A 125000-nucleotide genomic window follows, 5' to 3' on the forward strand; every position below is an offset into this window, starting at 1 on the left:
CCAAGAGTTTAGTACTGTCTGAATGATAAGAGTAACAACTACCAAGAGTTTAGTACTGTCTGAATGATAAGAGTAACAACTACCAAGAGTTTAGTACTGTCTGAATGATAAGAGTAACAACTACCAAGAGTTTAGTACTGTCTGAATGATAAGAGTAACAACTACCAAGAGTTTAGTACTGTCTGAATGATAAGAGTAACAACTACCAACAGTTTAGTACTGTCTGAATGATAAGAGTAACAACTACCAAGAGTTTAGTACTGTCTGAATGATAAGAGTAACAACTACCAAGAGTTTAGTACTGTCTGAATGATAAGAGTAACAACTACCAAGAGTTTAGTACTGTCTGAATGATAAGAGTAGCAACTACCAAGAGTTTAGTACTGTCTGAATGATAAGAGTAACAACTACCAAGAGTTTAGTACTGTCTGAATGATAAGAGTAACAACTACCAAGAGGTTAGTACTGTCTGAATGATAAGAGTAACAACTACCAAGAGGTTAGTACTGTCTGAATGATAAGAGTAACAACTACCAAGAGTTGAGTGTGAATGTTGTGTGTGGTTAGGGGCAGGATGGGACATTCCAAAAGGGTTCTTCAGCAGTCCCCAACGGTGAACCCTTTTGGTTTCCATGTAGAACTCTCTGTGGAAAGGGTTCTACATGGAACCCAAAAGGGAGTTCTACCTGAAACCAAAAGGGTTCTATCTGAAACCAAAAAAGGGTTCTCCTATGGGGACTGCTGAAGAAATGTTTCAGTTTCTAGATAGCACCTTTTTGTTTCTTCTTCTAAGAGTGTATAGGTCTATGGATGGGGCAGATATGTTGGCCAACTACAACTCACCACAGAGTGTATAGGTCTATGGATGGGGCAGATATGTTGTTTGGCCAACTACAACTCACCACAGAGTGTATAGGTCTATGGATGGGGCAGATATGTTGGCCAACTACAACTCACCACAGAGTGTATAGGTCTATGGATGGGGCAGATATGTTGGCCAACTACAACTCACCACAGAGTGTATAGGTCTATGGATGGGGCAGATATGTTGGCCAACTACAACTCACCACAGAGTGTATAGGTCTATGGATGGGGCAGATATGTTGGCCAACTACAACTCACCACAGAGTGTATAGGTCTATGGATGGGGCAGATATGTTGGCCAACTACAACTCACCACAGAGTGTATAGGTCTATGGATGGGGCAGATATGTTGGCCAACTACAACTCACCACAGAGTGTATAGGTCTATGGATGGGGCAGATATGTTGGCCAACTACAACTCACCACAGAGTGTATAGGTCTATGGATGGGGCAGATATGTTGGCCAACTACAACTCACCACAGAGTGTATAGGTCTATGGATGGGGCCGATATGTTGGCCAACTACAACTCACCACAGAGTGTATAGGTCTATGGATGGGGCAGATATGTTGGCCAACTACAACTCACCACAGAGTGTATAGGTCTATGGATGGGGCAGATATGTTGTTTGGCCAACTACAACTCAACACAGAGTGTATAGGTCTATGGATGGGGCAGATATGTTGGCCAACTACAACTCACCACAGAGTGTATAGGTCTATGGATGGGGCAGATATGTTGGCCAACTACAACTCACCACAGAGTGTATAGGTCTATGGATGGGGCAGATATGTTGTTTGGCCTACTACAACTCACCACAGAGTGTATAGGTCTATGGATGGGGCAGATATGTTGGCCAACTACAACTCATTTCATAGTGTATAGGTCTATGGATGGGGCAGATATGTTGTTTGGCCAACTACAACTCACCACAGAGTGTATAGGTCTATGGATGGGGAAGATATGTTGGCCAACTACAACTCACCACAGAGTGTATAGGTCTATGGATGGGGCAGATATGTTGGCCAACTACAACTCACCACAGAGTGTATAGGTCTATGGATGGGGCAGATATGTTGGCCAACTACAACTCACCACAGAGTGTATAGGTCTATGGATGGGGCAGATATGTTGGCCAACTACAACTCACCACAGAGTGTATAGGTCTATGGATGGGGCAGATATGTTGTTTGGCCAACTACAACTCACCACAGAGTGTATAGGTCTATGGATGGGGCAGATATGTTGGCCAACTACAACTCACCACAGAGTGTATAGGTCTATGGATGGGGAAGATATGTTGGCCAACTACAACTCACCACAGAGTGTATAGGTCTATGGATGGGGCAGATATGTTGGCCAACTACAACTCACCACAGAGTGTATAGGTCTATGGATGGGGCAGATATGTTGGCCAACTACAACTCACCACAGAGTGTATAGGTCTATGGATGGGGCAGATATGTTGGCCAACTACAACTCACCACAGAGTGTATAGGTCTATGGATGGGGCAGATATGTTGTTTGGCCAACTACAACTCACCACAGAGTGTATAGGTCTATGGATGGGGCAGATATGTTGGCCAACTACAACTCACCACAGAGTGTATAGGTCTATGGATGGGGCAGATATGTTGTTTGGCCAACTACAACTCACCACAGAGTGTATAGGTCTATGGATGGGGCAGATATGTTGTTTGGCCAACTACAACTCACCACAGAGTGTATAGGTCTATGGATGGGGCAGATATGTTGGCCAACTACAACTCATTGCATAGTGTATAGGTCTATGGATGGGGCAGATATGTTGTTTGGCCAACTACAACTCACCACAGAGTGTATAGGTCTATGGATGGGGCAGATATGTTGTTTGGCCAACTACAACTCACCACAGAGTGTATAGGTCTATGGATGGGGCAGATATGTTGTTTGGCCAACTACAACTCACCACAGAGTGTATAGGTCTATGGATGGGGCAGATATGTTGGCCAACTACAACTCACCACAGAGTGTATAGGTCTATGGATGGGGCAGATATGTTGTTTGGCCAACTACAACTCACCACAGAGTGTATAGGTCTATGGATGGGGCAGATATGTTGGCCAACTACAACTCATTGCATAGTGTATAGGTCTATGGATGGGGCAGATATGTTGTTTGGCCAACTACAACTCACCACAGAGTGTATAGGTCTATGGATGGGGCAGATATGTTGTTTGGCCAACTACAACTCACCACAGAGTGTATAGGTCTATGGATGGGGCAGATATGTTGTTTGGCCAACTACAACTCACCACAGAGTGTATAGGTCTATGGATGGGGCAGATATGTTGGCCAACTACAACTCACCACAGAGTGTATATGTCTATGGATGGGGCAGATATGTTGTTTGGCCAACTACAACTCACCACAGAGTGTATAGGTCTATGGACGGGGCAGATATGTTGGCCAACTACAACTCACCACAGAGTGTATAGGTCTATGGATGGGGCAGATATGTTGGCCAACTACAACTCACCACAGAGTGTATAGGTCTATGGATGGGGCAGATATGTTGGCCAACTACAACTCACCACAGAGTGTATAGGTCTATGGATGGGGCAGATATGTTGTTTGGCCTACTACAACTCACCACAGAGTGTATAGGTCTATGGATGGGGCAGATATGTTGGCCAACTACAACTCACCACAGAGTGTATAGGTCTATGGATGGGGCAGATATGTTGTTTGGCCAACTACAACTCACCACAGAGTGTATAGGTCTATGGATGGGGCAGATATGTTGGCCAACTACAACTCACCACAGAGTGTATAGGTCTATGGATGGGGCAGATATGTTGTTTGGCCAACTACAACTCACCACAGAGTGTATAGGTCTATGGATGGGGCAGATATGTTGTTTGGCCAACTACAACTCACCACAGAGTGTATAGGTCTATGGATGGGGCAGATATGTTGGCCAACTACAACTCATTGCATAGTGTATAGGTCTATGGATGGGGCAGATATGTTGTTTGGCCAACTACAACTCACCACAGAGTGTATAGGTCTATGGATGGGGCAGATATGTTGTTTGGCCAACTACAACTCACCACAGAGTGTATAGGTCTATGGATGGGGCAGATATGTTGTTTGGCCAACTACAACTCACCACAGAGTGTATAGGTCTATGGATGGGGCAGATATGTTGGCCAACTACAACTCACCACAGAGTGTATAGGTCTATGGATGGGGCAGATATGTTGTTTGGCCTACTACAACTCACCACAGAGTGTATAGGTCTATGGACGGGGCAGATATGTTGGCCAACTACAACTCACCACAGAGTGTATAGGTCTATGGTTGGGGCAGATATGTTGGCCAACTACAACTCACCACAGAGTGTATAGGTCTATGGATGGGGCAGATATGTTGGCCAACTACAACTCACCACAGAGTGTATAGGTCTATGGATGGGGCAGATATGTTGTTTGGCCTACTACAACTCACCACAGAGTGTATAGGTCTATGGATGGGGCAGATATGTTGGCCAACTACAACTCATTGCATAGTGTATAGGTCTATGGATGGGGCAGATATGTTGTTTGGCCAACTACAACTCACCACAGAGTGTATAGGTCTATGGATGGGGAAGATATGTTGGCCAACTACAACTCACCACAGAGTGTATAGGTCTATGGATGGGGCAGATATGTTGTTTGGCCAACTACAACTCACCACAGAGTGTATAGGTCTATGGATGGGGCAGATATGTTGGCCAACTACAACTCATTGCATAGTGTATAGGTCTATGGATGGGGCAGATATGTTGTTTGGCCAACTACAACTCACCACAGAGTGTATAGGTCTATGGATGGGGAAGATATGTTGGCCAACTACAACTCACCACAGAGTGTATAGGTCTATGGATGGGGCAGATATGTTGTTTGGCCAACTACAACTCACCACAGAGTGTATAGGTCTATGGATGGGGCAGATATGTTGTTTGGCCAACTACAACTCACCACAGAGTGTATAGGTCTATGGATGGGGCAGATATGTTGTTTGGCCAACTACAACTCACCACAGAGTTTTTATCTGCACGCTGGCGGATCCCCTCGGGGCCAATGACCAGGTCCACCGTCAGACTCCAGCCTTGCTGGAGAGAGAGACAGGGGGGACAAGGGCTTGAGTGGAGAATAGGATTCAGGGTGTGTAGTGTGTGTGTGTGTGTGTGTGTGTGTGTGTAGTGTGTGTGTGTGTGTAGTGTGTAGTGTGTGTGTAGTGTGTGTGTGTGTGTGTGTCTGTAGTGTGTGTGTGTGTGTGTGTAGTGTGTGTGTGTGCGTGCGCAGTGTGTGTGTGTGTGTGCGTGTGTGTGCGTGCGTGTGTGACTCACCACTAACTGACAGGTGAAACTCTCCTGTATGTAGTCATAGCAGTCTGCCAGCGTGGTAAAGAATTTCACAACACACTCCTCTTCCTTCAGACACGAGTACCTCTGGAACGTCTGTTGAATCATCTTACGCAAAGCCTTCGACTGGGGAATCGAAACAGATACATTGGGCTCCAAAATGAATGTCTCCCATGACTGGCAACGCACAAACAAACCTTTAAAAAAATATAAACAATATTATTATAGAGATAAACTCAGAATACCAACATGTGAGAAATACTGTATTTTATTAAAGTTTCAATGGAACCAACCAAAATCATACAATTATTTAATACAAAATACATTTAACCAAAATCAAGGTTTCATCATAATTATTGGCACTCCTCATTTAGTACTTAGTGCAACAACTTCTGGCAATGACAACAGCATGGAGTCTTTTCCTGTAATGTTTGACAAGGTTAAGGAACACATTTTGAGGGATTTTGGACCATTCCTCTATGGAGATCCTTTCAAGATCCTTCACATTCTTGGGTTTGTGCTTATCCACTGCCCCTCTTCCACTCAGCCCACAGGTTTTCCATTGGATTGAGGTCCGGCCACTGACATGGCAGAACATTGATTTTGTTGTCACAGAACCATTTCTGTGTGGATCTTGAGGTATGTTTTGGGTCATTGTCTTGTTGGAAAGTCCACCTACGGCCAAGTCCCAGCCTTCTGGCAGAGGCAACCAGATTGTCAGCACAAAAATCGACTGATACTTGGTAGAATTCATTATGCCATCAATCTTAACCAGTGCCCCTGGACCTCTGGAATTAAAACAGCCCCAAAACATCACTGACCCCGCTCCATATTTCACCGTGGGTATGAGGTTCCTCTCCTTGTATGCATCTCTGTTTCGACGCCAAACATGCAGATGCTGTATCTGACCAAAACATTCAATTTTGGTCTCCTCTGACCAGAGCACCTTCTTCCAGTCATAATTTAAATGACGTTTGGTAAACTCCAAGCGCTTGGTTCTGTGTCTTGGGGTCAGAAAGGGCTTTTTCTTCTGGCAACCCTACCAAAGAGCCTGTGGTTGTGGAGGTGGAGTCTGATGGTGCTTTCTTCTGGCAACCCTTCCAAAGAGCCTGTGGTTGTGGAGGTGGAGTCTGGTGGTGCTTTCTTCTGGCAACCCTTCCAAAGAGCCTGTGGTTGTGGAGGTGGAGTCTGATGGGACTTTCTTCTGGCAACCCTTCCAAAGAGCCTGTGGTTGTGGAGGTGGAGTCTGATGGTGCTTTCTTCTGGCAACCCTTCCAAAGAGCCTGTGGTTGTGGAGGTGGAGTCTGGTGGTGCTTTCTTCTGGCAACCCTTCCAAAGAGCCTGTGGTTGTGGAGGTGGAGTCTGATGGGACTTTCTTCTGGCAACCCTTCCAAAGAGCCTGTGGTTGTGGAGGTGGAGTCTGACGGTGCTTTTTTTGAAACCTGGTGACCCCAAGACGCCACCAAGGCCTGCAATTCTTTCACAGTGATTCTTGGGGATTTTGTTGCTTCTCTCGCCATCCTCCTCCCTCTCCTGGGGGGGCTAAATGAATATGCGTCCTCTACCCGTGAGGTTTTCAACTGTTCCATATCTTTAGCATGTTTTACTGATTGCCCTGACAGTACTCAGTGTTTTTAAAACTGTATAAACTGCCTACATTTTGCTGGACCCCAGGAAGAGTAACTAAATGGGGCTCTGTGATAAATACAAATACAGGGGTAAATTCAATCGTCTTGTTGCCATTAACAGATTTATGAAGGTCTACGACCATCTGTCTCTCTTGAACTGCCAGTTATTTTGTTTTCTTCATGTTGTTGGATGACAAAGGGATATTGCAGGGGTGTTAACTCATTTTTATACCCTAGTGAAAAAGGAAGTGATGTCATGGCTCAATATAGTTCCTTAAGACTTAGATACACTGTAAAAAAAAGTGGAATTTAGATCCTGGTTTAATGTTGGTAGATGTTATTTAATTTAATCTGTAAGGGGGCCATTAATTGTGAAACCTTGAATTGGAGGACATTGATTATTAATTAAATCAATAAATTATTTTGGTTGGTTCCATTGAAACATTAATAAAGTACAGTATTTCTCACATGTTGGTATTCTGAGTTTCTCTCTATAATTATATTGTGTATTTTTTTTTTAAAGTATTGTTTGTGCATTGCCAGTCAGTGGTGCCAGTAGTTTTGGAGCTCACTGTATACATCCATACATCACTTATCAACACATGGTCAATACACACACACACACAGTACACATATATATATGTATATATATATATATATACACATGTATATACACACACATACATGTATATACACACACACACACACACACACACACACACACACACACGTATATACACACACACACATGTATATACACACACACACACACACACACACACACGTATATACACACACACACACATACATGTATATACACACACACACACATGTATATACACACACACACGTATATACACATATATATACACACATACACACACACACATATATACACACACACACACATACATATATATATACACACATACACATATACACACATACACACACACACACATACAATCAGTCAAAAGTTTTAGAACACCTACCCATTCAAGGGTTTTTCTTCATTTTTATTATTTTCTACATTGTAGAATCATAGTGAAGACATCAAAACTATGAAATAACACACATGGAATCATGTAATAATTTAAAAAAAGTGTTAAACAAATCTAAATATATTTTATATTTTATTCTTCAAATAGCCACCCTTTGCCTTGATGACCTCCACCTCCTCCATGCTTCACGGTGAGAAATACACACGCGAAGATCGTCCGTTCACACACACCGCGTCTCACAAAGACAGGGCGGTTGGAACCAAAAATCTCCAATTTGGACTCCAGACCAAAGGACAAATTTCCACTGGTCTACTGACCATTGCTCGTGTTTCTTGGCCTAAGCAAGTCTCTTCTTATTATTGGTGTCCTTTAGTAGTGGTTTCTGTGCAACAATTCGACCATGAAGGCCTGATTCACACAGTCTCCTCTGAATAGTTGATGTTGAGGTGTGTCTGTCACTTGAACTCTCTGAAGCATTTATTTGGGCTGCAATTTCTGAGGCTGGTAGCTCTAATGAACTTATCCTCTGCAGCAGAGGTAACTCTGGGTCTTCCTTTCCTGTGGCAGTTCTCATGGGAGCCAGTTTCATCATAGTGTTTGATGTTTGTTTTTACAACTGCACTTGAAGAAATGTTCAAAGTTCTTGAAATATTCTACATTGACTGACCTTTTATGTCTTAAAGTTCTGATGGACTGTTGTTTCTCTTTGCTTATTTGAGCTGTTCTTGCCATAAGATGGATTTGGTATTTTACCAGATAGGGCTATCTTCTGTATACCACCCCTACCTTGTCACAACACAACTGATTGGATCAGAAGCATTAAGGAGGAAAGGGATTCCACAAATTAACTTAAGAAGGCACAACTGTTAATTGAAATGCATTCCAGGTGACTACCTCATGAAGCTGGTTGAGAGAATGCCAAGAGTGTGCAAAGCTGTCATCAAGGCAAAGGGTGGCTATTTGAAGAATCTCAAATATAACAACATATTTTGATTTGTTTAACAATTTTTTGGTTATTACATGATTCCATGTGTGTTATTTCATAGTTTTGATGTCTTCACTATTATTCTACAATGTAGAAAATAGTAAAAATAAAATAAAACCCTTGAATGAGTAGGTGTTCTATAACACATGGTCAATATATATATATATTGCAAAGGGGAGGTGTCAAAATTAAGTCAGTACCAGCTGCATTAATGTGTATATATATATATATATATATATATATATATACACACATATACATACACACACACACACACACACACACACACACACACACATCACTTATCAACACATGGTCAATACATATGAACTCAGCAGAAAAAGAAACGTCCCTTTTTCAGGACCCAGTCTTTCAAAGATCATTTGTAAAAATCCAAATAATTTCACAGATCTTCATTGCAAAGGGTTTTAACACTGTTTCCCATGCTTTTTCAATGAACCACAAACAATGAACATGCACCTGTGGAATGGTTAAGACACTAAGAGCTTACAGATTGTAGGCAATTAAGGTCACAGTTATGACAAATTAGGACACTAAACAGGCCTTTCTACTGACTTTGAAAAACACCAAAAGAAAGATGCCCAGGGTCCCTGCTCATCTGTGTGAATGTGCCTTAAGCATGCTGCAAGGAGGCATGAGGACAGCAGATGTGGCCAGGGCAATGAATTGTAACGTCTGTACTGTGAGACGTTTAAGACCACACTACAGGGAGACAGGATGTATAGCTGATCATGCTCGCAGTAACAGACCACATGTAACAACACCTGTACAGGATCGGTACATCTGAACATCACACCTGCGAGACGGGTACAGGATGGCAACAACAACTGCCCGAGTTACACCAGGGATGCACAACCCCTCCATCAGTGCTCAGACTGTCTGCAATAGGCTGGTCCTCACCAGACAATCACCGGCAACGTCACCTATGGCAACAAAGCCACCGTCGCTGGACCAGACAGGACTGGAAAAAAGTGCTCTGCACTGAAGAGTCATGGTGCAGGCAATCAAAGCTGTGTGTTACAGGGAAGACATCCTCCTCCCTCATGTGGTACCCTTCCTGCAGGCTCATCCTGACATGACCCTCCAGCATGACAATGCCACCAGCCATACTGCTCGTTCTGTGCCTGATTTCCTGCAAGACAGGAATGTCACTGTTCTGCCATGGCCAGTGAAGAGCCCGGATGTCAATCCCATTGAGCACGTCTGGGACCTGTTGGATCGGCGGGTGAGGGCTAGGGCCATTCCCCCCAGAAATGTACGGGAACTTGCGTTCATAAATCAGGTCCTATCTTGAGTTGGGCTCTGGGATGTAACAACCGTTGAACATCTGAGGAAATGGGTTGAATGTGTAAGAGAGAGAGTGTGTGTGTGTGTATGTGTTTATGTACCTGAGCTTGCAGACCAGCTGTGTGAAGGAGGGTCGTAACTACATCCCATTGGGACCCGTCTGGGACCTGTTATTTATTTATTTTACCTTTATTTAACCAGGAAGGGCTCATTGAGATTTAAAATCTCTTTTTCAAGAGCGTCCTGGCCAAGATAGGCAGCACCAAGTCATTACAAAAATGACAGACAAACAACATGAAAAACTACAAGTAATCTAGTAAAAACCATAGAATTCACAAGAGTATAACAAAATCAATAACAGAAAATTAAAAACATTGACAGGTCAGGGAATCAGTCTCAAGATCATTCATCAGTGATTTAAAAATACCAATCGGGACAAATTCTTCCAGTTTAAAAGTATTTTGTAAGTCGTTCCAAGACGATGGCGCAGAGGACATACAGTGGGGCAAAAAAGTATTTAGTCAGCCACCAATTGTGCAAGTTCTCCCACTTAAAAAGATGAGAGAGGCCTGTAATTTTCATCATAGGTACACTTCAATTATGACAGACAAAATGAGAAAATCCAGAAAATCACATTGTAGGATTTTTTATGAATTTATTTGCAAATTATCTTTTTAAGTGGGAGAACTTGCACAATTGGTGGCTGACTAAATACTTTTTTGCCCCACTGTAAAAGCCCTTTTACCAAATTCAGTTCGGGCATTTGGAACAGTTAGCAGGATAAAGTCCAGCGAACGAAGAGAGTACCCACCACATTTCTGAACAATACAAATGCCCAAATAAAAAGGTAGTAAACCCAAAATGGCTTTGTAAATAAAAGTATACCAGTGACTGAGCCTACGAGTGACTAGAGACGGCCAGCCAACCCTGGTATACAAAGTGCAGTGGTGCGTAAGGGTTTTGCAGTTTAAAATAAATCTCAAAGTGCCATGGTAAAGGGTGTCAATTGATCTCAAACACTGAGTGGAAGCATTCATATATAAAATATCCCCATTGTCTAGTTAAGGCATACATTTAGCTGATACTAGCCTCCTTCTGGCTTCAAAAGAAAAACAGGCCTTATTCCTAAAATAAAATCTCAATTTTAGCTTCAAAGTTGTTGAATATGCAATTTAAAAAAGGCTGTCATCAATTAAAATTCCACGATATTTATGAGGTTACAACCTCAATCTGCTCGACCTGTTGGATCGGAGGGCCATTCCCCCCAGAAAGGTCCTGGAACTTGCAGGTGCTTGTTAACAAACTATCGTTTTGGCAAGTCCGTTAGGACATCTATGTTGTGCATGACACAATACATTTTTCCAACAATTGTTTACAGGCAGATTTATTTCACTGTATCACAATTCCAGTGGGTCAGAAGTTTACATACACTAAGTTGCCTTTAAACAGCTTGGAAAATGATGTCATGTCTTTAGAATCTTCTGGTAAGCTAATTGACATCATTTGAGTCAATTGGAGGTATACCTGTGGATGTATTTCAAGGCCTACCTTCAAACTCAGTGCCTCTTTGCTTGAATTCATGAGAAAATCAAAAGAAATCAGCCAAGACCGCTGAAAGAAAATTGCGGACCTCCACGAGTCTGGTTCATCCTTGGGAGCAATTTCCAAATGCCTAAAGGTACCATCTGTACAAACAATAGTACGCAAGTATAAACATCATGTGACCACGCAGCCGTCATACCGCTCAGGAAGGAGACGTGTTCTGTCTCCTAGAGATGAACGCACTTTGGTGTGAAAAGTGCAAGTCAATCCCAGAACAACAGCAAAGGACCTTGTGAAGATGCTGGAGGAAACAGGTACAAAAGTATCTATACCCACAGTAAAACGAGTCCAATATCGACATAACCCTGAAAGGCCACTTAGCAAGGAAGAAGCCACTGCTCCAAAACCGCCATAAAAAAGCCAGACTACGGTTTGCAACTGCACATGGGGACAAAGATCGTACTTTTTGGAGAAATGTCCTCTGGTCTGATGAAACAAAAATAGAACCGTTTGGCCATAAACATCATCTTTATGTTTGGAGGAAAAAGGGGAGGCTTGCAAGCCGAAGAACACCATCCCAACCGTGAAGTGTGGGAGTGGCAGCATCATGTTGTGGGGGTGCTTTGCTGCAGGACGGACTGGTGCACTTCACAAAATACATGGCATCATGAGGAGGGAAAATTATGTGGATATATTGAAGCAACATCTGAAGACATCAGTCAAGAAGTTAAAGCTTGGTCGCAAATGGGTCTTCCAAATGGACAATGACCCCAAGAATACTTCCAAAGTTGTGGCAAAATGGCTTAAGGACAACAAAGTCAAGGTATTGGAGTGGCCATCACAAAGCCCTGACCTCAATCCTATAGAAAATTTGTGGGCAGAACTGAAAAAGCGTGTGCGAGCAAGGAGGCCTACAAACCTGACTCAGTTACACCAGCTCTGTCAGGAGGAATGGGCCAAAATTCACCCAACTTATTGTGGGAAGCTTGTGGAAGGCTACCCAAAATGTTTGACCCAAGTTAAACAATTTAAAGGCAATGCTACCAAATACTAATTGAGCGTATGTAAACTTCTGACCCACTGGGAACGTGATGAAAGAAACAAAAGCTGAAATAAATTATTCTTTCTACTATTATTCTGACATTTCACATTCTTAAAATAAAGTGGTGATTCTAACTGATCTAAGACAGGGAATTTTAACTAGGATGTAATGTCAGGAATTGTGAAAAACTGAGTTTAAATGTATTTGGCTAAGGTGTATGTGAACTTCTGACTTCAACTGTACATCACTTATCAACACCTGGTGAACACATAACTAATACCTCTGGAATAGTTGCTGGACCAACTAGTTATCAATATAAAAGGTTAAAGTCAATAAATGAATCAATAATGAAATCAATCCAGTACCTTCATGTTGTCAGTCATCTCCTTGGGGAAGAACAGACCTAGTCCTACATCCTTCCTGTACAGACAGACACATAGACACACACAGACACGCACGCATGTACACAAACACAATCCAGTACCTTCATGTTGTCAGTCATCTCCTTGGGGAAGAACAGACCCAGTCCTACATCCTTCCTGTACAGACAGACACATAGACACACACAGACACGCACGCATGTACGCAAACACAAGGAAAAACAGACAAAATGCCCATTAATTACACACACACACACACACAATCAATGAGCCCCCAACCCATAACAAACCTTCTCAGACAGTACTTACTCTAACAGTTCGTAGTTGGACTTCTTCTCCAGTCCATTGGGGTTCATGTCTTTATAGAACCTCCTGTAGGGGAAAAACACACGCGTGTGAGTATTGGTGGGATTGAATGGAAGGTTGTGTGTGTTATTTAGGGTTAAAGGTTAAGGGTTAGGAAAAATACGATTTTGAATGGGAATGAATTGTTTAGTCCCCACAAGGATAGTAGAAGTGATATGTTTGTGTAGGAGGGTTGTTACCTGATCTCCAGACAACCTAACTGCAAGGCCATCCCATCACTGACTTTACTGGCATAGTGCTGCATGTAGTCACTTCTCACCTGACAAGGTGTTTAGAAAAATACACTTTAAGGATCAGAACTGTACAACAATCCTGCTTGAAAGTAAAACACCACAAATATAGAGAGAGAGGAGAGAGAGACAGAGAGAGAGAGAGAGAGAGACAGACAGACAGACAGACAGACAGACAGACAGACAGACAGACAGACAGCGTGACAGACAGACAGACAGACGGCGTGACAGACAGACGGCGTGACAGACAGACAGACAGACAGACAGACAGACAGACAGACAGACAGACCAACCTGCTGGTAGAAGTAGAGCAGTGTGGTTCGGTCCTCTTTAAACTTCTCTATGAAGTCGGCAGGGACGTACCTAATGCGCAGGTCATATCTGAACACACACAGGGGTTAGAGGTTAAGGTTTAGAGGTCAGGAGCAAGAAGCAGTCAATATCTGGATAAATTACAAAGTCGTAAGCCATGGCTAGTTCTAAAATGTCTCTTCTTAAAAATCTGATTTTAAACCTAACCTTAACCCTAATCTTAACCACACTACAAACCTTATTCCTAACCCTAATCTTATATTAGTTTTCCTATAGTTCTACAATATAGCCAATTTTGACTTTGTTTGTTTGGCGATGTTGTGGGAACAGGAGCAAGAGGTCATGTGCTAGAGGTCAGGGCCTAGAGGTCAGGGCCTAGAGGTCAGGGGTCAGAGCCTAGAAGTCAGGGGTCAGGGCCTAGAGGTCAGGGGTCAGGACCTAGAGGTCAGGGGTCAGGGCCTAGAGGTCAGGAGTTACCTCCACTCTGCCTCCAGATGCTGTTGTTCGTAGCGTAGCTGCAGTTCAGACACGGTGAGGTCGGGGTGCAGCCAATGGACCTCAGCTGACTTCAGGTGTTTCAGCAGCAGGCCGTAGCAGAGGGTATGTTGTATGTCTGGACCCACACATCCACTGGTCAACACCGCTGATATTATATTCTGGAAACGGTTAAGGTATTATAGTACACTATACAGTATAGTAGTGTAGGGGGTCGTAGCAGAGGGTATGTTGAATGTCTGGACCCACACATCCAACACCGTAACATAACCACATTATAGTGGAAATATATTATAGTGGAAATATATTATAGTGGAAATATATTATAGTAGAAATATATTATAGTGGAAATATATTATAGAAGAAATATATTATAGTGGAAATATATTATAGTAGAAATATATTATAGTAGAAATATATTATAGTAGAAATATACAGTGAAGAAATATATTATAGTAGAAATATATTATAGGGGAAATATATTATAGTAGAAATATATTATAGTAGAAATATATTATAGTGGAAATATATTATAGTAGAAATATACAGTGAAGAAATATATTATAGAAGAAATATATTATAGTGGAAATATATTATAGTAGAAATATATTATAGGGGAAATATATTATAGTAGAAATATATTATAGTGGAAATATATTATAGTGGAAATATATTATAGTAGAAATATATTATAGGGGAAATATATTATAGTAGAAATATATCATAGTAGAAATATATTATAGGGGAAATATATTATAGTAGAAATATATCATAGGTGAAATATATTATAGTAGAAATATATTATAGGGGAAATATATTATAGTAGAAATATATTATAGTAGAAATATATTATAGTAGAAATATACAGTGAAGAAATATATTATAGAAGAAATATATTATAGTGGAAATATATTATAGTAGAAATATATTATAGGGGAAATATATTATAGTAGAAATATATCATAGGTGAAATATATTATAGTAGAAATATATTATAGTGGAAATATATTATAGTGGAAATATATTATAGTAGAAATATTATATGGGAAATATATTATAGTAGAAATATATCATAGGTGAAATATATTATAGTAGAAATATATTATAGTGGAAATATATTATAGTAGAAATATTTTAGGGGAAATATATTATAGTAGAAATATATTATAGTAGAAATATATTATAGTGGAAATATATTATAGTAGAAATATTATAGGGGAAATATATTATAGTAGAAATATATTATAGTGGAAATATATTATAGTAGAAATATTATAGGGGAAATATATCATAGTGGAAATATATTATAATAGAAATATATAGAAGAAATATATAAGGGAAATATATTATAAGGGAAATATATTATAGTAGAACTATATTATAAGGGAAATATATTATAGTAGAATTATATTATAAGGGAAATATATTATAGTAGAAATATATTATAAGGGAAATATATTATAGTAGAAATATATTATAAGGGAAATATATTCTAGTAGAAATATGAATAATACCACAGTAGTAATATTAGTACACCAATACTATAATAATAGTATACTGTATATATAGTAGTGACCCATAGAGTTCAGTCCTCTCTACAGTAAACTAGTAGTTTAGATGTAAAGTTCCCTACACTCCCTAGAAAAAAGGTGTTCTCTAGAATCTAAAAGGGTTCTTTGGCTGTCCCCATAGGAGAACCATTTGAAGAGTCTTTATTGGTTCCAGGTCGAACTGTTTTGGTTCCAGGTAAAACCATTTTGCGTTCTGTGTAGAAACCTTTCCACAGAGGGTTCTACTTGGAACCCAAATGGGTTCTCCTATGGGTACAGCCTGAAGAACCCTTCTTTTTCTACGAGTGTATAAGGGGGACTTTGAGAGGTTCTGAAGCGGTTCAGACTGACATTTTGGTGTACAGAGCGGTGTGTGAAAGCCGTAGGGTCTCGTGCCTTATAATGCCAGAAAGACCCATATGTCAGCTCTCTGTTTCCACTCTCTCAGTGGAGGTGACTTGAAGTGTCAGGTTTCAGACACCACATTTGAACAGGGTGTGGCACAATGTGTCACATTTTTCTGGCCTATCCAGACAAAATAATGAATTTGCTCTCCTTCTGAGCGACAGAGCCCAGCCTGGGAGACGGCATATGAAAGGTGACAGTCTAGAAAATCATATACAGTGCCTTGCGAAAGTATTCGGCACCCTTGAACTTTGTGACCTTTTGCCACATTTCAGGCTTCAAACATAAAGATATAAAACTGTATTTTTTTGTGAAGAATCAACAACAAGTGGGACACAATCATGAAGTGGAACGACATTTATTGGATATTTCAAACTTTTTTAACAAATCAAAAACTGAAAAATTGGGCGTGCAAAATTATTCAGCCCCTTTACTTTTAGTGCAGCAAACTCTCTCCAGAAGTTCAGTGAGGATCTCTGAATGATCCAATGTTGACCTAAATGACTAATGATGATAAATACAATCCACCTGTATGTAATCAAGTCTCCGTATAAATGCACCTGCACTGTGATAGTCTCAGAGGTCCGTTAAAAGCGCAGAGAGCATCATGAAGAACAAGGAACACACCAGGCAGGTCCGAGATACTGTTGTGAAGAAGTTTAAAGCCGGATTTGGATACAAAAAGATTTCCCAAGCTTTAAACATCACAAGGAGCACTGTGCAAGCGATAATATTGAAATGGAAGGAGTATCAGACCACTGCAAATCTACCAAGACCTGGCCGTCCCTCTAAACTTTCAGCTCATACAAGGAGAAGACTGATCAGAGATGCAGCCAAGAGGCCCATGATCACTCTGGATGAACTGCAGAGATCTACAGCTGAGGTGGGAGACTCTGTCCATAGGACAACAATCAGTCGTATATTGCACAAATCTGGCCTTTATGGAAGTGTGGCAAGAAGAAAGCCATTTCTTAAAGATAAAAAGTGTTGTTTAAAGTTTGCCACAAGCCACCTGGGAGACACACCAAACATGTGGAAGAAGGTGCTCTGGTCAGATGAAACCAAAATTGAACTTTTTGGCAACAATGCAAAACGTTATGTTTGGCGTAAAAGCAACACAGCTGAACACACCATCCCCACTGTCAAACATGGTGGTGGCAGCATCATGGTTTGGGCCTGCTTTTCTTCAGCAGGGACAGGGAAGATGGTTAAAATTGATGGGAAGATGGATGGAGCCAAATACAGGACCATTCTGGAAGAAAACCTGATGGAGTCTGAAAAAGACCTGAGACTGGGACGGAGATTTGTCTTCCAACAAGACAATGATCCAAAACATAAAGCAAAATCTACAATGGAATGGTTCAAAAATAAACATATCCAGGTGTTAGAATGGCCAAGTCAAAGTCCAGACCTGAATCCAATCGAGAATCTGTGGAAAGAACTGAAAACTGCTGTTCACAAATGCTCTCCATCCAACCTCACTGAGCTCGAGCTGTTTTGCAAGGAGGAATGGGAAAACATTTCAGTCTCTCGATGTGCAAAACTGATAGAGACATACCCCAAGCGACAGCTGTAATCGCAGCAAAAGGTGGCGCTACAAAGTATTAACTTAAGGGGGCTGAATAATTTTGCACGCCCAATTTTTCAGTTTTTGATTTGTTAAAAAAGTTTAAAATATCCAATAAATGTCGTTCCACTTCATGATTATGTCCCACAAATACAGTTTTATATCTTTATGTTTGAAGCCTGAAATGTGGCAAAAGGTCACAAAGTTCAAGGGGGCCGAATACTTTCGCAAGGCACTGTAGCTGTGTTCTCATCGCTCTGTGATATTCTTCAGGTGGATTTAGAGCTCTCAACATGAAAAAAAATACTAAACCATTTCATAGAATTGAAACAGACAGGCAAAATCCTGTGGTGATTAAAGCTGAAGTTGTACTGAGCCTGCACACATTTGAATGCTGTCTCTGCGCTGCTAAGTGGATGTTATATGAAAGTTCATTAAAATGGTGCCAATATTGTACTGTCACTAAGTATGATCACTGAAAATATCAACAAAATATAAACAATATATAAACGCAACAGGTAAAGTGTTGGTCTCACGTTTCATGAGCTGAAATAAAAGATCCCAGAAATGTTCCATACACACAAAAGGCTTATTTCTCTAAAATGTTGTTGTTACGTTCCCCAGTTTATGTGTTGTAGTTTGTGTATTTGCATGTGTTTATTTCAGGAAATGGCTTCCTGAAATCCCTCAAGTAGCTGATTGGTCGACTCCAGGGCTAATTGGAGAGCTGACCCCGCCCCCTCGTCAAGACACAGCTGTCTCCAATTATACATTCATTCTGAAGCTATATAAAAGCCAGTGTTCTGTTCAGGAGAGAGAGATTTTGGAGGTAGGGATTGCTGAGAGAGATTTTGCTAGAGAGATTTTGCTGAGGTCATTGCTGAGGTCATTGCTGAGCGATTGTTTGTGATAGAGAGTTTTTGCTAGAGGTTGATTTTGCTGGGAGTTCATTGCTGAGAGTGGGTATGTTCTGTGAGTTTGTTGCTCAGGTAGAGCTTAGTTGATGTCCTCTGTTTCTTAGTTTGTTTGTAAAATTGTGTAATATTCTGTTTCATTTGTTCCCAGGGGGGAAGGGGAAGGCACCTTGGGAGTGCTTAGGCAAGAGGCCCGCGGGCATACATATACCCGTAGTATATTCACTGTCTAGGCACACTAGGTAAGACCTGGGCGGACCACTCCCTGTATTTTGGTTAGGGCACCAGGTGGTGCTAAATTAGGTAAGTAGTGGGTAGGCAGGTAAGATAGGAGCGGGGGGGGGGGGGGCTTTGAGATTTACTTTCTTTGCTTTGGTTCCGTCCAGCCCCTTTTCCCCATATTACCGTGTACAGGAATAAAGTCCTTGTAAAACGGTACCACATTCTGCCTGTTGTCATTCTTACTCGCACCTACAGTCCATACCTCTTTCGCTTCACAGAGAGTTTAGTTGTAGCAGGGTGTTGCGTTCCCTCTTCATAGAGGCGTGCGTAACTGTTGTGCACAAATTTGTTGACATCCCTGTTAGTGAGCATTTCTCCTTTCCCCCTGACAGGTGTGGCATATCAAGAAACTGATTAAACAGCATGATCATTACACAGGTGCACCTTGTGCTGGGGGCAATAAAAGGCTACTCTAAAATGTGCAGTTTTGTCACACAACACAATGCTACAGATGTCTCAGGTTTCGAGGGAGCGTTCAATTGGCATGCTGACTGCAGGAATGTCCACCAGAGCTGTTGCCGGAGAATTTAATGTTAATTTCTCTACCATAAGCCGCCTCCAATGTCATTTTAGAGAATTTGGCAGTAAGTCCAACTGGCCTCACAACCGCAGACAACATGTATGGCGGTTTGCTGATGTCAATGTTGTGAACAGAGTTCTCCATGGTGGAGGTAGGGTTATGGTATGGACAGCCAAAAGCTACAGACAACCAATACAACTGCATTATATCGGCGGCAATTTGAACGCACATAGATACGGTGGCGAGATCCTGAGACCCGTTGTGGTGCCATTTATCCACCTCCATCACCTCATGTTACAGCATGATAATGCTCGGCCCCATGTTCGCAAGGATCTGAACTCAATTCCTGGAAGCTGAAAATGTCTCAGTTCTTCGATGGCCTGCATATTTACCAATGTCACCCATTGAGCATGTTTGAAATGCACTGGATCGACGTGTAAGACAGCGTGTTCCAGTTCCCGCCAACATCCAGCAACTTCGCACAGCCATTGAAGAGAAGTGGGACAACATTCAACAGCCTGATCAACTTTATGTGAAGGAGATGTGTCGCGCTGCATGAGGCAAATGGGGGTCACACCAGATACTGACTGGTGTTCTGATCACACCAGATACTGACTGGTGTTCTGATCCACGGGCACTACCTTTTTATTTGAAGGTATCTGTGACCAACCGATACATATCTGTATTCCCAGTCATGTTTAAGTCCATAGATCAGGACCTAATGAATTTATTTCAATGGACTGATTTCCTTTCTATGAACTGTAACGCAGTAACATCTTTCAAAGTGTTGCATGTTGCACCTCAAGCTGGAACTACTCTTCCTCCCGGGGAAGGCCTCCTCGCTCCAAGATCTCTCCTTCACGGTTGATATCTCCACGGTGTGGAAAGAACCTTGGCATGACCCCGGACGACAACAAACCCTGTCGTTCTCTACAAACATCAAAGCAGTGACTCGCTCCTGCAGGTTCATGCTCTACAACATCTGTAGAGTACAACCCTACCTCACACAGGAAGAGGAACATCCGTAGAGTACAGCCCTACCTCACACAGGAAGAGGAACATCCGTAGAGTACAACCCTACCTCACACAGGAAGAGGAACATCCGTAGAGTACAACCCTACCTCACACAGGAAGAGACACAGGTCCTAATTGAGGCACCTGTCATCTCCCGTTTAGACTAGTGCAACTCGCTGTTGGCTGGGCTCCCCGGCTGTGCCATTAAACCCCCCCTGCAACTTATCCAGAATGCTGCAGACCGCCTGGTGTTCAACCTTCCCAAATTTTCCCATGTCACCCTGCTCCTCCCATGTCACCCTGCTCCTCCCATGTCACCCTGCTCCTCCACACACTCCATCGTGGTGTTTACCTACGGAGCAAGAGGAAGAGGAACTGCCCCTCCCTACCTTCAGGCTCTGCTCAAACCCTACACCCCAACTCGAGCACTCCATTCTGCCAGCTCTGGTCTCCTGGCCATCCCACCCCTACCGGAGGGCAGCTCCCACTCAGCCCAGTCCAAGCTCTTCTCTGTCCTGGCACCCCAATGGTGGAACCAGCTTCCCCCTGAAGCTAGGACAGTAGAGTCCCTGCCCATCTTCTGAAAACATTTGAAACCCTACCTCTTCAAAAGAGAATCTTAAATAATCCCCCACCCCCCAAAAAAAACAAAATATTCACCAACACATGCACTTGACTCCCAACATTTGTAGCTCTGACTTTTGTGATGTGGTTGTACCACCTAGCTATCTTAAGATGAATGCACTCACTAACTGGAAGTCACTCTGGATAAGAGCATCTGCTAAATTACTCAAATGTAAATGTAAAATATTGTTACATATTACATATTTACATGTTTTACGTTTCTATTATTTCTCTGTTCTTTCTCTCCACATTGTTGGAAAGGGCCCATAAGTAAGCATTTCACTGTTAGTCCACACCTGTTGTTTACAAAGCATTTCACCGTTAGTCTACACCTGTTGTTTACCAAGCATTCCACTGTTAGTCTACACCTGTTGTTTACAAAGCATTTCACCGTTAGTCTACACCTGTTGTTTACCAAACATTTCACTGTTAGTCCACACCTGTTGTTTACAAAGCATATAACGCTGACCAGAATTAGCGTTTGGATATGTATACCAAACGCACTAACAAAAGAAGGTATTTGGACATAAATAACGGACAATTTCGAACAAAACAAACATTTATTGTGGACCTGGGATTCCTGGAGTGCTTTCTGATGTAGATCACCAAAGGTAAGGGAATATTTATCATGTCATTTCTTGTTTATGTTGACGCCATCTTTGCGGCTGTGGTGTTTTTACTTTTGAGCGCCGTCTCAGATTATTGCATGCGTTTCTTTTTCCGTAAAGTTTTTTGTCTGACACAGCGGTTGCATTAAGGAGAGGTTGCATTAAGGAGACGTATATCTATAATTCCATGTGTATATCTATATTATAATCTACATTTATGATGAGTATTTCTGTTGAATGATGTGGCTATAAAAAAATCACTTGATGTTTTTGGAACTAGTGAATCTAACGCGCCAATGTAAACTCAGATTTTTTTTATATAAATTTGAACTTTATCAAACAAAACATGCATGTATTGTGTAACATGAAGTCCTATGAGTGTCATCTGATGAAGATAATTCAAGGTTAGTGATTCATTTTCTTTATTTCTGGTTTTTCTGAATGCTACATTTTGCTGGAAAATGGCTGTGCTTATTGTGGTTTGGTGGAGACCTAACATAATCGTTTGTAGTGCTTTCGCTGAAAAGCCTATTTGAAATCGGACACTTTGGTGGGATTAACAACGGGAATAGCTTTAAAATGTTATCAAACACATGTATGTTTTAGGAATTGTAATTATGAGATTTCTGTGGTTTAAATTTTGGCGCCCTCTATTTTCACTGATAGTTGTCATATCGATCCCGGTATCGGGATTGCAGCCATAACAGGTTAAGAAACCCTCCTGTTCTCCACTCATTACCTGTATTAACTGCACCTGTTTGAACTTGTTACCTGTATAAAAGACACCTGTCCACACACTCAATCAAACAGACTCCAACCTCTCCACAATGGCCAAGACCAGAGAGCTGTGTAAGGACATCAGGGTTAAAATTGTAGACCTGCACAAGGCTGGGATGGGCTACAGGACAATAGGCAAGCAGCTTGGTGAGAAGGCAACAACTGATGGTGCAATTATTAGAAAATGGAAGAAGTTCAAGATGACGGTCAATCACCATCGGTCTGGGACTCCATGCAAGATCTCACCTCGTGGGGCATCAATGATCATGAGGAAGGTGAGGGATCAGCCCAGAACTACACGGCAAGACCTGGTCAATGACCTGAAGAGAGCTGGGACCACAGTCTCAAAGAAAACCATTAGTAACACACTGCGCTGTCATGGATTAAAATCCTGCAGCGCACGCAAGGTCCCCCTGCTCAAGCCAGCACATGTCCAGGCCCGTCTGAAGTTTGCCAATGACCATCTGGATGATCCAGAGGAGGAATGGGAGAAGGTCATGTGGTCTGATGAGACAAAAATTGATCTTTTTGGTCTAAACTCCACTCGCCGTGTTTGGAGGAAGAAAAAGGATGAGTACAACCCCAAGAACACCATCCCAAACGTGAAGCATGGAGGTGGAAACATCATTCTTTGGGGATGCTTTTCTGCAAAGGGGACAGGACGACTTCACCGTATTGAGGGGAGGATGGATGGGGCCATGTATCGCGAGATCTTGTCCAACAACCTCCTTCCCTCAGTAAGAGCATTGAAGATGGGTCGTGGCTGGGTCTTCCAGCATGACGACGACCCGAAACACACAGCCAGGGCAACTAAGGAGTGGCTCCTAAAGAAGCATCTCAAGGTCCTGGAGTGGCCTAGCCAGTTTCCAGACCTGAACCCAAAAGAAAATCATTGGAAGGAGCTGAAAGTCCGTATTGCCCAGCGACAGCCCCGAAACCTGAAATCTGGAGAAGGTCTGTATGGAGGAGTGGGCCAAAATCCCTGCTGCAGTGTGTGCAAACCTGGTCAAGAACTACAGGAAACGTATGATCTCTGTAATTGCAAACAAAGGTTTCTGTACCAAATATTAAGTTCTGCTTTTCTGATGTATCAAATACTTATGTCATGCAATAAAATGCAAATGAATTACTTAAAAATAATACAATGTGATTTTCTGGATTTTTGTTTTAGATTCCGTCTCTCACAGTTGAAGTGTACCTATGATAAAAATGACAGACCTCTACATGCTTTGTAAGTAGGAAAACCTGCAAAATCGGCAGTGTATCAAATACTTGTTCTCCCCACTAATATATATATATATATATATATACTACAGTATAATGAGAATGATAGTACAGTAATGTCACTAACCCGTACAGTCATGCCCTCATGACAGCGGACTAGTTTAAAGTTCTTCCCCAGGTTAGCACTGTTGCTGGTGAAACACACTTTGATGATCTTTGTTGGACCGCCGTCCCCAGCAACCGTCGTCTGGGAAGTGTCCGAGGACTTTGATTGGCCATAGGTCTCCACAACCTTCCAAGACAATGTGCTGCTGTCACCTGACATCACAGCACACCCGGTCACCACGACACACACACACACACACACACACACACACACACACTCCCTCACAACATCCCCACTTCACACCTGCAGAAAGGGAAAGAGAGAGGTCCATACGTTAGACTGGGAGAAACATCTAAGTGTGTTGTGGTTGTGTCATCCCTGGAGCTTGCCACCGTTTCCTAGTTTTCTAGTGTGTGTGTGTGTGTGTTACACAAGCTGAGCGTGTACACACACGTGGGGATGTAGCAACGCTTCCTGTGGGTGTGTACGCATAAAAGGCGTGGACTCCTACGACACTCCTTAGTCAACACTAGAAACCACATCCTTGCCGACAACAGGGTGTACTCAACACGTGACCAGGAATACACACACTCACTAGCTGAGACAGGACCTAGAGGACATCCAATTATATACCAGGAATACACACACTCACTAGCTGAGACAGGACCTAGAGGACATCCAATTATATACCAGGAATACACACACTCACTAGCTGAGACAGGACCTAGAGGACATCCAATTATATACCAGGAATACACACACTCACTAGCTGAGACAGGACCTAGAGGACATCCAATTATATACCAGGAATACACACACTCACTAGCTGAGACAGGACCTAGAGGACATCCAATTATATATGTATTCATTCATTTAGCACACGCTCTTAAACAAAATAAATGTACAGCCACACACACACACATTTTCCCGCTTACGGGTGATCCCGGGAATTGAACCCACTATTCTGGCATTGCAAGCTCTACCTAGTAAGCTACAGAGGACCTCCAGCTGATTTGGAAACTCTGACTTCAGATAAAACAGTCAGACCTAACTGACAAGCGGTGGTATAGAACCACATGGACACTAAGAAAGAGGAAACAGAAGGAGGACAGGAAGAGGAAGTGACGGAGATGAAAAAACACTGTCTGCACTGTGGTACATTACCAAACATCACTACCACAAACCATCACTTCCACCACTGTGAAAGGAAATGGGAACAGAGGGTTGTGTTTACCTCCAATCTGGGAAAATATGTTTCGCATTGGAAATGTATTGAATTGAATCAGTACATTTTAAATATATTTGCAGGCTACCTTAGTTACTATATGACAATATCACTGTGAGCACACTGTGGAAACATCATAACTTCCAGATAACGCACCCTGTGATCCTAGACACAGGAAGTGTCACAGTGATGTCACCATTATACACTACCTGTGTCAGTCACTCTGTGTGTATACGTGTGTGTGTGTCACCTCCGCATACCATTGAGCACACCCCTAACATACCATTGAGCACACCCCTAACATACCATTGAGCACACTCCTAACATACCATTGAGCACACCCCTAACTTTCAATAGTAATATAATTACTACTAATACATATACATTACTATCTCCTAGTCCAGGTGTTCCCAAACGTTGTCACCCCCCCCCCCCCCCCCCCACCACCACCACCACCACCAGACACAAGCACTATTCACGACACAAACTGTTCACACACCTATTGTTGGCGGAGAGAAAACGTTCGCAAGATTAAAGCTTATTTCCTGTAATTCTACACATTTTATCATGGGGTGAAGAGAATTGTGAAGTTTAAAAAAACACATTTTCTTTGCAATTCTTTACACATTTTGCCATGTCTAATGTGTATACGTGTGATATTCGAGTGACTCAAACACTACAATAAAATCTATATCTATCTATGCTAGTTGATCTGGACATTTCTGACAAGTTATAAACAGCTCTCTAAGGTCTGAATCCAGTGGTGGAAAAAGTACCCAATTATCATACTGGAGTAAAAGTAAAGATAACATAATAGAATATGACTCAAGCAAAAGGGAAAGTCACCCAGTAAATTAGTACTTGAGCAAAAGTCTAAAAGTATTTGGTTTTAAATATACTTAAGTATCAAAAGAAAATGAAATTGCTAAAATATACTTATTAAGTATCAAAAGTAAAAATATAAATCATTTTAAATTCCTTATATTAAGCAAACCAGACGACACCATTTTATTGTTTTTTAAAATGTATGGATAGCCAGGGTCACACCAACACGCAGACATCATTTAAAAACAAAGCATTTGTGTTTAGTGAGTTCGCCAGATCAGAGACAGCAGGGATGTTCTCTGTTTAGTGAGTCCACCAGATCAGAGACAGCAGGGATGTTCTCTGTTTAGTGAGTCCACCAGATCAGAGACAGCAGGGATGTTCTCTGTTTAGTGAGTCCACCAGATCAGAGACAGCAGGGATGTTCTCTGTTTAGTGAGTCCACCAGATCAGAGACAGCAGGGATGTTCTCTGTTTAGTGAGTCCACCAGATCAGAGACAGCAGGGATGTTCTCTGTTTAGTGAGTCCACCAGATCAGAGACAGCAGGGATGTTCTCTGTTTAGTGAGTCCACCAGATCAGAGACAGCAGGGATGTTCTCTGTTTAGTGAGTCCACCAGATTAGAGACAGCAGGGATGTTCTCTGTTTAGTGAGTCCACCAGATCAGAGACAGCAGGGATGTTCTCTGTTTAGTGAGTCCACCAGATCAGAGACAGCAGGGATGTTCTCTGTTTAGTGAGTCCACCAGATTAGAGACAGCAGGGATGTTCTCTGTTTAGTGAGTCCACCAGATCAGAGACAGCAGGGATGTTCTCTGTTTAGTGAGTCCACCAGATCAGAGACAGCAGGGATGTTCTCTGTTTAGTGAGTCCACCAGATCAGAGACAGCAGGGATGTTCTCTGTTTAGTGAGTCCACCAGATTAGAGACAGCAGGGATGTTCTCTTGATTTAGTGAGTCCACCAGATCAGAGGCAGTAGGGATGACCAGGGATGTTCTCTGTTTAGTGAGTCCTCCAGATCAGAGGCAGTAGGGATGACCAGGGATGTTCTCTGTTTAGTGAGTCCTCCAGATCAGAGGCAGTAGGGATGACCAGGGATGTTCTCTGTTTAGTGAGTTCGCCAGATTAGAGGCACCAGGGATGTTCTCTTGATTTAGTGAGTCCACCAGATTAGAGGCACCAGGGATGTTCTCTTGATTTAGTGAGTCCACCAGATCAGAGACAGCAGGGATGTTCTCTTGATTTAGTGAGTCCACCAGATCAGAGACAGCAGGGATGTTCTCTGTTTAGTGAGTCCACCAGATCAGAGACAGCAGGGATGTTCTCTGTTTAGTGAGTCCACCAGATCAGAGACAGCAGGGATGTTCTCTTGATTTAGTGAGTCCACCAGATCAGAGACAGCAGGGATGTTCTCTTGATTTAGTGAGTCCACCAGATCAGAGACAGCAGGGATGTTCTCTGTTTAGTGAGTCCACCAGATCAGAGACAGCAGGGATGTTCTCTTGATTTAGTGAGTCCACCAGATCAGAGACAGCAGGGATGTTCTCTTGATTTAGTGAGTCCACCAGATCAGAGACAGCAGGGATGTTCTCTTGATTTAGTGAGTCCACCAGATCAGAGACAGCAGGGATGTTCTCTGTTTAGTGAGTCCACCAGATCAGAGACAGCAGGGATGTTCTCTGTTTAGTGAGTCCACCAGATCAGAGACAGCAGGGATGTTCTCTTGATTTAGTGAGTCCACCAGATCAGAGACAGCAGGGATGTTCTCTGTTTAGTGAGTCCACCAGATCAGAGACAGCAGGGATGTTCTCTGTTTAGTGAGTCCACCAGATCAGAGACAGCAGGGATGTTCTCTGTTTAGTGAGTCCACCAGATCAGAGACAGCAGGGATGTTCTCTGTTTAGTGAGTCCACCAGATCAGAGACAGCAGGGATGTTCTCTGTTTAGTGAGTCCACCAGATCAGAGACAGCAGGGATGTTCTCTGTTTAGTGAGTCCACCAGATCAGAGACAGCAGGGATGTTCTCTGTTTAGTGAGTCCACCAGATCAGAGACAGCAGGGATGTTCTCTGTTTAGTGAGTCCACCAGATCAGAGACAGCAGGGATGTTCTCTGTTTAGTGAGTCCACCAGATCAGAGACAGCAGGGATGTTCTCTGTTTAGTGAGTCCACCAGATCAGAGACAGCAGGGATGTTCTCTGTTTAGTGAGTCCACCAGATCAGAGACAGCAGGGATGTTCTCTGTTTAGTGAGTCCACCAGATCAGAGGCAGCAGGGATGTTCTCTGTTTAGTGAGTCCACCAGATCAGAGGCAGCAGGGATGTTCTCTGTTTAGTGAGTCCACCAGATCAGAGACAGCAGGGATGTTCTCTGTTTAGTGAGTCCACCAGATCAGAGACAGCAGGGATGTTCTCTGTTTAGTGAGTCCACCAGATCAGAGACAGCAGGGATGTTCTCTGTTTAGTGAGTCCACCAGATCAGAGACAGCAGGGATGTTCTCTGTTTAGTGAGTCCACCAGATCAGAGACAGCAGGGATGTTCTCTGTTTAGTGAGTCCACCAGATCAGAGACAGCAGGGATGTTCTCTTGATTTAGTGAGTCCACCAGATCAGAGACAGCAGGGATGTTCTCTGTTTAGTGAGTCCACCAGATCAGAGACAGCAGGGATGTTCTCTGTTTAGTGAGTCCACCAGATCAGAGACAGCAGGGATGTTCTCTGTTTAGTGAGTCCACCAGATCAGAGACAGCAGGGATGTTCTCTGTTTAGTGAGTCCACCAGATCAGAGACAGCAGGGATGTTCTCTGTTTAGTGAGTCCACCAGATCAGAGACAGCAGGGATGTTCTCTTGATTTAGTGAGTCCACCAGATCAGAGACAGCAGGGATGTTCTCTGTTTAGTGAGTCCACCAGATCAGAGACAGCAGGGATGTTCTCTGTTTAGTGAGTCCACCAGATCAGAGACAGCAGGGATGTTCTCTGTTTAGTGAGTCCACCAGATCAGAGACAGCAGGGATGTTCTCTTGATTTAGTGAGTCCACCAGATCAGAGACAGCAGGGATGTTCTCTGTTTAGTGAGTCCACCAGATCAGAGACAGCAGGGATGTTCTCTTGATTTAGTGAGTCCACCAGATCAGAGACAGCAGGGATGTTCTCTGTTTAGTGAGTCCACCAGATCAGAGACAGCAGGGATGTTCTCTGTTTAGTGAGTCCACCAGATCAGAGACAGCAGGGATGTTCTCTGTTTAGTGAGTCCACCAGATCAGAGACAGCAGGGATGTTCTCTGTTTAGTGAGTCCACCAGATCAGAGACAGCAGGGATGTTCTCTGTTTAGTGAGTCCACCAGATCAGAGACAGCAGGGATGTTCTCTTGATTTAGTGTGTGAGTTGGACCATTTCCCTGTCCCGCTAAGCATTCAAAATGTAACGGAGTAAAAAGTACAGTATTTTCTTTATGAATGTAGGGAAGTAAAAGTAAAAGTAAAAGTTGTCGAAAATATAAATACTAAAGTAAACTACAGATACTTTAAAGTACTCCCTAAGTAGTTTTTTGGGGGAATTATTACTTAAGTACTTTACACCACTGTATGCAATGACTGGCATGACAAGAGGAACTGATGATGTACTACCCAATATAGAAGTTTCACCTTCTGCATTCTACTACTAAAACTTACAAGAGTCAGTTGAAAGTAGAATTGAGTCTCTTAAAACATATATATATATATATATATATATTTTTTTTTGGGGGGGGGGGGTAATAACCATCTATCTACCATGTTAACCCTCTAGGCTGCTATAATACACCATAAACTGCATAAACCTAAGATGGAAGAACATGAAAGGCTTGGTTTTAACTTAATTGCAGGACATGAAAAGTTAAAGTGACAGTACAGTAGTCTGTAGGCTTTTTAACAGGAAGGATAACTTCTGATTGGCACCAGCCATTTTGAAAGTCGATATAATATACACGTGAAACGCTACATTGTAGCCAGAGCCAATATATTATGAAGAACGTAACATCGAGACCGTACTGTGACCGTGCGCAATTTCATGACTGAAAGCACCCACCTGCTTAAAACCCGCGCTGTATCCTAACAGTTCTGCCATGCATGCACCCGTTATTATGGCGGAGAGGAGATGACGGTGAGAGGATAATACACAGCCTACAGGCCTTTCTCTCTCTGCTGTCTGTATTTGTGTTTGTGACTATTACAGCCGGTAGTGAAGAAATCTTCTGACACTTCTAAGCCACACCCAGGCTGCATTGTTACTTCCTGATTTTGGAACATATGACGACAGCACGCCCACATTGTATTAAAAATAAAATGTAAATTTGTCTATAACGGGGTGGGGCATCAGGGGGGGGGGGGGGGGGGCAGGGATAGCATCAACATAGTCGCGGGTAGAGGAATTGTCCTTCAGCAGTCCTGTGTTCACAACAGTGCAGGAGAGAAGTAACTTAAATGTACTAATGAACCTATTTTATATTGGACACACGAGGGCGCTATTTACTCACTTTTCAACTGTCGCATGTGCCCATATCATAATAACTGGTAATAGAGAGAGGTTAGCATGTATTGGGAGTATGATCTTTGACCCTCTGTAACTTTTGCACTCATCATTATTCACGATTCACTCAGTATTATCCATAATAATGGTAGCATCCACATTAATACGCAAAGTGTTTAGAAACACGTTCTATTCTTATTTACATTAAAAAGTGACTCCAAAAAAAGACACAATACAATTATTTACCACTAATTTTTATTGGGCACAAAATATTCTGAAACAGTAATTATTGCTCATATTTGTCAAGGATGTTAATAATTTAGGACCTTTACTGTATGTTGTGCCATCAGAAGTGCCAAAGTGATGCCATTTAAGTTTTTTTTCCAATGCCCTCGAAATGGAGGGTGTATTTTTACGTGCTGGACATCACATGTTTATGGGATCTAGGATCAGGGGTTAAGCTTCCTCTAGGTACAGATCTAGGATCAGGGGTTAAGTTTCCTCTGGGTACAGATTTAGGATCAGGGGTTAAGCTTCCTCTAGGTACAGATCTAGGATCAGGGGTTAAGTTTCCTCTGGGTACAGATTTAGGATCAGGGGTTAAGCTTCCTCTAGGTACAGATCTAGGATCAGGGGTTAAGCGTCCTCTAGGTACAGATTTAGGATCAGTTTCCTTTCCCTCAATCCTAACATTGTCTAAGGTCAACCTCACCCTACACCTGGGGCTGGGAGCCTGCCACTGTCCGCCAGTGGTATAGAGTACTTAACTAAAAAATACTTGAAAGTACTACTTAAGTATTTTTCTTGGGCTATCTGTACTTTACTATTTATGTTTCTGACAACTTTCACTTTTACATCACTACATTCCTAAAATAATGTACTTTTTATGCAATACATCCCTGACACTCATTGCATGTTGAATGCTTAGCAGGGCAGAAAAATGGTAAGTTTTCACACAGTTATCAAGAGAACATCCCTGGTCATCCCTACTGCCTCTGATCACTAAACATATATGCTTCGTATGATGTTTTGGAGTGTGGCCCTGGCTATCCGTAAATTTCAGACCCCTGGACTTTTTCCACACTTTGTTACGTTACAACTTTATTCTAAAATCAAATTGTTGTTTTTTCTTCATCAATCTACACATAAGACAAAGCAAAAAAACAGGTTTTTAGACATTTTTGCAAACGTATTAAAAATTAACATTAAAATATCACATTTACCTACAGTACCAGTCAAAAGTTTGGACACACCTGCTCATTCAAGGGTTTTTCTTTATTTGTACTATTTTCTACATTGTAGAATAATAGTGAAGACATCAAGACTATGAAATAACACATATGGAATCATATAGTAACCAAAAAAGTGTTAAACAAATCAAAACATATTTATATTTGAGATTCTTCAAAGTAGCCAAGTAGCTTTGCCTTCAGGACAGCTTTGCACACTCTTGGCATTCTCTCAACCAGCTTCATAAGGAATGATTTTCCAACAGTCTTGAAGGAGTTCCCACATATGCTGAGCACTTGTTGGCTGCTTTTCCTTCACTTTGCGGTCCAACTCATCCCAAACCATCTCAATTAGGTTGAGGTCAGGTGATTGTGGAGGCCAGGTCATCAGATGCAGCACTCCATCACTCTTCTTCTTGGTCAAATAGCCCTTACACAGCCTGGAGGTGTGTTGGGTCATTGTCCTGTTGAAAAACAAATGATAGTCCCACTAAGCGCAAACCAGATTTGATGGCGTATCACTGCAAAATGCTGTGGTAGCCATGCTGGTGTGCCTTGAATTCTAAATAAATCACTAACAGTGTCACCAGCAAAGCACTCCCACACCATGACACCTCTTCCTCCATGCTTCACGGTGGGAACAACACATGCGGAGCTCATCGGTTCACCTACTCTGCGTCTCACAAAGACTAGGCTGTTGGAACCAAATCAAAAGATCAAAGGACAGATTTCCACCTGGTCTAATGTCCATTGCTTGCATTTCTTGGTTTCTTTGCAGCAATTTGACCATGATGGCCTGATTCACACAGTCTCCTCTGAACAGTTGATGTTGAGATGTGTCTGTTACTTGAACTCTGTGAAGCATTTATTTGGGCTGCAATTTCTGAGGCTGGTAACTCTAATGAACTTGTCCTCTGCAACAGAGGACAAAGGTCTTCCTTTTCTGTGGCGGTCCTCATGAGAACCAGTTTCATCATAGCACTTGATGGTTTATTCGACTGAACTTGAAGAACATTTTTAAGTTCTTGAACTTTTCCGGATTCACTGACCTTCATGTCCTATGATGACAGAAGTGTGCACATAGCCTGTATTCTCTTGAGAGCCATGTCTGCCTACGTTGGCCATTCTCAATAGCAAGGCTATGCTCACTGAGTCTGTACATAGTCAAAGCTTTCCTTAAGTTTGGGTCAGTCACAGTGATCAGGTATTCTGCCAATGTGTACTCTCTGTTTATGGCCAAAATGCATTGTAAAGTGTCTGCTGGGAGTCGGGAAGCAAGTACAGGGAGTGCAAATTTTATAATAAATAGAACATAGTACAAAACAAGAAACAGGAAAAGCAAACAGACATGCAACAGAAACAGTGTCAATAACGCCCGAGGAAAGATATGGTGACAGAGTAGTCAGGAAGGTGATGGAGTCCAGGTGAGTGTCATAAGTCGCAGGCGCGCGTAATGTTGGTGGCAGGTGTGCGTAATGATGAGACAACTGGCGACGTTAAACTCCGGAGAGAGGGAGCGGGAGAAAATGTGACAAACACCATACTCTCTGTTTAGGGCCAAATAGCATTCTAGTTTACACTGTTTTTTTGTTAATTATTTCCAATATGTGAAGTAATTATCTTTTTGTTTTCACATGATTTGGTGGGTCTAATTGTGTTGCTGTTCTGGGGCTCTGTGGGTTGTGTTTGTGTTTGTGAACAGAGCCCCAGGACCAGCTTGCTTAAGGGACTCTTCTCCAGGTTCATCTCTCTGTAGGTGATGGCTTTGTTATGGAAGGATTTGGAATCTCTCTAAATTCAATTAAATTCAATTCAAGGGGCTTTATTGGCATGGGAAACATATGTTTACATTGCTAAAGCAAGTGAAATGGATAAACAAAAGTGAAATAAGCAATAAAAATGAACAGTAAACATTACACTCAGTAAACATTACACTCACAAAAGTTCCAAAAGAATAAAGACGTTTCAAATGTCAAATGTCTATATACAGTGTTGTAATGATGTGCAAATAGTTAAAGTACAAAAAGGAAAATAAATAAACATAGATATGTTTTGTATTTACAATGGTGTTTGTTTTTTACTGGTTGCCCTTTTCTTTACCTTTAGGATTCTACAGGGATGGACTAACACGTGTGTGTGTGTGTGTGTGTGTGTGTGTGTGTGTGTGTGTGTGTGTGTGTGTGTGTGTGTGTGTGTCTGTGTGTGTGTGTGTGTGTGTGTGTGTGTGTGTGTGTGTGTGTGTGTGTGTGTGTGTGTGTGTGTGTGTGTGTGTGTGTGTAGGTGGGGACTAAGTCAGTGTCTCAGTGTGTGGAGTATTACTACACCTGGAAGTAGAGTCTTCGTCTGAATCAGACTTGTTGAATGCAAAATGTCACTTGTTTTCACATAGCGGTAGTCATACAGATGTTAGTCAGCGGGGGCTACAAAGACGGACAGGCAAATGTCTGTGGAGAGAGGAAGTGTCTGTCTGTCTGTCTGTCTGTCTGTCTGTCTGTCTGTCTGTCTGTCTGTCTGTCTGTCTGTACTATGTTCAGACTCACCGCCAGCAGGTGGAGCTGCACTACCCTAAATCCTGCCGCAGGGCTGACACTAAACCAGGACTGACCCTAAACTGATCCTAAACTCTACACCAGGACTGATCCTAAACCCTGCACCAGGACTGACCTTAAACCAGGACTGACTCTACACCAGGACTGACTCTACACCAGGACTGACCTTAAACCAGGACTGACCCTGCACCAGGACTGACCCTAAAAGAGGACTGATTCTAAACCAGGACTGACCCTACACCAGGACTGATCCTAAACCCTACACCAGGACTGATCCTAAACCCTACACCAGGACTGATCCTAAACCCTACACCAGGACTGATCCTAAACCCTACACCAGGACTGATCCTAAACCCTACACCAGGACTGATCCCAAACCCTACACAAGGACTGATCCAAAACCCTACACCGGAACTGATCCTAAACCCTACACCAGGACTGATCCTAAACCCTACACCAGGACTGATCCTAAACCATACACCAGGACTGATCCCAAACCCTACACCAGGACTGATCCCAAACCCTACACCGGGACTGATCCTAAACCCTACACCAGGACTGATCCTAAACCCTACACCAGGACTGATCCTAAACCCTACACCAGGACTGATCCCAAACCCTACACCGGGACTGATCCTAAACCCTACACCAGGACTGATCCTAAACCCTACACCGGGACTGATCCTAAACCCTACACCAGGACTGATCCCAAACCCTACACCGGGACTGATCCTAAACCCTACACCAGGACTGATCCCAAACCCTACACCAGGACTGATCCTAAACCCTACACCAGGACTGATCCTAAACCCTACACCAGGACTGATCCTAAACCTTACACCGGGACTGATCCTAAACCCTACACCAGGACTGATCCCAAACCCTACACCAGGACTGATCCTAAACCCTACACCGGGACTGATCCTAAACCCTACACCAGGACTGATCCCAAACCCTACACCGGGACTGATCCTAAACCCTACACCAGGACTGATCCCAAACCCTACACCGGGACTGATCCTAAACCCTACACCGGGACTGATCCTAAACCCTACACCGGGACTGATCCTAAACCCTACACCAGGACTGATCCCAAACCCTACACCGGGACTGATCCTAAACCCTACACCAGGACTGATCCCAAACCCTACACCAGGACTGATCCTAAACCCTACACCGGGACTGATCCTAAACCCTACACCGGGACTGATCCTAAACCCTACACCAGGACTGATCCCAAACCCTACACCGGGACTGATCCTAAACCCTACACCAGGACTGATCCTAAACCCTACACCGGGACTGATCCTAAACCCTACACCGGGACTGATCCTAAACCCTACACCAGGACTGATCCCAAACCCTACACCGGGACTGATCCTAAACCCTACACCAGGACTGAACCCAAACCCTACACCAGGACTGATCCCAAACCCTACACCAGGACACTAGGTACATTTTCACACCACTGGATTTTATCAGTTTATATCCGTTTATATCTGTTTATATCAGTTTAAATATGAGTAAATGATGGATGCAAAGTATATTGAAAGCAGGTTTTTCCACACAGGTGTGGTTCTTGAGTAAATTAGTTTCTGTTGACATATATTTGTTTTTATTGGACATATAAAGAAATACAAATGACAAATTGTACAGATACATCCTTTTATCTCCCTCTACTTATTTAAACACTTCCCTCCCTTTGACAACAAAAGCAGCATACATACAAAAATAAAATACATTTATGATTGGAAATAATAATATATAAATATGCACACAAGTACACATACACAAAAATAAAATAAAATATCACAACATACTATTCCTTCCTTCCCACACCCTCCCATATCCAGTTGGTCATCATTCTTACTCCTGATCAATAGAAGGAAACTGTTCAAAAAAGGAAACGGCTGGCATCTCGAGAAAAAGGTTATCAGTACATCCTCTCAGAGTGTATTTAATGTTTTCAAAGTGTAGAAAAGTCATTAGATCTTTCAACCAGGATGATGCAGTGCGAGGTTTGAAGGATTTCAAGATGAGCAAGATCTGCCGGTGTGCTATAAGGGAGGCAAACGCTACAACGTCCGCTTTACTTCCTGTGAGACTAGGCAACAAAGGTGGAACTCCAAATATGGCTCTTAGAGGACAAGGCTGCAGGTCAATATCTAGAATTCTAGAGAGAGTATTAAAAAATGGATGACCAATACTCAGACAGCTTAGAACACAAATAAAACATGTGGGTGTGGTCTGCCGGAGTGAATGAACATCTCTCACATGTGTCCTTTGTGTCTGGGAGGAATTTACTATGTTTTTCTTTGGCGCAGTGAATTCTGTGCAAGACATTGAACTGAATTAAACTTAACCAATCACATGAGGATGTGGAGTTAACACTAAGAAGGGCCTCCTCCCACCAGTCATCAGCAGGGGTCAAGTTCAAGTTCACCTCTCCAGTCTGTCTGGATTTTGTTTATTGGAGAGGGTTCAGAGGACAGCATAATGTTCATATAATCTACAATTCAGACCTTGCCGACTCCACGGCAGGGACAACATTTCCTCTAGCAACGTCTTGGCGAGGTAGTTGAGGAAAGGTGGGGAAATGAGAGCGAACAAAGTTACGGGCTTGAAAATAACAGAAAAGATTAGAATGAGCCAGATTAGATTTATCTACGAGATGATTAAAACTGACAAACTTCCCATCTAAAAATAAATATTTGAAACAAACCAACCCTCTCTCACGCCACAAAAAAAAGCCTGGTGGAGTTTGGAGGGTAAAAATAGGTTGTTGCAGATAGTGTTTAGAAGAGAAGGGGCCAAACGTCTGAAATGTTGACGGAATTGTCTCCAGATCTTCAGAGTAGAGTGCACAATGGAGTGTCCAGTATACATTGAAGTACACAGGGACAGTGGAGAACAGGTCAGAGAAGAAAGGGAGGATGATTGGCAGGAGTGCGCCACTAATAAGTACCAGTTGGTACCTGGAGCATTACACCAGACCATCATTTTCTGAATATTGGCTGCCCAATAGTAAAGCAGTACATTTGGAAGTGCCAATCCTCCATCTTGTCTCCTTCTTTGAAGTATTGCTCTACGTATCCTAGGAGAATTGCCTGCCAAGATAAAGTGACTGATGAGCCTATCCAACTTGTTAATGAGAGAGGCAGACTATCCCAGCGTTGTAAGTCTGCTTTAACTCGTGTGATTAGGCTTGCAAAGTTAGTTTTATGCAGGGTAGCCAGAGAGTGTGTTATATTCACACCAAAATAGGAATAACCAGAGGGCGACAGACGGAAAGGCAGGGCTCCAAGGGGAATTTGCTTGTCAGCAGAGTTGATTGGAAAACATTAACTTTTCTGTATGTTCAATTTGTAACTTGAGAATGACCCAAACGTGTTTAAAATATGCATTATGTTATTGACAGAGTTCACAAGGTTAGTGATATATAATAGTAGATTATCTTCGTACAGCGACACTTTGTGCTCTTCACCAGATCTGTGGATTCCAGTAAATGATAATTATAATTATAAATTCTAAAAATCAAAAGGGGGAAGCTATCAGGGCCTGCATTAACTTTAGACCTTTTTGTTATATCATCAAGATGCAGAGGGTTGTGCCCGAACTTTACTCATGTCCATATCAATGGATGGGATATAATCTAAAAAAGTTGTCCATGACCGTATTATCTGACGGGGGATCGGATTTGTAGAGGTTAGAATACAATGACACGAAAATTGAATTCATATTCGAGGGATGATTTACTCTGCTTTATCAGTGGAAAGCAGATTGAATTGAGTTTGACATTTCAGCCTCTCTGCGTATAATTCAGGGTGAAGTTGAATAACCAGTAGGCTATGAAAAGGGTCAGCCCCTATATTGGGAAATTGTTAGAGTTCCAGACACATGTAGAATCTATGCCGAGGTGCATTGAAGCTTTTCTGGAGGCTCGTTTTGATCCAACACCCTATTAAGACTCTTTATGTTGGTGTTTCCTTTATTTTGACAGTTATCTGCAGGCTATATTTACTGTAGATTCCCGAGACACACACTGAAGTTTTTACAACTTGTCACCCAAGCTGTAGTTAACCATGTTGTTATTAGGCTAATGTCATAACTACCTTACTTATAACCCAATATTAACGTTTTTTTTTTTATTCAGTTGAAGCTTTAACCCAATATTAACTGTTTTTTTTTGTATTTATTAAATTAAGCTGATGTAGACAGCCTGGCTAAAGGCAGTCCTATCTCTATCAGTTAGCTGGCCAAGTAGTCTGTCGCTATGCGCAATGGTTCCAAAGGTCCCTTTCCAACATTCCACCTGCTTCACAGCCAATAGACTGGAACGCGTCCTGGTGAGCTGGACTACAGAAAGAACATGCCGCGACGGACACGTCAAAACAAAAAGCCATCCAAGTCTGCATCAGAAGACCTGACAAGAATAATAGAAAATGTCGAGTTTCAGTCGGATGATGTGGATGGGGAGAGAGAGGGCGGGAGAGTAAAGAGAGAGGGGAGGCAGTGGGAGACAGAACCAGGGACAAGAGGCACTCCGATGAGTGAGTGTGAGCGCGTTAGCCTGGTAAAACAGAACGGTCCTACTCTGAAGACGTCCAAACAAGTTCACATCGTCTTCCTCCCCGACAGATACCAAACTCTCATAGAGGTGGAGGACAGCGAGGGAAGAGAGGAGAAGGAGAGGAAAAAAGAGGCGAAGGAGAAGAGAAAAAAGGAGAAACACAAGAAGTACAGAAAGGTAGGCTATAATGTTAGGTGAAGCAAAACAAATAATTCAAGTCTCCTCTATAAAATAGTGTAATATTCTACATTTTGCTTTAGATAGTTGTTCCAAGTTATGTAACCCTAGAAACACTGCATTCACTGAATTCTTGAACTCTTGAATTCTTGTTGCTGTGCTGTGTCACTCTGAACAAGTTAACCATTCACTAACTGAGTGAGTATGGTGAACTATGGGGTTAGTTCAACTCTGTCAGCACTATTTACAAGATCAGATGTGTTAGTCAGGGGCAGACTTAGTGATTTGGAGGCCCGAGACAGAGAGACCAGTCAGATGCTGGGATTTATAGTAAAGACATGTAATTAAACTGTACAAATATATTACATTTTAATGTGCCATGATTTTTTCATCTGATTGTCAAACAAATCACTTCAAAAAGTAGGTGTCCTTCGCATGTTCATACAAAAATAATTCCAGCATCCGAACAGTATGCTGTGCATCTGCCAACTTTCCTTCAATTTTGCAATTGGCTGAAACTAATTCCCCCGGAGAAAGCATTCCGAGCGAGCGAAACAGCGCCCCTCTGTCTTATTACATGTAGCCCATGTATCTGATGCTGTCTGGCCAAAAAGAGTATGACATGCAATAATATTTTTGGCCAGACAGGTTCAGATACATGGGGCTATACATACAAGCCTTCTACCTCTATGACAATGGCGGTATTATCAGCAGCACCTGTCTTTTTTACTAAATAATTGCGTATTGTATCCCCCTTAGGTGGTTAGGGGTTAAGGGGGTGTGGTTAGGGGTTAGGGGTTAGGGGTTAAGGGGGTGTGGTTAGGGGTTAGGGGTTAAGGGGGGTGGTTAGGTGTTAAGGGTGTGTGGTTAGGGGTTAGGGGTTAAGGGGGGTGGTTAGGGGTTAAGGGGTGTGTTTAGGGTTTAGGGGTTAAGGGGGGTGGTTAGGTGTTAAGGGTGTGTGGTTAGGGGTTAAGGTGGGGGTGGTTAGGGGTTAAGGGGGGGTGGTTAGGGGTTAAGGTGGGGGTGGTTAGGGGTTAAGGGGGGGTGGTTAGGGGTTAAAGGGGGGTGGTTAGGGGTTAAGGTGGGGGTGGTTAGGGGTTAAGGGGGGGGTGGTTAAGGGTTAAGGTGGGGGTGGTTAGGATTTAAGGGGGGGTGGTTTGGGGTTACGGGGGTGTGGTTAGGGGTTAAGTGGGGTGGTTAGGGGTTAGGGGTTAAGGGGGGTGGTTAGGGGTTAAGGGGGTGTGGTTAGGGGTTAAGGGGGGTGGTTAGGCGGTAAGGGGGAGTGGTTAGTGGTTAAGGGGGGGTTGTTAGGGGTGCTGAGAGCAGAGCAGTAGACTGTGAGTAAATCTGAGTAAATCTCTCACAGCCCTAAGCTCTAACATATGACACTAGTTAACTGCTGCAACACACACTCACACACACCCCACCACACACACAATGTGTGTTGTTGTGTGCGACCCGTGTGATTGCTTGTGCCTGACCCTGTGTCTGTGTCCCATTGGTCCTGTCTGGTAGAACGTCGGGAAGGCTCTGCGGTTCGGCTGGCGATGTCTGGTTGCCGGGTTACAGAGCTTAGCGAGCGGCTATGCTACACCCCTTTCGGCTGCAGCCACGTTGGTGACCGACGTCCACAGAACTCACCGCTAGGCATGATGGGACGGAGAACTAATATCTGGGACTAGACACATACAGTCTCAACTGCATTTTATGTCATTATTTGAGACTCCTTAACCGTTACCTAATACAGTATGTGATTCTAGTGGTTAAATCAGGTTGGTTATGTAATGTTACCTTCTCCTGTTTAGTTTTACTCTGCTAGCATTGTCACATTTGAATAATATTTTTATGTTTCACGTTGAATGTTTTGATGTTTATCCGTCTTTATTTTGATGTTTACTGGTCTTTATTTTGATGTTTACTGGTATTTGTTTTGATGTTTACTGGTCTTTGTTTTGATGTTTACTGGTCTTTGTTTTGATGTTTACTGGTCTTTGTTTTGATGTTTACTGGTCTTTATTTTGATGTTTACTGGTCTTTGTTTTGATGTTTATCCGTCTTTGTTTTGATGTTTACTGGTCTTTGTTTTGATGTTTACTGGTCTTTGTTTTGATGTTTACTGGTCTTTGTTTTGATGTTTACTGGTCTTTATTTTGATGTTTATCCGTCTTTGTTTTGATGTTTACTGGTCTTTGTTTTGATGTTTACTGGTATTTGTTTTGATGTTTTCTATCTGAAAAGGAAGTAAAGAGAGTGCCGAGGAAGAAAGAGTAGGAATGAGAAAGTACAGCACGGTCGAATATAAAGAGGATGGAAACAGAAATGGATATAGATTTGAAAAGAGGAAAAAGTATGACGGGAGACGGTTTGAGATGCGGAGATGAGTTGACATAAAGTGTTTTTCTCCGAAGCAAAGTAAAACTGGTTTACCTGCTAGATTGAGAAAGGATTGTGACCAGGGAAATTAACCAAAATGCCTGTCCAGGTTCTACCATTCCCACCGTGGTACTAACCAGGGGTGTATCCAGCAGGTCGCAACGTTTTTGGAGTGCTCAGAACGAACTATGTTGCTCTAACATGCCTCAGATAGGGAGGGCTGTAACGTAGACGCTTGGAGTCAGGAAGCAGGTTGGAGAGTTTAAATAAAATGCAAACAATAAACCAACACAACACCAGGAGTAGCGTTGGGACATGGAAACAGAGTCAGTAACGCCTGATGGGAAATATAAGGCTTAAAATACAGTAAAATGTTGCTCTGTCACATGATTTAAAATACAGTAAAATGTTGCTCTTTTACAAGTGCTATATATATGGAGAGTAATCAGGAAGGTGACAGAGTCCTGGTGTGCCTGATGATGATGTGCAGGTGTGTGTAATGATGATGTGCAGGTGTGTGTAATGATGATGTGCAGGTGTGTGTGTAATGATGATGTGCAGGTGTGTGTAATGATGATGTGCAGGTGTGTGTAATGATGATGTGCAGGTGTGTGTAATGATGATGTGCAGGTGTGTGTAATGATGATGTGCAGGTGTGTGTAATGATGATGTGCAGGTGTGTGTAATGATGATGTGCAGGTGTGTGTAATGATGATGTGCAGGTGTGTGTAATGATGATGTGCAGGTGTGTGTAATAATGATGTGCAGGTGTGTGTAATGATGATGTGCAGGTGTGTGTAATGATGATGTGCAGGTGTGTGTAATGATGATGTGCAGGTGTGTGTAATGATGATGTGCAGGTGTGTGTAATGATGATGTGCAGGTGTGTGTAATGATGATGTGCAGGTGTGTGTAATGATGATGTGCAGGTGTGTGTAATGATGATGTGCAGGTGTGTGTAATGAGGATGTGCAGGTGTGTGTAATGATGATGTGCAGGTGTGTGTAATGATGATGTGCAGGTTTGCGTAATGATGGGTAGGCCTGGCGGTGGTTAGTTAACCGGTGACGGTGAACACCGGAGGAGAAGAGCAGGGGTAGACGTGACAATGGCACTGTGTTTGGCACAATCATGTGACAGAACAACATTTGATCCTGTATTTTAAATCATGTGACAGAGCAATATTTGATCCTGTATTTTAAATAATGTGACAGAGCAATATTTTATCCTGTATTTTGAATCATGTGACAGAGCAATATTTGATCATGTATTATAAAACTTGTAAAAGAGCAATATTTGATCCTGTATTTTAAAACTTGTAAAAGAGCAATATTTGATCCTGTATTTTAAATCATGTGACAGAGCTACATTTTACTGTATTTTAAATTGTGACAGAGCTACATTTTACCGTATTTTAAGCCCTATACAGAAAATACAATAAAAATGACAGCAACTGTCTGAGGATGGTGCTGGACCATCTGACATAAAAACAAAGGTGGACAGTTTGATGAAAAACCTTTAAATAAAAGGTTAAAATCCAGGCATGTCACATTATATTGTAAAACACAGGGCATAAGAATAAGGATAAACTGTGGAAATAGTACATATAGAACAGATCTACCCACTCCTTAGACTGGCTTTCAATGAGAATGACAGATCTATAACACATAGAACAGATCTACCACTCCTTAGACTGGCTTTCAATGAGAATGACAGATCTATAACACATAGAACAGATCTACCACTCTTTAGACTGGCTTTCAATGAGAATGACAGATCTATAACATACATTTCAATGTGAATTTGGTCGGGTCACACCAAACAGTTACAGTACATAGCAACTTTAAAGATAGAAATGCAGAAAAATAGACCTGCGACGACACCCTATTCCTACCTGACAGACAAGGATATCTGCTCTGAACAGGAAATTCTACGATATCACGTGCCGTCCCAGAGTGAATCAACTACTGTAGAGGAAACGAGACGGCTGAACATTGTGTGTGGCGGCAACCTGGATGTCTAGAGAGACGTGTAAGATACACCAGTCTGCCACAGGAGGGTGGTGGTGCTGGGGGTTTAGAGATCTATATGGTACAGTACATTGGGACTCTTGTCTCGGTCCTGCAGTGTGTTGACAGCTGTGATAGTAAAACACTGCTGCTGCTTCTGTGTCACTGTGGAAAATACACATCAACTTCATTTACAAACCATGTTGAAGGCCTTCTTAATGTATTCCATCACCGTGTGTGTGTGTGTGTGTGTGTGTGTGTGTGTGTGCGTGCGTGCGTGCGTGCGTGCGTGCGTGCGTGCGTGTGTGTGTGAATGAACTTGGCATTTACAGGTATAAGAACGGACATACAGATAGTCCAGCATCAGTGAATAAATGGTTGTGTTTTATAGACCCTCCTGTTGTATAGACCCTCCTGTTGTATAGACCCTCCTGTTTTATAGACCATCCTGTTGTATAGACCCTCCTGTGTTTTATAGTCCCTCCTGTGTTTTATAGACCCTCCTGTGTTTTATAGTCCCTCCTGTGTTTTATAGACCCTCCTGTGTTTTATAGACCCTCCTGTGTTTTATAGACCATCCTGTGTTTTATAGACCCTCCTGTGTTTTATAGTCCCTCCTGTGTTTTATAGACTCTCCTGTATTTTATGGACCATCCTGCGTTTTATAGTCCCTCCTGTGTTTTATAGACCCTCCTGTGTTTTATAGACCCTCCTGTGTTTTATAGCCCCTCCTGTATTTTATAGACCCTCCTGTATTTTATAGACCCTCCTGCGTTTTACACTCCCTCCTTATTCAGGAAACGGATGCTGCTAATTGGTATTATAGCTTCCCCCAATTGTTTACACACTAAAACTGGCCCATGAGGCCCAATGACCAAAACCTGTGGAGGTGTAAAAGGTAGAGATGGAGGTAGAGGTAGAGTGAGAGGTGGACCAAGAACAAGGAGAGTAATCTCTGATTAAATTCTGGCGACTATGGTGGAGTGAGGGGTCAACCATGGTTTGACCTTGAGAGAGAGGCTGGGCAGAGAGTGCTGCTTCACCGTTGCATCCATCTTCCGGACGTTCCAGAACGAGAAGAGGTTTGTACCGCAGACATCGGACCTCTCTACTACTTGACAGTAGAACAATATAAAGCACAGTAAAGACTGTAGATTCCAATACACACTATAAGGGAAACATAGTAAATGTTTAATATATTACTGTATGTATGAAAATTGGGAGCTATACTACTTTGTAACATGTTTATCTTGTATACTGTATTACTGTAGTGTTTACTGTACTGCGTGCTATTTAGTTTTACAGTTTTTTTTCTGGTTGCTTAACCACTATCTTTAAAACTATAGACTATTTTTTTTAAACTCTACACACTAACCCCAAAACCTTACACCAAACCAGCAAAACATTAGACATCTCTTGCAAAAACAAAACAATTCTTGCAAAACTCTTTTGTGTGTCAATACAGTAGACACAAAGCATCATTTGAATAAGCACACGAAGCACCAACTAGGAACTGATTGTATACATTTAAAACAGATGAGGCTGTTTTTTTTGTGTGTGTGTGCAGGGCATAGCAGTTTGCAATACCGTTTTGTTACACATGTAATAAACACACAGGTATCCAAATGTGTAAAGTATGGGTGTGTATTCCAAACAAAACACACTATCAATACAAATAAGGTTGAAATTATTAGAATATTTTTTTTTCTCTAAATGTTCTAACACTCCTTAATAAACAACAAATGCAGAAGTAGAAGGAAAACCAAAACATTTGTGCTAGAAAGAAAAAAAAAAACTGAAAAAAATGTTGTCTACATCTGACCTTCTTTGTGGGTCTGGCCAGAAGACTTCATCCACATCACATGTCTACATCAGACCTTCTTTGTGGGTCTGGCCACAAGACTTCATCCACATCACATGTGTACATCTGACCTTCTTTGTGGGTCTGGCCACAAGACTTCATCCACATCACATGTCTACATCTGACCTTCTTTGTGGGTCTGGCCACAAGACTTCATCCACATCACATGTCTACATCTGACCTTCTTTGTGGGTCTGGCCACAAGACTTCATCCACATCACATGTGTACATCTGACCTTCTTTGTGGGTCTGGCCACAAGACTTCATCCACATCACATGTCTACATCTGACCTTCTTTGTGGGTCTGGCCACAAGACTTCATCCACATCACATGTCTACATCTGACCTTCTTTGTGGGTCTGGCCACAAGACTTCATCCACATCACATGTCTACATCTGACCTTCTTTGTGGGTCTGGCCACAAGACTTCATCCACATCACATGTCTACATCTGACCTTCTTTGTGGGTCTGGCCACAAGACTTCATCCACATCACATGTCTACATCTGACCTTCTTTGTGGGTCTGGCCAGAAGACTTCATCCACATCACATGTCTACATCTGACCTTCTTTGTGGGTCTGGCCACAAGACTTCATCCACATCACATGTTGTCTTGACGAAGGCAGCGTGGGAAGTATCGCCTGGAGTCCCGTATCCAGGCCTTGCGTGACCCCTGATCCATGTCTCCTCCATTACCTCCATTACCTGTAGAACGGGTATGCGTTGGTGGGGCTGGCGATCGTACACCTTCCAACGCATGGCAGAGAAGAATTCTTCAATAGGATTCAAGAACAGAGAGTATGGGGAGGGATTGAGTCCTGTGAACCAATCGCGGACCACAGCAGGGATCCTCCACCGCCACGCAACCCTTGGACCATACAACACCTCCATGCCACCCTTTGACCATACAACACCGCCACGCCACCCTTGGACCATACAACACCTCCATGCCACCCTTGGACCATACAACACCGCCACGCCACCCTTGGACCATACAACACCCCCATGCGTCCCTTGGACCATACAACACCTCCATGCCACCCTTGGACCATACAACACCCCCATGCCACCCTTGAACCATACAACACTGCCATGCCACCCTTGAACCATACAACACTGCCATGCCACCCTTGGACCATACAACACTGACATGCCACCCTTGAACCATACAACACCGCCACGCCACCCTTGGACCATACAACACTGACATGCCACCCTTGAACCATACAACACCGCCACGCCACCCTTGGACCATACAACACTGACATGCCACCCTTGGACCATACAACACCGCCATGCCACCCTCTCCTGAACACCTTAAATGACCATCTTTTTCAGCCTGAGCAGAGACGGTCCAGGTGATCCTGAGCAGAGAGACACCAGGTGATCCTGAGCAGAGAGACACCAGGTGATCCTGAGCAGAAAGACACCAGGTGATCCTGAGCAGAGAGACACCAGGTGATCCTGAGCAGAGACACCAGGTGATCCTGAGCAGAGACGGTCCAGGTGATCCTGAGCAGAGAGACACCAGGTGATCCTGAGCAGAGAGACACCAGGTGATCCTGAGCAGAGAGACACCAGGTGATCCTGAGCAGAGACGGTCCAGGTGATCCTGAGCAGAGAGACACCAGGTGATCCTGAGCAGAGCGACACCAGGTGATCCTGAGCAGCAAAAGTTCTCATTTGGGACAACGTGCGTTTCCCATTGGGCTGCTCAGGTCCGCAACTGCTTCCATGACAACTGCTTCCATGACAACTGCTTCCAGAATATATTGCCTGTGATGTTGATGAAAATGTGTGGCTGGACCAAAACAACAGACATGACTGATTTTGTTTTCGTAACGGAGTATTTGTTTCTTGACTTATGATTTAGACACTACTGTATTTTGACAGTTTATTGATCTAACATACAGTACAGTAGTACAAATAGGACTATTTGTCTTCCTTTGCATATTCCAATATATATTTACTGTATGTTTGTATTTTGACTGTATGTGTGTTTACAGTATGCTGTCATGTAATGAGTCGAAGTTGAAATATAAAACTTTAAAAAATATATATTTGAGTACACACAAACAATTTACAGTATAACAACATCTTAGTCTTTACACTAAAATAGGTTCCGATAGTAGTGTTTTGAATATGTCCCATTAGTGTGATCTCTGTTGTCACTAAATTAGATTAATGTGATGTGTGTCTCATTTGAAAGCAGAGTTTCATTTTGAGCAGGGAATACATGATTTTTGATTGCTGTGTTTCATTTTCCACGATGTCTGTGGGGTTTTGGGTAAATATGCTAACTGTTTTGAGTTTTTATGTTTAAAGCTTTAAGTACCTGAGATGTAGTTTCAGCAATCGTGCGTTAACAATTGGAAAAAACTGTAAAAAAAATAAATACTGCATGCCCCCTTACTCTCTCACAGAGGGGTTCTGAGCCTTTCACAGGACAACAGTAGTTGGTGTGGGTTTGTGTGTATGAGAAAGAGAATGGGACGGAGAGAACTAAGGGGGAGAGAGAAGGAAAAGGGAGTGAAAATGAATGGAGAGAAAAGAGAGAGGGGGAGAGAAGGAATGGGGAGAAAAGAGAGAGGGGGAGAGAGAAGGAATGGGGAGAAAAGAGAGAGGGGGGAGAGAGAAGGAAAAGGGAGGGAACATGAATGGAGAGAAAAGAGAGAGGGGGAGAGAAGGAATGGGGAGAAAAGAGAGAGGGGGGAAGAGAAGGAATAAGGATAAAAGAGAGAGGGGGAGAGAAAGAATGGGGAGAAAAGAGAGAGAGGGGTGAGAGAAGGAATGGGGAGAAAAGAGAGAGAGGGGTGAGAGAAGGAATGGGGAGAAAAGAGGGGGGAGAGAGAAGTGGTAAAGTAGTTCTATAGAATTTCTAGGTTCAGGTCAACTCGACCCCCAGGCAATGGGGAGGAAGTCTAATGCAGAGGACTGTGGGTTAGGTATTTATTCACCCCTGACCACTTTGTCGCGATTTGTAATGATTAGACTTTGCTTTTACAGTACTTATTGCGCTAACAAGACTTGACGGGAGTTCCAGGACTTTACGGGTGTAACAGTCCCTTCAGCTCCGCTGTCTGGTGAGATAGGCGGTGAGCGGAGAGAGAGAGTGAGTGATATAGAAGAGTCCTATGGCTCCATTGCAGCTCGCGGTGTACTTGCGGCTCGCTCTCATATTCTTCTTCACGGCGTTTCTTTTCTTCCTCGATGTCTTCACTGTCAGCAAAGCAGCCTCCTCGTGCGCTAACGTCCCCAGTCAGTTACCGACCAAGAGTCAAACCGGAGGAGATGAAGTCTCTTCTAGTAGTGCGCGCAAACAGAACCGCACTCCCTGGGAGGTGCGCGAGATGAACGTGTCACTTATATCGGTATTGTTACTGACACAGGATGAGATCACGCGGGGGAACGACACGGATAGAGATAATGTGAGTAAACATGTTATGTGTATGTGTGTCTGTGCCTGTGTGTGTCTCTTCACAGTCCCCGCTGTTCCATAAGGTGTATATTTATCTTTTTTAAAAAAAATCTGATTCTACTGCTTGCATCAACTACCTGATGTGGAATAGAGTTCCATGTAGGCTCTATGTAGTACTGTGTGCCTCCCAATGTCTGTTCTGGACTTGGGGACAGTGAAGAGACCTCGTGTGGCATGTCTTGTGGGGTATGCATGGGCGTCACTCAGGCCTTTTACAATAGAAAACAGCCCTCTGTTCCAGACCGATCTATTTAACCAGTAGTGTCTCCCATTGACACCAATGCCATAGCAGCTGGGTCTGGTCCAGAGAGGACATATGAAGAGAATTATTTTTTTCCCCCGCCCTTGATTATCTCATGATTATGATCAACATAACAAAGTTGTTTTGTCGAGATCAAGAAATAAAGTCTATAAATAGGATGCATTGATGATAAAGCCCATGGTGGATAAGAACATATCTTTTCACTGATTGCTAAGCTAAGAAATGGTACGTTTCACGCTAACGTCATGCTTTCATTTGTGTTTGTGTAACGGTGGCTAAATAGCGTTTCAATCGGTGACATCACTTGCTCTGAGACCTTGAAGTAGTAGTTCCCTTTTGCTCTGCAAAGGCTTTTGTAGAGCGATGGGTAACGATGCTTCGTGGGTGACTGTTGTTGATGTGTGCAGAGGGTCCCTGGTTCGCGCCCGGGTATGGGCGAGGGGACGGTCTAAAGTTATACTGTTACATTTGGAGCTCATTATCAGTTTAATAAGTTAGAATGTTAGCATACTGTTTCCCAGACTGTGTGCCACACCCAAGACACCAGCCAATCACAAGAGCTACAGTGCCGGCAAAAGGTATTGATACACCTTGACTGGATTTTCTCACCCATCTACACACAAAACCCCATGGTGAAAAAGTGAAAACAAGTTTTTAGAAATGTTTGCAAATTTATTGAAAATTAAATAGAGCAATATCTCATTTACATAAGTATTCACACACCTGAGTCAATACTTTGTAGAAGCACTTTTGGCAGCAATTACTGCTGTGAGTCTTTCTGGTTAAGTATCTAAGAGCTTTCCACACCGGGATTGTGTAACATTTGTCCATTATTCTTTTCAAAATTCTTCAAGCTCTGTCAAATTGGATGTTGAGCATCGCTAGACAACCATTTCTAGGTCTTGTAACTTGGTCACTCAGGAACATTCACTGTCTTATTTGTAAAACCCTCTTTGGGCTAAGTGGGACGCTAGTGACCCACCTTGACAACACCCGGTGAAATTGGAGAGCGCGAAATTCAAAATACAAAAATCGTAATATTAAACATTCATGGAAATACAAGTGTCTTGCATCGTCTAAAAGCTTTACTTCTTGTTAATCCAGCCGCTTTGTCAGCGAAACGGCGAAAGCATACCATGTGATTATCTGAGGACAGCGCCCCGCGTACACCAGCATTAAAAACGTTTTCCAAACCAGCAGAGGCGTCACAAAAATCAGAAATAGCGATAAAATAAATCACTTACTTTTGAAAATCTTCCTCTGTTTGCAATCCCAAGGGTCCCAGCTACACAACAAATGGTTGTTTTGTTCAATAAAGTCCTTTAAATCCCCAAAAAGTCCATTTATTTGGGGTGTTTGATTCAGTAATCCACCCATTCCACACGTTCAACATGCAAACAGAGGAATCTGAAAAGTTACCAATAAACTTTATCCAAACAAGTCAAACAATGTTTCTAATCAATCCTCAGGTACCCTAATATGTAAATAAAGGATAACATTTAAGACAGAATGTAGCATGTTCAATACCAGAGATAAATAACGAGGTGCACGCCCTCATCCACGAGCGCCACAAGACTATAGTCCAAATGAGAGCCACCTTGAAAAACTACAACTTCTAATTAATTTTTCAAAAAACAAGCCTGAAACCCTTTCTAAAGACTGTTGACATCTAGTGGAATCCATAGGAACTGCAATCTGGGAGGAATTCCTTTGAATAAGCATTTGAACGGACTGTGACCTAAAACAATAATCTGGATGGATTCTCCTCTGGTTTTCGCCTGCCATATCAGTTCTGTTATACTTACAGAGATTATTTTAACAGTTTTAGAAACTTCAGAGTGGTTTCTGACCAATGCTACCAATTACATACATATCCTAGCTTCTGGGCCTGAGTAACAGGCAGTTTACTTTTGGCACATCAGTCATCCGAATACTGCCCCCTAGCCTTAAGAAGAAGCAACTCCAGTATAGATTTGAGCTTTTGTTTTAGGTTATTCTCCTGCTGAAAGGTGAATTCATCTCCGAGTGTCTGGTGGAAAGCAGACTGAACCAGGTTTTCTTTTAGAATTTTGCCTGTGCTTAGCTCTATTCCATTTTTTTATTTTTTTTATTCTGAAAAACTCACCAGTCTTTAACGATTACAAGGATACCCATTACATGATGAAGTCCGAGTGGTACTCCCCTAAACATAATACTTTGTATTCAAGACATAAAGTGAATTGCTTTGCCACATCTTTTTTGCAGTATTACTTTAGTGCCTTGTTGCAAACAGGATGCATGTTTTGGAATATTTTTATTCTGTACAGGCTTCCTTCTTTTCACTGTCAATTAGGTTAGTGTTGTGAAGTTACTACTGTTCATCCCTCCTCAGTTTTTTCCAACACCAGCCATTAAATGTAACTGTTTTAAGTCACCATTGGCCCCATGGTGAAATCCTTGAGTGGTTTCCTTCCTCTCTGGCAACTGAGTTAGGAATAACGCCTGTATCTTTGTAGTGACTGGGTGTATTGATACACCATCCAAAGTGTAATTAATAACTTGCTCAAAGGTATATTCAATGTCTGCTTTTTTTAAATCTACCAATAGGTGCCCTTCTTTGTGAGACGTTGGAAAATGTCCTTGCTTTGTGTGGTTGAATCCGTGTTTGAAATGCACTGCTCGACTGGGGGACCTAACAGATCATTGTATGTGTGGGGTACTGAGATGAGGTAGGTAGCCTAGTGGTTTGAGCGTTGGAACCGGAACCGAAAGGTTGCTGGATTGAATTCCCGAGCTGACAAGGTAAACATCTGTCGTTCTGTCGTTCTGCCCCTGAACAAGGCAGTTAACCCACAGTTCCCCGGTAGGCCATCATTGTAAATAACAATTTGCTCAGGATCTGCCCCTTTTTTTCAATTTTTGCCTGAAATGACATACCCAAATCCAACTGTCTGTTGCTCAGGCCCTGAAGCAAGGATATGCATATTATTGGTATCATTTGAAAGGAAACACTTTGAAGTTGAAATGTGAAAAGAATGTAGGAGAATAAAAGCAAAAGCAGGAAGCACTCATCCAGAGGCGGCGCTTCTGGGGACTTTAATGCAGGAAAACTTTAATCTATTTTATCAAATTTCTATCAGCATGTTAAATGTGCAATCAGAGGAGAAAAAAAACCTCTGGACCACCTTAACTCTATACACAGAGTACGTACAAAGCTCTCCCTCGCCCTCCATTTGGCAAATCTGAGTATAATTACATCCTCCTGATTCCTTCTTACAAGCAAAAATGAAAGCAGGAAGCACCAGTGACGAGATCAATAAAGAAAGTGGTCAGATGAAGCAGATGCTACGCTACAGGACTGTTTTGCTGGCAGACTGGAATTATGTTCCAGGATTCCTCCGATGGCATTGAGGAGTACACCACATCAGTCATTGACTTCATCAATAAGTGCATCGATGATGTCATCCCCACAGTGACAGTACACACCCCAACCAGAAGTCATGGATTACAGGCAACATCCGCACTGAGCGAAATGCTAGAGCTGCTTCTTTCAAGGAGCGGGACTCTAATCCGTGAAGCTTATACGAAACCACACTATCCTGCTATGCCCTCCGACGAACCATCAAACAGGCAAAGGGTCAATACAGGACTAAGATCGAATCATACTACACCAGCTCTGACTCTCATCGGATGTGGCAGGGCTTGCAAACCATTACTACAAAGGGAAGCACAGCCGAGAGCTGCCCAGTGACACGAGTCTACCAGTTGAGCTAAACTACTTATATGCTCGCTTTGAGGCAAATAACACTGAAACATGCATGAGAGCACCAACTGTTCTGGAAGACTGTGTGATCATGCTCTCCTTAGCCGATTTGAGTAAGACCTTTAAACAGGTTAACATTCACAAAGTGACAGGGCCAGACGGATTACCAGGATGTGTACTGTGAGTATGCGCTGATCAACTGGCAAGTGTCTTCACTGACATTTTCAACCTCTCCGTGTCCGAGTCTGTAATACCAACATGTTTTAAGGAGACCACCATGGAGCCTGTGCCCAAGAACACTAAGGTAACCTGCCTAAATGACTACCGACCAGTATCACTCACTTCTGTAGCCATGAAGTCCTTTTAAAGGCTGGTCATGGCTCACATCAACACCATTATCCCCGAAACCCTAGACCCAATCCAATTTGCATTCCGCCCCAACAGACCCACAGTTGATGCAATCTCTTTTGCACTCCACACTGTCCTTTCACAACTGGACAAAAGGAACACCTATGTGAGAATGCTATCTATTGACTACAGCTCAGCGTTCAACACCATAGCACCCTCAAAGCTCATCACTAAGCTAAGGAACCTGGGACTAAACACCTCCCTCTGTAACTAGATCCTGGACTTCCTGACGGGCCGCCCCCAGGTGGTAAGGGTAGGTAACAGCACATCCGCCACGCTGATCCTCAACACAGGGGCCCCTCAGAGGTGCGTGCTCAATCCCCTCTTGTACTCCCTGTTCACTCACGACTGCACGGCCAGGCACGACTCCAACACCATCACTAAGTTTGCCAATGACAACAGTGGTAGGCCTGATCACCGACAATGACGAGACAGCCTATAGGGAGGAGGTCCGAGACCTGGCCTTGTGGTGCCAGGTAAATAACCTCTCCATCAATGTGATCAAGACAAATTAGATGTTTGTGGACTACAGGAAAAAGAGGACAAAGCACTTCCCCATTCTCATCGACGGGGCTGCAGTGGAGTAGGTTGAGAGGTTCAAGTTCCTTGGTGTCCACAACACCAACAAACTAACATGGTCCATGCACACCAAGACCGTTGTGAAGCCGGCACGACAAAACCTATTCCCCCTCAGGAGACTGAAAAGATTTGACATGGGTCCTCAGATCCTCAAAAGGTTCTACAGCTGTACCATCGAGAGCATCCTGACGAGTTGCTTCACTGCCTCGTATGGCAACTGCTCGGCCTCTGACCGCATGGAACTACAGAGGGTAGTGCATACGGCCCAGTACATCACTGGGGCCAAGCTTCCTGCCATCCAGTACTTGTATACCAGGCGGTGTCAAAGGAAGGCCCTAAATTGTCAGACTCCAGCCACCCTAGTCATAGACTGTTCTCTCTGCTACCGCACGGAAAGCGGTACCGAAGCGCCAAGTCTAGGACCAAGAGGCTTCTAAACAGCTTCTACCTCCATAAGACTCCTGAACATCTAGTCAAAACCTAATCAAATGGCTTCCCAGACTATTTGCATTGTCTGCAAAAGGGATAACGAATCCAGTTGTTTGTGTCATCCATTTCGGGAAAGTACCTGTGTAATTGCGCACCCAACTCACTCAGGTGCTTCACTATATCACATTTCACATTGTCCATAAGCTTGAGTTCATTTGCACACAAAAAAATCATACAATGATGGAAAGATCTGTGTGCTGTCCTTGTTAATGCAGACAGAGAAGAGCTCCAACTTCTTAATCAGAGCCTCAATTTTGTCCCGCACATTGAATATAGTTGCGGAGAGTCCCTGTAATCCTAGATTCAGATCATTCAGGTGAGAAAAAACATCACCCAGATAGGCCAGTCGTGTGAGAAACTCGTCATCATGCAAGCGTTCAGACAAGTGAAAATTATGGTCAGTAAAGAAAACTTTAAGCTCGTCGTATAAGGCAGAAAATACACGTGATTTCAGGGGCCTTGCTTTTTTAACAAAGTTAACCATTTTCACTGTAGTGTCCAAAAAATCTTTCAAGCTGTCAGGCATTCCCCTGGCAGCAAGAGCCTCTCGGTGACTGCTGCAGTGTACCCAAGTGGTGTCGGGAGCAACTGCTTGCACGCACGGAATCCACGTCAGGAGAAACTGCTTGCAGGCACGTTACCACTCCACTATGTCTCACTGTCATGGCTTTTGAGTCATCAGTACAGATACCAACATGAGCAGCAGCTACGTTTGGCTACATAGTGGAATTCCCGCGAGAGAATAACGGTTAATGTGATTGGATGTTAATTATTTGAAGAGGCTACCTGTATTTGACATTGTGTTGTTATTTCACTGAACACTAGATGGTTTAATTTTATTTCTGGCAGTGAAACGAGGCTACTCAGGCAAGAAAAAAACCTCTCCCAAATGTATAGCCCCGTTGGAAAATATAAATGGACTGTTTGTCACGTATACTCCCTCTCCAGCCTCTAGGTCATCAGGCTGCTGATTATCCCGTACAGCTAACCGATCGCTGCAGCTGTACATAGTCCATCTGTAAATAGCCCACCCAATCTATCTACCTCATCCCCATACTGTTTTTATTTTATTTACTGATTTGCTCTTTTGCACACCAGTATATCTACCAGCACATGTTCATCTGATCATTTATCACTCCAGTGTTAATCTGCTAAATTGTAATTATTCGCTCCTATGGCCTATTTATTGCCTTTTTATTTATTGCTCATGCCTTTTGCACACACTGTATATATACTTACTTTTTTCTACTGTGTCATTGATTTGTTTATTGTGTTATTGGCTTGTTTATTGTTTACTCCATGTGTAACTCTGTGTTGTTGTCTGTGTCACACTGCTTTGCTTTATCTTGACTAGGTCGCAGTTGCAAATGAGAACTTGTTCTCAACTAGCGTACCTGGTTAAATAAAGGTGTTCTCAACTAGCCTACCTGGTTTAATAAAGGTGGGATTTTTTTTAAAAATCTAGCAAGGGTAGGATGGTCATCTGAATCAGGGTTAGTTTGTCAGCTGGGGTGAAAGAGGAGCGATTACGATTACGTTACCTTTGGTAACCACGGCTACCAGGCCAACCTCGGCTCCCAGGGATACCTTGGTTCCCAGGGCTACCATGGCTACCTTGCTCCCAGGGCTACCATTGCTACCTTGCTCCCAGGGCTACCATTGCTACCTTGCTCCCAGGGCTACAATTGCTACCTTGCTCCCAGGGCTACCATTGCTACCTTGTTCTCCCATTGCTGCCTTGGCTACCTTGGCTCCCAGGGCTAACTTGCTACCAGGGCTACCAGGTCTATCAGGGCTCCCATGACTCTCAGGGCTACCGCTCAATTCATGCCATTTCGATCTACAGTGTCCACAGATCAATTTATAAGTTAAAATGTCAGTCGGAACCGATATCAGAACCATGCAAATCTTAACCCTAATTTGCTCCAGTGTGCTGTACTACTAGGGCTGACCTTGAGTACTACTATGGCTGACCCTGAGTACTACTATGGCTGACCCTGAGTACTACTATGGCTGACCCTGAGTACTACTATGGCTTACCCTGAGTACTACTATGGTTGACCCCGAGTACTACTATAGCTGACCCTGAGTACTATTATGGCTGACCCTGAGTACTACTATGGTTGAACCTGAGTACTGCTATGGCTGAACTTGTAAAACAACACATTTCATTATCAGGTGTGTGTGGCAATAAATAGTTAGTGTTGCAACTAGATTACTAGAACATTATCTAGCACAAACATCTGTGCGTGTGTGCATGTGCGTTTGTGTTACAGGGCAAAGTGTGTTTGGATCCAGTGGTGTTGTCGTACAGTCAGACCATGTACATGGCTGGCCTTCTGCTGGGATCTCTCTTTGGAGGAGCTCTCTCTGACAGGTGACATACATGCACTGTACATACACACACACAGTACATATATACACACACACAGTGTATATATACAGTTGAAGTCGGGTTCAATGGGGTTCAGGTCTGGAGGTTGGGCTGGCCATGACAGGGTCTTGATCTGGTGGTCCTCCATTGACACCATGATTGACCTGGCTGTGTGGCATGGAGCATTGTCCTGCTGGAAAAAAAACAATCCTCGGAGTTGGGTAACATTGTCAGAGCAGAAGGAAGCAAGTTTTCTTCCAGGACAAAGCTTGTACTTGGCTTGATTCATGCATCCTTCACAACCTCAGATCATCACCGATCCTCAACCAAATTTCCAAGTGGGTGCAAGACCTGGAGAGGCCTACAAGCCACAGGGTCTCGCACCCACAAAACACCAGTCTCAACGTCAACAGTGAAGAGGCAACTCCTGCCTTCTAGGCAGAGTTCCTCTGTCCAGTGTCTGTGTTATTTTGCCCATCTTAATCTTTTATTTCCATTGGCAGTCTGAGTTATGGCTTTTTCTTTGCAACTCTGCCTAGAAGGCCAGCATCCCGGAGTCGCCTCTTCACTGTTGAAGTTGAGACTGGTGTTTTGCGGATACTATTTAATGAAGCTGCCAGTTGATGACTTGTGAGGCGTCTTTTGTTCAAACTAGACATTCTAACGTACTTGTCCTCTTGCTCAGTTGTGCACCGGGGCCTCCCACTCCTATTTCTATTCTGGTTAGGGCCAGTGTGCACTGTTCTGTAAAGGGAGTACTAGTACACAGCGTTGTATGAGATCTTCAGTTTTTGGCAATTTCTCGCATGGGATAGCCTTCATTTCTCAGAACAACAATAGACTGACAAGTTTCAGAAGAAGGTTCTTTGTTTCTGCCCATTTTGAGCCTGTAATCGAACCCACAAATGCTGATGCTCCAGATACTCAACTAGTCTAAAGAAGGACATTTGTATTGCTTCTTTATTCAGAACAACAGTTTTCAGCTGTGCTAACATCATTGCAAAATAGTTTTCTAATGATTAATTTGCCTTTTAAAATTATAAACTTGGATTAGCTAACACAACGTGCCACTGAAACACAGGAGTGATGGTTGCTGATAATGGGCCTCTGTACGCCTATGTAGATATTCCATAATAAATCTGCCTTTTCCAGCTACAATAGTAGCTGGTACAATAACAGATACACACACACACAAAGTAAATTATACACTGTAACACATGGACGTTGTGTGTGTGTGTGTGTCTGTGTGTGACTAGGTACGGTAAGCGAGTGGTACTGCTGGTGTGTGTGTGTGTCCATGCTGTGACTGCTGTGCTGCCGGCAGTCCTTCCTCACGCCATCCTCTTCCTCACCCTGCGCTGTCTGGCCGGGGTCTCCTGCTGCTGTATCAATATCTGCAGCTTCAGCCTGGGTAACACATCTACTCTACCGTAACTGTGTGTGTGTGTGTGTGTGTTTGTGTGAGTGTGTGTGTGTGTGTGTTTGTGTGAGTGTGTGTGTGTGTGTGTGTGTGTGTGTGTGCTTCATGCCATGCGGCTGTGGGCATGGATTTAACTGTGTATGTATGTGTGTGTGCGTGTGCGTGTGCGTGTGAGTGAGTGTGTGTGTGTGTGTGTGTGTGTGTGTGTGTGTGTGTGTGTGTGTGTGTGTGTGTGTGTGTGTGTGTGTGTGTGTGTGTAGGTGTGGAATGGAGTCTTCCCAGGTATCGTATTTGGCCCCCGGCCCTCCTGTCCTTCTCCTTCAGCCTGGGTATGATGGCGTTGGCACCGCTGGCGTACCTTACACACACCTGGACACAGCTACACCTGGCTCTGGCCGTACCACAGATCCTCTGTCTGCCTCTCTACTAGTGAGTAACACACACCTGGACACAGCTACACCTGGCTCTGGCCGTACCACAGATCCTCTGTCTGCCTCTCTACTAGTGAGTAACACACACCTGGACACAGCTACACCTGGCTCTGGCCGTACCACAGATCCTCTGTCTGCCTCTCTACTAGTGAGTAACACACACCTGGACACAGCTACACCTGGCTCTGGCCGTACCACAGATCCTCTGTCTGCCTCTCTACTAGTGAGTAACACACACCTGGACACAGCTACACCTGGCTCTGGCCGTACCACAGATCCTCTGTCTGCCTCTCTACTAGTGAGTAACACACACCTGGACACAGCTACACCTGGCTCTGGCCGTACCACAGATCCTCTGTCTGCCTCTCTACTAGTGAGTAACACACACAACCCTAAGTCTCCCCTGAAACCAGGTGAGAGAGTGTGAGTGAACCTGTACTGAAATGCCATGGATCTCCCCCCTCAGCCATGAATCTCCCCCTTCTCAGCCATGAATCTCCCCCTTCTCAGCCATGAATCTCCCCCTTCTCAGCCATGAATCTCCCCCTCTCAGCCATGAATCTCCCCCTTCTCAGCCATGAATCTCCCCCTTCTCAGCCATGAATCTCCCCCTTCTCAGCCATGAATCTCCCCCTTCTCAGCCATGAATCTCCCCCTTCTCAGCCATGAATCTCCCCCTTCTCAGCCATGAATCTCCCCCTCTCAGCCATGAATCTCCCCCTTCTCAGCCATGAATCTCCCCCTTCTCAGCCATGAATCTCCCCTTCTCAGCCATGAATCTCCCCCCTCTCAGCTCCATTCCTGAGTCTCCTCACTGGTTGCTCCTGAAGAAGAGGCTGGACACTCTGGAGGAGTACAGGAGACACAGTCCTGAGGACAAACGCTGTCTAGCTCTGGTACACACACACACACACAAATACACACACACACACACACACACACACACACACACACACACACACAGATGTATGTCTGTACTATATCAGTGTTCCTAGACGCGACTCAGGTCTGTGTGTGTTTCTGTCGCAGCTGTTGGAGACAGAGGGGAAGGACCTGCAACAAGTCCCCCGGGACACAGACACACTGGAGACTGGCACACACATACCAAAGGCAGACACTCAAACCCCGGAGGGAAACACACTTTCCCACTGCGGACACATGAGAAGTCCCACCATTCTACTGCGCCTGGTCATCATGAGTTACATTGGGTGGGTCAGTCTGTGTTTACAGTGAGCTCCAAAGGTATTGTTTTGGCTCTGTACTCCAGTGTTACAGGTTTTTCCATTTATATTTTGAGGTAGAGCGTTATCACGTAGGGCGGACCAATTGGTGTCACCTCGTTAGTAAGTAGGTGTTACACCTGTGCCGGGTTGTCCATCTCGTTAGTGGGAAGGTGTATCACCTGTGCTGGGTTGTCCATCTCATTAGTCAGAAGGTGTATCACCTGTGCCGGGTTGTCCATCTCATTAGTGAGAAGGTGTATCACCTGTGCCGGGTTGTCCATCTCATTAGTGAGAAGGTGTATCACCTGTGCCGGGATGTCCATCTCGTTAGTGGGAAGGTGTATCACCTGTGCCGGGTTGTCCATCTCGTTAGTGGGAAGGTGTATCACCTGCGCTAGCCCAGGTGAAATTGAAGAGTGGCCCACTGCTCCAGTTGGTTCTTGAGAGATGTTGGAAGTGCTTGACCACGGTTTAGCGCTTCCTTTTTGAGTGTGATAAAAACAAAGCCTTTAATCTTGTGTTTTCCCCTTTTTGGTTCGTTTGTCTTTTAGCTCCATATTCAAAGTTGTTTTGTAGGAGTTTATTTTGGTTTGTGTTTCATGGGGCAAATTTAATGGGCATTCATGGTGGGTGTCTTTTAGGACCCAGACTCTTGTTGCTAGTCAACTTTTCGGCGGACACCCCCAGGAATGTCTTTGAGACCCCCTCCTAAAATCCACCTGATTCCCCGTTTTGTATTGTTTGTCAGTTATTTTCATGTATAGTTTGTCTTATGGGACCGTAACACCATGATACAATGACTGATGTTAAAGTGCAGGACTGTCAGCTTTAATTTGAAGGTGTTTTCATCCATAAACGGGTGAACCGTTTAGAAATCACTTTGTGAACACAGTCCCTCCATTTTAGGAGATTGAAAGTAATTTGGGACGAATTCCCCTCTGTGTTTTGAAAAGTGTCCAAAGTTTAGTATTTGGTCCCATATTCCTGGCACAACAATCACGATGACAATACCATCAAATTAAAGCTGTCAGTGGACTTTAACCTCGTAGTCATAGTATCATTTAAAATCCCAAAGTGCTGGATTACAGAGATAAAACATCATGTGTCACTTTTGTAGCTCACTGAAAGTGTGTAGAAAAAAAAGAGAGGTTGTCAGGTTCTACCGCTGTACTCCATTTGTTCTACAGCATTTGTCTGATGCTGTCTCTCCGCCCTGTGTATGATTCTGTCCTTCCGCCCTGTGTATGATGCTGTCTCTCCCCACTGTGTATGATTCTGTCCTTCCGCCCTGTGTATGATGCTGTCTCTCCCCACTGTGCATGATGCTGTCTCTCCCCACTGTGTATGATGCTGTCTCTCCCCACTGTGTATGATGCTGTCTCTCCCCACTGTGTCTGATGCTGTCTCTCCCCACTGTGTCTGATGCTGTCTTTCCCCACTGTGTATGATGCTGTCTCTCCGCCATGTGTATGATTCTGTCTCTCCGCCCTGTGTATGATGCTGTCTCTCCGCCCTGTGTATGATTCTGTCCTTCCGCCCTGTGAATGATGCTGTCTCTCCGCCCTGTGTATGATTCTGTCCTTCCGCCCTGTGAATGATGCTGTCTCTCCGCCCTGTGTATGATTCTGTCCTTCCGCCCTGTGAATGATGCTGTCTCTGATGCTGTCTCTCCCCACTGTGTCTGATGCTGTCTCTCCGCCCTGTGAATGATGCTGTCTCTCCGCCCTGTGTCTGATGCCGTCTCTCCGCCCTGTGTCTGATGCTGTCTCTCCGCCCTGTGTCTGATGCTGTCTCTCCACCCTGTGAATGATGCTGTCTCTCTGCCCTGTGTCTGATGCTGTCTCTCCACCCTGTGTATGATTCTGTCCTTCCGCCCTGTGAATGATGCTGTCTCTGATGCTGTCTCTCCCCACTGTGTCTGATGCTGTCTCTCTACCCTGTGTCTGATGCTGTCTCTCCGCCCTGTGTCTGATGCTGTCTCTCCCCACTGTGTCTGATGCTGTCTCTCCGCCCTGTGTCTGATGCTGTCTCTCCCCACTGTGTATGATGCTGTCTCTCCCCCCGTGTATGATGCTGTCTCTCCGCCCTGTGTATGATGCTGTCTCTCCACCCTGTGTCTGATGCTGTCTCTTCCCACTGTGTCTGATGCTGTCTCTCCCCACTGTGTATGATGCTGTCTCTCCGCCCTGTGTCTGATGCTGTCTCTCCCCACTGTGTATGATGCTGTTTCTCCCCACTGTGTATGATGCTGTCTCTCCCCACTGTGTATGATGCTGTCTCTCCCCTTGTGTCTGATGCTGTCTCTCCGCCCTGTGTCTGATGCTGTCTCTCCCCACTGTGTATGATGCTGTCTCTCCCCACTGTGTATGATGCTGTCTCTCCCCACTGTGTATGATGCTGTCTCTCCCCACTGTGTATGCGTGTGTGTTAGGCTAACGTCAGCCCTGACGTACTACGGTATCTGTCTGAATGTCGGGCGTTTCGGGGTGGATGTCTTCCTGGCTCAGTTCTTCAGCGGCCTATCAGAGACACCCTGCTTGCTCGTCCCATTCCTATTGGCCCGCTGTGGCAGACGCCCAATCAGCATGCTGTCCCTGCTCCTCAGTGGCTCCTTCTGCCTGCTGTCCCTGCTTGCATCACGCTTCTACGGTAAACACACACGCACACACACACACCGACACAACAAACACATCGACACAACCTCCAGTGATCCAACACTGTGTGTGTGTGTGTGTAGCTGTCCCAGGGTTGGTGATGGCTCTGGCCCTGGTGGGGAAGCTGTGTATGCAGACCAGTGTGTTTGTCTCTTTACTCTATGGCATCGAGCTCTTCCCTACACTCATCAGGTACGGTGTGTGTGTGTGTGTGTGTGTGTCTGTGTCTGACCCCTGACAGGACTAGTCCCTATCTCAACCCAGCAGACACACAGCACTTATCTATTGACCTCACACACTCGCCTGGGTCAAAGGTCATCTTATCTCCATGCTTGAGTAATACCTGATGTGTGTGTATCTCTCTGTTTGTGCAATATGTGTATGTTTGAGTTGTACGGGCAGGCTGTATCTTAACTGTGTGTGTGTGTCTGTTTCAGACAGAAGTGTGTGGGATTGGTGTGTCTGTGTTACAGAGTGGGGTGTATCCTCAATGCGGTGGTCAGTCCTAGAGGAGAAACCATCCCATTGGCCGCTATGATTCTTTATGGGAGTGGCCCCATTGTCGGGGCGGGACTGTGTCTGTTGCTACCGGAGACCAGCGGTGTGCCGCTCCCTGATTCGCTGGAGGACTGTGACAGACAACCCAGGCTACACCTCCCATTAGCCTGGTCATCATGCTTCACAAGGTAAGAGACCTTTGACACACACACACACCCAAATTCACAAGTTATGCACACACTAAGACAAAAACATGTAGCCTTACACATACCTCGCTTGCTACTGTGGAGCTAAATGGTGTGTGTTTGACTGTGAGTGTTACACACTTGAAGTGGTCTCTCTCTCTTCAGTTTGTCAACAGCAGCTGGCATGAAATGCTATGACCTATACTCAAGAGTTCAGAAAGCTGGTGTGTCTGTCAGTGTGTGTATATCTCAGTGTTACATAACTTCTTATTTTAGGTTAACTATTTACCCCCCCCCTCTCTCGTCCTCCCCACCTCTCTCGTACCACTCCCCCCTTCCCTTCTACCATGTGTAATGACCTGTTTCAGTCCCTACCAGCTGGGCACAGACGCCAGTTAAACATCAAATTTTGTATTTACGTTTAACGGAGTTGTCAACTTAACGTGAAATCTACATGAAATCAAACTAAATGTGAATCATTTCATTTCATTTCGGGTTTAAAAATGTCCAATAAAATGTATTTTTCACGTTTTACTTTTTTGCAAATTCGATTCGTTTTCCGCATTGATTCATCCTCATTACATTTAATAATTTTGTTTTATGTGGAACAAACATGATTCAACCAATTTGTGTCCAGTGGGTAGTGTGACCTGCTACTCAGAGAGTCCTGGACCAAGAAATAGGTTCAATAGAGACACATGTGAACGTCTCTCCAGCTCAGATGTGTATTTCCTGACAGGCGCTCAGTGGACACCCCAGCTGACAAGGCCTGTCCATTCCTGGGAGACACAGACCCCGAGAAACCCTCCCACCACCCACAGGAACCCAACTCAAATGAAAACACTCTGCACACACACACACACACACACGCTGTTGATACATGTATTTAAAAGGTCCATGGAACATTGAGATACTAGCCGAACAGTGTCCAATAAGTTCTAATCATTTTTGTGTCACGTTGTGCCCAACTGAACAGGACCCTGGTTTTACTGTTTAAACTTTAAATCTGTGTGATCTGGTCTGTCCCAGCCTGTGGAGAACATTCTTAGCTCCCTATAAAAAAAATCTGCATTCTCCTTCTCTTGATTTTGTTTGATTTTTTTCACAAATTTCGTAGAATTTTTCAATAGTTTTCTCTCAAAAATCACACTTTTTTAAATAGGAAAATAACAACATGTGATGTTCTAAGTGCCACAACAAAGATCAAAACCACTTTTGAGGTCTGTGAAAAATCTAAGAACAGCCTTTGTTTGGTTAGCGGTGTTTCTGTAGCGCTCATGTCATGTGATGCAGAGTTTACGAAACAAAATGGCTACTGGATTGATGCACATAATCATGAGATCATTCTGCCAGGTAGGCAGAGGCTGCATTGTAAGTTCATATTTAATTGTGAAGTTGTTTTTTCTTTTCGGAAAAGCCTTCGGATCTATCAGCAGACGGTTATTATTAGCATCATCGCTAACGGCTGCACAAAGGAGCACCACACAACACACACGAGCTTCCCTTTCAGATAATTGTGGGAAAATACCAAGCATTGATGCACTTTGTTAATGTCATATATTTTAAATCTTCTTAGGGACAGCCCCCTTTTAAAAAAAATCACCTAAAACAACATACCCAACTCTATCTGGCTGTAGCTCAGGACCTGAAGCAAGGATATGCATATTCTTGATACCATTTGAAAGGAAACACTTTGAAGTTTGTGGAAATGTGAATTGAATGTAGGAGAATATAACAATAGATCTGGTAGAAGAAAATACAAAGAAAGAAAACAACCAGTGTTTGTTTTTTTTACTACGTTTAGGGTGAGATTTTCACAATTTACTTTCTTTGCAAAATGAACGAGTGGAAATTCAAAAATCGATTGTTCGTGGTATATGGACCTTTTTAGGATATGAAAAAGGATTTTATCTAAGACAATGACACTTCATGTTCGTGTAAAATCTCTGGGACCCTTTGGATGATAAATCAGAGCAAGATTTCAGAATGTAAGTCCACATTTCACCTTCAGCCTATCACGTTGAAAAAAGTGTTTTGTTGGAGCTTTCAAACAATAGAATGGCATTTTTTCCACAGTAATAGCTACTGTGAATTGGACAGTGCAGTTAGATTAACAAGAATTTAAGTTTTCAGCCGATATAAGACACTTCTACGTTCCGACATTTGTTGTTCCTCTAAAATCTGCGATCTTGATAGAACGAGCTGAATGATTTTACAACTGCCCCGTTGACGGAACGCCGATCCGTATTAACTTGAGCAAATAAAATACATTCAAGAAATGCTTGAAACTTGTTGAATTCCATTTTAAAATGTCTGCATTCCGTGATTCCATCTGCAAGGCAGATTTTATAGTGCCCTACTTTCTTAAAAAGGCCCAGTGGTGTCAAAAATTCTGTTTTCCCTGTGTTTTGTATCATATAGTATAACAGTTGATGAAACTAACACAAACACTGTAAAAGTGTGAATATGTTTTATCAGTGTTATGACCTCAAATCAGCAGGTTTGAATGGGCGGGAGTTTTGGCTTTCCATGGTGACATCACCATGCGGTAAGTTGGTTAACAGACCAATAACAAAAGAGAGTTACAAACCTCTCTGCCAATAACAGCTACTGTAGTTTTCAGTTTTTCCCTTCACACTCAAGACAGTCCTAGGAAAATTCTTGCTTGACAATTTTTTTGTTGTTGCTAAAAAAAAAATGTTTTTTTTATTACGGTAATGTAATTAATTAACCAGAAATTATTTGATATTGAAAGACTGCCGCATTGGACTTAACAAACGCAGAGCCGTGTGTGTGTGTGTGTGCGTGTGTTTAGGGTTACTGTGTGTGTGTGTGTGTGTGTGCGTGCGTTTAGGGTTACTGTGTGTGTGTGTGTGCGTGCGTTTAGGATTACTGTGTGTGTGTGTGTGTGTGTGTTTGTGCGTTTAGGGTTACTGTGTGTGTGTGCGTTTAGGGTTACTGTGTGTGTGTGTGTGTGCGTTTAGGGTTACTGTGTGTGTGTGTGTGTGTGTGTGCGTTTAGGATTACTGTGTGTGTGTGTGCGTTTAGGGTTACTGTGTGTGTGTGTGTGTGTGTGTGTGTGTGAGAGTTTAGGATTACGGTGTGTGTGTGCGTTTAGGATTACTGTGTGTGTGTGTGTGTGTGTGTGTGTGTGTTTGTGCGTTTAGGGTTACTGTGTGTGTGTTTGTGCATTTAGGGTTACTGTGTGTGTGTGTGTGTGTATCGTGGCCTAGGATATTCTGAAATGGCAAACTTGCTAATTGGTTTGAACGCGTATAACTCCAACCAGTTAGAACACGCCAGTTCCTTGGTTCCAACTAGCAAGTGAACAAAGAATGTGTGTCTTTGTGATGCGAGGAAACGGGCCTTTGTATAAACAGCTGTTCAGGGAGGTTCCGTGTGTGTTTTAGTACGCGTTATTCTTAAACGTCCCTTACCTTACCGCCGTTTCTACACTGTTACCTTGCCTTGCAGACTACTGTGTTAACATGAAACACAGTGTTGAAATAGGTCATCAAGGTGCAAGGGATGTTGAGTTGACGGGAGATGGAGGCCGTCTTATCGTTAAAAGGGGGTGTGGTCTTGTTGCCGTGTTCTCTTTTTAACGCAGACGACTGTAGTTGTGTGGAACGTTGTCCTGTCCGGTGTCAGGGCCAGACGTGATATGACAGACTGTGCCTCAGTCTCTGCCCCACTGACAGGGCGAGGAACGTTGTCCTGTCCGGTGTCAGGGCCAGACGTGATATGACAGACTGTGCCTCAGTCTCTGCTGTTGTGTTCTTATAGGCCCATGACAGGGTGAGGAATGTTATCCTGTACAGATGTTCTGTTCTTTGCTATTAAAATAAAAAATATGGAATTTTCAATTTCATAAGAACGCATGTCTTTTCCCCAGGGCAATAATCTACTATTCCAAGGTAGAACTTCACACACCCTGGACAATCATTCACCACACACACACACACACCACACCACACACCCTGGCCAATAATTTACCACACACACACACACAGTGTTCGTGAGTGGTGTGTTGGCAAGTGGACATGGGGAAATTTGACTTAAAAAAAAAAAAATCACTGATATTACAGCCAGACCAGCCATGCTTGCACCAATCCAATGCATGATACGGGCATATTAGGTGAAGGTAGAAAATGGGACAGCATCCTGATTGGCAGTAGAGACAGGAGTACATCGCCCCCCTGTGGCCAGAAGACAAACTACACCCTCTTACAAACAAGGTTCTTTAATACATATCCACACACACATTCAGAGAGAAATCTGTACAAACTATCATTACATACAGACGTTAAGATAAAACAGATTATTTTATATTAAATACTTTTGATCCAGCATCATACAAAAACGGCAGTACGGAGTAAAATACTGCACATAATCCCAGAAACTACAGAGCATAAAATAACCGGCAGGTACAGATGATCTATAATGCATTTTATAGAAACAAAACAAATAAAATGATCTATCGACTTCATTGTAATATAATGTCAAACACCCTTGCCGAGCCCATTTGTGACTTGCCGTACAGCATATAATATAACGAGTGAGAATATAAACAGATTAACAGCACCGTTCTGTAGCTTTCCTCTGTTCAATGCTCTAAAACTGGTACCTTATCCAAACCACCTTGCCGACCCAAACTGCACTGCACTGGCTCGGATATAGTCTCTCTACATCACCCTTCCCAGCGTGGTTCGGGTCTCTAGAAGTGAACAGAGCTGGTAACATCCGGGGTGTATTCATTAATCAAAACACTGTAGAAAAACGGTTTTGCAATGAAAACAAGACTTTCTATTGGACAAATTCAGGTAGGTCCCTCCCTGTTTTGAACGGTTTCAGAAGCAGGCTGACCTTAATGAACTGGACTATAGCGAGCCACAGAGTAAAGTTCAGGTAGGAACGGTCCTATAGGAAGATAGCGTGGCTACCCATACCGTCCAATAGGAAGACAGCGTGGCTACCCATACCGTCCTATAGGAAGACAGCGTGGCTACCCATACCGTCCTATAGGAAGACAGGGTGGCTACCCATACCGTCCAATAGGAAGACAGGGTGGCTACCCATACCGTCCAATAGGAAGACAGGGTGGCTACCCATACCGTCCTATAGGAAGACAGGGTGGCTACCCATACCGTCCTATAGGAAGACAGGGTGGCTACCCATACCGTCCTATAGGAGGACAGCGTGGCTAGCCATACCGTCCTATAGGAAGACAGCGTGGCTAGCCATACCGTCCTATAGGAAGACAGCGTGGCTACCCATACCGTCCTATAGGAAGACAGGGTGGCTACCCATACCGTCCAATAGGAAGACAGGGTGGCTACCCATACCGTCCTATAGGAAGACAGGGTGGCTACCCATACCGTCCTATAGGAAGACAGGGTGGCTACCCATACCGTCCTATAGGAAGACAGGGTGGCTGCCCATACCGTCCTATAGGAAGACAGCGTGGCTACCCATACCGTCCTATAGGAAGACAGCGTGGCTAGCCATACCGTCCTATAGGAAGACAGCGTGGCTAGCCATACCGTCCTATAGGAAGACAGCGTGGCTACCCATACCGTCCTATAGGAAGACAGCGTGGCTACCCATACCGTCCTATAGGAAGACAGCGTGGCTACCCATACCGTCCTATAGGAAGACAGGGTGGCTACCCATACCGTCCCAGAGGAAGACAGCGTGGCTACCCATACCGTCCTATAGGAAGACAGCATGGCTAGCCATACCGTCCTATAGGAAGACAGCGTGGCTAGCCATACCGTCCTATAGGAAGACAGCGTGGCTAGCCATACCGTCCAATAGGAAGACAGCGAGACTACCCATACCGTCCAATAGGAAGACCTTCCCCTGAACTGTAGTAATCAGAGTCAGTTAGTGTGAGTCTTGAACATTGTGGAGAGTGTTCGTGTTACAGAGTGTGGGACATCATGTGTCCGTGTAGTGTGTTGAAAACATTACTCCCAGCAATATAAGTGTCCATGTGTGTGACAGACCTGTGTGTGAGAGAGAGAGAGTGTGAGTGTGAGTGAGTGTGAGTGTGAGTGTGTGTTCAGGGGTAGGAGACGAAGTTAGCGGGGAAGATTCCGGTCCGTCCGTTCAGCGTTCCCTCCCACCAGTCATACTGTGACTCTGTCTTGGTAACCACAGTGATGCGGTCGCCAGGGTTGAAGCTCAGGTCGCCAGGCTGTTGCCCCGTGAACGGGTGTACCGCCGTGACGACTACAGGCCCCGCGTCCCACGGCCCGACCCCACCTAGGAACAGTCAAATGAGGTGTATACAGTGAACCGGTGAACAGCAGGCCTTGTTGAATGCACATCAAGTCATTACATGCAACATTCTCAAATCAACCTGTACTGAGTGAATGTTGCACATACAATGAGGCAGACTTGTGAGTGTGAAAACGAATACGATTCAACGGTTTCACACTCACATTAAATGTTACCTTTCAGGTATTACAACTGTCTGGTCTATTTGTAAAGTCTTTACATGTAAATTGTAAAGTATTTTTGTCTAATGTATTTTCGGTTACGTGTCAGACCACATGGATCCTAATAATAATAATAATAATAATAATAATAATAATAATAATAACAACAATAAATACCGTAATCGTTTTGGACTGTCCTTGTGCTACTTGGACTTCTCTTATAGGATTCTGAAACAGAAATACAACAGCGACTGATCAACATCCAGAAAAGAGCTGTTCAATTCTACATCCACCTAAAAGGAATGCCCACACATTCCACCACAAAGCCCTGACCTACAGAGATGAACCTATAGAAGAGTCCCGTCAGCCAGCTGATTCTGGGGCTCTGTTCAGAAACACAGACACCACAGAGCCTCAGGACAGAAACACATTTAGACCAAACCAAATGATGATGAAACAAAAATAACTATTTTGACACACTGGAAAGAATCAACCAAAAAAACTGAGCAAACTAGAATGCTATTTGGCCCTAAAACAGAGAGAACGCAGTGGCAGAATACCTGACCACTGTGACAGACAAAATGAAGGAAAGCTTTGACTATGTACAGTCGTGGCCTAAAGTTGAGAATGACAAATATTAATTTCCACAATGTTTGCTGCTTCAGTGTCTTTAGATATTTTTGTCAGATGTTACTATGGAATACTGAAGTATAATTACAAGCATTTCATAAGTGTCAAAGGCTTTTGACAATTACATGAAGTTGATGCAAAGAGTCAATATTTGCAGTGTTGACCCTTCTTTTTCAAGGACTCTGCTGCCATTCCTGAGCAAGCTCTGTACTGGTGGTGGCAGCAATATTCTTGCCTGTGAAGCCCTTTTTGTGCAAAGCAATGATGACGCCACGTGTTTCCTTGCAGGTAACCATGGTTGACAGAGGAAGAACAATGATTCCAAGCACCATCCTCCTTTTGAAGCTCCCAGTCTTTTATTCGAACTCAATCAGCATGACAGTGATCTCCAGCCTTGTCCTCGTCAACACTCACACCTGTTTTAACGAGAGCATCACTGACATGTCAGCTGGTCCTTTTGTAGCAGGGCTGAAATGCAGTGGAAATATTTTTGGGGGATTCAGTTCATTTGCATGGCAAAGAGGGACTTTGCAATTAATTGTAATTCATCTGATCACTCTTCATAACATTCTGGAGTACATGCAAATTGCCATCATACAAACTGAGGCAGCAGACTGAAAATTAATATTTGTGTCATTCTCAACAACTGTACATACTCGGTGAGCATAGCCTTGCTATTGAGAGAGGCTGCCGAGGCCTGTCTAATCGCAAATGCCAGATCTGACTGTGTGCCCAGTGCCTACAAAATGAGGTGGTAACCGAGCTGCACTTCCTAACCTCCTGCCAAACATATGACCATATTAGGGATACGGATCACACAGACCTACAAAATGAGGTTAAAAACAAATCAAACATTGATAAACTCCCATTTGGAAATACCACAGTGTGCAGTCACAGCAGTAAGAGGTGGCCCGTTGCCATGAGAAAAGGGCAACCATGTATCGGTTTGTCTTCCCTACTATTCGTACTACAACTATTTGCACATTGTTAAAACACATTATCAGCTAACACTTTAAAATGTCTGTTAAATTCAAATACTATAGTCTTATCAATTTTGTTTATTTCACGAGAGCGTGAAAGACAGAGCGAGCTAGCTGTAGCGAGAGGTAACGAGCTAGCTGTAGCGAGAGGTAACGAGCTAGCTGTAGCGAGAGGTAACGAGCTAGCTGTAGCGAGAGGTAACGAGCTAGCTGTAGCGAGAGGTAACGAGCTAGCTGTAGCGAGAGGTAAAGAAAGCAGGCGAGCGAGAGCGGGCGAGGGAGCGAGAGAGGGCGAGGGAGCGAGAGAGCGAGAGAGGGCGAGGGAGCGAGAGAGGGCGAGGGAGAGCGGGCGAGGGAGAGCGGGCGAGGGAGAGCGGGCGAGAGAAAGATAACGAGAGAGAGAGCTAACTAGAATGCACCTTGGGTAATAAGACCAGCTGTGTGTGTGTGTGTGTGTGTGTGTGTGTAGCAGTTCTAGTTAGCTCTCTCTCGCGTTAACTATAAGGGGTGTGTGACGACTGCGTTTGAAGTCTGCTCTGCACACACACACACAGCTGGTCTTATTACCCAAGGTGCATTGTGAAGCCAGTATGTTTATTTTGGCAGGACTTGAGGTCACAGTTTAATACATCACCAAGAAAACAAACAATCTCAACCCATCTTCCCCTCATGTCACACTTCACCTGCAACGAAAACACACACACACACTTATCTCGTGCCGTGTCAACAGTGGTGTGTTTTGGCACGGTGGTCGGCCACTGTGTAAATGAAAGCATTCCCCTGGTCACTGAAGGATGATCAAACACCTACCAGAATGGGGGCAGCTGCTGCCATACAGTCAACGGGCCACAGCCCAAGACTACCACAGACATTACAAGGAGTAATGACAGCCCTGGCACGCAGAGAGAGAGAGAGAAAGAGCGAAAGAGAGGAGCGAGAGAGAGATGAGAAAAAAGGGAAGAAAGAGGAGAGAGAGCAACAGACAAAGGGAGAGAGAGGGAGAAAGACTAAGAAAATAATCACCCCCCCCCACACACTTCTCCATCCTAAGTAACCTGAATCAACCTGCACAGAAGCATGTTAGTCTTAGATCCGCATGGTGGATTTGTTGTTTTTTTGCGCTAGATTAGGGTTGTAGTGAAAACCTTGGGGAGGTTAGCTCTCCAGGAACAGGGTTGGAGTGAAAACCTAGGGGAGGGTTTGTTCTCCAGGAACAGGGTTGTAGATTCCTGGTTTAGAAACTAAGTTAACTGAGAACACAATCTCCATTACAGTAAAGATCTAGAGAAGAGGTGCACTGACTGTGTTCCAACAAGACAGGGTGGTGAGGACGTTGGTGAAGAAGGGTTTAGGGAAAGGGTCACTCACCTGTGCTGCCAGATTTGAAAGCAGAGACGCTTGGATAGAGGGAGGGCTTCACTGCTAAAACACGTCACAGACAGTTACACATCAGTCAAAGTCATAGGAATTTCCTTATGGACAAAGAATTGTAGCCAACCCACACAAACAAGGTGTCACTGACTACAAAGCAGGCATGCTGCTACTGGTATAAAACCACTACTGTGTGTGATAGGAATACGTGTGTGTGTGTGTGTGTGTGTGTGTGTGTGTGTGTGTGTGTGTGTGTGTGTGTGTGTGTGTGTGTGTGTGTATGTATATATATTTGTGCATCAGTGTGTGTGTTACCCTCCGTCCTGTATGTGCTAGCAGGTCTCTGTGTGGCAGGAGCTCGGGGTCTGGCTGGAGGACCACTGGCCTGAACGACACACCCAGAAACAGAGGAATGGAAGGAGACATAGAAGAGAAGCATGAGACCAACCACACACATCCCCAACCAGCCAGGTTCACATCCCCAACTAGCCAGGTACACACCAGCCATACACATCCCCAACTAACCAGGTACACACCAGCCATACACATCCCCAACTAGCCGGGTACACATCCCCAACTAGCAGGGTACACATCCCCAACTAGCAGGGTACACACCAGCCATACACATCCCCAACTAGCTGGGTACACACCAGCCATACACATCCCCAACTAACCGGGCACACACCAACCATACACATCCCCGACTAGCAGGGTACACACCAACCATACACATCCTCAATTAGCCGGGCACACATCCCCAACTAGCAGGGTACACACCAACCATAAACATCCCCAACTAGCAGGGTACACACCAACCATACACATCCCCAACTAGCAGGGTACACACCAACCATACACATCCCCAACTAGCAGGGTACACACCAACCATACACATCCCCAACTAGCAGGGTACACATCCCCAACTAGCAGGGTACACACCAACCACACACATCCCCAACTAGCAGGGTACACACCAACCATACACATCCCCGACTAGCAGGGTACACACCAACCATACACATCCACAACTAGCAGGGTACACACCAACCATACACATCCCCAACTAGCAGGGTACACACCAACCACACACATCCCCAACCAGCAGGGTACACACCAACCATACACATCCTCAACTAGCAGGGTACACACCAACCACACACATCCCCAACTAGCAGGGTACACACCAACCATACACATCCCCGACTAGCAGGGTACACACCAACCATACACATCCCCAACTAGCAGGGTACACACCAACCATACACATCCTCAACTAGCAGGGTACACACCAACCATACACATCCCCGACTAGCAGGGTACACACCAACCACACACATCCCCAACTAGCAGGGTACACATCCCCAACTAGCAGGGTACACACCAACCATACACATCCCCAACCAGCAGGGTACACACCAACCATACACATCCCCAACTAGCAGGGTACACACCAACCCGTACACATCCCCAACTAGCAGGGTACACACCAACCATACACATCCCCAACCAGCAGGGTACACACCAACCATACACATCCCCAACCAGCAGGGTACACACCAACCATACACATCCCCAACTAGCAGGGTACACACCCACCGTACACATCCCCAACCAGCAGGGTACACACCAACCATACACATCCCCAACCAGCAGGGTACACACCAACCATACACATCCCCAACTAGCAGGGTAGACCAACATGGTGCTTTGGATTAGAGCGTGGTACACATTAAGGGGTAGACAGTGTCCTGGGGGTAAGGAGTGTTCTTTAGGAGTAGATTTACATTAGACAGGGAGGAATAGTATTCTATAACATACGGGTTTGAAGGTCAGCCATATAAAGACAGTAGTATTCTATAACATACGGGTTTGAAGGTCAGCCATATAAAGACAGTAGTATTCTATAACATACGGGTTTGAAGGTCAGCCATATAAAGACAGTAGTATTCTATAACATACGGGTTTGAAGGTCTGCCATATAAAGACAGTAGTATTCTATAACATACGGGTTTAATGGTCTGCTGTATAAAGACAGTAGTATTCTATAACATACGGGTTTGAAGGTCTGCCGTATAAAGACAGTAGTATTCTATAACATACGGGTTTGAAGGTCAGCCATATAAAGACAGTAGTATTCTATAACATACGGGTTTGAAGGTCTGCTGTATAAAGACAGTAGTATTCTATAACATACGGGTTTGAAGGTCTGCCATATAAAGACAGTAGTATTCTATAACATACGGGTTTGAAGGTCAGCCATATAAAGACAGTAGTATTCTATAACATACGGGTTTGAAGGTCAGCCATATAAAGACAGTAGTATTCTATAACATACGGGTTTGAAGGTCTGCCGTATAAAGACAGTAGTATTCTATAACATACGGGTTTGAAGGTCAGCCATATAAAGACAGTAGTATTCTATAACATACGGGTTTGAAGGTCAGCCATATAAAGACAGTAGTATTCTATAACATACGGGTTTGAAGGTCTGCTGTATAAAGACAGTAGTATTCTATAACATACGGGTTTGAAGGTCTGCCATATAAAGACAGTAGTATTCTATAACATACGGGTTTGAAGGTCAGCCATATAAAGACAGTAGTATTCTATAACATACGGGTTTGAAGGTCAGCCATATAAAGACAGTAGTATTCTATAACATACGGGTTTGAAGGTCAGCCATATAAAGACAGTAGTATTCTATAATAAACAATGCAGTAATCCTATAGATCCAGTAGAGTGTCCATCAGTACATTTATCAATATGAAACTACTGCCGTGATAACCTCCCTGACTGTTTCTTACTGACTGACGATGGCCGCTTTCTTGAGGAAGGTTTTACTATGACTGGGAGATGTGGTTGCCTTGCCTACCTGCCATGTCAAGATGTGAATACAGTGTTCAGTCAGTGGTATCCAGAACTATATATATATATATATATATATATATATAAATTATACTGTATATTACCAGAGGAGGCTGCTGAGAGGAGGGCGGCTCATAAATGTCTGGAAGAGAGCGAACCTGTCCTCCCCAATTAAGGTGCCAACAGCCTCCTGTGATATATACACAAACACACAAAAAGTATGAAGACACCACCTTCAAATTAGCAGATGTAGCTATTTCAGTCAAACCCGTTGCTGACAGGTGTATAAAGTGGAGCACACCGCCATGCAATCTCCATAGACAAACATTAGCAGTAGAATGTCCCGTACTGAAGAGCTCAGTGACTTTAAAACGTGGCACCGTCATAGGATGCCCTGTTTCCAACAAGTCCGTTCGTCCAATTTCTGCCCTGCTAGAGCTGCCCCGGGTCAACTGTAAGTGCTGTTATTGTGAAGTAAAAATGTCTAGGAGCAACAACGGCTCAGCCACAGAGTGGTAGGTCACACAAGCTCACAGAACAGGACTGCCAATTGCTGAAGCTCATGAAAATCTGTCCTTGGTTGCAACACTCACTACCAAGTTCCAAACTGCCTCTGGAAACAACTTCAGCACAATAACTGTTCTTCAGGAGTTACATGAAATGGGTTTCCATGGCTGAACAGCCGCACACAAGCCTCAGATCACCACGCGCAATGCCAAGCGTCGGCTGGAGTGGTGTAAAGCTCACCGTCATTGGACTCTGGAGCAGTGGAAACACGTTCTCTGGAGTGATGAATTCCGCTTAACCATCTGGCAGTCCGATGGACGAATCTGAGTTTGGCAACTGCCAAATGCACCACAGTGCCAACTAAAGTTTGTTAGAGGAGGAATAATGGTCTGGGTCTGTTTTTCATGGTTCAGGCCTCTTAGTTCCATTGAAGATAAATCTTAACGCTACAGCATACAATGACATTCTAGATGATTTTGTGCTTCTAACTTTGTGGCAACAGTTTGAGGAAGGCCCTTTCCTGTTTCAGCATGACAATGCCCCTGTGCTCAAATCGAGGTCCATACAGATATGGTTTGTCAAGATCGGTGTGGAAGAACTTGACTGGCCTGCATAGAGCCCTGACCTCAACCCCATTGAACACCTCTGGGATGAATTGGAACGCCGACTGAGAGCCAGGCCTAATCGGCCAACATCAGTGCCCAACCTCACTAATGCTCTTGTGGCTGAACTAAAGCAAGTCTCTGCAGCGATGTTTCCAACATCTAGTGGAAAGCCTTCCCAGAAGAGTGGAGGCTGTTATAGCAGCAAAGGGGGAAACCAACTCCATATTAATTCCCATGATTTTACAATGAAATGTTTGAAGAGCAGCTGTCCAAATACTTTTGATCATGTAGTGTATTTTAATAATATAGTACCTTCTGCGCTAGGTGTTTGGCTGTCCACTCAGTAGTGTATTTATCTGTGTAGCTCTCCAGGACACAGTACAGGTCATCAGCTTCTGGGGGAGGTTCTACATCTCCATTCAATATGGCCGACGCACGGATGTCCTGGGAGTAGAACCTAACACACACACACACACACACACATTAATACAACACACACACACACACAATATTACAACACACACACGGTGTGTAACGTACTTGCGGTTGGTGTCTTTGCGTTCTATGAGGCAGGATCCCTCCAGAGAGACTCCAGCAAACAGGCCTCTGGACTTACAGTAAGTAAACACTGCTGCTGTACTACGTAGCGCTACATCAGCCTCCACGTTCCTACACACACACACACACAGAGGAAGATTGGAGTGTTGAGTATGGTACACTGATCAGAATCCCACTACTGTAGCGATGAGTGTTGAAGGAGACCATTAAAACTTCCCTGACATCAGAAACCATCAAATATTACGGGACCACGTCTCAGGTCGTCATTGTAAATAAGAATTTGTTCTTAACTGACTTGCCTAGTTAACTAAAAAGGTGAAATTAACATTTAGAAACCCAGACGTGTGTCTGTGTGTGCAAGGGAGGTCCCATGTTGTAAAAGTCACCTGAACAAAGAAAAGGCACTCCCATCTGACATTAACCTCTCATCGTTGCTATATTTAAAAACAGACACACCACCACCACCACCCCATCTCCTTGTTTGATGCTAACTGTATGTTTGTTATTTTAATTGCCCAACCTGGCATGTCATTCTAAATAAAGACAGAGAGGGAGTCTGCTTCAGGCAGCATTCCACCTCTACTCATAGACAACGATTAACCTGTGACAACAAGATCAACCCCTCACACACACCTGCCTCCACCCTATAAAACATCAACCACTTCAACAGCTCTCACTTCTTCTGTCAACACACAGCAAGTACTACCCCAAGCCAAACACATGTCACAAAACCATTTCCCCTCCACAATCCCTGCTCAGACATTCAAGTGTCCACAAAGCGTCCAGTTTAAATAAGGGGGAGCCCCTAACCCACCGCCTCGGGGAGCCCCTAACCCACCGCCTCGGGGGAGCCCCTAACCCACCGCCTCGGGGAGCCCCTAACCCACAGCCTCGGGGAGCCCCTAACCCACAGCCTCGGGGAGCCCCTAACCCACCGCCTCGGGGAGCCCCTAACCCACAGCCTCAGGGCTGAAACACATCAAGAGGGATGAGCCATGGTTGGACCCTGACTGGTTTTGGCCAACCATGAACCAAGATTGTGTGTGTGTGTGTTCACCTCCCCATCGGTCCTACCGCCACAGTACAGTTGCCCCCCAGAGTGAGGTTCCCTCCTTTAGAGAAAGAATCCACCGCCCTGCGCTGCATCAGAATCACCACCAGGTCTGATACCTAGACACACACAGAGACAGAGTAGTGTTTAGGTCGGACTGGGAGACTGGGAGAGGGCGTGGGAGACAGAGAGGGAGGGAGAGGGCGGGCAGACAGAGAGGAAGGGAGAGGGCGGGCAGACAGAGAGGAAGGGAGAGGGCGTGGCAGACAGAGAGGAAGGGAGAGGGCGTGGCAGACAGAGAGGAAGGGAGAGGGCGTGGCAGACAGAGAGGAAGGGAGAGGGCGTGGCAGACAGAGAGGAAGGGAGAGGGCGGGCAGACAGAGGGGAAGGGAGAGGGCGGGCAGACAGAGGGGAAGGGAGAGGGCGGGCAGACAGAGGGAGAGGGCGGGCAGGGCAGACAGAGGGGGAGAGGGCGGGCAGGGCAGACAGGGAGAGGGCGGGCAGGGCAGACAGAGGGGGAGAGGGCGGGCAGGGCAGACAGAGGGGGAGAGGGCGGGCAGGGCAGACAGAGGGGGAGAGGGCGGGCAGGGCAGACAGACCGGGAGAGGGCGGGCAGGGCAGACAGACCGGGAGAGGGCGGGCAGGGCAGACAGACCGGGAGAGGGCGGGCAGGGCAGACAGACCGGGAGAGGGCGGGCAGGGCAGACAGACCGGGAGAGGGCGGGCAGGGCAGACAGACCGGGAGAGGGCGGGCAGGGCAGACAGACCGGGAGAGGGCGGGCAGGGCAGACAGACCGGGAGAGGGCGGGCAGGGCAGACAGACCGGGAGAGGGCGGGCAGGGCAGACAGACCGGGAGAGGGCGGGCAGGGCAGACAGACCGGGAGAGGGCGGGCAGGGCAGACAGACCGGGAGAGGGCGGGCAGGGCAGACAGACCGGGAGAGGGCGGGCAGGGCAGACAGACCGGGAGAGGGCGGGCAGGGCAGACAGACCGGGAGAGCAGACTGGGAGAAGGGGAGAGGGCGACCAGACTGGGAGTAGGGGAGAGGGCAACCAGACTGGGAGTAGGGGAGAGGGCAACCAGACTGGGAGTAGGGGAGAGGGCAACCAGACTGGGAGTAGGGGAGAGGGCAACCAGACTGGGAGTAGGGGAGAGGGCAACCAGACTGGGAGAAGGGGAGAGGGCGACCAGACTGGGAGAAGGGGAGAGGGCGACCAGACTGGGAGAAGGGGAGAGGGCAACCAGACTGGGAGAAGGGGAGAGGGCGACCAGACTGGGAGAAGGGGAGAGGGCGACCAGACTGGGAGAAGGGGAGAGGGGGACCAGACTGGGAGTAGGGGAGAGGGCGACCAGACTGGGAGTAGGGGAGAGGGCAACCAGACTGGGAGAAGGGGAGAGAGCAGCTTTTATTTATTTCATCACATTCCCAGTGGGTTAGAAGTTCACACACTCAATTAGTAATTGGTAGCATTGCTTTTCGGCTAGCCTTCCACAAGCTACCCACAATACGTTGGGTGAATTTTGACCCATTCCTCCTGAAAGAGCTTTATATTTTTTATTTCACCTTCATTTAACCAGGTAGGCCAGTTGAGAACACCTTTTTTTAAGCAGGTAGGCCAGTTGAGGACAAGTTCTCATTTACAACTGTGACCTGGCCAAGATAGAGCAAAGCAGTGCAACACAAACACAGTTACACATGGAATAAACAAGCGCACAGTCAATAACACAGTAGAGACAAAATAAAGTCTATATACAGTGTGTGCAAATGGCATGAGGTGGTAAGGCAATAAATAGGCCATAGTAGCAAAGTAATTACAATTTAGCAAATTAACACTGCGGTGAAAGATGAGCAGATGGTCATGTGCAAGTAGAGATACTGGTGAGCAAAAAAGTTAATGAAAACAACATGGGGATGAGGTAGGTAGATTGGGTGGATTATTTACAGATGGGCTATGCAGCGGTACAGAGCTGGTGTAAAAAAAAAAAAGAGTCAGTTTTGTAGGCCTCCTTGCACGCACACGCTTTTTCAGTTCTGCCCACACATTTTCTATAGGATTGAGGTCAGGGCTTTGTGATGGCCACTCCAATACCTTGACTTTGTTGTCCTTAAGCCATTTTGCCACAACTTTGGAAGTATTATTTGGAAGACCCATTTGCGACCAAGCTTTAACTTCCTGATTGATGTCTTGAGATGTTGCTTCAATATATTCACAATTTTCCTCCCTCATGATGACATCTATTTTGTGAAGTGCACCAGTCCCTCCTGCAGCAAAGCACCCCCACGCTTCACGGTTGGGATGGTGTTCTTCAGCTTGCAAGCCTCCCCCTTTTTCTTCCAAACATAACAATGGCCATTATGGCCAAACAGTTCTATTTTTGTTTCATCAGACCAGAGGACATTTCTCCAAAAAGTACGATCTTTGTCCCCATGTGCTGTAGCAAACCGTAGTCTGGCTTTTTTATGGCGGTTTTGGAGCAGTGGCTTCTTCCTTGCTGAGCGGCCTTACAGGTTGTCGATATAGGACTCGTTTTACAGTGGATATAGATACTTTTGTACCTGTTTCCTCCAGCATCTTCACAAGGTCTGTTACTGTTGTTCTGGGATTGATTTGCACTTTTCGCACCAAAGTACTTTCATCTCTAGGCGAGAGAACGAGTCTCCTTCCTGAGTGGTATGACAACTGCTTGGTCCCATGGTGTTTATACTTAAGTACTATTGTTTGTATAGATGAACGTGGTACCTTCAGGCTTTTGGAAATTGCTCCCAAGGATGAAGCAGACTTGTGGAGGTCTACCATTTTTTTTGGAGGTCTTGGCTGATTTCTTTTGATTATCCCATGATGTCAAGCAAAGAGGCACTGAGTTTGAAGGTAGGCCTTGAAATACATCCACAGGTACACCTCCAATTGACTCAAATTATGTCAATTAGCCTATCAGAAGCGTCTAAAGCCATGACATCATTTTCTGGAATTTTACAAGCTGTTTAAAAAGGCACAGTCAATTTAGTGTTGGTTAACTTCTGACCCACTGGAATTGTGATACAGTGAATTATAAGTGGAATAATCTGTCTGTAAACAATTGTTGGAAAAATGACTTCTGTCATGTACAAAGTAGATGTCCTAACAGACTTGCCAAAACTATAGTTTGTTTACAAGAAATTTGTGGAGTGGTTGAAAAACTAACTTTAAATGACTCCAACCTAAGTGTATGTAAACTTCCGACTTCAACTGTAAAATGGCATGTTATGGGAGGGTCAAGATAACTGTGATTTCACTTGCTTTTGAGAAACTTAAAACCCAAACAGCAAATCACTTCCTCATCCTTGTTGTGTAGTATTTAGGTTTATTAATTTAGTTTGAAAAATAGAAACAAAAGCTCTAAAAACACCAAAATAAGTCATTTTAGACACCACAAAGCCCCTTGTGTTTATTGGAGCTTTTTGTTCATACTACACAACGAGTAGGTGATTTGCCATTTGGATGAACAAGAGAAATCGTAAAAATTGTGAATTGACCCTTCTATAACATGACATTTACGTCAAAAAGAGAGATTTGGTCCTTTAATACATGTTACCTCTGTTCACATGAATAACCTTTAGACAGCCGAGGACAGAGAGAACAATACTGCTTTGGGGTGTGAGTGAGTGAGTGAGAGAGAACAATACTGCTTTGGGGTGTGAGTGAGTGAGTGAGCGAGTGAGCGAGTGAGAGAGAGAGTGAGTGAGAGACCTAGCAGCAACCAGATATCAATCAAAAGCTACAGAAACAGAAACATAATGAGTCACCTGATGGACAGAAAAGACAAGCCTCTACTTCCTACACATATATACTGAGTGTACAAAACATTAGGAACACCTTGCTCATATTGAGATGCCCCCTTTCTACCCTCAGAACAGCCTCAACTCATTGGGACATGAACTCGACAAGGTGTCAAAAGCGTTCCACAGGGATGCTGGTCCATGTTGACTCCAATGATACCTTACAGTTTGTTCAAGTTGGCTTGATCTTCTTTGGGTGGTGGACCATTCTTGATATACACAGGAAACTGTTGAGCGTGAAAACCCCCAGCAGCGTTGCAGTTCTTGACACAATCAAACCAGTGCGACTGACACCTACTATCAGAACCCCGTTCAAAGGCATTTAAATGGTTTGCCCATTCCCATTCCCCCTCTGAATGGCACATACACAATCCATGTCTTAAAATGTCTCGAGGCTTAAAAAAAAAAAAAAAACACCTTCCTTGACATGTCTCCTCCCCTTCATCTAAACTGATTGAAGTGTGATTTAACATGTGACATGAATTAGGGATCATAGCTTTCACCTGGATTCACCTGGTCAGTCTGTCATGGAAAGGGCAGGTGTTCTTAATGTTTTGTACACTCAGGGTATTGCTCCATTTCCTATACAGTGCATTCGGAAAGTATTCAGACCGCTTGACTTTTTCCACATCGTTACGTTACCTTATTCTAAAATTCATTTGATCTATTGTTTTCCTCATCAATCCACACACACAATCCCCCATAATGACAATGCGAAAACATGTTTTGAAAAAATGTTGTAAATGCATTAAAAAAATTAAACAGAATCATGAGAGAATAAGGAGGACAATTTGGGAAACCTCCAACTGGGCCTGTTGGAAAACCAGACCACTTTGCGACCTTTTGACCCTTTGCCACCCACCCTTTGCCACCCTTTGCCACCCTTTGCCACCCTTTGCCACCCTTTGCCACCCTTTGCCACCCTTTGCCTTGGCTGTGTGGGCAAAAACAAAAAAATGTATTGGTCGCACTGGTGCGATCTGTACATTCCACCTGGGGCAAATAAGACCATGAATTTGTCAAACAGTAAAAGTGCATTACCCTCATGATTTCTCTAATAAAAAAAAAAGTGTCTACTGGAATGAGCAAGCCTCACCCACCTGGACAAAATATATGCATAGGTAATTAGGCCTATAATCTCCATTGAAACCCCCAGAAAAAAAAAACAATTCTGGAGGCTTGACAGTAAATTAACAAAACAGATAGGCTAATTTTCTGGCCACCTGAGGCACTGCATCACAGTGCTAGCTGTGCCACTAGAGATCCTGGTTCAAGTCCAGGCTCTGTCTCAGTAGTCTAAGGCACTGCATTACAGTGCTAGCTGTGCCACTAGAGATCCTGGTTCAAGTCCAGGCTCTGTCTCAGTAGTCTAAGGCACTGTATCACAGTGCTAGCTGTGCCACTAGAGATCCTGGTTCAAGTCCAGGCTCTGTCTCAGTAGTCTAAGGCACTGCATCACAGTGCTAGCTGTGCCACTAGAGATCCTGGTTCAAGTCCAGGCTCTGTCTCAGTAGTCTAAGGCACTGCATCACAGTGCTAGCTGTGCCACTAGAGCTCCTGGTTCGAGTCCAGGCTCTGTCTCAGTAGTCTAAGGCTCTGCATCACAGTGCTAGCTGTGCCACTAGAGATCCTGGTTCAAGTCCAGGCTCTGTTGCAGCCGGCCGTGACCAGAAGACCCAAGGGGTGGCGTACAATTAGCCCAGCGTCGTCCGGGTTAGGGGAGGGTTTGGCCCGGCAGGGATGTCCTTGTCTCATCACGCAATCCGACACATTGGTGCGGCTAGGCTGGGTTGTGTTTCGGAGGACACACAGCTCTTGCCCTTTGCCTCTCCCGAGTCCGTACGAGAGTTGCAGCGATGGGACAGAGGGTATCACGTCTGCTGTAACTACCAATTGGATACCACAAAAATGGGGAGATTTTTTTTTTTAATAGGCTGAATTGTCAAACCAAACATCTGGATGAACTTATTTACCAGTAGTCACACCTCTTAATAGAGCTTAGTGAATTACTCCTATGTTTCTATTGTGTGACACTGTGCACATGTTCTTTTAACCCAATGGGAGAGCAAGGGAAAATGTTAGACTGGATCCCTCGTGTGTCTGGTGGTCAACCTACCTCAACTCCAATCTCAAAGCCACCGCCCAGACCAGCTATACCAATGGCAGAGGGAGCAGACCAACCTAGTAAGAGGGAGGATGTAATGAACTTATGTCCTGGCGATGACCATATAGTGTGTGTGTGTGGTGTGTGTGGTGGTGAACTTACGTCCGTCAGCCAGTCTAGCGATGACTATACCGCTGCCGCCTCGAGCTGTGATCATGAAGCCTGCCTTGATCACTGTGATGATGGCCAGGCCCTGACACTTGGCTAATATATTGGCTGGAGGGAGAAAAAGCACAAATGATTAGCAGGTCCTGCTAGCATGCTATGACGCCATATCCGGAAAGGAGGACTGTCACCTGACAAAACCCTGATGGCGTCAAAATAAAAAAAGAACAAGTTCTCATTTACCACTGCGACCTGACCAAGATAAAGCAAAGCAGTGTGACAAAAGAAAACAGAGTTAAACAAACGTACAGTTAATAACACAATAGAAAGATCTATGTACAGTGTGTGCAAATGTAGAAGAGTAGGGAGATAAAGGCAATAAATAGGCCACAGAGGAGAAATAATTACAACACTGGAATGATGGATTTGCAGATGATGACGTGCAAGTAGAGATACTAGGGTGCAAGAGAGCAAGTGGGTAAGTAATAATATTGGGATGAGGTAGTCGGGTGTGCCATTTACAGATTGGCTGTGTACAGGTACAGTGATCGGTAAGCTGCTCTGACAACTGATGCTTAAAGTTAGAGAGGGAGATATAAGACACCAGCTTCAGAGATTTTTGCAATTGGTTCCAGTCATTGGCAGCAGAGAACTGGAAGGAAAGGCGGCCAAAGGAAGTGTTGGCTTTGGGGGTGACTAGTGAGATGTACCTGCTGGAGCGCGTGCTACGGGTGGGTGTTGTTATGGTGACCAGTGAGCTGAGATAAGGTGGGGATTTACCTAGCAAAGACTTATAGATGACCTGGAGCCAGTGGGTTTGGCGACGAATATGTAGCGAGGGCCAGCAAACGAGAGCATACAGGTCGCAGTGGTGGGTAGTATATGGGGCTTTGGTTACAAAAGAGATGGCACTGTGATAGACTGCATCCAATTTATTGAGTAGGGTATTGGAGGCTATTTTGTAGATGACATAGCCAAAGTCTAGGATGGTAAGATGGTCAATTTTACGAGGGTATGTTTGGCAGCATGAGTGAAGGAGGCTGTGTTGCGAAATAGGAAGCCAATTCTAGATTTAATTTTGGATTGGAGATGCTTAATGTGAGTCTGAAAGGAGAGTTTACAGTCTAACCAGACACCAAGGTATTTGTAGTTGTCCACATATTCTAAGTCAGAACCGTCCAGAGTAGTGATGCTAGTGCAGGCAGCAATCAGTTGAAGAGCATGCACTTAGTTTTACTAGCATTTAAAAGCAGTTGGAGGCCACGGAAGGAGTGTTAGATGGCGTTGAAGCTCGGTTGTAAGTTTGTTGGCAGTGTCCAAATAAGGGCCAGATGTATACAGAACGATGTCGTCTGTGTAGAGGTGGATCAGCGAATCACCAGCAGCAAGAGCGACGTCATTGATGTATACAGAGAAGATTTGTCCCGAGAATTGAACCCTGTGGCACCCCCAAGAGACTTCCAGACGACTGAGAAGTAGTTGGTGAACCAGGGGAGGCAGTAATTTGAGAAACCAAGGCTGTTGAGTCTACCTGACAAAACCCTGATGACATCACTACAAAGCCATGCCGAGAACGAGAGAAATTATTAGGTATGAGTCAGAGATGAGAGTAAGGGCAGGATGAAAACGAGCACACTCAGATGAACAGGAACACATACACCCACCCCGCACACATTCACACACCTGGGATGAGTTTGTCAGGCCCAGTGCGGTTGGAGATCTCAGTAAACTCTCTGAGGATCTTGGCAGCTTTCTTCGCCTCGGACTTCATGTTGGACGGGATTGGGTTATTCACTGTCAACACACACACACACACACATCAGACTTTATGTTGGACAGGGTTATTCATTGATTTCTAAAAACCCAAACCCTGGTCTGCTTTGCAAGCGTTCGTGGAAGTCTGGCGATGTTGCACCTCTAGGGTTAGAAACTCTGTACAACAACTATGAACATCGGGATGAGTAGATAAAGAGCTGCATGCTCAACAGCTAAATGGGGATCCTAACAAAATACTCTAAAAACAGCCAGATCACCTTAGCTGATGTTTGTAACAGTTGCCAGTGTTTCAGGAAGTGGAGTCAGAGCAACTGAACCAAACCAGATTTCTCCAGTATTACCAATAGAATTACACCATGGAGGAAAATCAACCAAAACAGGACCGACGTGATGCCTTTCACGACACTGTAGCTACATACCAATCTGATGATGTCACCTTAATACCTAACACAATAGAGATACACATACGATAGGAGGCTATATGAGGACACGTTACGCTTGTAACAACTCAGGAGACGGTTCAGACAACAGAACAGTTCTTGAACTCAGTGACTGTTCTAGCTTGTTCCGTAGACCTAGGGAGGACTGCATTCCATTATTATTATTATTATTATTATTATATTTTAAACTGGACCCTTCTGCTCTCCAGCCTACTTCACAGGTCTGCTATGATTGAACAGGTGAAAGCGGTATGGTAGAAGCTATATTGAACTGTGCAGTCATCTCAGATCCATGAAGGGGAGTGGATGACGACACAGAGAGACAGAGACAGAGAGACAGAGACAGAGAGACAGAGACAGAGAGGACACCTTTTTAGTTTTGCACCAGCGACCTATAATTGGGATGTTCCTGGAGAGTTACCCTACTGTAGGTTTATACTCCAACCCTGTTCCTGGAGAGAGACCCTACTGTAGGTTTAAACTCCAACCCTGTTCCTGGAGAGTTACACTGCTGTAGGGTTTTACTCCAACCCTGTTCCTGGAGAGTTACCCTGCTGTAGGTTTAGACTCCAACCCTGTTCCTGGAGAGTTACCCTGCTGTAGGTTTTTTTCACTCCAAGCCTAATCTAGTGCACTGGATTCAAATAATTAGCTGGTTGATAAGCTGAATAAGGTTAGTTACAACTGTAATTAGTGGAGAGGCTCTCGAGGAAACAAAGTGTAAGAGCCCTGATCTAACCTGTCCAGGGTTATATTAGGTGTAATCTGGGAGCCACTCCCTGGCCTGGTGCAGACAAGACCAGTTGATTTCATATTGCTCTGAATCACCACATTAGCATGCTGCTCAATCACCCAATTCAATAGAAGGGGTGTGTGTGTGTGAGAGAATGTGTGTATGACAGTGTTCGCTTTAATGCAGTATCTCCGGTTTGCTAATACTGGTCGTACCTGCCGTGTAGACAGACACATTCCTGCTTAATGACAAACTGATAATAAAAGATCAACACTTAACACACCCTATCCCCTCAAATAAAGTGGACACTTCTGATGACGTCTGGCGTGTTTACACTTCCAGGATCGAGGGGCGTAAGACCCCTGGTGAGGACGGCACGCAGATGAGCTTCCCGGAGGTGGTTTTTGACTGGTTGTGTGCAAACCCATCAGCTCTACGCCTGTGGACTTCCTGGACAGGATATACAGGTAACTGGTAAATACAACATGGTCCACCACAAGCCAGAACAGCTTCTATGCACCTTGGCAAAGATTATACTAGGGATGCATCGTTGAGACATTTTTTGGCTGATACCTTCCTTTCCAAAACAAACTGATACCTATGTAAAGTAGACTTAAGCATACTAGTACAATTAAATAGTTTACACACACAGGGGTCTAACGCACTGCATCTCAGTGCATGAGGCATCACTACAGACCCTGGTTAAAATCCAGGTTGTATCACATCCGGCCGTGATTGGGAGTCCCATAGGGCGGCGCACAATTGGCCCAGCGCCGTCATTGTAAGTAAGAATGCTCAACTGACTTGCCTAGTTAAATAAAGGTTACACACATACACCAACAAGTTATTGTTGGCATTTACATATGTCCCCATTACCAGTAAAACATAGTCAAAACCTATTTATTTCACTTATTTGCTGTGCTGTTTTCGTTGTTCAGTTTAATTCTCAACTGTCTGTCCGTGGCCTCTCTTCCTCAGTGTGGACTGTGACTGTGTCCATTTCCATCTCGTCCAGCTGTGTATGTAACATTTCACGTAAACCCTGTTTGTCTAAGTAGCGGTCCTTGTACCTAGCATTGAGCATGGAGGTAGCGGTCCTTGTACCTAGCATCGAGCATTGGAGGTAGCGGTCCTTGTACCTAGCATCGAGCATTGGAGGTAGCGGTCCTTGTACCTAGCATCGAGCATTGGAGGTAGCGGTCCTTGTACCTAGCATCGAGCATTGGAGGTAGCGGTCCTTGTACCTAGCATCGAGTATTGGAGGTAGCGGTCCTTGTACCTAGCATCGAGCATGGAGGTAGTGGTCCTTGTACCTAGCGTCGAGCATGGTGGCAACACAGTAGAAGGCCTCAGAATGCCACCAAATCGCTTGGCCACAGCCTTGAGTAGTTTTGTAAGTTTTAACCCGCCGGTCTGCGTCGGTGGTTTTGTTGAGCGTTACAATGCCATGACAGAGGGTATCACGTCTGCTGCAGACACAGTTGATGAGCTTATTTCTCAAGTCAGTTGTACGAATGGCGTTAGGAACGTGTTCATGTTTCCATGTTTCAAACATGTTCACAAATGCCATTTCAATGGCAGCAGCGGTATGAGAACCAGCACATTCTTGAGCATGCAATACGGCTTTCCTCAGTAGGAAATCTTTGTTGACAAATAATGCTCATGGGGCTGACATCGCTGGCCCGAATGAATGTCAGTCGAGAAGCTAACAGCAGTGACGCTCATAGCAAGTAGCTCAGGGATGTGAGTTTCAACAATACTGTGTAACTCCAGTAGGGCAACATCTGAAAAATTGCGTGTACAGGTGCCCGACCAGTCGACGAAAGCCAACATCACCCACAACAGAGAACGGTTGATTGTCAAGGGCAAAGAACTCCATTATCTTGGTGTTAATGGAGTTTGCTTTTTAGTCGTCTCATTGAAAATGTCTCTATACCAGACGGGGTTGTGTTGTGAAGCTAGCCACAATAAGGATTAGGCAATAGTGGAATTTGCGGTTTGCCTTCAAAACAAAAGTATGTCATTGACAGTGACGCACATGAATAAAACTAGTAGAATTATTTTTTATTTGATTTATTTCACCTTTATTTAACCAGGTAGGCTAGTTGAGAACAAGTTCTCATTTACAACTGCAACCTGGCCAAGATAAAGCAAAGCAGTTCGGCACATACAGAGTTACACATGAAACAAACAATCAATAACACAGTAGAAAAAAGTATATATACACATACATACAGTGTGCACAAATGAGGCAAGACAAGGGAAGTAAGGCAAAAAAAAATAGGCCATAGTGGCGAAGTAATTACGATATAGTAATTAAACACTGGAGTGATAGATGTGCAGAAGATGAATGTGCAAGTAAACATACTGGGGTGCAAAGGAGCAAAATAAATACAGTATGAGGATGAGGTAGTTGGATGGGCTATTTACAGATGGGCTATGTACAGGTGCAGTGATCTGTGAGTTGCTCTGAGAGCTGGTGCTTAAAGTTAGTGAGGGAGACATGGTTCTCCAGCTTCAGCGATTTTTGAAGTTTGTTCCAGTCACTGACAGCAGAGAACTGTAAGGAAAGGCGGCCAAAGGAGGAATTGGCTTTGGGGTGACCAGTGAAATGTACCTGCTGGAGAGAGTGCTGCGGGTGGGTGCTGCTATGGTGACCAGTGAGCTGACATAAGGCGGGGCTTTACCTAGCAAAGACTTGTAGATGACCTGGAGCCAGTGGGTTTGGCGACGAGTATGAAGCGAGGGCCAGCCAACAAGAGCGTACAGGTCGCAGTGGTGGGTAGTATATGGGGTTTTGGTGACAAAACGGATTATGAAGACTAACCACAAAGTCCACTATTGTGGCAAGCTTCACATAGATGGGTCCGAGCACCATTAAATCAAATAAGAACTGTCTTACAAATTAGTTATTTTAGATGACACCTAGCTATATAGTTAGCTAGCTAATTACAGCTACTGAAACAGATGTCATTTTACTATGTTTTTGGGGAAGAACAATGTTGTTTGCATCCATGAGCTAGATGGCTTTTTTTTAATGACCAGCAACTGTAGGTGCATGAGACAACTTTACCAGCATCATAGCATACGTATCGATGAATCATTGTGACATTGATTACACTCACCTCGTACTTCATGTGTAATAAAAATTACAGAGTTAAATTGTGACGTGCAGTCATATTCAGGTCCTGATTGGTCAACAAGCTTATTTGACTCGTCATAATCCCAATGTTTGATTTGTTTCATAAATGATTAACTCTATGTCCATATACCTCATTTTGTTGGTACACAGAACCAAACGCGCGTGCAAGTCCAGCGGAGGTGGTCGGACGAAAAGTCCAAAAAGTTATATTACTGGTCGTAGAAACATACCAAACGAAGGAGAGAATCAATCTTTAGGGTGTTTTTAACATAAATCTTCAATAATGTTCCAACTGGAGCATTCCATTGTCTGTAGAAAAGCAATGGAACGTGAGGTAACTTTCACATGACCACGCGTCACGAGCTCGTGGCTGCTGGCAGACCTCCGACTCATTCAGCCCCCCCCCTTCACAGTAGAAGCCTGAAACAACTTTCTAAAGACTGTTGACATCTAGTGGAAGCCTTAGGAAGTGCAACATGACTCACTATCTTCAATAGGGGCTGAGTTGAAAAACTACAAACCTCAGATTTCCCACTTCCTGGTTGGATTTCTCAGGCCATATGAGTTGTGTTATACGCACAGACATCATTCAAACAGTTTTAGAAACTTCAGATTGTTTTCTATCCAATACTACTAATAATATGCATATATTAGCATCTGGGACTGAGGAGGAGGCAGTTTACTCTGGGCATGCTTTTCATCCAAAAGTGAAAATGCTGCCCCCTATCCCAATGAAGTTAAATAAAATTCACAGAACCGCTTGATGCAATTTTGATGAGGCTCTCTTGTTCAGATATCAGTACATGAACTGGAGGCAGGGCATGAACGGGATAACGAATCCAGTTGTTTGTCATCATTTCAGGAAAGTACCTGCATAATTGTGCAGCCAACTCACACAGGTGCTTCGCTATACCACATTCGACATCGTCCATAAGCTTGAGTTCATTCCAACTTTTTAATCATAGCCTCAAATTTGTCCCGCACATTGAATATACACTGCTCAAAAAAATAAAGAGAACACTTAAACACAATGTAACTCCAAGTCAATCACACTTCTGTGAAATCAAACGGTCCACTTAGGAAGCAACACTAATTGACAATAAATTTCACATGCTGTTGTGCAAATGGAATAGACAACAGGTGGAAATTATAGGCAATTAGCAAGACACCCCCAATAAAGGAGTGGTTCTGCAGGTGGGGACCACAGACCACTTCTCAGTTCCTATGCTTCCTGGCTGATGTTTTGGTCACTTTTGAATGCTGGCGGTGCTTTCACTCTAGTGGTAGCATGAGACGGAGTCTACAACCCACACAAGTGGCTCAGGTTGTGCAGCTCGTCCAGGATGGCACATCAATGCGAGCTGTGGCAAGAAGGTTTGCTGTGTCTGCCAGCGTAGTGTCCAGAGCATGGAGGCGCTACCAGGATACAGGCCAGTACATCAGGAGACGTGGAGGAGGCCGTAGGAGGGCAACAACCCAGCAGCAGGACCGCTACCTCCGCCTTTGTGCAAGGAGGAGCACTGCCAGAGCCCTGCAAAATGACCTCCAGCAGGTCACAAATGTGCATGTATCTGCTCAAACGGTCAGAAACCGACTCCATGAGGGTGGTATGAGGGCCCGACGTCCGCAGGTGGGGGTTGTGCTTATGTTTTTCATTTGCCAGAGAACACCAAGATTGGCAAATTCGCCACTGGCGCCCTGTGCTCTTCACAGATGAAAGCAGGTTCACACTGAGCACGTGACAGACGTGACAGAGTCTGGAGATGCTGTGGAGAACGTTCTGCTGCCTGCAACATCCTCCAGCATGACTGGTTTGGCGGTGAGTCAGTCATGGTGTGGGGTGGCATTTCTTTGGGGGGGGGGGGCCGCACAGCCCTCCATGTGCTCGTCAGAGGTAGCCCGACTGCCATTAGGTACCGAGATGAGATCCTCAGACCCCTTGTGAGACCATATGCTGGTGCGGTTGGCCCTGGGTTCCTCCTAAAGCAAGACAATGCTAGACCTCATGTGGCTGGAGTGTGTCTGCAGTTCCTGCAAGAGGAAGGCATTGATGCTATGGACTGGCCCGCCCGTTCCCCAGACCTGAATCCAATTGAGCACATCTGGGACATCATGTCTCGCTCCATCCACAGACTGTCCAGAGACTGTCCAGGAGTTGGCGGATGCTTTAGTCCAGGTCTGGGAGGAGATCCCTCAGGAGACCATCCTCCACCTCATCAGGAGCATGCCCAGGCGTTGTAGGGAGGTCATACAGGCACGTGGAGGCCATACACACACACACACACACACACTACGGAGCCTCATTTAGACTTGTTTTAAGGACATTACATCAAAGTTGGATCAGCCTGTAGTGTGGTTTTCCACTTTAATTTTGTGTGACTCCAAATCCAGACCTCCATGGGTTGATCAATTTGATTTCCATTGATAATTTGTGTGTGATTTTGTTGTCAGCACATTCAACTATATAAAAAAGTATTTAATAAGAATATTTCATTCATTCAGATCTAGGATGTGTTATTTTAGTGTTCCCTTTATTTTTTTGAGCAGTGTTGTTAGAGTCCCTGTAATCCTAGATTCAGATCGTTCGGGCGAGAAAAAAAACATCACCCCTATTTGCCAGTCATGTGAGAAACTCGTCATCATGCAAAAATCGGTCAGATCAGTGAAAATTATGGTCAGTTAAGAAAACTTTAAGCTCCTCTCTCAATTAAAAAAAAACGTGTCAGTACTTTACCCGTTGATAACCAGCGCACTTCTGTATAGGAATGCATGATATATCGGAAGCGGACGATATTAGCTAAGAACGCCAACATCGGTATAGGCCCAATGTCTAGTTTAACGACAATGTGAAAAACAGATGTCAAAGCTGACGTGCATACCTAATGACGCCTCGTAAAATGTTGCGCTACACGTGCAACACAGCATTCCTAACCTAGCCCACAATGTCTGCTGAGTGGATCGAGCAGTCAACAAGTCCAGCAGTCATTTGAATGAGCAAGAACATTTGAGCGAGACAAACTCAAAAGGCGAAATCCATTAAACGTCAAGATAATGGAATTCACTGCCCTTGACAATCAACCGTTCTCTGTCGTGGATGATGTTGGCTTTCGCGACTGGACGAGCACCAGTACACACTAACGTTACCAAATGTTGCCCTACCGGAGTTACACAGTAATAACGTCACTGCTATTAGCTTCACAACATACTATGAAACACCGTTTGGGTCTTTGCGTGTCGAAAAAACACTGACAATAACACTATTTCACAACAACACTATTTGACTAGTTAAATAAGCTTTAAATTTGACACATCAAATAACAGTTCTATTACAGAATAGTGTGTGTTCTTAATGTGCACATGCAAGCCAAGAACCACCACAACTAATACCAGTAGCACTGTCAAAGCCGTAAAAAAAGTCTGCAAACAAGCAAATACCGGCCAAACAATGTGTTTACAATACCGCGTTGGTAATAAAGCATCATTTGTTTGACCGCAACTTCTGGGCTAGCTAGCTACCTACCTACCTACCTAGCTAGAACCAACATGATAACAAATGACCAGTAGGAAACTGCAGTCATTTTTACTATTCTTAGCAATGATTTAGGAATCCTTGTGAGTATTAGCTAGGTAGCCACTTGTTGTTCACCTATTGAAATTGAACTTCAGCTCATGAAAATAAAAAGCTAGCCAGCTACTTAACCCTGTTGCCCAAAGCTAACGTTATAAGCAGGCAGCTAGCTTCATCTGGCTAGTGAGGCTCGACCGGACCTGGTTATGTGTTGTGAAGCTAGCCACAATAAGGAATTAGGCACAATAGTGGAATTTGCGGTTTGCCTTCAAAAAATTATGCAGAAGGTTACATTTGGTGGAATCATGCCATATTTAGACTAGATAATGGTAAACAAGGTTGAAATGTGAAGCAATGAAATGGGGTATCAGTTTACTCGGTGACACCCACAGACCACAACTGAAGAGTTTAAGCAAATATTTGCGTTGTAGCGCTTATCGCAGGACTGTGACTGGGGAGGTGATTTAACACAGTCAGCCTATTGTGTGTATTGACGTTCATATTGCACTGTACAGCTTTACCTAAGGATTGGGGATCAATGAAATTGTGTAACAGTCTACTCAATATCCAAGATATATATCCCCCCCCCCCAACGTCCTCTTCAGAGTTCTCAGACTCCAAAACATCCACGCAGTATTGTTTTTCCTCTTGAATACTGTTCAATACACATGGGTTAACAATAAATGTGGCTCAATTCACAGTTGTTTCAGAGTCCCACAATAAGAGCTACGATGCTAATGTTCTCTGGGTGGCACGGAGTCGACTGATACCCCACGTCATTGACCCACCGTCCATAGGTTAAGGCTGTACAGTGAAATAAGGACGCCCTCAATGCAATTCTAAAGTCTAATACATCCAGTGTGATTTGAAGGCTAACTGCAAAATCCACTATTGTGGCTAATCCTTATTGTGTCTAGCTTCACATAGATGGGTCCGACCACCATGAATCAAATAAGAACCATCTAATAAACCAGGGTTATTTTAGATGACACCTAGCTGATTACAGATACTGAAACAGATGTCGTTTTACTATGTTTTTGTATCACTGTCAATGACATACTTTTATTTTGAAGGCTAACCGCATAGTCCACTATTATGGCTCATCCTTATTGTGGCTAGCTTCACATAGATGGGTCCGACCACCATTAATCAAATAAGAACCATCGTATAAACTAGGGTTATTTTAGATGATGACACTATATAGTTAGCTAGCTAAGAATAGCTACTGAAACAGATTTCGTTTTTGGGGAAGAAGATTGTTTGCATCCATCAGCTAGCAACCTTTCTTAAAAATGTATGACCGGCACTGTAGGTGCCCGAGACAACTTTACCAGCATCACAGCATATATAGATGAATCGTTGTGACATATGAAATACAAGTGAATAATGTAATAACTACGTAAAAAAAAATGTATGAATGCGTTAAATTAGTGACGTGCAGTCATATTCAGTTCCTGATCAGTACATCACTGGGGCAAAGCTGCCTGCCATCCAGGACCTCTACACCAGGCGGTGTCAGAGGAAGGCCCTGAAAATTGTCAAAGACCCGAGCCAACCCCAGTCATAGACTGTTCTCTCTACTACCGCATGGCAAACGATACCGGAGTGCCAAGTCTAGGACAAAAAGGCTTCTCAACAGTTTTACCCCCAAGCCATAAGACTCTTGAACAGGAACCAAATGGTTACCCGGACTATTTACATTGTGTGTCCCCCCCGCCCCAAACCTTATTTTACACTGCTGCTACTCTATCTTATATGCATAGTCACTTTAACTACACATTCATGTACATACTACCTCAATTGGCCCGACCAACCAGTGCTCCCGCACATTGGCTAACCGGGCTATCTGCATTGTGTCCCACCAGCCGCCAACCCCTCTTTTACGCTACTGCTACTCTCTGTTCATCATATATGCATAGTCACTTTAACCATACCTACATGTACATACTACCTCAATAAGCCTGACTAACCGGTGTCTGTTGAAAATAACAGTAGCAAGGCTATATACAGTCTTTTTACTGTGGTTTTATTTCTTTACTTACCAACACACACACACACACACACACACACACACCATTGGTTAGAGCCTTTAAGTAAGCATTTCACTGTAAGGTCTACACCTGTTTTATTCGGTGCACAAATACTTTGATTCAACGACGGCCTAACCCAGCCAAACCCGGACTGGGCCAATTGTGTGCCGCCCTATGAGACTCCCAATCCAAAGCTGGATGTGATACAGCCTGGATTTGAACCAGGGACTGTAGTGACGCAATTTTTTTATAAAATCGGTATGGGGTTTTTGGCAAGGAAAATATCAGGTATTGGCCAAAAATGTCATATCGGTGTGTCACTACTTCTGTATGTTATAAAAACGTACATATGGACTGTTTGAAAATGTGAAGATTTTTAAAAATTATTTTTTAATGTGAATCTCAATTTTATTTGGTGTACCCCCCCCAACGGCATTGTACGTACCCCAGTTTGGGAATACCTGCTCTAAGGTATGCAATAACTGATGATGCACTAGCCAATTTAGAAATAGCAAATTGGGCAATCTACTAATACAACTTTCAAGAGTCAGCTGAAAGCAGGACAGCCTCCCTGTTTGGGAATACTACTCTAGCCTACCTGTCCTGGGGTCTGTTGTCACATGAACTACAAGGTGACTTACCAGCATTGTTCTAATAGCAGAGGAATGGGTGAAGAATAACTACATGAATATCAGTTGGTGAGTGCAGAGTGAACGAGGAATCATCCATCTTGTGATGTCTTTCAAGAACAGCTCATTCACATGCCCTCGAGCATACGCATTTACACACACACACACACACACACACACACACACACACACACACACACACAGAGAGAGAGAGAGAGACACGAGGGAATCTTGGAGGGTCAGGGATATCCGTAGGCTGGGTAAGGAATGTTCATGTGGGTATAAATTAGTACATTGTGGATGTACTTAAATACAATGTGCCATGAAGCAGCTCAGCCTAATAGACCAGCATCCCACAGGACACACACACAGGTGTGTTCACAGATGCCCATCCCTTGACCAAGTATAGACAGTCTTCTGGGGGGGGGGGGGTTTGTGCTTCCTACCACCGATACCATCTGCTGTTCAGGACTATTTAATGTGTCACCTGTGGCTAATGTCAGAACAACATGAACACATACTGGACTGGCGTTTCAGTCAGGCAGAGCTATGGACACCTCTAAGTGCTGACGATGGACCCCCCCCCCCCCACCCAACATCAGCTGACTACTACTACCCCCCTCTCTCTCTCTGGGCGCAGTGCTGTGTGGTGTTACAGGAGGCCCTGGGCTGCACACATGCACACGCGTGTGTGACCAAATGAGCACAAAACATTCAAAATGAACTCTGTGGATCATGGGTTTAGTTTGTGACACTGAACTTGTTGTCTGGTATATTTAAAAAATAAATTAAAAAAACAATACATTCCTATCTGGGTCACCGAATGGCTATAAAAACATGTGACTGACTATGTTAGTGATTCCAGGGGTGGCCAAACCTGTGCTCCCGAAGAGCTCCGGCAAAAGCTGGAGGGTCTTTCAGGGTACATTTTGAGTCATTTAGCAGACGCTCTTATCCAGAAGAGACTTACAGTTAAGTGCATATATTTAAATATCCCCCCCCCCCCCCCCCTTACTGGGAATTGAACCCACAACCCTGGTGTTGCAACCAACTGAGTCATAAGGTGAAGTGTTAACCCTCCATCACACACGCATCCTGGAGGTATTATCCACGGTCGGCTGGGTTTGGGGGTCATGAAATACTGTGTGGATGAAGGGCGGGAGGGTGTGAATAAGGAGAAACATGAATGGCTTTTCAGAGCATTTATAATTATTGTGGAATTCATGGATGTTTTTCCTCCATTATATTCATTTAGTTTTATTATCTTACCTGGTGTTACGGATTTTATTTTATTTTTTTAAAGGACAATGTAGGATTTTTATTTCAATAACAGAAATTGAAAATAAAAAGAGAGTTGAAAATAAAAGAGAAGGGAGAGCCAGAACAGAAGCCTATTGTTTGAGAAATATATTCTGTGTGATAGTGAGCCGCTGTACAAATGAGATAGTCACAAGATGGCATTACAAAAAAAAAGGCACATCAAGGTCATTGTATTGTTCAGATGGGTTAAATGGAAAAGTGAAATAGGGACAGTGACCGTCTATAACCTACCACACACACAATATTCACTTCTGCAGCAGGCTTGGAAAAGGGTTGAAACTTTCCAGTAATTTACCATGGAAAGTAACACCCTGGAATTTGGGGAATTTTGCTTCCATTTTTTATTTTTTATTTTTTTTTAGTTCTAAACTAACAGTGAACCATTTTTTATTTTATTTTATATTTTAGTTCTAAACTAACAGTGAACCATGTTTTTGTGATATACAAAATAAAGCAAGTATAGGTCTTGTGACATATTTTGGTTAAACTATCCCCCAATTCAATGGAATTGCAACCCTCTGCATGCACAGTGCATATCCTTCCATCACATGTACAGCTGATTCTCAAGATCTTGCATAGTAATGTGATGCTATTGAGCCCACACTACTACACTGTCTGAGCCAAGGACTACATGCTTTCTGGTACGTTTTCAGTACATTACTGGGTTGGGTGAATGTCATATAAAATGTAAAGTCAGCAAAAAAAATTAATAAACGTCTCTTTTTCAGGACCATGTCTTTCAAAGAGAATTCGTAAAAAGATCTTCATTTTAAAAGGGTTTAAAGACCATTTCCCATGCTTGTTAAATGAACCATAAACAATTAATGATCATGCACCTGTGGAACAGTCATCATAAGGTTTTTTTTGACTCAATGGAGTAACGTAGTCAGAAAGGCTGATGAATGTCTTGCTTGAGCTGTGTATGCAACTGGTTCACCTCTGATGCTCACAGGCAATGTGTATTGGAAGAGATTTCTGAATGTTCTTCGCCCAGCATACACCCCTCCAACCAGACATGATTTATCTACTCATTTGCTGGATGCAGAGATCAACAGAATTCAAGTGAAGGTCGAGCAAATCATAGAGAAAGCAGACTGTATTGAAATCATCTCTGATGGGTGGTCAGATGTTTGTGGTCAAGGGATAATTAACTACATCATCTCCACCACTCAACCAGTATTCTACAAGACCACAGACAAGGGTATCTACATTGCAGATGAGCTGAAGGCAGTCAATGACCTTGGACCACAGAAGGTATTTGCACTGGTGACAGACAAGGCTGTGAACATGAAGTGGAGGAGTCCTACCCTCAATTCACTGCCCCTGATTGCAACTGGTCCTTGTTTTGGATCGCACACACACACACGGGTTGAGAAATTGGTGGCAATCTGGGCGAATTTGAGGCTTGTTGAGCCTGACAACGAGCCATCCTCAACAAGGTTGGAAAGTGACAGTGAAGATGAGGCTTCAGAGTCTGATGTTCAAGACGTGAACATTGAGGGACAAAATTTTAAAAAAAGGCATTATACACATATTGTGATACTTGTTGGTAAGAAACACCACACAGTCAAGATCCTACATACATTACATGACCTAAACTGTGGACACCTGCTCGTCGATAACTTCATTCCAATATCATGGGCATTATATGGCGGTGGTTCCCCCCCTTCGCTGCTCTAACAGCCTCCACTCTTTTGAGAAGTCTTTCCATCAGATGTTGGAACATCGGAAGCAAGTCCCTGCAGCATTCAGCCATTAGAGCATTAGTGAGGTTGTGAACTGATGTTGGGAGATTAGGCCTGGATCGCAGTCTGCGTTCTAATTCATCCCAAAGGTGTTTGATGGGGTTGAGGTCAGGGCTCAGTGCAGGCCAGTCAGTCTTCACACCGATCTCGACAAACCATTACTTCACGGACCTCGCTAAGCGCACGAGGGCACTAGCATTTTGAAAACAGTAAAGGGCCTTCCGCAAACCGTTGCCACAAAGATGGAAGCACAAAAACATCCAGAATGCTGTAGTGTTAAGATTTCACTTCACTGGAACTAAGGGGCATTGTACCATGACAAACAGCCCCATACTATTATTCCTCCTCCACCAAACTGTATAGTTGGTACTATGCATTCAGGCAGGTAGCGTTCTCCTGGCCTCCGCCAAACCCAGCTTAGTCCATTGGACTGCCAGATGGCGGTTATGGGGCAGTGGCTTCTTGCTTGCTGAGCGGCCTTCAGGTTATGTCGATATAAGACTTGTTTTACTGTGGATATAGATACTTTTGTACCCGTTTCCTCCAGCATCTTCACAAGGTCCTTTGCTGTTGTTCTGGGATTGATTTGCACTTTTCACACCAAAGTAGGTTCATCTCTAGGAGACAGAACGCGTCTCCTTCCTGAGCGGTATGACAGCTACGTGGTCCCATGGTGTTTATACTTGCGTACTATTGTTTGTACAGATGAACGTGGTACCTTCAGGCATTTGGAAATTGCTCCCAAGGATGAACCAGACATGTGGAGGTCTACAATTTTGAAAAACGAGTTAATGACTCCAACCTAAGTGCATGTAAACTTCTGACTTCAACTGTATATATATATTTTTTTTAAATGTTTTTTTCCAGACAAAGACAAAATGTTTTTTTTCCTTTAAATAGACTCAAAAAAATGTATTCCTTTGTAATTTGGCAACGATCTTTTTGTCCATTTGTTAAATTTTTAATGGTTTTGTATTATTTGGAAATAAATCCTTACAGTAAATTGTCATTGAGGGTGAGAGGTTCTCTTTCCCCCATCTGCTTAACATATTTAGCTTCCACTTTCAGCTAATTATTTTTGGTAGCTTTACTGTGTGGGAGATTCAGGAAGAATTGTGCCATTTTCACCATATACATTTCATCCAGTTAGCTTCATCTCTGTAGAACTGTTTTTATTGCCATCTACCTGTACCAACAGTTAATGCATTTCCCTCGTTCGTCTCGTCTCTTCAGACACACTGCTTTTTGATTCATATTGAATGACACGTTTAAAAAAAAAAAAAAAAAAGTACATATAAAAAAAAAATAGGTATCCAAACCAATAAGGGGATTTGCTGAACCTATATTGTACTGGAACATTTTGTCTTAAGAATACGTTGTTCTCCAGTAGACGGACTACATTTCCAATATCCCAGGAAATCCTGTAAGAGTTATGTGAAGGCCAGTCCACGTGGAAATTCTGTAAGAGTTATGTGAAGGCCAGTCCACGTGTAAATTCTGTAAGAGTTATGTGAAGGCCAATTAGATGATCCAATCGCATTCTGTCCCCGATCAATACTTGAACCTTTGATGCAAGCTAGAAAGAGAGAAGACCACTAGCTTGATTAAGTCTCCTTCGTGAAGATCTCACTAGGGTTTTTTTAGTCGCCAAATATCCACTATTTCTAATGTGTGATCTCCTTAAGGGCACGGTGCATAACACTGTTATAGTCTCCCACCATAATGATTTGATCGTTTGTTGCCTGTAAGTTCAATAAATTGGCATACATATTTTGGAAGGAGTATGGATCATCCTGATTTGGACCATATAGATTAACGAGCCAATTCTGTTTTTCATTCACTTTCATATTCAAAAGGATCCAACTTCCTCACAAATCATTCCTGACAATTTGCACATTCAGATCAACATTTATCAATTAATAGCATCACACCTTTTGAGTTCCTTTGTCCAGGACAGAAAATGTAACCACCCCATTCCCTTTTTCCACACAACTTTCTTTAAGGATGTAGAGTGAATTTCCTGTAAACAGTAATATATAAACTATTCCTTTAGCCACATAGCAGATGATAAAAAAAGATCAGTCTAAGCCATTACAATTATAACTGGCTATACTTAATTCACCCCTTACCATAACTAAACACTATTCTCAGGCTAAAATGTACCATACGTGCCTGTAAAGTTACTGCCATAAGAGGCATCTAAAATGTACCATACGTGCCTGTAAAGTTACTGCCATAAGAGGCATCTAAAATGTACCATACGTGCCTGTAAAGTTACTGCCATAAGAGGCATCTAAAATGTACCATACGTGCCTGTAAAGTTACTGCCATAAGAGGCATCTAAAATGTACCATACGTGCCTGTAAAGTTACTGCCATAAGAGGCATCTAAAATGTACCATACGTGCCTGTAAAGTTACTGCCATAAGAGGCATCTAAAATGTACCATACGTGCCTGTAAAGTTACTGCCATAAGAGGCATCTAAAATGTACCATACGTGCCTGTAAAGTTACTGCCATAAGAGGCATCTAAAATGTACCATACGTGCCTGTAAAGTTACTGCCATAAGAGGCATCTAAAATGTACCATATGTGCCTGTAAAGTTACTGCCATAAGAGGCATCTAAAATGTACCATACGTGCCTGTAAAGTTACTGCCATAAGAGGCATCTAAAATGTACCATACGTGCCTGTAAAGTTACTGCCATGAGAGGTATGATGATGGTCAAAGACAGACATCAAAACTTCTGATGTTTACGATTCAAGAAATAGGTTCTAGCAATATTTGTTTTATTCCCTTGCCTGTGAGCCAATGTTGGAAAATTGAGTCAAGATGTGTGTAGTGGATCTGAGTAGAGTGATGTGTGTGTGATATTGGATGTGATTAATGAGTGCGTGTTTGTGTATGAAGTCTGGATAGGAGTAAGACTATAATGTGAGGTCTAAATAAATAGCTCAACCAATTTGCAGTGTTGAGTGTCCGTGTCTAACATGAAGCATAGCCTTAGTATTCAGGATGATCATTGTAATCCATACATCACCATTGCATCATAATTACATGAAACATTTTGATAAAAAAAATAAAACATCCCAGCATTTCTATAGTAAGTGACGTTTCACACAATTATGAAAGAGACCATGCATTACTATAGACGGCTTCACTACAGTACAAACGTATCCTGTACAATATGTTATTACTCCCTAACATCCCCGTTCTGATATCTTCCCATTGCTTGTCGTAAAACATGTTGACAAAGATACAAAATATTGACAAACAAAAAAACATACAATTATAGAGAAGTTCTTGACAAGAGAGAGGAGAGAAGATGGATCAAGTGCACACACGCATATCAACTTCAAAGTGATCAGATATTTTTTTTACAGTCCCCATAACTCTTTCAGAAATCTGATGTCCCCGTAGAATTTAGTACAGCCATGGTGTTACGGTGCCATCTGAAGAGCTGTCCAAAGAGTTTGTCCTCAATGAGAAAGGCACACTTACCCCTCTCCCTCTGTTAAGCCTCTTAAAATAATTGCAAACAATAGAACGTTATACACAAACACCTCAGAAGGAAAAACCTAATCATTTAAGTTTGTTTTACTATTTTCAATAATGAAGACTAACTATTAAATAACACATACAGAATCATGTAGTAACAAAAGTCTCAAACAAATCAACATTTATTTAAATATTTGAGATTATTCAAAGTAGCCACCCATTGCCTTGATGCCAAGAGTGTGCAAAGCCGTCACACTCAACCAGCGTCATGAGGAATGCTTTTCCAACAGTCTTGAAGGGAGTTCCCACATACAGTGCCTTGCGAAAGTATTCGGCCCCCTTGAACTTTGCGACCTTTTGCCACATTTCAGGCTTCAAAACATAAAGATATAAAACTGTATTTTTTTTGTGAAGAATCAACAACAAGTGGGACACAATCATGAAGTGGAATGACATTTATTGGATATTTCAAACTTTTTTAACAAATCAAAAACTGAAAAATTGGGCGTGCAAAATTATTCAGCCCCCTTAAGTTAATACTTTGTAGCGCCACCTTTTGCTGCGATTACAGCTGTAAGTCGCTTGGGGTATGTCTCTATCAGTTTTGCACATCGAGAGACTGACATTTTTTCCCATTCCTCCTTGCAAAACAGCTCGAGCTCAGTGAGGTTGGATGGAGAGCATTTGTGAACAGCAGTTTTCAGTTCTTTCCACAGATTCTCGATTGGATTCAGGTCTGGACTTTGACTTGGCCATTCTAACACCTGGATATGTTTATTTTTGAACCATTCCATTGTAGATTTTGCTTTATGTTTTGGATCATTGTCTTGTTGGAAGACAAATCTCAGTCCCAGTCTCAGGTCTTTTGCAGACTCCATCAGGTTTTCTTCCAGAATGGTCCTGTATTTGGCTCCATCCATCTTCCCATCAATTTTAACCATCTTCCCTGTCCCTGCTGAAGAAAAGCAGGCCCAAACCATGATGCTGCCACCACCATGTTTGACAGTGGGGATGGTGTGTTCAGCTGTGTTGCTTTTACGCCAAACATAACGTTTTGCATTGTTGCCAAAAAGTTCAATTTTGGTTTCATCTGACCAGAGCACCTTCTTCCACATGTTTGGTGTGTCTCCCAGGTGGCTTGTGGCAAACAACACTTTTTATGGATATCTTTAAGAAATGGCTTTCTTCTTGCCACTCTTCCATAAAGGCCAGATTTGTGCAATATACGACTGATTGTTGTCCTATGGACAGAGTCTCCCACCTCAGCTGTAGATCTCTGCAGTTCATCCAGAGTGATCATGGGCCTCTTGGCTGCATCTCTGATCAGTCTTCTCCTTGTATGAGCTGAAAGTTGAGGGACGGCCAGGTCTTGGTAGATTTGCAGTGGTCTGATACTCCTTCCATTTCAATATTATCGCTTGCACAGTGCTCCTTGGGATGTTTAAAGCCTGGGAAATCTTTTTGTATCCAAATCCGGCTTTAAACTTCTTCACAACAGTATCTCGGACCTGCCTGGTGTGTTCCTTGTTCTTCATGATGCTCTCTGCGCTTTTAACGGACCTCTGAGACTATCACAGTGCAGGTGCATTTATACGGAGACTTGATTACACACAGGTGGATTGTATTTATCATCATTAGTCATTTAGGTCAACATTGGATCATTCAGAGATCCTCACTGAACTTCTGGAAAGAGTTTTCTGCACTGAAAGTAAAGGGGCTGAATAATTTTGCACGCCCAATTTTTCAGTTTTTGATTTGTTAAAAAAGTTTGAAATATCCAATAAATGTCATTCCACTTCATGATTGTGTCCCACTTGTTGTTGATTCTTCACAAAAAATACAGTTTTATAGCTTTATGTTTGAAGCCTGAAATGTGGCAAAAGGTCGCAAAGTTCAAGGGGGCCGAATACTTTCGCAAGGCACTGTATGCTGAGAACTTGGCGGCTGCTTTTCCTTCACTCCGCGGTCTAACTCATCCCAAACCATCTCAATTGGGTTGAGGTCAGGTGATTGTGGAGACCAGGTTATCTGATGCCAAGTGTGTGCAAAGCTGTCAAGGCAAAGGGTGGCTACTTTGAATAATCTCAAATATATATTTTTTTCTTCTGGTTAATACATCATTAATTGCATAGTTTTCATGGTCTTCACTATTATTCTACAATGTAGAAAATAGTACAAATAAAGAAAAATCCTTGAATGAGTAGGTGTCCAAACTTTTGACTGGTACTTTTAGCAAAAATGTTTCTATTTACAAGCCGTAGAAACTATGAGAATAAAAGGTTCAGAACTTTTGTGAAACGTCACAGTTGAAAAATATGGCAAATAGATATTAAAACTGGACGGTGTTCAGAGTTAGATGGGATCGGTGGAGCTGAAATATACTGGGGCCGTACAATGTATACACACACCCACACTGCCTTGCAAAAGTATCCACTCCTTGGAGTTTTTTTCTATTTTGTTGCATTTATAATCTGCTACTGTAATTTAAATGGATTTTTATTTGGATTTCATGTAATGGACATAAACAAAATAGTCCAAATTGGTGAAGAATTTTTTTTAACTCATAAAAAAAGAAAAAAAAGAACAGAAAATCAAAACGAAAGTGGTGTGTGCATATGTATTCAACCCCTTTACTATGAAGCCCATAAATAAGATCTGGTGCAACCAATTACCTTCAGAAGTCACATAATTAGTCAAATAAAGTCCACCTGTGTGCAATCGAAGTGTCACATGATCTCATATATATATATATATACACACACACACACACACACACACACACACACACCTGTTCTGAAAGGCCCCAGAGTCTGCAACACCACTAAGCAAGGGCCACCACAAAGCAAGCAGTATTATGACAACCAAGGAGCTCTCCAAACAGGTCAGGGACAAAGTTGTGGAGAAGTACAGCTCAGGGTTTGGTTATAAAAATAAATAAATATATATATCTTAAACTTTGAACGTCCCACGGAGCACCAAAACATGGAAAGGCACCACAAACCTGCCAAGAGAGGGTCGCCCACCAAAACACACAGACCAGGCAAGGAGGGCATTAATAACTGGCAACAAAGAGACCCCTGAAGGAGCTACAAAGCTCCACAGTGGAGAATCTATCCATAAGACCACTAAGCCGTACTATGCTTTACGGAAGAGTGGCCAGAAAATTTTAAAAAGCAAAGAGGTTTGGTGTTCGCCAAAAGGCATGTGGGAGACTTCCCAAACATATGGAACAAGGTACTATGGTCGGATGAAACTGAAATTGAGCTTTTTGGCCATCAAGGGAAACACACGCAAACCCAACACCTCCCATCACCCCGAGAACACCATCCAATGTTTTTCCATCAGCAGAGACTGGGAAATTGGTAGGAATTGAAGGAACGATGGATGGTGCTAAATACAGGGACATTCTTGAGGGAAACCGGTTTCAGTCCTCCAGAGATGAGAGATTGGGACAGAGTTTCACGTTCCAGCAGGACAATGACCCTAAGCATAATGCTAAAGCAAACACTCGAGTGGTTTAAGGGGAAACATTTAAATGTCTTGGAATGGCCTAGTCAAAGCTCAGACCTCAATCCAATTGAGAATCTGTGGTATGACTTAAAGATTGCTGTACACCAGTGGAACCCATCCAACTTGAAGGAGCTGGAACAGTTCTGCCTTGAAGAATGGGCAGTGGCTAGATGTGCCAAGCTTATAGAGACATACCCCAAGAGACTTACAGCTGTAATCGCAGCAAAAGGTGGCGCTACAAAGTATTAACTTAAGGGGGGATGAATAGTTAAACACGCTCATGTTTTTTTTGTGTGCGTCTTATTTCTTGTTTGCTTCACAATAAAAAAATATGCTGCATCTTCAAAGTGGTAGGTATGTTGTGTAAATGAAATGATACAACACCCCCCCCCCCCCCATAAAAAAAAATATATATATTTTAATTCCAGGTTGGAAGACAACAATCTGCAATATTAAAAGCTGATCTACCTCCTAAAGATGGTTTTGTCATCAAGCTGAAATTCAGCAAACGGTGTAGAATTTTAGCAACCAGACACAATATATTATGGTAATCTATATCAGAGTCATAAAAGCTGACTGTACTTCAACCACATAAGCTTCACATAAAAGGCCAAATCCGATCAGAAACATGGCTCATTTTTCACAGCTTTATATGTCGCTTAAAACCTGTCAAACTGATATTAGAAAATTTTGCAACGGAAAATCCTTCCTGTTTTGTGTGTTATTTTCTCCCTGATCCCTAAACATCTTTGCTGCGTGCATTTTCTCCCTGATCCCTAAACATCTTTGCTGCGTGTCAGAAGCAGATGAGAGAACTTTACAGATGTCATTGGCAACTTGATTGAACGCTTCAATCTGTCAATGTACAACATATTTTCAGGTTTATTTTAGTCTTCTAGTATGGCAACAAGTAATGACAGACTCTGCCAAGTCCAACAACCAGATGTTCCGGTTTTTCAGGGGAAATGGAAAGAGTTCCTGTGACAGGACTTTTGGACGTTAACAGGGCGACATGCCATCTTAACGCCTCCTCCACATTTACTCTGTTATGAACAGTGGGGAGCCTCACAACAGTTCTTTTCTCTTCTTGTCAAGACCAGTATGTAGAGGATGTAGTTTCAGGTGTTTCTTTCACTGCTACGTTAGGTTATCACAGAAGAGAAGCGGCATATATCTAATAATAGACAAGTTGACTAACACAAAACGTCGGAAGTCATAAGAAGAAACAGGGCCAATCGTACAGGGAGCTCCAGAAGTATTGGGAAACGATACAATGACTATTAACAAAAGAAAGTGAACGCAGGCTGTCAGCCTTCATCTGAGGGTATTTTCATCCATATCAGGTGAACTGTTAAGAAATCACAACACTTTATACACATAGCAGAACCCCCCCCCCCCCCCCCCCCATTTTAGGGAACCAAAAGTATTGGGACAAATTCACTTGTGTATTAAAAGTAGTAAAAAAATAAAAGTTTAGTACTTGGTCCCATATTCATAGCACACAATGACTACATCAAGTTTGTGACACTACAAACTTGTTGGGTGCATTTGCTGTTTGTTTTGGTTTTGTTTCAAGTTATTTTGCGCCCAATAGAAATGAATGGTAAATACTGTATGGTGTCATTTTGGAGTCACTTTTTATTGTAAATAAGAATGGTTCTAAAACGCTTCTACATTAAATGTGGATGCTACCATGGTTACGGATAAGTTACTGAATTAATTTGTTAATGATGAGTAACAAAGTTAGACGCACAAATATAACTGTCCCAAAACTGAGCACACAGTAAATTACCCTTAAATGTTTTTTTAAACAGGCACTGCCTGTACAGCTCTTTCTACATTAGCAGGTCGGGCCTCAGATGTTCACTTTAGTTAAGCGGTTGCAGGTGAACAAACAGCTGACCCACTCATCACTAACACATCTGCATGTCTAGCAGATCTAGTCATTAGTAACTAATGAGAACATCAGGCCTTAATAGGAGGCCGTCAAATCACCACCACGCTAATGAACGCAGACACTAATGACTATCCAATTACTGCTAATGCACAGTTAACACACGGCTAATGAACAATCAGAGAGAGCGAGAGAATGAAAAAAAAATATGCAGAGGGTTTTTGAATGAGCTGGTTAATTAGTGATAATTAATAATAAGCCGTCTGAATGAAGACCTGGGCTGGAGACTGGAGACTGTGGCCTGGGTAAGATCACATGAACTACAGTATTTATTTTATTTTACCTTTAGGCAAGTCAGTTAAGAACAAATTCTTATTTTCAATGACGGCCTTGTTCAGGGGCAGAACAACAAATTTGTACCTTGTCAGCTCGGGGGTTTGAACTTGCAACCTTCCGGTTACTAACTAGTCCAACGCTCTAACCACTAGGCTACCCTGCCGCTCCAGTACTGTTACACACATTCATTTAACCTGTACATGTCCATGTCACAGAAGCTAAGGGTGTGTGTTACCCTGGGGACTGTCAGAGATACACGCATACGAACAATTTTCATCTAAACAAAGACCCATGAGCAACATGTGAAGTTCATTGAAGCATGTCAAAATTGGGGAAAAAGAAAGTTAAGAATTCATATTTGAGAAATTAAGCCATACATTTTTTTTGTAACCATTTTCCATCCCAACCATGTGGAATGGAGAAAAAAAACTTTGATTTCTGATCAGATGGAAAAGTTGTTTAAGTCTTCATACCTCTTGACATTCTTACGTTACAACTTATTCTAAAAATAAAACCAAAGTGGGGGGGTTACAGCATTTCCTTCACATGACGCATCACTTTACACAAGTGTGTCTGGGTAAGAATCTAATAATTATAACATATTTACACCTGGACATTTGAAATATTCCCACTATGCCAGTAACCATTTCACTGTACTGTTTACACCTTCTGTATCCTGTGCATGTGATGAATAAACGTACATTTAATTACATATAGTGTGTGTGTTTACCAGAGACAGTAATGTGAACAACAACATGACCTGCACCAAAGTCAGATTAGGATGTAGGCCAAGGACTAGATAAAGGATATTTTTACCTGGAGATGTTCCTTATTGTAAGCTACTACTTTTAGTTTTAAAAATGTTGCTTGTTTTGAACATGGCCCATACATGTGAATTCTTAAAGAGATGGGCGGGGCTAAGGCTTAAGAGGGTGTGAACCACACTGCATGGGTGTAGACAAAGAAGAGCTCTCCGGTAGGTGTACCAACAAAACATTCACGGGCCATTTTCTCAAAAGTGGGGTTACAGGTTTATCAACTTTCCCACTGTTCCTCAAAAACAGTGTATGGCACACCATTGTGTTTATTATAGCAGTGAGTTTAACTCTTATTAACATATTTTCCTCTATGAACAAGTCTTATAAATTTAAAAATTATTTTTTTTACAGCTTATTAGCATAAATTACACCTAATATGTTCCCCCTGTTGATGATGCTCATTATATATATATATATATATATATAAGGATTGAACTAAAAGATTACATGTTACAAAAATGATACGAAATTATGTGAAATTGAATGAAACAACATATGACGCTAATATGATGTGCAATACTCCATTATGTTTCTATATGATAACAATAGCATAATATATGCCATATACAATTTTTTTTTAACAGTTTCATTAATTCTAATTAACTTAAGTAATTATGACACACCCCTTACTATTGTCATTGGTTACACTAATTGCAGTGTTTGTCTACATAACCTGGTTCATCACATTACCCTGAGGAAGGCACAGGTGATGCCGAAACATTGGTAAAGACCTATTAAATTGCTGGGAGATTACACATGGAGTGTGCGACTTTATTTTGATAGTTTATTCTTTACAACGCAACAACAACAAAAAAACACACCACTTCAAATAAGACCAAAATGAGGTGGTCGGTCACATTTCATTATTTCTATCAGATCAACACACATTCGTCATGCAAATCAAACGTTGTAAAAGTAGGCCAGACCTGTTTAGCATCATTCGCACTTGCTTTCATGTTTCTATGACAAACTATGCTAAAGTTATTGCAAACAAGTTATTTAAATTAAGTTCTATATGATACGATTATTTCTATCGAAACAACACACGAACATATGCAAATCAAAGGTTGAACAAGTAGTCGAGAAATGTTTTGACAAAGTACTACTTGTTTTGACGTTTATGACAATCAATACATACGTTATGACGAGATTTAATAACGTCTGTTGAATGTCTGATATAAAACCTACTTCGGTGAATAAAATACCTCAACGTGTTTGTTTATCACGTGACTTTCCTGTTCTATTTCTCTCTTGTTCTATCTAACAGATTATTTTCATCTTTCATATTATTCTCAACAAAAGAGAGAAAAGCCATCATATCCAAACTAGTTTTAAAACTTTCATCGTTGTTTGGCCAAACTGACCGTCATTCTGTCTCTCCCACAGACAACGACGAGAGGGAGGCAGTATAAGTCCGGAAACACAGTTGCTAGAGCATACCAACCCCACAAAACACATTTAATAATGAGCTAGAACTTATTATATAAAAAATGGGATACTTACTTGTATCAACTGTGACTTGTTTCGCTTCAGTTCGTCAGTTAGTTTGTTAGACTTCTACCATAGTCACCTGCGGCAGGTAAGTAATAAAATAGCGTCCTTACACACCTGTTACCCTGGCTGTCTCGTGTGCTGCCAGAAAGACCTCGTCTCAATTTAATTACACTCATACACATCAAATGGTCACATGAACAATCAAACAGAAACATATGGAACTATGAATTCCCATTATATGGAAAAGGTAACACAAATTAGGTATGCGTGTCATCTATAGACTGTTTTCGACCGTTTTAATAACTTTACAGACAGGCAGCGTCTGGACAGCCGGATAAGGGAATGTGACGCCTATGCCATCAACATCAGGACCTGCTTGCGCGCTCACGTGTGTTGTAACTGCAATGCGCGTACCGGCAGACAGAAGTATATACAGGTAGGCCTACCATTAGCCAAGTGTTGTTGGCCAATGCGTTGTCATTCTTTGAGGAATCATTCCCTGACTCTGTCACTACAGGACAAGCCACTCTTTGTAAACAGGATTCTAAATAACATAAGTCTCTCTGTGGCTGGGCGGCAGGTAGCCTAGTGGTTAGAGTGGAGGGGCGGCAGGTAGCCTAGTGGTTAGAGTGGAGGGGCGGCAGGTAGCCTAGTGGTTAGAGTGGAGGGGCGGCAGGTAGCCTAGTGGTTAGAGTGGGGGGCGGCAGGTAACCTAGTGGTTAGAGTGGAGGGGCGGCAGGTAGCATAGTGGTTAGAGTGGAGGGGCGGCAGGTAGCCTAGTGGTTAGAGTGGAGGGGCGGCAGGTAACCTAGTGGTTAGAGTGGAGGGGCGGCAGGTAACCTAGTGGTTAGAGTGGTGGGGCGGCAGGTAACCTAGTGGTTAGAGTGGAGGGGCGGCAGGTAACCTAGTGGTTAGAGTGGAGGGGCGGCAGGTAACCTAGTGGTTAGAGTGGAGGGGCGGCAGGTAGCCTAGTGGTTAGAGTGGAGGGGCGGCAGGTAACCTAGTGGTTAGAGTGGAGGGGCGGCAGGTAACCTAGTGGTTAGAGTGGAGGGGCGGCAGGTAACCTAGTGGTTAGAGTGGAGGGGCGGCAGGTAACCTAGTGGTTAGAGTGGAGGGGCGGCAGGTAGCCTAGTGGTTAGAGTGGAGGGGCGGCAGGTAACCTAGTGGTTAGAGTGGAGGGGCGGCAGGTAACCTAGTGGTTAGAGTGGAGGGGCGGCAGGTAACCTAGTGGTTAGAGTGGAGGGGCGGCAGGTAACCTAGTGGTTAGAGTGGAGGGGCGGCAGGTAAACCTAGTAGTTAGAGTGGAGGGGCGGCAGGTAACCTAGTGGTTAGAGTGGAGGGGCGGCAGGTAACCTAGTGGTTAGAGTGGAGGGGCGGCAGGTAGCAATGACATTTTATGTTGACCAAGTTCAACTATTTTTCATTGACCGACGTACAAATGTTTTAGGGCGGAGTCAGCCTTCTCCTTCACCTCCCTCTCCCTGTTTTAAACCTAACCTTAACCACACTGCTAACCTTATGGCAAGACCTAACCTTAACCACACTGCTAACCTTATGGCAAGACCTAACCTTAACCACATTGCTAACCTTATGGCAAGACCTAACCTTAACCACACTGCTAACCTTATGGCAAGACCTAACCTTAACCACACTGCTAACCTTATGGCAAGACCTAACCTTAACCACACTGCTAACCTTATGGCAAGACCTAAACCTTAACCACACTGCTAACCTTATGGCAAGACCTAACCTTAACCACACTGCTAACCTTATGGCAAGACCTAACCTTAACCACACTGCTAACCTTATGGCAAGACCTAACCTTAACCACACTGCTAACCTTATGGCAAGACCTAACCTTAACCACATTGCTAACCTTATGGCAAGACCTAACCTTAACCACACTGCTAACCTTATGGCAAGACCTAACCTTAACCACACTGCTAACCTTATGGCAAGACCTAACCTTAACCACACTGCTAACCTTATGGCAAGACCTAAACCTTAACCACACTGCTAACCTTATGGCAAGACCTAACCTTAACCACACTGCTAACCTTATGGCAAGACCTAACCTTAACCACACTGCTAACCTTATGGCAAGACCTAACCTTAACCACACTGCTAACCTTATGGCAAGACCTAACCTTAACCACACTGCTAACCTTATGGCAAGACCTAACCTTAACCACACTGCTAACCTTATGGCAAGACCTTAAATTAAGTTTGTCTTCTTTAGAAAGGTTTAAAATATGGCCAATTTTGACTTTGCAACTTGGCCATATGATGGGAACACATATATTAGGAGGCCGGAGGTCAGTGTTCATGCAAGAATTTGGTTCCGGGATCCTAAATGAGTTGCCTATCTGATAAATATAGGCTACTTCATGTAAAAAATACACAAAAGGCTAGGCCTCTTGTGACCCTAAGCACATTGTCTTCTGTTCAATTCGTCTTCCCAAGTATTTTGCGACGATGAACTGGGCATATTTGATGCAGTTGTGTGTGTTTTGAGCACAGATTCTCAAACAACCTAAATGTCATAGGCTTCAAGAGTAAGACCAGTCTTTGTTTTTACATGAATCTATTGTGGACAGATCTACATAAACATACCTGGTATCGTAGAATCTGACAGGAAGGGATGTGATGTGTGGATTAACAGCAGGAGTAGTTCTGTTTTTTTTTGGGGGGGGGGGGGGTTTCACTGGTTATTTGGACATATCACGATTTCGCAGGTGTTAGCAACTTTCACATTTTGGAAGGGAAGAGGACATTCAGCCCTTAAACTTGCACAGAGAGAGAGAGTGGAGCTCCTAGATCTGGTTCCACTCATCTTTAGATCTTCTCCTAACATACAGTGCATTCGGAAAGTATTCAGACCCCTTGACTTTTTCCACATTTTGTTTACGTTACAGCCTTATTGTAGATTTGTTCAATACAAAAAAATGCTCCTCATCAATCTACACAAAATACCCAAATAATGACAACGCAAAAACAGGTTTTTAGAATTCTTTGCAAATGTATAAAAAATTAAAAACATAAATAGAAAATGTACATAGGTATTCAGACCCTTTCCATCCTGGTTCCATTGATCATCCTTGAGACGTTTCTACAACTTGATTGGAGGCCACCTGTCTTAAATTCTACTGATTGGGCATGATTTGGAAAGGCACACACCTGTCTACCGTATCAGTACAGACCTACTCATTCAAGGGTTTTTCTTTATTTTTTTACATTGTAGAATAATTAGTAAAGAGATCAAAACTATGAAATAACACACATGGAATCATGTAGTAACCAAAAAAACGATTAAACAAATGAAAATAAATGTTGTATTTGAGATTCTTCAGTGGCCACGCTTTGCCTTGATGGCTGCTTTACTGAAGACTCTAGGCTGTGTTTGCTGTCAAAGGTGCTTCAACACTATACTGATTAAAGGGTCTGAATACTTATGTAAATGTGATATTTCAGTTGTTTTATTTTTATACGTGGTGGTGTTGGAGGAGTTGGTGGAGGAGCTGGTGGGGGAAGTGGTGGAGGAGATGGTTGTGGTGGAGGAAGTGGGGGAGGTGGTGGTGATGGAGGAGATGGAGGTGGTGGTGTTGGAGGAGGAGATGGAGGTGGTGGAGGAGATGGAGGTGGTGGAGAGAGAGAGATTGAAATCGAGTGAGAGAGGGAAAGGGGGAGAGAGAGAGTGGGGAGAGAGAGAGATTGAAATTGAATGAGAGAGAGAGAGCAGGGAGAGAGAGAGAGAGAGAGAGAAAGTGAGGCTGTGGAAACTACTTTCTTCCACTACTTGTTATTTTTTGCAGACAGAGAGAAAGTGCAAGACAGACCACGTATTCACCCAGCACACCCTAATTGACAAACAAACCAAAATAAATGCAAAGTCTTCTCATGCTTTGTTGATTTCAAAAAACCTTTTGACTCAATTTGGCGTGAGGGTCTGCTATACACATTGATGTAAATTTGTGTTGGGGAGAAAACATACAACATTTTAAAATCCATGTACACAAACAACAAGTGTGTGGTTAAAATTGGCAAAAAACGAATTTCTTTCCACAGGGTCGTGGGGTGAGACAGGGATGCAGCTTAAGCCCCATCCTCTTCAACATATATATCAACGAATTGGCGAGGGCACGAGAACAGTCTGCAGCACCCAGCCTCACCTTACTAGAATCTGAAGTCAAATGTCTACTGTTTGCCGATGATCTGGTGCTTCTGTCCCCAACCAAGGAGGGTCTACAGCAGCACCTACTTCTTCTGCACAGATTTTGTAAGACCTGGGCCCTGACAGACCTGGGCCCTGACAGATCTGCGCCCTGACAGACCTGGTTCCTGACAGACCTGGGCCCTGACAGACCTGGGCCCTGACAGATCTGGTTCCTGACAGATCTGGGCCCTGACAGACCTGGGCCCTGACAGACCTGGTCCCTGACAGATCTGGTCCCTGACAGACCTGGACCCTGACAGTAAATCTCAGTAAGACAACAATGGTGTTCCATAAAAGGTCCAGTTGCCAGGACGACCAGGACCACAAATACAAATTCCATCTAGACACCGTTGCCCTGGAGCACACAAAAAACTATACATACCTCGGCCTAAACATCAGCGCCACAGGTAACTTCCACAAAGCTGTGAACGATCTGAGAGACAAGGCAAGAAGGGCCTTCTATGCCATCAAAAGGAACATAAAATTTGACATACCAATTAGGATCTGGCTAAAAATACTTGAATCAGTTATAGAACCCATTGCGCTTTATGGTTGTGAGGTCTGGGGTCCGCTCACCAACCAAGACTTCACAAAATGGGACAAACACCAAATTGAGACTGCATTCAGAATTCTGCAAAAATATCCTCCGTATACAACGTAAAACACCAAATAATGCATGCAGAGCAGATTTATGCAGATACCCGCTAATTATCCAAATCCAGAAAAGAGCCGTTAAATTCTACAACCACCTAAAAGGAAGCGATTCCCAAACCTTCCATAACAAAGCCATCACCTACAGAGTGTTGAACCTGGAGAATAGTCCCCTAAGCAAGCTGGTCCTGAGGCTCTGTTCACAAACAGACCCCACAGAACCCCAGGACAGCAACACAATTAGACCCAACCAAATCATGAGAAAACAAAAAGATAATTACTTGACACATTGGAAAGAATTAACAAAAAAACAGAGCAAAATAGAATGCTATTTGGCCCTAAACAGAGAGTACACAGTGGCAGAATACCTGACGATTTCAACTGATCCAAACTTCAGGAAAGATTTGACAATGTACAGACTCAGTGAGGATAGCCTTGCTATTGAAAAAGGACACCGTAATCAGACCTGGCTATCAAGAGAAGACAGGCTATGTTCATACTGCCCACAAAATGAGGTGGAAACTGAGCTGCACTTCCTAACCTCCTGCCAAATATATGACCATATTGGAGACACATATTTCCCTCAGATTACACTGATCCACAAAGAATTCAAAAACAAACCCAATGTTGTTAAACTTCCATATCTACTGGGTGAAATATGAGTGTGTGTCACGATCGTTGGAATAATTATCGGGCCAACATGCAGCGTGATCTGGGTTCCACATCTTTATTCAGTGAAACGCACATAACAATAAAGAAAGACGAAGCAAACAACGAACCGTGAATACAGAGGTGCTACGTGCACTAACTCAAAACAATATCCTATAAAACACAGGTGGAAGAAATGCTACTTAAGTACGATCCCCAATTAGGGACAAGGATTACCAGCAGCCTCTAATTGGGAATCATACAAAATCACCAACATAAAAAAACTAGAACCCACATAGAAATAATAAACTAGACTAACCCCCAGTCACGCCCTGACCTACTCTACCATAGAAAATAAGGGCTCTCTATGGTCAGGACGTAACAGTACCCCCCCAAAGGTGCGGACTCCGGCCGCAAAACCTGAAACCAAATGGGGAGGGTGGGGGGGGGTGTGATAAGTGTCGGTGGCGGCTCTGGTGCGGGACGAAGAAACCGCTCATCCTGCGGATCTGCCAGCTTTGGTGGCGGCTCTAGTGCGGGACGAAGAAGCCGCTCAGCTCGTGGATCCACCATCTTTGGTGGCGGCTCTGGTGCGGGACGAAGAAACCACTCATCCTGCGGATCTGCCAGCTTTGGTGGCGGCTCTAGTGCGGGACGAAGAACCCACTCATCCCGTGGATCCAGCCATGGACCCGGGCTGAACACTGTGCCTGGACTGGACCTCGGTGTCAAGGAAGGCTCAGGATCAGGACTGGACACCAGATCTGGACTGGACATCAGTGCAGAGGAAGGCTCCTGCCATGGATCAGGATTGGACACCAGATCTGGACTGGTCATCAGTGCAGAGGAAGGCTCCTGCCATGGATCAGGATTGGACACCAGATCTGGACTGGTCATCAGTGCAGAGGAAGGCTCCTGCCATGGATCAGGACTGGACGCCGTATCTGGACTGTGCACCAATGCAGATGAAGACTCTGGCCTTGGAGCTGGACTGGACGCCGTGCTCAGACTGGGCATCGGCGCAGGGGAAGGCTCCGGCAATGGAGCTGGAGGTTCCGGACCGTTGACCGTCGCAGGAGATTCCGGACCGTTGACCGTCGCAGGAAGCTCCGGACCAGGGACCGACGCCGGACCGGGGACCGTCTCCGGGAGCTCCGGACCGGGAACCGTCACAGGAAGCTCCGGACCGGGGACCGTCACCAGAAGCTCCGGACCGGGAACCGTCACAGGAAGCCTGGTGCGTGGGGCCGGCACTGATGGTACCGGACTGGTGACACGCACCTCAGCGTGAGGAGCAGGCACAGGACATACTGGACTGGGGAGGCGCACTGGAGGCCTGATGCGTGGGGCCGGTACTGGTGACACGCACTTCAGGGAGAGTGCGGGGAGAAGGAACAGGATGTACTGGGCTGTGAAGTCGCACCGGAGACCTGGTGCGTTGCCGCATACTCCTTGCCAACTCCATTCTCCGGTATCCCTCCTCGCACTGTTCCATTGACTCCCAGGCGGGTTCTGGCACTCTCCCTGGGTCGACCGACCACATGTTGTACTGGTTCACACCTCGGCTCCGCCGACCACCCCGTGGTCTTTATTTAGTGAAACACACAAAACAATAAAGACCAGCGAAACAAACAACGAACTGTGACTACAGAGGTTCTACATGCACTAACTCAAAATAATATCCCATAAAACACAGGTGGAAGAAATGCGACTTATATATACGATCCCCAATTTGAGACAACGATTACCAGCTGCCTCTAATTGGGAATCATACAAAATCACCAACATAGAAAAACAAAACTAGAACCCCACATTGAAGTAATAGATTAATCCCCAGTCATGCCCTGACCTACTCTACCATAGAAAATAAGGGCTCTCTATGGTCAGGACGTGACAGTGTGCAGTCACATCAGCAAGATTTGTGACCTGTTGCCACAAGCAAAGGGCAACCAGTGAAGAATAAACACTATTGTAAATACAACCCATATTTATGTTTATTTATTTTCCATTTTGTACTTTAACTCTTTGCACATAATATGACATTTGAAATGTCTTTATTCTTTTGTGAGTGTAATGTTTAATGTTAATTTTTATTGGTTATTTTGTTTTGTTTATTATCTACTTCACTTGCTTTGGCAATGTTAACACATGTTTCCAATGACAATAAAGGCCTTAAATTGAATTGAAATGTATTGAGTTGAGAGAGAGAATGAGAGAGACGCTATGCAAACTACTTTCTTTCCTACTTGTTGTTTTTTAATTTGACTTTTGATTATATAGATATTGATAATAGTGCTGTTGAGGGAAGTAAACATTTTGCTGCACCGCTAAAGCAGAGAAAGAGAGAAGTCTCCAAGGTGATAATGAACACGGGCACAAATCATGGCAACAGGAGTGGCAGCCCTGGGAAATGGCTGCCTGTTGCTTTAAGACTTGTCAGCCGCTGGAGGAAAGCTACAGTTCAGCTCCCTAGTGACTTCAGTGTCCACAACTCAACCTCCCACTGCAACCAATGCAGCAATCAAGGGTCCCAATAAAAGTAAAATATACACTAACGTTCAAAAGTTTGGGGTCACTTAGAAATGTCCTTGTTTTTGAAAGAAAAGCACATTTTGTGTCCATTAAAATAACATCAAATTGATCAGAAATACAGTGCAGACATTGTTAATGTTGTAAATGACTATCGTGGCTGAAAACTGCTGTTCTGATTAAAGAAGCAATAATACTGGCCTTCTTTAGACTAGTTGAGTATCTGGAGCGTCAGCATTTGTGGGTTCGATTACAGGCTCAAAATGGCCAGAAACAAAGACCTTTCTTCTGAAACTCGTCACTCCATTCTTGTTCTGAGAAATGAAGGCTATTCCATGCGAGAAATTGCTAAGAAACTAAAGATCTGGTACAACTCTGTTTACTACTCCCTTTACAGAACAGCGCAAACTGGCTGGGAGGTGGGAGGCACCGGTGCACAACTGAGCAAGAGGACAAGTACGTTAGAGTGTCTAATTTGAGAAACAGATGCCTCACAAGTCCTCAAATGGCAGCTTCATGAAATAGTACCTGCAAAACACCAGTCTCAACGTCAACAGTGAAGAGGCGACTCTGGGATGCTGGCCTTCTAGGCAGAGTTCCTCTGTCCAGTGTCTGCGTTCTTTTGCCCATCTTAATCTTTTCAGTCTGAGATATGGCTTTTTCTTTGCAACTCTGGATAGAAGACCAGCATCCCGGAGCTACCTCTTCACTGTTGACGTTGAGACTGGTGTTATGAGGCATCTGTTTCTCTATTTAATGAAGCTAACATAATTGCAAAAGGGTTTTCTAATAAATCTATTAACCTTTTCAAATTATTAACTTAGATTAGCTAACACAACGTACCATTGGAACACAGGAGTGATGGTTGCTGATAATGGGCCTCCACCCTTATGTAGATATTCCATAACAAATCAGCTGTTTTGAGCTACAATAGTCATTCACAACATTAGCAATGTCTTCACTGTATTTCTGATCAATTTTATGTTATTTTAATGGACAAAAAAATTGCTTTTCTTGCAGAAACAAGAACATTTCTAAGTGGCCCAAACTTTTGAACGGTAGTGTACATATACAGTACCAGTCAAAAGTTTGGACACACCTACTCATTCCAGGGTTTTTCTTTATTTTTTATTATTTTCTACATTGTAGAATAACAGCGAAGACATTAAAACTATGAAATAACACATATGGTATCATGTAGTAACCAAAAAAGTGTTAAACAAATCAAGATATATGTTATATTTGAGGTTCTTCAAAGTAGACACCATTTGCCTTGATGACAGCTTTGCACACTTTTGGCATTCTCTAAACCAGCTTCATGAGGTAGTCATGATTCCATATGTGTTATTTCATATTTTTGATGTCTTCACTATTATTCTACAATGTAGAAATAATACTGTAGAAAATTATACTGTAAATATATTTTACTCCCCACAAATGTGAAAGCATTGGATTGTTGGAGACATGGGCTAGAGGGAGTTTCCACCATATTTATTATAACAGCCATTTCCTTTCAATTCAGTGAGGGGAAATTAACACGTCTACACTTTGTCAGCAAGGAGAGATGATTGGGACACAACCAAAGTGGTCATCAGAACACGCTGCTAAGACTCCTCCAGAAATGGTTCAATGTTAAGTGGAGAGTATTGCTTTTGTATTGTAGATAGTATTATAGATACTATTATAGTATTATCGATATTATCATAGTATTATAGATAGTAGTATAGATATTATCATAGTATTATAGATAGTATTACAGATAGTATTACAGTATTATAGATAGTATTACAGTATTATAGATAGTATTACAGTAATATAGATAGTATTACAGTATTGTAGATAGTATTACAAAGCCCTACTATTTAGCCATCTAAAGGCTAGTTCTCCGGTCTTTCTTATATTTTGCCGGAGGAGTTGTTGAATACAGGGAAATACAGGCGGTCAGATCTGCCTAGTGCTGTAGAGACGATGCTTGAGACGATGTATTGTGTGACCTGGTAGTTAAAGCCTTCCTAGAGAGCCTGTAAAGTTCAAACAGTCTGAAGGAGACTGTGAGACCTCTAGTTGACCTTATGTTACATGACATTAGTTTGCATACAGTAATGCTAGATGACATCATTTGACATAACACGACATGACATTCGTTGACATAACGCTCATAGTGAGAAGGCAAAACCATTTTTTTTATTGTTTCACATTTATTACAGATGGAAAGACTGAAATATCACATTTACATACGTTTGACTACAGTTGACATAACACTACATGACTATAGCTGACATAACACTACATGACTATAGCTGACATAACACTACATGACTATAGCTGACATAACACTACATGACAACAGCTGACATAACACTACATGACTATAGCTGACATAACACTACATGACTACAGCTGACATAACACTACATGACATTAGTTGACATAACACTACATGACTATAGCTGACATAACACTACATGACTATAGCTGACATAACACTACATGACATTAGTTGACATGAGGGAGGGAGGAGGGGGATTAGTGAGGAGAGGAGAGGGGGATTATTGAGGAGAGGAGAGGGGGGTTAGTGAGGGGAGGGGGAGAGAGGGGGGTTAGTGAGGGGAGGAGAGGGGGGTTAGTGAGGGGAGGGGGAGAGAGGGGGGTTAGTGAGGGGAGGAGAGGGGGGTTAGTGAGGGGAGGAGAGGTGGGAGGGGGGTTAGTGAGGGGAGGGAAGGGGGGAGAGACGGGGTTAGTGAGGGGAGGAATTGGGGGAGAGGGGGGGTGAACATTCCCGTGGTCATGTTGTGTCTTGGTCCAGCAGTAAGCTACTTACTGAGGCGTCTTGGCCCAGCAGTAAGCTACTTACTGAGGTGTCTTGGCCCAGCAGTAAGCTACTTACTGAGGTGTCTTGGCCCAGCAGTAAGCTACTTACTGAGGTGTCTTGGTCCAGCAGTAAGCTACTTACTGAGGCGTCTTGGCCCAGCAGTAAGCTACTTACTGAGGTGTCTTGGCCCAGCAGTAAGCTACTTACTGAGGTGTCTTGGCCCAGCAGTAAGCTACTTACTGAGGTGTCTTGGTCCAGCAGTAAGCTACTTACTGAGTTCCTCTCCTTCTCCAGTCACATTGATACTCACAACTCCTTTACACTGTGTGAACCAGACACACACACACACACACACACACACACACACACACACACACACACACACACACACACACACACACACACACACACACACACACACACACATGCTGAGTAGCCTATTCAATCAATTCCAGATAGTGACTTTCCTGATACGGCTTCCATAAGTATGTTTTAGTTGCGCACAGAGGGACTTGACCCTCGATTTAGAAAATTGCGGTCTTGTGGCATCAGTCAATCAGTGAGTGTTGGCAAACTTGGCTAAGAAGTTACCCAGCACATACAAACCGATTGACAATTTCAAGTGTCTACTCTTTCCATTCTGGTCCTGCTGTCCTACTCTTGCCTTGGGTTACAAAATTCCAGTTACTTCCCCAAAATTCCCATTCTTCCTAGAAACCCTGGTTGGAGGATTCCGGATTCCTGGAATTCCTGCTTATACTATCCTCATTCCGGAACTCTTCCAACCAGGACTCCTGGAATTCCTGCTTATACTATCCTCATTCCGGAACTCTTCCAACCAGGATTCCTGGAATTCCTACTTATACTATCCTCATTCCGGAACTCTTCCAACCAGGATTCCTGGAATTCCTACTTATACTATCCTCATTCCGGAACTCTTCCAACCAGGATTCCTGGAATTCCTGCTTATACTATCCTCATTCTGGAACTCTTCCAACCAGGATTCCTGGAATTCCTACTTATACTATCCTCATTCCGGAACTCTTCCAACCAGGATTTCTGGAACACCTGTGTATTTGAGAATCGACTGGACTTTTCTGTTCTTGCATTCCTGTTCTTGCCGTAACTGTCATGGCGTCGTGGTGCCTTCTCTGGTCCTCCAACACCACTTGTAGCAGCATCTGGATCGACCAGAAACAAGCCCTGCTTAGCCAGCCAGCACATGGGGATGCCACATGGTATATGCTGCTGGCTGCTACCAGGGCTGACCTATAGTGTTCATTTCCCCTATAGTCCAACCCGGTGTCTCCATGTGTGGACAGGTAATGAGTTGGCACCAACCCAGCCCTACTGTCAGATCAGCTGTGCTCTTGGATTCTTTCCCTGTGATAGTATAGTAATGTATAGGTGGAAACCCTAATGCTCTGTAGACATGTCAGGAAGAAGTTGTGATCAAAAGAGAAATAGAATAGAGAATCAAGGGAAGGTGAGGTGTGTGAATGTAAGAGAGGGTCTGCTGAGGTAGAGACTTCATCCCTCCCCATCCCCATCCCATCCGCCCCCAGGTTAACGGTTCACTCTGCTTCGCTCACTTTCATTCCTCGTTCACACATATTAACTCTGCTTTTCTCACACTCATCCCCCCCCCCCCCCTCTTTCACTCTCTCTTCTCCCTCTTTCTTGCCCCCCTCCCCACACACACTTATAAAGTTAGCAGCATACCCGGGTTCATAGGTTAAGATGTGGGTGAGTGTGTGTGTGTATGTGTGTGTGTATCTGTGTGTGTGTGTATCTGTGTGTGTGTGTGTGTGTATCTGTGTGTGTGTGTGTGTGTATCTGTGTGTGTGTGTGTATCTGTGTGTGTGTGTGTGTGTGTGTGTGTGGTGTGTGTGTGTGTGTGTGTGTGTGTGTGTGTGTGTGTGTGTGTGTGTGTGTGTGTGTGTGTGTGTGTGGGAACAGAGCCCCCTTTCCACCCCTTTGTCAATCCATCAGTTAATTAGAAACAGGAGAAAGTGTCATTGGACAGAGAGAAAAAGAGGGAGGGAAAAGAGAGAGAGATAGAAACAGAGGGAGGGAAAAGAGAGAGAGAGATAGAAACAGAGGGAGGGAAAAGGGAGAGAGAGATAGAAACAGATGGAGGGAAAAGAGAGAGACAGAGACAGAGATAGAAACAGAGGGAGGGAAAAGAGAGAGAGCGAGACAGATATAGAAAGAGAGAGGGAGGGAAAAGAGAGAGAGAGATAGGGAAAGCGAGACAGAGAGAGAGAGAGAGAGGGAGGGAGAGAGAGAGCGAGAGAGAGGGAGGGAGAGAGACAGAAACAGAGGGAGGGAAAAGAGAGAGAGAGGGAGAGACAGAGATGGAAAAGAGAGAGAGGGAGGGAGAGACATAGATAGAAACAGAGGGAGAGAAAAGAGAGGGAGAGAGATAGAGACAGAGGGAGGGAGAGAGAGAGAGATAAACAGAGGGAGTGAGAGAGAGAGAGAGATAGAAACAGAGGGAGGGAGAGAGATAGAAACAGAGGGAGAGACAGAGATAGAAACAGAGGGAGGGAGATAGAAACAGAGGGAGTGAGAGAGAGAGAGATAGAAACAGAGGGCGGGAGAGAGATAGAAACAGAGGGAGGGAGAGAGAGAGAGAGATAGAAACAGAGGGAGGGAGAGAGAGAGAGAGATAGAAACAGAGGGAGGGAAAAGAGAGAGGGAGAGAGACAGAGATAGAAAAAGAGAGAGGGAGAGAGAGAGATAGAAACAGAGGAAGGGAGAGAGAGACAGAGAGAGAAACAGAGGGAGGGAAAAGAGAGAGAGTAGTAAGTAAAGGGGAGGAATGAGAGAAGAGAGCTCTGTTCACAAACAGACCCCACAGGACAGCAACACAATTAGACCCAACCAAATCATGAGAAAACAAAAAGATAATT

At 43.8% G+C, this 125000-nt stretch overlaps 5 protein-coding genes across 11 annotated transcripts in view; 3 read left to right on the plus strand and 2 right to left on the minus strand.

Moving 5' to 3' along the window:
• The window catches only part of LOC139375438 (protein tyrosine kinase 2 beta, a), a 59874-nt gene extending 29488 nt beyond the window's left edge, over nucleotides 1-30386 (minus strand). Inside the window, exons 1-9 of one of the 2 annotated variants that reach the window (XM_071117222.1) lie at nucleotides 30251-30386; nucleotides 24156-24437; nucleotides 14526-14704; nucleotides 14030-14117; nucleotides 13686-13765; nucleotides 13450-13512; nucleotides 13245-13299; nucleotides 5240-5380; nucleotides 4928-5002 (exon numbers count right to left, since the gene is read on the minus strand). In XM_071117222.1, coding sequence (XP_070973323.1) covers nucleotides 4928-5002; nucleotides 5240-5380; nucleotides 13245-13299; nucleotides 13450-13512; nucleotides 13686-13765; nucleotides 14030-14117; nucleotides 14526-14704; nucleotides 24156-24353 — 879 coding nt within the window. In that variant the 5' untranslated portion in view covers nucleotides 24354-24437; nucleotides 30251-30386. The remainder of the gene's footprint in view (nucleotides 1-4927; nucleotides 5003-5239; nucleotides 5381-13244; nucleotides 13300-13449; nucleotides 13513-13685; nucleotides 13766-14029; nucleotides 14118-14525; nucleotides 14705-24155; nucleotides 24438-30250) is intronic. The other variant, XM_071117221.1, reaches the window with a different exon arrangement.
• An 8388-nt stretch (nucleotides 30387-38774) lies between these two features.
• On the plus strand, nucleotides 38775-42882 carry LOC139374376 (required for drug-induced death protein 1-like). Of its 2 annotated transcripts, none has more exons than XM_071115419.1 (3): nucleotides 38775-39216; nucleotides 40732-42079; nucleotides 42381-42882. In XM_071115419.1, exons 1-2 carry the CDS (start codon nucleotides 38839-38841, stop codon nucleotides 40861-40863), a joined length of 510 nt encoding a protein of 169 aa, XP_070971520.1. In that variant the 5' UTR covers nucleotides 38775-38838; the 3' UTR covers nucleotides 40864-42079; nucleotides 42381-42882. The 2 variants fall into 2 exon arrangements, with proteins under 2 accessions (XP_070971520.1, XP_070971521.1); XM_071115420.1 differs by having other exon boundaries at nucleotides 42473-42882.
• A 5494-nt stretch (nucleotides 42883-48376) lies between these two features.
• LOC139374377 (solute carrier family 22 member 13) lies at nucleotides 48377-64279 on the plus strand. 4 transcript variants are annotated; one of them, XM_071115421.1, is made up of 10 exons: nucleotides 48377-48888; nucleotides 56695-56795; nucleotides 58049-58203; nucleotides 58473-58641; nucleotides 59437-59539; nucleotides 59673-59851; nucleotides 62298-62515; nucleotides 62604-62712; nucleotides 62958-63206; nucleotides 63943-64279. In XM_071115421.1, exons 1-10 carry the CDS (start codon nucleotides 48595-48597, stop codon nucleotides 64091-64093), a joined length of 1728 nt encoding a protein of 575 aa, XP_070971522.1. In that variant the 5' UTR covers nucleotides 48377-48594; the 3' UTR covers nucleotides 64094-64279. The 4 variants fall into 4 exon arrangements, with proteins under 4 accessions (XP_070971522.1, XP_070971524.1, XP_070971523.1 ...); XM_071115422.1 differs by lacking the exon at nucleotides 63943-64279 and adding an exon at nucleotides 63572-63734 and having other exon boundaries at nucleotides 48452-48888; XM_071115423.1 differs by lacking the exon at nucleotides 63943-64279 and having other exon boundaries at nucleotides 48451-48888; nucleotides 62962-63201.
• Nucleotides 64280-67430: 3151 nt separating this feature from the next.
• Nucleotides 67431-111369, minus strand: LOC139375441 (SH3 and SYLF domain containing 1). 2 transcript variants are annotated; one of them, XM_071117228.1, is made up of 12 exons: nucleotides 111242-111323; nucleotides 85983-86093; nucleotides 84297-84410; nucleotides 84147-84211; nucleotides 78220-78332; nucleotides 77145-77273; nucleotides 76917-77061; nucleotides 72943-73012; nucleotides 72625-72678; nucleotides 69824-69874; nucleotides 69252-69470; nucleotides 69155-69221 (listed from the first exon to the last, which is right to left on the minus strand). In XM_071117228.1, coding segments are annotated over exons 1-11 (1056 nt in total). In that variant the 5' UTR covers nucleotides 111243-111323; the 3' UTR covers nucleotides 69155-69221; nucleotides 69252-69267. The 2 variants fall into 2 exon arrangements, with proteins under 2 accessions (XP_070973328.1, XP_070973329.1); XM_071117227.1 differs by having other exon boundaries at nucleotides 67431-69470; nucleotides 111242-111369.
• A 5805-nt stretch (nucleotides 111370-117174) lies between these two features.
• LOC139374539 (keratin, type I cytoskeletal 9-like) lies at nucleotides 117175-118035 on the plus strand. The gene has a single exon (XM_071115530.1). The coding sequence runs from the start codon at nucleotides 117175-117177 to the stop codon at nucleotides 118033-118035; it is 861 nt and encodes a 286-aa protein (XP_070971631.1).
• Nucleotides 118036-125000: the final 6965 nt, after the last annotated feature.

The sequence above is a fragment of the Oncorhynchus clarkii genome, chromosome 19 (genome assembly GCF_045791955.1).
Source record: "Oncorhynchus clarkii lewisi isolate Uvic-CL-2024 chromosome 19, UVic_Ocla_1.0, whole genome shotgun sequence".
Taxonomy (NCBI): Eukaryota; Metazoa; Chordata; class Actinopteri; order Salmoniformes; family Salmonidae; genus Oncorhynchus; species Oncorhynchus clarkii.

Excerpts from the sequence above, each read along its gene's own strand:
- LOC139374376 (XM_071115419.1), top strand. The coding sequence starts at position 38,839 with ATGCCGCGACGGACACGTCAAAACAAAAAGCCATCCAAGTCTGCATCA. Across the intron at positions 39,217-40,731 it reads AACACAAGAAGTACAGAAAG|AACGTCGGGAAGGCTCTGCG; the intron begins GTAGGCTATAAT and ends CCTGTCTGGTAG.
- LOC139374377 (XM_071115421.1), top strand. The coding sequence starts at position 48,595 with ATGGCTCCATTGCAGCTCGCGGTGTACTTGCGGCTCGCTCTCATATTC. Across the intron at positions 56,796-58,048 it reads GGAGGAGCTCTCTCTGACAG|GTACGGTAAGCGAGTGGTAC; the intron begins GTGACATACATG and ends GTGTGTGACTAG. Across the intron at positions 63,207-63,942 it reads TGGTCATCATGCTTCACAAG|GCGCTCAGTGGACACCCCAG; the intron begins GTAAGAGACCTT and ends ATTTCCTGACAG.
- LOC139375441 (XM_071117227.1), bottom strand. Across the intron at positions 84,411-85,982 it reads GCCTGACAAACTCATCCCAG|CCAATATATTAGCCAAGTGT; the intron begins GTGTGTGAATGT and ends TTCTCCCTCCAG. Across the intron at positions 77,062-77,144 it reads CGCAAAGACACCAACCGCAA|GTTCTACTCCCAGGACATCC; the intron begins GTACGTTACACA and ends TGTGTGTGTTAG.
- LOC139374539 (XM_071115530.1), top strand. The coding sequence starts at position 117,175 with ATGGGGAGGGTGGGGGGGGGTGTGATAAGTGTCGGTGGCGGCTCTGGT.